This window comes from Periophthalmus magnuspinnatus, chromosome 2, assembly GCF_009829125.3.
Source record: "Periophthalmus magnuspinnatus isolate fPerMag1 chromosome 2, fPerMag1.2.pri, whole genome shotgun sequence".
Taxonomy (NCBI): domain Eukaryota; kingdom Metazoa; phylum Chordata; class Actinopteri; order Gobiiformes; family Gobiidae; genus Periophthalmus; species Periophthalmus magnuspinnatus.
In genome coordinates this window covers 18,885,337-19,029,515 of record NC_047127.1, presented here as the reverse complement: position 1 = coordinate 19,029,515, position 144,179 = coordinate 18,885,337, and the positions used below count along the sequence as shown (strand labels likewise).

At 42.3% G+C, this 144,179-nt stretch overlaps 4 protein-coding genes across 5 annotated transcripts; 2 read left to right on the top strand and 2 right to left on the bottom strand.

Annotated features, from left to right (window-relative positions):
• The first annotated feature begins 13,532 nt into the window (after positions 1-13,532).
• Positions 13,533-41,979, top strand: prkx (protein kinase X-linked). The gene is made up of 8 exons (XM_033978551.2): positions 13,533-14,202; positions 23,675-23,843; positions 25,610-25,873; positions 31,691-31,810; positions 35,359-35,454; positions 38,306-38,363; positions 40,409-40,486; positions 40,814-41,979. Exons 1-8 carry the CDS (start codon positions 14,061-14,063, stop codon positions 40,937-40,939), a joined length of 1,053 nt encoding a protein of 350 aa, XP_033834442.1. The 5' UTR covers positions 13,533-14,060; the 3' UTR covers positions 40,940-41,979.
• Positions 41,980-64,178: 22,199 nt separating this feature from the next.
• Positions 64,179-85,137, top strand: mxra5a (matrix-remodelling associated 5a). The gene is made up of 8 exons (XM_055226829.1): positions 64,179-64,309; positions 65,697-65,912; positions 66,446-66,575; positions 66,886-67,276; positions 68,447-72,673; positions 74,113-75,028; positions 80,630-80,938; positions 82,612-85,137. The coding sequence occupies exons 2-8, from the start codon at positions 65,722-65,724 to the stop codon at positions 84,194-84,196; spliced, it is 7,749 nt and encodes a 2,582-aa protein (XP_055082804.1). The 5' UTR covers positions 64,179-64,309; positions 65,697-65,721; the 3' UTR covers positions 84,197-85,137.
• A 7,727-nt stretch (positions 85,138-92,864) lies between these two features.
• gyg2 (glycogenin 2) lies at positions 92,865-105,277 on the bottom strand. Its single transcript, XM_055226900.1, has 9 exons — positions 105,210-105,277; positions 104,446-104,584; positions 103,886-104,060; positions 99,788-99,950; positions 99,558-99,684; positions 98,849-99,113; positions 97,342-97,419; positions 93,998-94,201; positions 92,865-93,672 (listed from the first exon to the last, which is right to left on the bottom strand). Exons 1-9 carry the CDS (start codon positions 105,214-105,216, stop codon positions 93,550-93,552), a joined length of 1,281 nt encoding a protein of 426 aa, XP_055082875.1. The 5' UTR covers positions 105,217-105,277; the 3' UTR covers positions 92,865-93,549.
• A 2,265-nt stretch (positions 105,278-107,542) lies between these two features.
• Positions 107,543-133,744, bottom strand: cd99 (CD99 molecule). Of its 2 annotated transcripts, XM_033978575.2 has the most exons (11): positions 133,550-133,744; positions 127,619-127,648; positions 127,063-127,098; positions 126,947-126,982; positions 125,833-125,889; positions 125,187-125,273; positions 122,109-122,141; positions 120,153-120,176; positions 110,135-110,251; positions 110,004-110,054; positions 107,543-109,076 (listed from the first exon to the last, which is right to left on the bottom strand). In XM_033978575.2, exons 1-11 carry the CDS (start codon positions 133,614-133,616, stop codon positions 109,048-109,050), a joined length of 567 nt encoding a protein of 188 aa, XP_033834466.1. In that variant the 5' UTR covers positions 133,617-133,744; the 3' UTR covers positions 107,543-109,047. The 2 variants fall into 2 exon arrangements, with proteins under 2 accessions (XP_033834466.1, XP_055082899.1); XM_055226924.1 differs by lacking the exons at positions 107,543-109,076; positions 110,004-110,054; positions 110,135-110,251 and adding an exon at positions 114,465-116,474.
• Between the last annotated feature and the right edge of the window lie 10,435 nt (positions 133,745-144,179).

Below are 144,179 nucleotides of genomic sequence, written 5' to 3'. Positions count from 1 at the left end.
AGGGAGAAGCTCTCCCGGAGGTGGGAGTTGAAGACCCCCCTGACAGAGGGCTCCGCCAGACGTTCCCAGCAGACCCTCACAATACGCTTGGGCCTGCCAGGTCTGTCCGGCTTCCTCCTCCGCCAGCGGATCCAACTCACCACCAGGTGGTGATCAGTTGACAGCTCAGCCCCTCTCTTCACCCGAGTGTCCAAGACACGCGGTCGGAGGTCAGATGACACGACAACAAAGTCGATCATCGACCTCCGACCTAGAGTGTCCTGGTGCCACGTGCACCGATGGACACCCTTGTGCTCGAACATGGTGTTTGTTATGGACAAGCTGTGGCTAGCACAGAAGTCCAATAACAAAACACCGCTCGGGTTCAGATCGGGGAGGCCGTTCCTCCCAATCACGCCCCTCCAAGTGTCACTGTCGTTACCCACATGGGCGTTGAAGTCCCCCAGGAGAACAACGGAGTCCCCGGTTGGTGCACTGTCTAGTACCCCTCCCAGGGACTCCAAGAAGGCCGGGTACTCTGCACTGCTGTTTGGCCCGTAGGCCGACACAACAGTGAGAGACCTGTCCCCGACCCGAAGGCGCAGGGACGCGACCCTCTCGTTCACCGGAGTGAACCCCAACACGCAGCGGCTGAGCTGTGGGGCAATGAGCAAGCCCACACCAGCTCGCCGCCGCTCCCCGCGGGCAACGCCAGAGAAATGGAGAGTCCAACCCCTCTCAAGAAGTTGGGTTCCAGAGCCCAAGCTGTGCGTGGAGGTGAGGCCGACTATATCTAGCCGGTAACGCTCAACCTCCCGCACAAGCTCAGGCTCCTTCCCCCCCAGCGAGGTGACATTCCATGTCCCCAGAGCTAGTCTCCATGTCCGGAGATCCGGTCGTCGAGGTCCCCGCCTTCGACTGCTACCCGAATCTCTCCGCACCCGCCCCTCATGGCTCCTCCCGCAGGTGGTGGGTCCACGGGAGGACGGCCCCACGTCGTTTCTTCGGGCTGGGCCCGACCGGGCCCCGTGGGGAAAGGCCCGGCCACCAGGCGCTCGCTGCCGAGCACCCACCCCAGGCCTGGCTCCAGGGTGGGGCCCCGGTAACGCCAGTCCGGGCGACGTAACTGGCCTTGATCTTTTACTTTCCATGATGGGCTTCTGAACCGCTCTTAGTCAGACCCGTCTCCCAGGACCTGTTTGCCATGGGTGACCCTACCAGGGGCATGAAGCCCCCGACAACATAGCTCCCAGGATCATTCGGGTGCTCAAACCCCTCCACCACGTTAAGGTGGCGGTTCGGGGAGGGGCCTGTTATTGTTATTTTTACTTGGGTGGAGATAAAATAATGCTAATAAAAATAAAAGTAGAAAAAAAAAAAAGTTGTAATTTTTACTTTTATTTTTATTAGTATTATTTTATCTCCACCCACACACACACTCACACACATATTTACAAAGAAAACCAAGATAGAATAATGCAGGTACTGAACTGTATCACACTCCTCAGCCTTCCCGGTAAGGTCTATTCCAGGGTACTGGAGAGGAGAATCCGACCGATAGTCAAACCTCAGATTCAGGAGGAGCAGTGTGGTTTTCGTCCTGGTCGTGGAACACTGGACCAGCTCTATACTCTCCATCGGGTCCTCGAGGGTTCATGGGAGTATGCCCAACCAGTCCACATGTGTTTTGTGGATCTGGAGAAGGCATTCGACCATGTCCCTCGTGGTGTCCTTTGGGGGGTGCTCTGGGAGTATGGGGTCCGGGGTCCTTTGCTAAGGGCTGTCCGGTCCCTGTATGACCGGAGCAGGAGCCGTGTTCATTGCCGGCAGTAAGTCAGACCTGTTCCTGGTGCATGTTGCACTCCGCCAGGGCTGCCCTTTGTCACCGGTTCTGTTCATTATATTTATGGACAGAATTTCTAGGCACAGCCAGGGGCCGGAGGGGGCCTGGTTTGGGAACCACAGGATTTCATCTCTGCTGTTTGCAGATGATGTTGTCCTGATGCTTCATCGAGCCAGGACCTTCAGCAGGCACTGGGGCAGTTTGCAGCCAAGTGTGAAGCGGCTGGGATGAGAATCAGCTCCTCCAAATCCGAGGCCATGGTTCTCGACCGGAAAAAGGTGGTTTGCTCTCTCCGGGTGGGTGGAGAGTCTATGCCTCAAGTGAAGGAGTTCAAGTATCTCGGGGTCTTGTTCACGAGTGAGGGAAGGATGGAGCGTGAGATTGACAGGCGGATCGATGCAGCATCTGCAGTGATGCGGTCGCTGTATTGGTCCGTTGTGGTGAAGAAGGAGCTGAGCCCAAAGGCAAAGCTCTCGATTTACAGGTCAATCTACATTCCTACCCTCACCTATGGTCATGAGCTCTGGGTAATGACCGAAAGGACAAGATCACGGATACAAGCGGCTGAAATGGGTTTCCTCCGCAGAGTGGCTGGGCACACCCTTAGGGATAGGGTGAAGAGCTCGGAGTAGAGCCGCTGCTCCTACACGTTGAGAGGAGCCAGTTGAGGTGGCTCAGGCATCTGCTCAGGATGCCTCCTGGACGCCTCCCCAGGGAGGTGTTCTGGGCATGTCCCACCGGGAGGAGGCCCCGGGGAAGACCCAGGACACGCTGAAGGGACTATGTCTCTCTGGCCTGGGAACGCCTTGGGATCCCACCGCAGGAGCTGGAGGACGTGTCTGGGGTGAGGGAAGTTTGGGAGTCCCTGCTTAGACTGCTGCCCCTACGACCCGGCCCCAGATAAGTGGAAGAAAATGGATGGATGGATGGATGGATGTATTAAGTACACAATGACAGTACACAATGGAGTGATTGCGACCTTAGAGCTGCTCACACAGTACATGTACACGTACATGTGTGCTTGTGTCCTTGTGTGCTTGTGTGCTCATGTACTCACGTACTTGTCTACTTCTGTGCTTGTGTGCTTGTGTACTTGTGCACTTGTGTTCACAAGTACACAAGTGTACATCTGTGCTTGTGTGCTCGTGTATATGTGTACTTGTGTACTTGTCTACATCACACAGTACATGTGTACTCCGGACACTTTAATTCTGTTTAAATGTGGCTGCAGTCAGACTGAAACTTGACATTTTACCCACAATTCTTTGTTCCTCGCCAATTTAAACACAATTTATACAATGTTTTCTGTAGAGACTAAAAACAATACAGCAGAGACAGGGAGAGAGGGAAAGGAGGAGAGGAGGAGAGGAGGAGTAGCAGAGAGGGAGACACTAAAAACAATACAGCAGAGAGAGGGAGAGGGGGAGAGAGTGAGAGGGAGGGATGGATTACTACTACTACTGCTAGGCAAGGCAAACTTATTTGTATATTGTATGTTCAAAGTGCTTTACAGAATAAGAAAGACATTAAAATCACAATACAACAAATCAAAGCATAAATAATCACAAATGATCATCATAAAATGAACATTAAAAGAGGAGAGGCAGAATAAAACCCGTTCAGTCATATGCAGCTAAACAGAACTGTTTTAAGTCTGGATTTAAACATTTTCAAAGTAGAGGCCTGTCTCACATCTTCAGGAAGACTGTTCCAGGTTTTAACTGCATAAAACTGAAACGCTGATTCCCCATGTTTAGTTTTGGTTTCATCCTGGTTTAATCCTCAGAGTGTGAGATGGTTCATGTGGCTCTAACATGTGGGGGATGTTCTTTGGTGTTGGTCCATGGAGAGACTTGTTCACAAGCAGAGCTGCTTTAAAGTTTATTCTCTGACCTACAGGAGCCAGAGACCTGAGCACAGGACTTATGTGCTCGTACTTTCTGGTTCTAGTCAGGACCCGAGCAGCAGCGTTCTGGATCTACTGCAGTGTCTTAAGGCTCGTTTGGAGAGGCCAGTGAGCAGGACATTACAGTAGACTAACCTACTGGAGACAAATGCATGGATAAGTCTCTCTAAGTCTGGTTTTGACAGTAAACCTTTGATTTTTGACAAGTTTTTTAGATGGTAAAAAGCTGCAGATGTTATTGATTCAATGTGGCTGTTAAAGTTCAAGTCTGAGTCCATTATTACCTTTAGATTTCTAGCCTGATTTGAAGGTTTTAGAGAGAGAAACTGGAGGTGATTGTTGGACCAAAGTCTATGACTTGAGTCTTGTCTGAGTTTAGCTGCAGAAAGTTGTTTTTCCTCCACACACTGATCTGTTGGATGCAGTGAATCCACTGGTCCATATTCACCTGCTGCAGTGAGACATAGATCTGAGTGTCATCTGCAGTAGGACACATTATTGCTGTGTATTAACTGGACAAATGGCAGCATGTAGAGATTGAACAGCAGGGGTCCTTGGATTGGCCCTGTCCTGTGGGGCACCCAACGGGTCACAGACATTTTATCTGAGACACATTTTCCAATTTCAACAAAGTACTCCCTGTTTTCTAGATAGGACTTTAACCAGTTTAATGCAGTACCAGAGATGCCCACCCAGTCCTCTAATCTCTGTAAGAGGATCCCATGATCCACAGTGTCAAAGGCAGAACTCAGATCTAACAGGATCAAGACTGGCAAATGAAGCAGGGAACACACAGACTAAACAGGGAGGTAATGACAAACAGGTACAGCACATTAGGGCAGGGCCAAAATCAAAGGCGGGAGCACAAGAGGAGAGGGAATAAATCTGCAACAGAAACAAGGTAACTGAAGACCAAAGAGCTTTCCTTGACTGGCTTCAATCAACTGACATGAATAGTAGGATGGACATGCACAGAACTTGGAAGTCGTAACCTCACAGCTACAGGATTTATTACCTTAGATACCAGGAATGGGCCAACAAAGCATGGGGCCAACTTGCAAGACACTGTCCTCTGTGGTGACAGCCAAATCTTGTGGCCAACCAGGGAGGTGGGAGCGGCCCTTCTCTTCTGATCCGCAGCCCTTTTATAAACGTTCAAACTTTGAAGCAGGGTGTGACGAGCCCTTAACCAAGTACAACAGCAGTGGTGAATAAGAGCTTGGGCAGAGGGCACATCAACTTCTCACTCCAGTGCTGGAAACAGAGGCAACTGATAGCCAACAACACACTTGAAGGGGGACAACCCCGTGACACGTTAGGCAAAGTGTTGTGAGTATATTCGTGCCATATTAACATCTTACTCTACAAGGAGGGATTCTGAGAGGTAAGACAGCGCAGTCCAATCTAGAGAACCTGATTGACTCGTTCAGTCTGTCTATAGGTTTGGGAATGGTGACAAGAAAACTGGGAACTGGGAAACAAACTGAGAACCCCGGTCGGACAGCATGTTCCTGGGAAAACCAAACACTCAGCAGATGTGGATTAGGAGTGCCTCAGCTGTCTCCTTGGCAGTGAGCAGTTTGGGCAATGGTATAAATCTGACTATTTTAGAAAATCTCTCAACAACTGTAAGTATGGTGGTATTAGCATCGGACCTGGGCAATCCAGTGAGGAAATCAAAAGATGTCTGGCCAAGGACAATGAGGCACAGGAAGAGGGTGCAGGAGTCCAGAGGCAGGGGAAGTAGATGACTTTTTGCGGCAACACACATCACAGGCTGCAACAAACTCTGATATATGCTTTTTCATTTAAGGCCACCAAAACCTCTTTCTGGTCCTAAACAGAGTTCTTTGCACACCAGGATGGTAAGAAACAATAGAGGAATGGGCCCATAAAATTACCTCTCTACCTCTACAAACAGATGATTAGGTGGCACATTCAGAGGCAATGTCAATATGTCGCAAGGCTTCTCTGACTCTGCGCTCAATGTTCCAGGAGATTGCCCAGATAAAACTGAAACTTGTTATGCAACAATACATTTAAATCATGAAAAGTGCCCACCTGGTCTGTCCAAACAAGGAACGATTGTTCAGTGCCCTCTAGTAGATGTCTCCACTTCAGAGCCGCCTTTATAGCCATCATAGTTGCATTCTGAAAGAAAGTTTCTTTGACAATATGTTGCATCCCTGTGTATTTCTGTCATTTACTGACCTCTGTGACAGGACTGCTTCAACACTCACATCTGACACATCAACATTGACGACAAACTGACGTGAGGGATCTGGAAGAGTCAATACTGGAGGCAATGTGAACAAAGTTTTCATCTTTTGCAAGGCTTCTTCTGCTTGAGTGGACCAGGAGAACTGAAACTTAGGAGAGGTAAGGACATGTAAAGGTCTGAAGTTCCTGAAGTAGAACTGACGTTCCTTATGACCTTGCCATAAAACATTAGCAAAGCCCAAGATGAACATTTTTCCAGCAGGAGGGTGTGAGTCAGTCCTTGACTGCTTGGACCTCTAGACTGGTGCATTAGGCAGGCCAAAGACATCACCAAATATTCATAATGGCCACTAGATGGGTGAATAATTCTAGTCTTGAGAGCAGAGGATATAGCTTGAGTAGAGTGTGAGCAGAGGCGCCCCTAGGGAGGTTCCTTAGCCTTGTTGAAGACCTCTAAATTCAAGGTATCAATCCAGAACTGACAGCAAATCTGGGAATTGTGGATCCTCTGAAGGAGGGAAAACACTGAAACTTGAAGTTAGGACCCTAAGAAACAATATTTCCAGTAGACCAGTTTATGTGGGAGGCTGTGCTGTATAAGTCAGGGTAGCCAATGATTAGTGAGTGGTGAGCAGACTCAAAAATGTGAAACTGTATCTGCTCGGAGTGAGAGTCAGGAAACTGGAGAGAGATTGGGCTGGTGTAATATAATACTGTACACAGAAGTCTAGAGCTGTGGCAGTCATGAGCTGAGGAAGACATAGCATGGAGAGGCCCAGTTTCTTAACTAGTGACAAGGGTCCATGAAATTGGCATCAGTTCCAGAATCAACTAGAGCTGAGAGGCTGCATGAACAAGTGGAAGTAGTTAGCTGAACCTTACTGAGCTGGCAATTAGAAGCAATCTTTACAGCAGCAGGACAGAAGATTTAGTAAGTCCAACATCCTTTTTCACATGGCAAGGAAATGGCCTAACTGGCCACAATAAATGCAGTGTTCCTCATCCATGTAACACTGACGTTCGGCCAGAGACAGCTTAGTGCGACCAATCTGCATAGGCTCCTCAGTCTGGATAGTAGGCACAGCAGGCATGGACGAGAAGGGAGAACGGGAGATGGGAGAAATCCTTTCTTTGAAGTTCATTGTTCTGGACAGAGAGGAGAACTGACGGGGTTTCTCCCTTTCGGCCAGCCATTTATCAATCTTTGAGGCCAGAGCAATCAAAGCCTTCAGTTCAGAGGGTAAATCAAGGGGAGTCAGATGGTCTTTAATAGTCTCAGAAAGTCCACTAAAGAAAGTATCCACTAGAGCCAACTGATTCCACCCACTGTCAGCTGAAAGGATGCAGAACTCCAGGGCATAATCCAGAACACTACGTCGCCCTTGGTGTAGTGTGATCAAAGCCTTAGCAGCCTCACGACCAGAGGAAACTGAAAAAGCTGGTTGAAAGTGCCGATCCTACTCTGCCGTCAGGCTCTAGCACGACTAGTCAAACAGGAGATTATACAAGCTACTTTAGCACAATCAGAAGAAAATGAAGTAGGCTGGAATTCAAAATGTAACTCACACTAAGATAGAAATGACCAGCTGGCTCAACAGAAAATCTCTCAGGGATGAACAAATGAATCTGAGTAGGTCCAGGAGGGGAAATGGCAGGAACAGCTTCTGAAGCTGGAGTTGGAATAACTCCCACTCCCTGTGGAACAGATGTAGTTTCCATTTCCTTGAGCCATTCAACGATGAAGTTCATTTAAGAAGAAAAAGTCTCCTGATGGCTCTTGTTGACAGATCTTATCTCCTCTTTTAGGCTACACACTTGCTCCTCTTGCTGATGAATTCTTTGTCCTTGGGCCTGGAGTGCTGCTCGGACTGGCTCTGGGGAGTCCATGTCATGGCCAGACTGTACTGTCAGGTATGTACAATAAATGGCTCAAAACAGACTCAGGGGCAGGAGAAGTTTGACGAAGATTTAATGAAGCCAAGGCACGAAACACAAAAATACAGGACATTCCCATAACGTGATAATTTGGCAAATGAAGCAGGGAACACACAGACTAGAAAGGGAGCTAATGACAAACAGGTACAGCACATTAGGGCAGGGTTAAAATCAAAGGTGCACAAAGAAGTAAATCTGCAACAGAAACAAGGTAAGTGATGTCAAAATAAAACAGCAAAATCACAGGGAGCAAAGATGAGACATGACAGCTGTTAGTAAAGAACTTTTATTGAGGATTTTGCCAAAAAAAATGCAGATTTGAGATTGGTCCGTAATTGTTCAATATTGTGGCATCGAGACTTTTCTTGAGGAAAGGCTTGATAACTGCAATTTTCAAAGCTGGGAATGTTCCTGATTAAAGTGGCATGTTAATTATTCAAACGAGTGGGGACAGCAAACTGTTGAGCACAGATTTTAGAAATTTAGTGGGTAACACATGGAGGCAGCATGTAGATGAACTCAGACTGGTGACCATCTCTGGAACAGTTTTGTCAGTTACAGATGAAAAGTGAGTAGCTCTAAGTGTCTAGGTGGCTGCTGAGGTGTTATTTGTGTTGTGGAACTGACGGTATTTTCAATGCTCTGAACCTTGTCATTACAGAATACTGCAAACTCATTGCACTTAGATGTGTAGATTAGTTCTAACAGTAGCAGAGCTGGAGGGTTTGTTTATCTGTTTATCTTTGTTTACTCTTAAGAGATTCTCTGTTGGACCAGATAATCTCACTCGACAATGTGAGTATAGCTTCTAGCCCTACTGTAAAAAATCTTGGAGTCCTATTTGATCAAAATCTGTCATTCACAGCCCATATAAGCCTAGCTTGTAAAACCGCATACTTTCACCTGCGAAATATAACTAAAATTAGAAATATTTTACCTAAAAACGATGCTGAAAAACTCATCCATGCATTTGTTACTTCCAGACTTGATTACTGTAATTCTCTGCTTGCCGCCTGCCCCAAAAGTACTATAAGGAGCCTCCAGTTGGTCCAAAATGCAGCGGCCAGAGTCCTAACAGGAACTAAAAGAAGAGACCACATCAGTTCTGTACTAAAATATCTGCACTGGCTTCCTGTTGAGCTTGGAATCAAATTCAAAGTCCTCCTCCTGACATACAAAGCCCTAAACGGTACGGCCCCATCCTATCTGCAAGATGCTATTGTCCCGTACCAGCCAAACAGAGCACTCCGCTCTCAGAATGCAGGACTATTAGTGGTTCCTAGAGTGTCCAAAAGTACAGTGGGAGGGAGAGCATTCAGTTACCAAGCTCCTGTGCTATGGAATCAACTCCCTGCTGATGTTAAACAGGCCCCCACAGTCTCTGTATTTAAGACCAGGCTTAAAACCTTCCTCTTCGGTATAGACCAGGTTACATAGTGAGGGAGTTAGGGACATTAAAACCCGGGATAAGATAGACTGCAGTAGGAGATAACTAGCTGGGGGAAGTATGGCAACCTGAGCACTATCCTCTACTTTGTCCTATTTTCTCATCAGCAATGCTATTCACATGTTGTCCCCTGTCCCACTCCCCCTGTGGAGTGTATCTCTTTCAGATGCCCCGATGACAGCTGGACCCTCTCCTCCTCCTCGCCTGGCCCTCCTCCTCCTCGCCTGGCCGGTTTTTCTTGTTTTGTCTGATTTTTCCTGTTGTTTTGTTTTTGTGTGTATATCTCGGTGGCTGAGTGGCTCATGTCTCACAGCAGAAGGTTTGGTTGGATCCCCGGGTCGCCCAGGCCTTTCTGTGTGGAGTTTTTCATGTTTCTCCTCGTGTCTGGATGGGTTTCCTCCGGGTACTTCAGTTTTCCCCATCAACCAAAACAAGAACGCCCTTCGAGACAACTGTTGTTGTGATTTTGGGCATTAAAAAATAAAATGAATTGAATTGTTGCAAACAGGACATGAGAGTTGTTACTACGACTTCCAATAATGTCAGAAAAATCCCTCTCCCTTGTTCTACATAAACTGTGGTTGTACATGTGCATCTTTTCTCTGTAAATCTCATAATGAACCTGGAGCTTTGACTTGCTCCATTCCCGCTCGGCCCTCCGGCACTCTCTTTTCTGTGCCTTGACCGAGTCATCATTCCTCCATGGCGCTTTCTGCTTATCTTTAACCATTTTAACCTTCATTGGGGCAATGGTGTCCAGAACATTCAAAACACTCAAAGTCACAGAGTTCAACAAATCATCAACATTAGAATCCCAATTCAGTCCTGGTTCAGACCTGGTTTAGTTCTGGTTGAGTCTTGGTTTAGACTTGGCTTAGTCCTGGTTTAGTCCTGTTTTAGTCCTGTTTTAGTCCTGGTTTAGTCCTGGTTTAGTTTTGTTTTATATTAGGCAGAAGTTCATCTTAATGACAATGATAATTAAAATGTTCAGCTTTATATCTCTTTTCCAGTGTTAAAATCATCTTATTTGGATAATATATCATTATTATTTATGAAAATCCTCACCTCTGCTGCTCTGACCCTATCTTCCTCTCCTCTGACCCTCTCCTCTCTTAATCTGACCATCTCCTCTGACCCTCTCCTCTTCTGACCCTCTCCTCCTCTGACCCTCTGCTCCTCTGACCCTCTCCTCTGCTCCTCTGACCCTCTCCTCTGCTCCTCTGACCCTCTCCTCCTCTGACCATCCTCCTCTGGCCCTCTCCTCTCCTCCTCTGACCCTCTCCTCCTCTGACCCTCTCCTCCTCTGACCCTCTCCTCCTCTGACCCTCTCCTCCTCTGACCCTCTCCTCTGCTCCTCTGGCCCTCTTCTCTGCTCCTCTGACCCTCTCCTCTGCTTCTCTGACCCTCTCCTCTGCTCCTCTGACCCTCTCCTCTGCTCCTCTGACCCTCTCCTCCTCTGACCCTCTCCTCTGCTCCTCTGACCCTCTCCTCTCCTCCTCTGACCCTCTTCTCTGCTCCTCTGACCCTCTCCTCCTCTGACCCTCTCCTCCGCTCCATGTTCAGAAAGAGGAAGACTGATCTTCTGCATATTATTTCACCCAAACATTTCCAACTTCCTTTATTTTTCTACTTCTAATGGCTTGTTGATTGTGTCAGATGCCCTCCCGTCCTCCTATATGGCTCCATTTTAATACAATCTCCAGTTTAATTATTGAAAAGTGTCTAAACCGGCAGCAGAAGTGCACTTCCTGACCCCACTCCCTCTCATGGAAATGCCCTTTTACTATCTGTTCCATCCTGGTCTCTGATTGGTTGAGGCATCGGCACAGCTGAGTCCTGATTGGCTGTTGACTGTCAACACAGCAGCTCTGTTTCTGTGGCACATCAAGAAAAACTCCGCACACATGACAGGAAGTGGAGAGGACGCTTTACAAAGTAAGAGCATTTCCATCAGACTACAAGATCCATTCTCCCGCTGTGTTTATTCAACCACACCATCTGGGAGGGCATCTGACACACCACAACATCTGGGAGGGCATCTGACACACCACACCATCTGGGAGGGCATCTGACACACCACAACATCTGGGAGGGCATCTGACACACCACACCATCAGAAGATTATTTGACATTTGACCTCCCTCCATCTCAGTCTAACATTACAGGGCTATAGGAGGATGTGAGGGCATCTGACCCAGAAACAAAACTAGTATTGTAAGTATAAAAGTTTAATTGGAAATATAGGCTTAGTTTTTCAGTCAGATGCCCTTCCTGGTCCTAAAGGGAATCATTATATGGATATTTGGAATTTCCCCACTGTGGGACTAACAAAGGCACATCTTATCTTATCTTATATCCCCAACTTTCAGTTTTATTTCGGGCATTTCTTTAGTCTGACTTGTTTCAATATGTATGCATATGTATAGAATATGTTTTACCAGCTAAACAAGACAACAAAAAATGAAAACATATGAACCTGCTTCTGTCCAATTTTTGACCTCTCAAATATTAAATTATTTCTTATTTCTTGATGAAAACAATGACTCTTTTTACCTTAATATATGAAAAGTCTCTAAGCACAAATATTCACATTACTTTAATAGAATAGGTCATTGTACTTTTTTAAGTAGATGTTTAAAACTGTACTTGTACTTGAGTATATTTCTATCTTGTAATTAAAATGAGTTACATTTTAAATCATGAGAATAGCATACCCCTCCGAGAACCTCCACCTTAAGGTGGTGGAGGAGCTGGAGCACCCAAATGATCCTGGGAGTTATGTTGTCGGGGACTTTGTGTCCCTGGTAGAGCAAACAGGTCCTGGGGGATGGGACAGACCAAGAGCGGTTCAGAAGCCTTTCATGATGAGCATAACAACAGGGCCAGCTATGTCGCCTGGACTGGCATTACTGGGGCCCTACTCTGGAGCCAGGCCAGGGGTCTCTGCCTCAAGTGGAGGAGTTCAAGTATCTCTTGTTAACAAGTGAGGGAAGGATGGAGCGTGAGATTGACAAGCGGATCGGTGCAGCGCATGCAGTGATGCGGTCGTTGTATCAGACTATTGTGGTAAAGAAGGAGCTGAGTCGAAAGGCAAAGCTCTCGATTTTCTGGTCAATCTACGTTCCTACCCTCACCTATGGTCATGAGCTCTGGGTAAAGACTGAAAGGACAAGAGTACGGATAAAAGTGGCCAAATTGGGCTTCCTCTGCAGTTTGGCTGAGATAGGGTGAGGAGCTCGGTCACACGGGAGGAGCTCGGACTAGAGCCCCTGCTCCTCCACGTTGAGAGGAGCCAGCTGAGGTGGCTCGGGCATCTGCTTAGGATGCCTCCTGGACGCCTCCCTAGGGAGGTGTTCTGGGCATGTCCCACCGGGAGGAGGCCACGAGGAAGACCCAGGATACGATGGAGGGACTATGTCTCTCAGCTGGCCTGGGAACGCCTTGGGGTCCCACCGGAGGAGCTGGAGGACGTGTCTGGGGTGAGGGAAGTCTGGGAGTCCCTGCTTAGACTGATGCCCCCGCGACCCGGCCCCGGATAAGCGGAAGAAAATGGATGGATGGAGAATAGCACAAATCGTGCTTGTCCTGATCCATAAATGTCTCAGTTCTGTGTCTGCTCCTTCAAACTCACAAACTCCCACAATGCTGCTCTCATGTGATGCTGGATAAACTGTACATACAATTTTATGAGTGAAAGTTGGGAAAATAAGAAATGGGAATTCTGGAAGCAGCAGGATCGGCCTGAGTTGTGACATTAAGAGCAGAGACTGAAGTCAAGTTTTTTAACACATAAAACAGACTGTCTGACATTTAGTACCAACTGAACATTCAGCTCCAGATGATCCGACCAACAGCACATGAATGCACACAGGTCAAAGGTCACACAGAGTGAAGGAGCACTGAAAGCGGCACAAGAGCATCTCCTGCTCTGATTGGACAGAGCTCAGAGAAAACCTCGTCTTCGTTTGAAGACCCAGGATGCTCCTAAAAATCTGTTACTAGTATTTTTCATGTGTATAATTTTGGTATTACTTGTAAACCTACTTGTATCTGAATACATTTTAAGCCATGTAACTGTACTTTTATTTGAGTCCAAAGTTGCAGTGTGAGGGAAAGAAGAGCATGACACATGACACATGGCTCTACATTTGGTCCAACCTGATCCAAATATTCCTCCCACACTTTTATTGTGAAAATCCTGAGACACGGGGCCGCTTCCTGTCTGTGAGTGTTGATGTGTCCCGTTGGGTGAGGCTTGTGTCTGCTCTGCTTTTCTCTTTTACGCATGAACTAAAACACTCCAAACTTTCGCTATTCTCTTACTGCACAGTCCTCCACCTTACCTTTAGTTTTCCGCTGCGAAACGTTCATTTATTTTACACGTTTTTGCTAAATGACTCCACGTTTGTGCCTTTGACTCGCTAGCTTCAAAGCTACGGAGCGAGACGAGCCGCTGCACCTGCTGCTATTTTTACATTTTCCCCAACGCCGAGTCATTTTTAAGGATTACGAAAAGATAAATACATTTTTAAAGAGGAAACCTAACTACTTTAGCTGTTTTCATCATTTTTGAAAGCGTGTATTTTATAGAATAAGTCGTAAAAATAGACAAAGCCCCATGGAGTAAGCCGTGCGCTTTTGGAGAAGGTGGAGATGCGTAAAAGTGACCGATGTTGCCGTGCTTTGGGATATTTTTAAGCGGAAAAAACTGCTGATTGCGGACTTTGGACATGGCGTCTCCTAAAGCGAAGAGTGTCCTCCAGAATGAGGCCGGGAAAGAGTGTAAAGTGAGTCCCGGGAAAGGAGAGGGAGAGGCGGCGCAGCCCAACCGGATGTACAGCCTGGACGCGCTGGAGCCCGTGGCCACTGTGGGTGAGTGACAGGAAAAAACTAATCCTCATTTAATCCAGAAAATACGGGTTAAAAGTGTCGCTGAAAATGGAAAAATGTAAACAGATTTTGCGTATTTTAATCACAGTGTCCTAGTACTAAAGTTAAGCAGTAGTAGTAGTAGTAGTTCTAATATTTGGAAAAGTGGCATAAAACGTCTGGGTTAAATTTTTAATTATTTCTTAAACCGATAAAGAAATGGGACGAATACATTTTTCATATTTTGTTAATTTATAAAATATACAATAAATGTTTTATAAAGGTCACGTTAAACAGAGCAGGGGGAGTTCAAAGGTCATGACTGTATCATGGGGAACATCAAATCACAATGAGCTCAAATATTTTTAGATTTTTTTTTTTTTTTTTTTCAAGTTATTGTTAGATTTTCCTGTTATTTTCACTACTGTACTGTATTTTACTTAACTACATCCGTTACTACTTCTGTTACTACTACTACTACTACTAATTTGTCCACCCCTACTACTTTTACTACTACTACTACTACTACTACTACTACTACTACTACTACTATCCCTGCTACTACTTAGCCTACTTTAATTACTACAACTATTGTAAATGTCACTTTTACTTTTATTCTTACCAATACTGTACTAAATCCAGTAATATTGCTACTACTGCTACTGCTGCTGCTACTACTACTACTACTTTTCCACTACTGCTGCTTCTTCTGGTACTACCTTTGCTATATCACTTTACTACAGCCTGTTAATACTCTCACTCCTGTTACTATTACTACAATTGTACTGCTACGACTACTACTAGTACATACGTTTGACTAAACATTTACTTTTACTTCAATAATAATACTACAGATTGTCCAGTATTGCTGTATTGTTAGTTTATTAGTTCTGTGACTTGTGCAGCCAGAAGCACAGGCTGTGACAAACTGTACAAAGACAAGTGGATCTGGAGCCGTGTCCTGTGCCGATCAGAAGCCGTGTCCTGTGCGGATCTGGAGCCGTGTCCTGTGCCGATCAGAAGCCGTGTCCTGTGCGGATCTGGAGCCGTGTCCTGTGCGGATCTGGAGCCGTGTCCTGTGTGGATCTAGAGCCGTGTCCTGTGCCGATCAGAAGCCGTGTCCTGTGCGGATCTAGAGCCGTGTCCTGTGCCGATCAGAAGCCGTGTCCTGTGCGGATCTGGAGCCGTGTCCTGTGCGGATCTGGAGCCGTGTCCTGTGCGGATCTGGAGCCGTGTCCTGTGTGGATCTGGAGCCGTGTCCTGTGCCGATCAGAAGCCGTGTCCTGTGCGGATCTGGAGCCGTGTCCTGTGCGGATCTGGAGCCGTGTCCTGCGCGGGTCTGGAGCCGTGTCCTGCGCGGGTCTGGAGCCGTGTCCTGCGCGGGTCTGGAGCCGTGTCCTGCGCGGGTCTGGAGCCGTGTCCTGCGCGGATCTGGAGCCGTGTCCTGCGCGGATCTAGAGCCGTCTCCTGTGCCGATCAGAAGCCGTGTCCTGCGCGGATCTGGAGCCGTGTCCTGGTCCTGCGCGGATCTGGAGCCGTGTCCTGCGCGGATCTGGAGCCGTGTCCTGCGCGGATCTGGAGCCGTGTCCTGCGCGGATCTGGAGCCGTGTCCTGCGCGGATCTGGAGCCGTGTCCTGCGCGGATCTGGAGCCGTGTCCTGCGCGGATCTGGAGCCGTGTCCTGCGCGGATCTGGAGCCGTGTCCTGCGCGGATCTAGAGCCTTGTCCTGCGCGGATCTGGAGCCTTGTCCTGCGCGGATCTGGAGCCTTGTCCTGTCTCCGGGACTTCAGAAGGATGATTGACAGGCAAATGAACCAATCAGAGACACACAGGGTCTGTTCATATAAAAAACAAACATGGCTGCTTAAATTAATTCCTAAAAGGAATAAAACCAGATAAATAACTGAGAAACGGCCAATTTTTACAGGATCAACGTGGAAGTACCTCACTTTAATGTATCTCAGCTAAAAGAAGTTCTGTTTTGTTCTTGATGTTCTCCATGGTTTTGGAGAGGAGACGTCTTCTGTATTTGAGACATATGTCATACAAATGAGCCACTGTGGTTCGTCTCAGGTTCAGAAGGAGGATTTTCAGTCTCTCTGGACAAGCGCCTTTGGTCTCAGGAGCCCGTCCCTTCTACATTCTGACCCAGTCTCCCTGTAGAGTCCTACTCCTTTACAAAACATGAAACATAAAGAAAGAGTTAACCTGTGTCTCTGAAACACAGCTCATATGTCACTCAAACTGAAGCTGAGATGATCCACACTCACTGTAGTCCAGTGGTTCTCAAATAGTGGGGCCCCCCTGGGGGGGCGCGGTGAGATGCCGTGGGGGGCGCGTATGACTCCGCGTATGACACTGTAGTACTGTACGTGCTGTACACGGCGCGTACGCAGCAAAGAGCAGGAGAGAGTGAACAGATCGTGGCACAGGGCAGTGAACAAGAAACACTTTTGCTAAAGAGACACTATGGAAAACATTTTAACAGGGATGAAAAGAAAGGCAGAGACAGACGGAGGTAAAGTCACATGAAAAATAAGGCGAGGAAGTCTGATGAAGAGTATGGAGCACTGGGCTTCACCGTGACTCCGGTGGGACACGAGGACAGACCGGTGTCTGCATTGGACAGTATGAAGCCAAATAAGTTAAGACCCCACCTCATTACACCTCAGTCACGCTGATAAGACGCTCGAGTTTTTTCAGCGTGAACGTGTCAAATATTAACAACAATCATCCGCTTTGTAAATGTCACTTAAAGCAGCAGCACTGAGCATCATGTAAGGTGTCGTACCAAATTGCTAAATTACTTTTAATTTGATATTTATTTAATTTTAATGTATTATTTTGATATTTATTTAATTTTAATTTATTCATTTGATGTTTATTAAAAAAAAAATATTTGATATTTAATTAAATTTCATTATATCATTTCATTTATTTTATTTTTTCAGGGGGGGTGCGAAATTTTTTCTTCTTTATAGGGGGGCATGATAGAAAATAATTGAGAAGCACTGATGTAGTCAAACTGAAGCTGAGATGATCCACACTCACTGTAGTCAAACTGAAGCTGAGGTGATCTAGGTAACTCAGGCTGGACTGTGGGATAGTCCTGGTTCAGTCCTGGTTTGGATCTGGTTTAGTCCCGGGGGTTAGTTCTAGTCCTAGTTTAATGCTGGTTTAATCTTGGTTTAGATCTGTTTCAGTTCGTGTTTGGACCTTTTTCTGTCAGAATCTTGGTTTAGTCCTGGTTAAAACATTAGTTAATCCTGGTTTAGACCAAATTTTGTCCTAGTACTCTTTAATCGTAGTTTAGTCCTGTTTTAGCCCTTTTTCATACCTGATTTAGATCTGGTTTAAACTTGGTTCAGACCTGGGTTAGACCTGGGTTAGACCTGGGTTAGACCTGGGTTAGACCTGGGTTAGACCTGGGTTAGACCTGGGTTAGACCTGGTTTAGACCTGGTTTAGACCTGGTTTAGACCTGGTTTAGACCTGGTTTAGACCTGGGTTAGACCTGGATTAAGCCTGGTTCAGACCTGGGTTAGACCTGGTTTAGACTTGGTTTAGACCTGGGTTAGACCTGGGTTAGACCTGGGTTAGACCTGGGTTAGACCTGGGTTAGACCTGGGTTAGACCTGGTTTAGACCTGGGTTAGACCTGGGTTAGACCTGGGTTAGACCTGGTTTAGACCTGGTTTAGACCTGGGTTAGACCTGGGTTAGACCTGGATTAAGCCTGGTTCAGACCTGGGTTAGACCTGGTTTAGACTTGGTTTAGACCTGGGTTAGACCTGGGTTAGACCTGGGTTAGACCTGGTTTAGACCTGGTTTAGACCTGGTTCAGACCTGGTTTAGACCTGGTTCAGACCTGGTTCAGACCTGGTTTAGACCTGGGTTACACCTGGGTTACACCTGGTTTAGACCTGGTTTAGACCTGGGTTACACTTGGTTTAGACCTGGTTTAGACCTGGTTCAGACCTGGTTCAGACCTGTTTCAGACCTGGGTTAGACCTGGTTTAGACCTGGTTTAGACCTGGTTTAGACCTGGTTTAGACCTGGTTTAGACCTGGATTAGACCTGGTTTAGACCTGGATTAGACCTGGGTTAGACCTGGTTTAGACCTGGATTAGACCTGGGTTAGACGTGGGTTAGACCTGGGTTAGACCTGGGTTAGACCTGGGTTAGACCTGGGTTAGACCTGGTTTATAGTTTGTAGTTCCAGTACTCTACTCTACAGGAAGTGACTTCGTGCCAACTTCATGTCAACAACATTAACTGGTGTGAAGTGTTGTATTTAACACTGTGGTACATGAATTTATGACAAGACCAAACAGGAAAGCACATACTGATACTTCTACTACAAGTACATTCAGTAATGTGTACTACTGTCATCAGTACAAAGTAAACAGCCTCATCACAATGACTCACTGTAGTTTCTGTATCTAGAGACAACGGCATTACTCAACTTTAACCAACTGACCCAGATAAATGTGGAAATATCTGAATGACTGACACGCACGCACACACATACACATACACATATATATATACATACAAATATACATATACATATACATATACGCGGACATTAATGTGGAAATATTTGAATGACTGACGCACACACACACACACCCCCCCCCACACACACACACACACACACACACACACGTACACAGACATTAATGTGGAAATATCTGAATGACTGACACACACGCACGCACACACACACACATACACATATACACGGACATTAATGTGGAAATATCTGAATGACTGACGCACACACACACACACCCACACTCACACACACACACACACACACACACGTACACGGACATTAATGTGGAAATATCTGAATGACTGTACAGGCTTCATTTTTGGACAGTAGTAGTTAGGATACATGTATAATGAGTCATAGAAGTACGTTATTCAGTCCTGTTCACATGTGACTGTAGTACAGAACGATCCTCAAAGTACAAAGACAAAGTACCACCATAAATATTGAGTCTTCCATCTATGAGCGATAAGTGGACATGGTTCTGATCATGACGGGCCTAATGGTCTTCCACACGCTGGGCACATTTTTACACAGCGCTTTTGCTCCTTCAAAGCTCAACGTGTATGCAGACACCAGGGGCGAGATGGGCCAAGTGTCTTGCCCAAGGACACAACATCAGCATTTTTGTGTTGAAGTCAAAGCGGTGAGAGGTTCAGAGCAGGTCTAGCGCACATGTCCTGTCCTGAGACCTGTTGGTTCACATGTGCAGCATTACTCACCCTGTGTGTCACTCAGAACAAAAGACGCAACACAAACAGGTTTAAACCCCTCACTGTACTATGTCCTAATCCATACTAGAACTGGAATTGAACCACATCCTCATCGTTCACAGGTATCGATACTAAAAAAGTGGTTTAGATCTGTTTCAGTTCTTGTTTAGACCTTGTTTTGTCAGAATCTTGGTCTAATCCTGCTTAAAACATTAGTTAATCCTGGTTTAGACCAAATTTTGTCCTAATACTGTTTAATCGTAGTTTGGTCCTGTTTTAGCCCTTTTTCAAGCCTGATTTAGTCCTGGCTCAGACCTGTTTTAGTTCTTAAGAGTATGGTTTTAAAATGCTGTCTCTTCTCCTTTTTCAGGCTGCAGTGGAGCGCTCATGTTTTTATCCTGAAAATAGCCTCACCATAAAAAAACGACAATTTGTCTGAAGTGGAAGAACGAGAGAGTGCATCTATAAATACTCTCTGTGTGCTCTGTCTGCAAGTCCTGCAGCTGTGTCTGCAAATGCATCTGCAATGCATGCGACTGCACCGCCCATGGATCAGGCTTAGAACTGTCTTAAACCTGTCTTAGACCTGTCTTAGACCTGTCTTAGACCTGGCTTAGACCTGTCTTAGACCTGTCTTAGACCTGTCTTAGACCTGTCTTAGACCTGTCTTAGACCTGTCTTAGACCTGTCTTAGACCTGTCTTAGACCTGGTTTAGACCTGTCTTAGACCTGTCTTAGACCTGTCTTAGACCTGTCTTAGACCTGTCTTAGACCTGGTTTAGACCTGTCTTAGACCTGTCTTAGACCTGTCTTAGACCTGTCTTAGACCTGGTTTAGACCTGGCTTAGACCTGTCTTAGACCTGTCTTAGACCTGTCTTAGACCTGTCTTAGACCTGTCTTAGACCTGTCTTAGACCTGGCTTAGACCTGGCTTAGACCTGTCTTAGACCTGGCTTAGACCTGGCTTAGACCTGTCTTAGACCTGTCTTAGACCTGTCTTAGACCTGTCTTAGACCTGGCTTAGACCTGGCTTAGACCTGTCTTAGACCTGTCTTAGACCTGTCTTAGACCTGTGTTAGACCTGGCTTAGACCTGGCTTAGACCTGTCTTAGACCTGTCTTAGACCTGTCTTAGACCTGTCTTAGACCTGTCTTAGACCTGTCTTAGACCTGTCTTAGACCTGGTTTAGACCTGTCTTAGACCTGTCTTAGACCTGGCTTAGACCTGGCTTAGACCTGGCTTAGACCTGGCTTAGACCTGGCTTAGACCTGGCTTAGACCTGGCTTAGACCTGGCTTAGACCTGGCTTAGACCTGGCTTAGACCTGGCTTAGACCTGGCTTAGTCCATTGCTCTGATGTAACTCCAGACTGTAGTGTAACCACAGGCGGCTCCTTTTCAGCTTTTACCCACGATGCACCTCTTTGTCTTCTCATACCATCACCGTGGCAACAAAAATAACAACAATAACAACAGTGGTAACATTAGCTTTAGCGACGTTTAGCTTGAGGCACAGATCACAGGAGTAGATCTGCTCTCTCCCTCTCTCCTTCCTCCTGTCAGTCTTATCTGATTCTGAGTTCTTCTCCTCTCTCTTTCCACCCTTTCTCTCTCTCTCTCTCTTCATTTCTCTCCCTCCCTCTCCTTTCCTCCCTCCTTTCTCCCTCTCTCCTTTCTCTCTCCTCTGTCTCTCCCCTCTCTCCTCCCTCATCTCCCTCTCTCCTTCTTCTCCCCTCTCACCTCCCTCTCTCCTCTCTCTTCTCTGTCCTCTCTCCTCCCTCTCTCTTCTCTCCTCCCTCTCTCCTCTCTGTTTCAGTCTTGTTTTCTTGTTGACATTAGCAGCACGTTTAAACCTTTCTTTATCTCTTAAATGAATCCGTCTTAGTCTCAAACTAGAAGCTCTGTACATTTTACTTTCTTCTGTAGTTTTTAGACAAATGTTTTTCTTTTTTTCCCCCGATGACACAGAGAGACATCAGATTCCATTCTCACTGAGTAACAGATTATGCAACGGCAAAACAGGATCACCGCAAAAACCACACGCCCGTTTCAGAGCGGCCATTTTACACCAGATTATTGAGGTTATCACAGTATCAGTACTATCAGAGCAAGACTATACTCACGGACCACACTGAGCACTGTCTCTCCTTTCTCTTTGCTCTCTTCCCCTCCTCTCTGTCTTTTCTCTCTCCCTACATTCCTTTACCATCTTCCTTTCCTCTCCCTTGCCTATTCTTCCCTCTATTCTTCCTCTTTCCTCTCCTCTTCCTCCCTCTTTCTCCCCATTCTTTTACCTCCTTCCTCTCCCACTAATCAACCCCTTTCTCTCTCTTCTCCCTCCCTCTCTCTCTCTCTCCTCCTTCTGTCTCTCTCCCTCTCCTCCTCTCTCTTCTCTCTCTCCTCCTCCCTCCCTCGCTCTCTTCCTACTCTTTCTCTCCTCTCGCCTCCTCTTACTCTACCTCTAATTCTTCTCTTTCCCTCTCTCACTTTCATCCTTCTCTCTCTCCCTCTCCTTCTCTTTCCTCATTCTCTCCCTCTCCTCCTTATCTCTCTCTCTCCCTCTCTTTCTCCTTCCCCCTTACCATCTCTCCCTCTTACCTCTCCCCCACTAATCCTCCCCTTTTTTTCTCTCCTCCTCGCTCCCTCTGTCTCTCTCATCTCCTCTTTCCCCTTCAAAGCCCCAAAATAAACAAAATTAAAACACAAAAAGTACAAAAGCTGTTTTTATTTTCACTCACGCAGCTTTACTGGGAGTTGGTTTGTCTCTCCACAGACCAAATCTGTAATGTGCTTTGCCTGAAATATTCCACAGTATGACATTAAACTGTTCTGTCTCCATGGAGCTTTGCAGGTGGCCTGTTTATAGACTGTATAATATAATAGAACCATACTTTGGAACAGTCTCCATGGAGATTAAGCAGGGTCGCCTCACCATAGATCTGAACTGTAACTGATCTGGTGGGTTTACCTGCTTGTCTCCATGGAGATGCATAGGTGTAAAGCCATACTGTGGAATATTACAAAGGCAAAGCAGGTGTTGAATCCTCAACCAGGAAAGTTACATAGTGAACTTTTAATTGGCAGTCTAGTGGAACGATTTCATTTGTTGTCTATATGGTTTAGTCCTGGTTTAGTCCTGGTTTGGTTTGGTCCCTGCTTGGTCCCTGCTTGGTCCCAGTTTGGTCCCTGTTTGGTCCCTGCTTGGTCCCTGTTTGGTCCCTGCTTGGTCCCTGTTGGTCCCTGCTTGGTCCCTGTTGGTCCCTGCTTGGTCCCTGCTTGGTTCCGATTTGGTCCCTGTTTGGTCCCTGCTTGGTCCCTGTTTGGTCCCTGCTTGGTCCCTGCTTGGTTCCGATTTGGTCCCTGCTTGGTCCCTGCTTGGTCCCTGCTTGGTTCCGATTTGGTCCCTGCTTGGTCCCTGCTTGGTCCCTGCTTTGGTGCTGGTTCTGTCCAAACCTAACCCTTTGCTCTTTTACTGCCGTCTTGTGGCTGTTGTAGGTAGTGGTTTGATTGAGTTTGTTCTGGTCACCCTCTAATCAAGCCCCGGGTCTAAACATGGCCACTGAAGTCAATGGGCCGAACTCAATGGTGCATGTCGCTAATTTAGCCTTTAGCAGCTAGGTGCATCCAGTCCTGCCCATGGACTATGCAGGCTGAGCTACCCCCCACGAGACTTTATGTGACGAGAGTGAGTGGAGTGGCCACGAAGGAGACAAGGGAATAATAAATACATCATAAATTACAAATGCTAATGTTTATGCTTCCAGGAGCTTCTGAACCATGTTCTAAACCTATGGCTCGTTCATGACAGTTGGGCTCATTCACGTCGCTCACATGCTCGTTCATGTCATACCATGTGACCTCTCTAACCAATCAGTGCTTCAGCTTAGCTAGAGCAGACATAGAGTGTAGCCGAAGCTAACGATTAAAAAGAGTTTTTTTAAGACAACAGACGGATTTTGAGCTGAGAAAAAGTTTATGATCTGAAAATAGGTAAAAATCGCCACAGAATTCAGTATTTGTGAAAGCTGTAGGTACAAAGTGATTACATTATTCTGTGTGAGAAAAATCTTTTCTGGGCAGGAGGGATTTTTTCGTTGTCGTGCCAATGAGTGGCCACTAGTTCAACTCGAGACGCTCTAAGCAGGACTCTATCGAGTAATTTTTCTAGATCCATGCCTTTAATACCCCCTCTGTCTGTCCTCTGTGCTGCAGGCACGGGAACATTCGGGCGTGTCTTTCTGGTCAGACACAAACACAGTCGACAATTCTTCGCTCTCAAACAGATGAAGATCTCAGACGTGATCCGACTGAAGCAGGAAACTCACGTCCACAACGAGAAGGAGGTGCTGTCTGAGGTCACACACCCCTTCCTCATCTCCCTGTGAGTATATGTCCTACCCCCTCATCTCCCTGTGAGTATATGTCCTACCCCCTCCTCTCCCTGTGAGTATATGTCCTACCCCCTCATCTCCCTCTGAGTATATGTCCTACCCCCTCATCTCCCTCTGAGTATATGTCCTACCCCCTCATCTCCCTGTGAGTATATGTCCTACCCCCTCATCTCCCTGTGAGTATATGTCCTACCCCCTCATCTCCCTGTGAGTATATGTCCTACCCCCTCATCTCCCTGTGAGTATATGTCCTACCCCCTCATCTCCCTGTGAGTATATGTCCTACCCCCTCATCTCCCTGTGAGTATATGTCCTACCCCCTCATCTCCCTGTGAGTATATGTCCTACCCCCTCATCTCCCTCTGAGTATATGTCCTACCCCCTCATCTCCCTCTGAGTATATGTCCTACCCCCTCATCTCCCTGTGAGTATGTGTCCTACCCCCTCATCTCCCTCTGAGTATGTGTTCTACCCCCTCATCTCCCTGTGAGTATATGTCCTACCCCCTCATCTACCTGTGAGTATATGTCCTACCCCCTCCTCTACCTGTGAGTATATGTCCTACCCCCTCCTCTACCTGTGAGTATATGTCCTACCCCCTCATCTCCCTGTGAGTATATGTCCTACCCCCTCATCTCCCTGTGAGTATATGTCCTACCCCCTCATCTCCCTGTGAGTATATGTCCTACCCCCTCATCTCCCTGTGAGTATATATCCTACCCCCTCATCTCCCTGTGAGTATATGTCCTACCCCCTCATCTCCCTGTGAGTATATGTCCTACCCCCTCATCTCCCTGTGAGTATATGTCCTACCCCCTCATCTCCCTGTGAGTATATGTCCTACCCCCTCCTCTACCTGTGAGTATATGTCCTACCCCCTCATCTCCCTGTGAGTATATGTCCTACCCCCTCCTCTACCTGTGAGTATATGTCCTACCCCCTCATCTCCCTGTGAGTATATGTCCTACCCCCTCATCTCCCTGTGAGTATATGTGCTACCCCCTCATCTCCCTGTGAGTATATGTCCTACCCCCTCATCTCCCTGTGAGTATATGTCCTACCCCCTCATCTCCCTGTGAGTATATGTCCTACCCCCTCATCTCCCTGTGAGTATATGTCCTACCCCCTCATCTCCCTGTGAGTATATGTCCTACCCCCTCCTCTCCCTGTGAGTACATGTACTAGCCCGTCTCTGTCTGAGTACTGCTTGTATGTCTATGGGTATGATGTACTTGTTACTATGGTAATGCACCGATGGTGCAGATTAGGAGTCTCTCTTTTGTCAGTCTGCCCCACAGCAGCTGTTGCTACAGTAGCACCTTACGCCACCGAGTGTGAAGTGAATGAAGAATGCACAGAATCATTTGCATAAGTGCTGTATAAGACTAATGCACAAATATGTCACTGCTTTAGCTGGAAATGTTCCACAGTGTGGTATTAAACGTTTTTCAATCACAAGTGTTCTATTGAAATAGAAGAAAAATACTATCACGGAGTTGTGCACATTATTAGTCTGGGACGACTCCGCCCACACCACTATGCTGCTCTCTGATTGGTCTGAACCACAGGCCGGTCAGGGTGGATGCTTGAGTTTGTCAGGTTTAGGTGTCACATGTGTGTCTCCATGGAGACTCTGAGAAATGTAGTTCAATGCCATACTGTGGAACATTCCAGACAAAACGATAACATCTCCAAGGAGTCGAGCAGGTAGCATACCCGCATACAGAAAAGTGATCTCAGAGTGTGTTCTCCTTAGGTTTTGGACTCACCATGACGAGCGCTTCCTGTACATGCTGTTGGACTATGTTCCTGGGGGAGAGCTGTTCAGCTATCTGCGCAGTAGGGGGCGCTTCAGTAACTCGGCGGGTCTGTTCTACACGTCTGAGATCGTGTGTGCGATCGAGTATCTCCACGCCAAAGACATCGTGTACCGTGACCTCAAACCTGAAAACATCCTGCTGGACGCACAAGGACACATCCGACTCACCGACTTTGGATTCGCCAAGAAGCTGTCGGACAGGTGAGGGGTCACAGTGTGTACGACAGGGTTTCAGGTCTAATCTTCACCTGGTTTGTCACACAGGTGAGGGGTCACAGTGTGTACGACAGGGTTTCTGGTCTAATCCTCACCTGGTTTGTCACACAGGTGAGGGGTCACAGTGTGTACGACAGGGTTTCAGGTCTAATCTTCACCTGGTTTGTCACACAGGTGTTCAGTGAAGTGTTAGTTTGGGGAAAAAAGTACAAAAATGCTGGAAGTAGCGCTAAGTTGTAAAACATAATTCCTCTGCCTATGTCATCACTTAGAACTATTGTGTAACTTGGAGATGTTTTGGATGTTGTTTACATTATGGTTGCTAGGTAACAGTTCTGGAATTACCTCTACCTTTGTCGCATCTACTGCTGTGTCCAACCAGGAAGGTCCAACCAGATTATAAACTGCACCTAAAAAGTGGTTTAGACTTGGTTTAATTAAGCTCTGCATTACACCTGGTTTAGTCCTGGTTTAGTCCTGGTTTAGTCCCTGGTTTAGTCCTGGTTTAGTCCCTGGTTTAGTCCTGGTTTAGTCCCTGGTTTAGTCCCTGGTTTTGTCCTGGTTTAGTCCCTGGTTTAGTCCTGGTTTAGTCCCTGGTTTAGTCCCTGGTTTAGTCCCTGGTTTTGTCCTGGTTTAGTCCCTGGTTTAGTCCTGGTTTAGTCCCTGGTTTTGTCCTGGTTTAGTCCCTGGTTTAGTCCCTGGTTTAGTCCCTGGTTTAGTCCCTGGTTTAGTCCTGGTTTAGTCCCTGGTTTAGTCCTGGTTTAGTCCCTGGTTTAGTCCCTGGTTTTGTCCTGGTTTAGTCCCTGGTTTAGTCCTGGTTTAGTCCTGGTTTAGTCCTGGTTTAGTCCCTGGTTTTGTCCTGGTTTAGTCCCTGGTTTAGTCCCTGGTTTAGTCCTGGTTTTGTCCTGGTTTAGTCCCTGGTTTAGTCCTGGTTTAGTCCCTGGTTTAGTCCCTGGTTTAGTCCTGGTTTAGTCCCTGGTTTAGTCCTGGTTTAGTCCCTGGTTTAGTCCCTGGTTTTGTCCTGGTTTAGTCCCTGGTTTAGTCCTGGTTTAGTCCTGGTTTAGTCCTGGTTTAGTCCCTGGTTTAGTCCCTGGTTTTGTCCTGGTTTAGTCCCTGGTTTAGTCCCTGGTTTAGTCCCTGGTTTAGTCCTGGTTTAGTCCCTGGTTTAGTCCTGGTTTAGTCCCTGGTTTAGTCCCTGGTTTTGTCCTGGTTTAGTCCCTGGTTTAGTCCTGGTTTAGTCCTGGTTTAGTCCTGGTTTAGTCCCTGGTTTTGTCCTGGTTTAGTCCCTGGTTTAGTCCCTGGTTTAGTCCTGGTTTTGTCCTGGTTTAGTCCCTGGTTTAGTCCTGGTTTAGTCCCTGGTTTAGTCCCTGGTTTAGTCCTGGTTTAGTCCCTGGTTTAGTCCTGGTTTAGTCCCTGGTTTAGTCCCTGGTTTTGTCCTGGTTTAGTCCCTGGTTTAGTCCTGGTTTAGTCCTGGTTTAGTCCTGGTTTAGTCCCTGGTTTTGTCCTGGTTTAGTCCCTGGTTTAGTCCCTGGTTTTGTCCTGGTTTTGTCCTGGTTTTGTCCTGGTTTAGTCCCTGGTTTAGTCCTGGTTTAGTCCTGGTTTAGTCCCTGGTTTTGTCCTGGTTTAGTCCCTGGTTTAGTCCTGGTTTAGTCCCTGGTTTTGTCCTGGTTTTGTCCTGGTTTTGTCCTGGTTTAGTCCCTGGTTTAGTCCTGGTTTAGTCCTGGTTTAGTCCTGGTTTAGTCCTGGTTTAGTCCTGGTTTTGTCCTGGTTTTGTCCTGTTTTTGTCCTGGTTTAGACCCTGGTTTAGTCCCTGGTTTAGTCCCTGGTTTAGTCCTGGTTTAGTCCTGGTTTAGTCCTGGTTTAGTCCCTGGTTTAGTCCCTGGTTTAGTCCTGGTTTAGTCCTGGTTTAGTCCTGGTTTAGTCCCTGGTTTAGTCCCTGGTTTAGTCCTGGTTTAGTCCTGGTTTAGTCCTGGTTTAGTCCCTGGTTTAGTCCTGGTTTAGTCCCTGGTTTAGTCCTGGTTTAGTTCTGGTTTAGTCCTGGTTTAGTCCTGGTTTAGTCCCTGGTTTAGTCCTGGTTTAGTCCCTGGTTTAGTCCTGGTTTAGTTCTGGTTTAGTCCTGGTTTAGTCCCTGGTTTAGTCCTGGTTTAGTCCTGGTTTAGTCCTGGTTTTGTCCTGGTTTAGTCCTGGTTTAGTCCTGGTTTAGTCCCTGGTTTAGTCCCTGGTTTAGTCCCTGGTTTAGTCCTGGTTTAGTCCTGGTTTAGTCCTGGTTTAGTTCTGGTTTAGTCCTGGTTTTGTCCTGGTTTTGTCCTGGTTTAGTCCTGGTTTAGTCCTGGTTTAGTCCCTGGTTTTGTCCTGGTTTAGTCCTGGTTTAGTCCTGGTTTAGTCCCTGGTTTAGTCCCTGGTTTAGTCCTGGTTTAGTCCTGGTTTAGTCCTGGTTTAGTCCCTGGTTTAGTCCCTGGTTTAGTCCTGGTTTAGTTCTGGTTTAGTCCCTGGTTTAGTCCTGGTTTAGTCCTGGTTTAGTCCTGGTTTTGTCCTGGTTTAGTCCTGGTTTAGTCCTGGTTTAGTCCCTGGTTTAGTCCCTGGTTTAGTCCTGGTTTAGTCCTGGTTTAGTTCTGGTTTAGTCCTGGTTTTGTCCTGGTTTTGTCCTGGTTTAGTCCTGGTTTAGTCCTGGTTTAGTCCCTGGTTTAGTCCCTGGTTTTGTCCTGGTTTAGTCCTGGTTTAGTCCCTGGTTTAGTCCCTGGTTTAGTCCCTGGTTTAGTCCTGGTTTAGTCCTGGTTTAGTCCCTGGTTTAGTCCCTGGTTTAGTCCTGGTTTAGTCCCTGGTTTAGTCCTGGTTTAGTCCTGGTTTTGTCCTGGTTTAGTCCTGGTTTAGTCCTGGTTTAGTCCCTGGTTTAGTCCCTGGTTTAGTCCTGGTTTAGTCCTGGTTTAGTCCTGGTTTAGTTCTGGTTTAGTCCTGGTTTTGTCCTGGTTTTGTCCTGGTTTAGTCCTGGTTTAGTCCTGGTTTAGTCCCTGGTTTAGTCCCTGGTTTAGTCCTGGTTTAGTCCTGGTTTAGTCCTGGTTTAGTCCCTGGTTTAGTTCTGGTTTAGTCCCTGGTTTAGTCCTGGTTTAGTCCCTGGTTTAGTCCCTGGTTTAGTCCTGGTTTAGTCCTGGTTTAGTCCTGGTTTAGTCCTGGTTTAGTTCTGGTTTAGTCCCTGGTTTAGTCCTTGTTTAGTCCCTGGTTTAGTCCCTGGTTTAGTCCTGGTTTAGTCCTGGTTTAGTCCTGGTTTAGTCCTGGTTTTGTCCTGGTTTAGTCCTGGTTTAGTCCTGGTTTAGTCCCTGGTTTAGTCCCTGGTTTAGTCCCTGGTTTAGTCCTGGTTTAGTCCTGGTTTTGTCCTGGTTTAGTCCCTGGTTTAGTCCTGGTTTAGTCCTGGTTTAGTCCTGGTTTAGTCCTGGTTTTGTCCTGGTTTAGTCCTGGTTTAGTCCCTGGTTTAGTCCCTGGTTTAGTCCCTGGTTTAGTCCCTGGTTTAGTCCTGGTTTAGTCCTGGTTTTGTCCTGGTTTAGTCCCTGGTTTAGCCCTGGATTAGTCCTGCTTTAGTCCTGCTTTAGTCCTGGATTAGTCCTGGTTTAGACCTGTTTTAGTACTGGTTTGGACCTGGTTTGGACCTGGTTTGGACCTGGTTTAGACCTGGTTTAGACCTGGTTTAGCCCTGGATTAGTCCTGCTTTAGTCCTGCTTTAGTCCTGGATTAGTCCTGGAGTAGTCCTGATTTAGACCTGTTTTAGTCCTGGTTTGGACCTGGTTTGGACCTGGTTTGGACCTGGTTTAGACCTGGTTTAGACCTGGTTTAGTCCTGTTTTAGTCCTGCCTTTGTCCTGCTTTAGTCCTGCTTTAGTCCTGCTTTAGTCCTGCTTTAGTCCTGCTTTAGTCCTGCTTTAGTCCTGCTTTAGTCCCCTGTATTTCCTCTGACCCATTTAAACAAACCTGCGGAGTGTGAGTGCTGCCACAGTGCCCTCTACAGGCAGACAGAGGCAGGAACATGCAGCCCTGTGGAACATATTATACCCCCCTCGCTCTTTACTTTTCTCCTTTGTCCTCTCTCTCTCCCCGTCCCACCCCCTCTCCTGCTCTCACCTCTCCCTCTCTCCTTTCTTCTCCCCCCTCTCTCCTCCTCCTCCTCCTCCCTCTCTTCCTCTCATTGCTTCTCCCTACTCTTCCTCCTCTTTCTTCCTCCTCTTTCTCCTCCTCTGGTTTAGTTTAAATGTTACTTAAAATTACTTGTTTTAGTCTTTGACTGTGACTCAAAATTGTTGAGCCAAAACTTTACTCATTATGTAAACTTAAAAATAATTTAGGTAGAAATTTTATTGAGATAAAATTATTAGGTAGTATTAGTAGTAGTAGTAGCTCTGCATTTGACCCATCTTTCAGACCAGTTTGTCTCAGTAGTACGCGCGGGTGGTTAGTGTTGGCTAACGGTACATGTGGATGGTTAGTGTTGGCTAACGGTACATGTGGATGGTTAGCGTTGGCTAACAGTACACGCGGGTGGTTAGCGTCAGCTAACGGTACATGTGGATGGTTAGCGTTGGCTAACGGTACATGTGGATGGTTAGCGTTGGCTAACAGTACACGCGGGTGGTTAGCGTTGGCTAACAGTACACGCGGGTGGTTAGCGTCGGCTAACGGTACATGTGGATGGTTAGCGTTGGCTAACGGTACATGTGGATGGTTAGCGTTGGCTAACAGTACACGCGGGTGGTTAGCGTTGGCTAACAGTACACGCGGGTGGTTAGCGTCGGCTAACGGTACATGTGGATGGTTAGCGTTGGCTAACAGTACACGCGGGTGGTTAGCGTCGGCTAACGGTACATGTGGATGGTTAGCGTTGGCTAACAGTACACGCGGGTGGTTAGCGTATGCTAGCTTCATGCATTAGTGATGTGTAGAAACCAGAGACACAGTAAACAAAGTGTAGTCTGAGAAACATGATATCCCACAATGCATCCCTCCGTATGCTCATGTAAACAATAAGGATACAGTGACTTGGGGCAGAGGTGCATTATGGGTAAAATGAGACCCCAGTGAAACAGGATCGGGTGTAGCTCTATGAGAAGAGGCCAAAGAACAATACGGCGTCAGAATGGATCGCTGAATATGCTAGAAGTGACGTTTAAAACTGGGGCTAAAACCAGGACTAGTTCCCACGTCTGACCCACGCCTGACCCACGCCTGACCCACGCCTGACCCACGCCTGAACTGAGACTAAGCCGGGACTAGCACAGCAGGTTAAGTCGTCCATCTAAGGTAGCCCTGGCCAAGACTAGCTGAAGATCTGAAGATGGGTCCCACTGCTCCTGACAGGTTTAACTCAGAGATACTGAAAGACAGGTCAAATGCAGGTTTAACTCAGACAGACTGAAGGATGGGTCAAATGCACAGGACACATTTCCCTATGGGAATAATAAAGTGTACCTGTGGCTGATGGGTGACAGACCTGTATTTTTCCAGTTTTTCTGTGTCTGTGCACCTGCCACTTCACTCTGATGAAATCTCCTCCAGCATTACATCACCTCCCTCTGAGCGATGATGACCTCGTTTACTGTTTCCACGGCAACGCTCCACGTGTCAGATGCCCTCCCAGATGTTGTGGTGTGTCAGATGCCCTCCCAGATGTTGTGGTGTGTCAGATGCCCTCCCAGATGTTGTGGTGTGTCAGATGCCCTCCCAGATGTTGTGGTGTGTCAGATGCCCTCCCAGATGTGGTAGTTGGATAAATACAGCAAGAGAATGGAGATTTGTTGACGTGTTTGTGGTCTCTCCTCAGGACGTGGACTCTTTGTGGGACTCCGGAGTACTTGGCTCCAGAGGTGATCCAGAGCAAAGGCCACGGCAGAGCAGTCGACTGGTGGGCCCTGGGTATACTGGTGTTTGAGATGTTAGCGGGGTAAGTGGACTGAACCCTGGACTGAACCCGAGACCGAACCGAGGACTTAAACACGGACTTAAACAAGGGACTAATCAAGGGGCTAAACCAGCTCTTAAACTGGACTTGAACTGGACTGAACCAGGCCGGAACCACACTCTATTCTGACAGTGTGAGTGCATTGCCCACCCACCAGGGGGCGACACTCTCTTATGCAACTTGAGATCTTTACAGACCTTCAGTGAGGTTATGATCTATCCAGTACCAAGAAAAAAACAAGCAGGTGATGGACAGTCCACCAGAAAAGTTACACATTGTACCTTTAAAATCTATATGTTAAAATGAATCCAAAATATTGAAAATGTTCATTATAACAGGACAGTTTAACATATTTTGAAATTTTATACCAAATTGTTACTTAAAAATCAAACTTGTTTTGAAATACTACATGAATAACTTTGCCCTCAGTCTAGATGAAAAAAGTGGCTGTTTCCCTCTGTTATAACCTGTCCAACCCACATCGCCTCTGCTGCGGTCGCATTTCAAACTGAGCAGGTGAAGTCTCTCTGGACTCACTGACTGGAATCAAACCTGACGATAATTTGACCAAACAATCGTCTGCCATTTTGTTTCTCTCTCCTGCTTCTCTGATGCAACAGAGAAAAGAGACGAGGCAAGAGCCGGAGGAGAGAAGAGGATCCATCAACAAAAGAGACACTCAAATCAGAGGGCTAAACCGGGGCTAAACCGGGGCTAAACCGGGGCTAAACCGGGGCTAAACCGGGGCTAAACCGGGGCTAAACCGGGGCTAAACCGGGGCTAAACCGGGGCTAAACCGGGGCTAAACCGGGGCTAAACCGGGGATATAAATTAATTGCACTACAACACTGGATAATTCAAAATGTTCAACTCTAACAGAACGTTTACTGATAACAGTTCTAATGCTAATTTAATGACAAAAACACTGGACACGAAGGGCAAGTTTATGTTATAATTTTGTGTTTTGGTTACCCAATCAGAAAGCAGAATGAGCCTCATATGACTCTCTCATTTGGGTTGCCAGATTCAATGTTAAAATCCAGTTGGTTTAAAGCTAAAATGCCTCTCTATGATCTGATTGGTCACTAGCTAAACCCCAGCACCTGCAGCCATCAGGACTCCGCGCTAGTGCAGCCTGTGCAGCTCAGTGAGTGAATTTGGAGGTTCTTTCACATGAGGTCTGTTCACACACTGACAATGAGACACATGTATTGTATGTGTCCCTGCAGGTTGAGACACAGGACACAGGTGGGACTGCACGTTTTAAAAAGTATAAGGGGCAGAATGCAGCTCATTTACACAAATCTGATCTCATTTGCAGTGTTTGTCAGAAAAATTGCAATAGGATGTTTCTCCCAAATCGTGCAGCCCCACTAACCACACTGACTCTAATTTTAGCAGCTAACTGCTGCATGTTTCAGTCCACAGTGAGTCTGGATGAGAAGAGGCGCTCCTTTGTTTTCTGTACAGTTATAAATTAGCTTAGCACGTCAACCGCCCACAGAGGTGCATGCTGGGTAAGGGTCAGGCGTAGACAGGGGCAGGAGAAGTGGATAAATGTGACAGAAGAGACCTTTAAATGAATGGATGGGTTCATTACATCGTGCTGACAGAAAGAGGCTCAGGTTAAACACGGAGATAATTCAAAGGGACAAGGAAACATTTGTTAAAGTGAGATTCTTTAGGACAGAAATGTCAAAGTAGCAGACAGAAGCTGACAACAGCTAGCATGCTAACCACACACTTCCTGATTCTCTGACAGTAAAAGTCTTTATAATTTGTTGCAGACAGCACACAGTGGCCTCATTCTGACCCGGGGTGAGGGCCTTGACTGGACTCTCTGTATTTGTGGAACATCTCGTAAAATTTGAGACAATTGAGACCATGAAAATTCCCCTGATTAGTGTTTTTCTGTCAGGATTAACTGGAATGACCTTTTGTGTGCAGGTTTCAGAGCACACTTTCCATTTTGCTCTCCATGATTGACTCCTTTATTTGCTGTTCCACTGCCCTGTTTCACTTGATGATGTCACTCTGCCCTGTTTCACTTCATGATGTCACTGTGGCCTGACTGTCGTTTAAACACAAGTCAAAATCAGACCTGAAAGAACCAGCTCCAAACAAGGCATCCATTATTCTCCTTATATTATGATTATTCCACCACCTCCTCCCCCTCCTTCCACCTCCTCTCCCTTCTTCCTCCCCCTCCCCTTCCCTTTCCTCCTCCTCCTTCCTCCCCTTTCCCTTCCTCCTCCCCCTCCCCTTCCCCTTCCTTCCTCACCCCCCCTTTCTCCTCACCCTCCTGCTCCTCTATCGTCTGATGGCTTTAGCAGCTCCAATCTGGACAAGTCGTTTTGTCCAAATGCCATAATGAGACGTGAGGTCAGAGGACGCGGAGAGGAGGCCGAGACGGTTACGTTTGTGTGAGGAATCTGCATGAGAGGTTTAGTATAAAACGCTGATGTCATGATGGAGGAATGTCGAAGTAGCAGACAGAAGCCGACAGAGCAGCATTAGTCAAATGAGGACAAGGATTTAGGGACCAATCTGATCCAGTGTGTTTTTAGGATCAGTTTACATTACGTCTAAAGTCCTATGTCACACAAACTGACTCTGTGAGCTTTAATCCATCTTCTAATGCTGTTCCGTCCTCAAAAACACACCTGGAGGTGTGTTTTGTTTCATTCACGCATGTTTGAGTAACACTTTATTATTAGTCTGTTTACATCGCTAAAGCTCAAAATGCTCTGCTCCACCTTGTGATGTCATGAAGTGGTAGTTTTCAAGTTAACAGTTCCATTTACCTTTAGTTCAGTAGTAGATTGATCAATTCCAGGACTGAAATGATCCAAATGGTTCTAGTGAAGGCGGAGTTTAAAAACACAGTGGAGCACTTCCTGTATTACCACATGACATCACAAAGTGGAACCCCATGATGTGTTTGTGTGTTAAACATGTATGAATGAAACAAGTACGTTTGTGATGAGGAAACATTAGAACAGATCAGAGAATAGTGTCAGATGAGACATTTAAAATACTAAACCAACTGGATTTCGGCATTGAACCTGGCAACCCAAACAAGAGAGTCATGTGAAGCCTCACATGCACAATGCATTCTGCTTTCTGATTGGATAAACGTCTTGAACCAAAACACCAAATTATAACATTAACGACTTGTACATCATGTCCAGTGCTTTTGTGATTAAGAATAAATCAGCGTAACAATAGTTCTCAGTAAAAGTTGTGTTAGATATGAACACACAAAGAGGTTAATTTTGTGGATTTTAAAATCAAATTATTCTCTTAAACCTGTACTTAGTTGTAAAAGTTGTGCAAAAGTAGAAAAAGTTTGAAATGTCAGAAATAAATGTGTTTTTTTGATTGAACTCAGCAGGAGCCGTTTCCCTCTCTTCCTGAAGCTTGCGTCATGTTTCAAACCCAAAATACATTCGTGTGACATTATGGACGAGAGTTTGACAGCACATAGACTTTTCCTGTTTATTTTTATTTCATGGTTTTGTTTGTCCCAGGTATCCGCCCTTCTTTGATGACAACCCATTTGGGATTTACCAGAAGATCCTGGCTGGAAAACTGGAATTTCCAAGACATCTGGATTTTTACGTCAAGTAAGAGATTCAAATATACTCAGCATAGTACTGCTACTGCTATAACTGTTACTACTGCTACTTCTCCTGCTACTGCTACTGCAATTGCTACTACTGCTGCTGCTGCTACTAATCCTACTAATAGTACTAATACTGCTACTACTACTACCCATAAATGACCATATAATTTAGTTTTTACTCTGAACAAAAGTTTACCACAAGAGACTTAACTGCCTAAACTGTTCTGCTCTGACCTTTGCACCCTGACCCCTGTAAAGAGCAGCTGAAGCCCTCACTGTACAAAGCTTAAAGAGCGTGCGTGCTAAAGTTGTGAAGCTAGCTGTTTGCTTAAGTTGTTTGGGCTTGGGTCATTTGGATGTTTTACACATGTAGACTTTAAACTTTGACCCCTGAGTGACCCCTGTAAATCTTTTGAATGATGGACTTTAGATAGATAGATAGATTCCACCTCCATCGACTTACTTTCTATATAAAAACGGTGTCAGACTTGTCATTTTGGTCTTAAATGTTCGTATTAACCAGCTCCATATGATCCTGGGGTTTTAATTTCACTATAGTTAACAGTAAAATCAGGCACCTTCTTTCCCCAAGGTCACCCCGCTAGCATTAGCAACAGGTTTGATTGACTGTGGCCGCTGCCTGCTAAACTCCCGGGAAGGGGCGTTACCTTCAGCGGGCTTGCTCCAGATTGGCTCTTTGGTTGCTAGGATACTTGCAGTCAGAATTCCAAGTATAGTTTGTAGTAAACAGGACTGTGGGTAAGTTTGTAATAAATTTAAATTACATAATTTGGCAAAAAATTATAAATCTGTCCCACATACAATATATATATATATATATATATATATATATATATATATATATATATATATATATATATATATATATATATATATATATATATATATATATATATATATATATTAAAAGTAGGTACTTTTATATATATATAAAAGTACCTACTTTTGATACTCGCTTCAGTAGGCATTATTGATCAGTTTCAGTATCAGTTTTTTACAACCTCAGTAAAGAAAATTGCTACTATCAAGTTAAAATGTGATCTTTTTCCAGTAATGTAGAATGGGCTTTTTAAAACAAGACTCTTTTGTTGTTACAGGCTCACTGTATGATCATGTTTCTTTTGTATGATCATGTTTCTCTTGTATGATCGCGTTTCTCTCATATGATTGTGTTTCTCTCATATGATTGTGTTTCTCTTGTATGATTGTGTTTCTCTCATATGATTGTGTTTCTCTCATATGATTGTGTTTCTCTTGTATGATTGTGTTTCTCTCATATGATTGTGTTTCTCTCATATGATTGTGTTTCTCTCGTATGATTGTGTTTCTCTCGTATGATCGTGTTTCTCTTGTTTCTCTCGTATGATTGCATTTCTATTTTTCTTGTATGATCGTGTTTCTTGTTTCTCTCATATGATTGTGTTTCTCTCATATGATCGTGTTTCTCTCATATGATTGTGTTTCTCTCATATGATTGTGTTTCTCTTGTATGATCGTGTTTCTCTTGTTTCTCTCATATGATTGTGTTTCTCTTGTATGATCGTGTTTCTCTTGTTTCTCTCATATGATTGTGTTTCTCTTGTATGATCGTGTTTCTCTTGTTTCTCTCATATGATTGTGTTTCTCTCATATGATCGTGTTTCTCTCATTTTCCGTTGACTTATCTTCAGTTATGAGCCCTCTTAACCCCTCGGCATCCATCCACGCCCCTGCAGTCTGTAATAGGGCCATTTTTACCCACAATTCTTTGCTCTAATGGCCTAAAGCGCTCCAGTCGGGGGTCCCAAATGGAGCTGGGGGTATCATTAGTCAGAACAGTTCAAACTAGAGGCCAGTTTAACCACGGGGAGCAGCGATTTCAGGCTTAAATGAATGTAAAGTGTCTGGGGTAAGGAGGACACAGGGCAGGGCGGGGCTGACGATTACCATGGAAACTATAATTAAAGCTCTTTGTTTTGGTCGACACACTTAAATAATTAGACTTGACTAATGGCACTGACGCAGGGAGAATTAAAGAGGTCCTACTTGGTGATTTAAGGTTTTTAAAGTTCACAAAAGCAGCAGCAGTGTGGACTGTACTAAAGGCACACTGTGTAACTTTGTCTCCTTGGAGATGTTATTTCTTTTGGCTGGAATGTTCCGCAGTATGACGTCAAACATGTGCAGCTATCACCTATTTAATTCAACGTGTGCCTTTGTTGATGTCATTATGTCATAAAATTGATCCATCTCCATATAGAATGTTCCCAAGTTTGGCTTTAACTTTCTATTTTGATGGAATCATGAAAGTTACATATGATACCTGCATTTTCACTGTGAGCCGCATCGCCTCTCCACAGGTCTGACCTGTAACTTGTCCTGGCGGTGTTACCGGCTTGTCTAACTAGAAAGTAATAAAATCTCCATGGAGACATGCAGGTTACAGACCCTCCCTCTGGAAAGGTTACATAGTGTGCCTTTACACCCAGGTCCATATTTGTTTTTGGACTTTACCGTGTTTTCTCATCAAAAACATATCTTGAGTTGTGATTGTTACTTTTACTACTACTACTACTACTACTACTACTACTACTACTACTACTACTACTACTACTACTTCTACGACTTCTACTAGTACTGCTACTGTTGCTACTGTTACTATCATTACTACTGTTAATACTACTACTCCCACTCCTCCTCCCTCATCCCTCTCTCTGTGGCTCCCACTCCTCCTCCCTCATCCCTTTCTCTGTGGCTCCCACTCCTCCTCCCTCATCCCTCTCTCTGCTGTATAGTTTCTTCTCATCTTTGTCTCAAGTTTCATTGTTGAGTTTGTTTGTTTTTTTCCTCAGAGATTTAATTAAGAAGTTTCTGGTGATCGACAGAGCCAGACGTTTGGGCAACATGAAGGTACGGCTACTTCCTGTTTCCTGTTTCCAAAATGTCTCCCCCCTCCTCCTCCTCTCTCTGTCTCTCTCTTCTTCCTCCTCCCTCTCTACCTTCTCTTCAGTGTACAGTGATTGTGCGATTAAAGGGGACATTGTTTGACTTTTATGAGCTTCAGTCTTGTTACTGTGGTGTTGTTCATGGTTCTTACAGTTGTGTTTTGACTGCTGTTTATTTGATCGTGTATTGTGGTGTTTGTCATTCTTACTCACAGCTGTGTTCTGATTCCTGATCCTGTGTTGTCCTCCGTTTGAGTCTTTTCACACTCAACAAAAACTTTCAACAAGGTTTTCTCTTAATGTGGGTGTTACCAGCTGACACCCTCTGGTTTATTCATAATTGACTATGTTTTTCTGTGGTTAATGCTAACGGCTATAGGAGGAAATACAGGCTCCGGTGTTCCAAATCGGACTAGCTGAGTGCTAAGTGAATGATAGCATTAGCATCGATCACGATGTCTAATAATATGTTTTTGGGTTATAACCAGTGGCCATCTTTTTCCACACTCTGGTCCTCTGATGTCTGACGTTTTACCTGGGATCTCCCACCTGGGATCTAGCTCTTCTTTGAGCCCCTGGTATTTCTGTAGTTTCTTACGTGTATGTATATGTGTGTATATATATATATATATATAGATATATAGATATAGATATATATATATATATATAGATATAGATATAGATATAGATATAGATATAGATATAGATATAGATATATAGATATATAGATATATATATATAGATATATGTATGTATGTGTATATATATATATCAGTTCTCCCACCTGAAAAGATGACATAGGCCTGTAATTTTCATCATAGTTTCACTTCAACTATGAAAGACAGAATGGGGGGAAATAATCCAGGAAATCACATTGTAGGATTTTTAATACATTAATTGGTTATTTCCTTGGTAAAATAAATATTTGCTCATCTACAAACAAGAAAGATTTCTGGCTCTCAAGTTGTTATCAGTCATAACAGATCATAAAATCATAAAAGACACCTGTCCACAACCTCAAACAGTCAGACTCCAAACTCCACTATGGCTAAGACCAAAGAGCTGTCAAAGGAACCACAAACAAAACTGTAGACCTGCACCAGGCTGGAAAGACTGAATCTGCAATAGGTGCAGCTTGGTGTGAAGAAATCAACTGTGGGAGCAATTATTAGAAAATGGAAGACAAGACCACTGATAATTTCTCTTGATCTGGGACTCCGCGCAAGATCTCACCTCGTGGGGTCAAAATGATCTCAAAAGGCCACCATCAGTAACACCCTACGCCGCCAGGGACTCAAATCCTGCAGTGCCAGACGTGTCCTCCTGCTTAAGTCAGGACATGTCCAGGTCCGTTTGAAGTTTGCTAGAAAGCATTTGGATGATCCAGAGGATTGGAAGAATGTCAAATGGTCAGATAAAACCAAAATAGAACTTTTTTTCTAAAAACTCAACTTGTCGTATTTGGAGGAGAAAGAATACTGATTTGCATCCGAAGAACACCAGACCTACTGTGAAGCATGGGGGTGGAAACATCATACTTTGGGGCTGTGTTTCTACAAATTGACCAGGACGACTGATCCGTGTAAAGGAAAAAATAAATGGGGCCATGTATCAATACTGAAACAAGACACTACTAGAGGGTACAAGAAGAACATCATAGACTGCTTACAGAAGCTGGAGAAGGAGAAAGTCATTGATGGACAAGAAAGCGTATTGTCAATCCAGAGGGTCATCTGACTCCAGGTTAACAGAAAGGAAATAAATAATGAAACTAAACTTTGTCTTGCGCTGAAATAATGGTTTCTTTTTGTTTGAATCGTGCAGGGGTCAAAGTGTCATCATGATTTCTGTTTGTTTGAATCACAGTCTTAAGTTTGAGTGCCTCCCCAGAAACTTAACTATCCCTCTCTGACCCCTGTAAATAAACATTTGGCTCCGCCCTTGGTTATAACACTAGATGTGTCAGAACAGAAGAAAAATTCCACAGTAATGTGTATTTTTCCTCTTCAGAACGGAGCAGACGACGTGAAGAGGCATCGCTGGTTTAAGACGGTCGACTGGGACGCAGTTCCTCTGAGGAAACTCAAGGTGTTTGTGCTGCACATTTACATTTTCACTAAAACATAGTTTTAGTTAGTTTTTTTTTCACTTGACTGAAAAAAAAACAATCACAGGACCAATCACCATCAAAGCAAGTCAGGTTTTCATGTTTTTTTAATTCCGTCTACTCTCTCCTCCCCCTCTCCTCTCGCTCTTGGGTCTCTTCTCTCTCCTCACTCTGTCTCTCTCGCTCTCTCTCTCTCCTCCCTCTCTTGATCTCTCTGTCCTCTCTCTCTCTCTCCCCTGTCTGTCCGTCTGTCTCTCCTCTGTCTCTCCTTGGTCTCTGTCTCTCCGTCTCTTTCTCTGTGTCCTCAGCCTCCCATCGTTCCCAAAGTGTCTCACGACGGCGACACTTCAAACTTTGACGTTTATCCTGAAGATGAGTGGAAAAAGGAGCCTCCTGTGGCGCACAAAGACCTGGACCTGTTTAAGAGCTTCTAACTTAATCGTTTTCATCTCCAAACACATCACCCTCCTGCTCCACCCTCCTGCTCCACCCTCCACCTTACAGCCTCCACCTTCCTGCTCCATCCTACTGCTCCACCCTCACTCTAAAAGTATCGCTCTACGGACTCTTTCAACACCAAATATACAAATGTGTTTTTATACCTTTATTTATAAAAGAGGACATTTGCTGTGTTTATGTTGTTGGTGATATGCAAATGAGCACATGACTGTTATGGAAACGGTTATGAAACAATCAGGTTTTTTTTAATGTTTTCTATGGTTTAACTTGGACTGTTTGAAAAAACTCGATGTCAGTCAATGTACAAGCTTGAATTTGTACGAAAAAATCCTCGTAGCACTTGTTTACAGTGCCTTAAAATGCTAACACCGCTAATGGGAGCTAATGCTACATGCTAAAGTTGATAGCATCCGTCAGTTAGCTGCAGAGGTGGGTAGAGTAGCCAAAAATTGTAATCAAGTAATAGTTCTGCTACTTCAAAATGGTATTATTTAGAAATGACTTAAGTAAAAGTATTTGGGGAAACTGCTGCTCAAGTAACGTCTGTTCATCACACCAGATTTATGATTTAAAACATGAACTAAATCACAAAATGTGGTTTTCAAACAGACACAGAAATGAGCCAAACTAAATCATATCTGAAGGAGTTACACTGTACTATATATTACTCGAGGAAGAGTACTGTTACACTGTACTGTATATTACTCGAGTAAGAGTACTGTTATACTGTACTGTATATTACTCGAGTAAGAGTACTGTTATACTGTACTGTATATTACTCGAGTAAGAGTGTACTATATATTGTAGTCGTAGGAGTAAAAATCTGGGGTCTGAATACTACTGAGATGTGTAATAGTTTTTAAAAGTCAGTAGTTCTACCCACCTCATGTGTTGGACGCTAATATCTTGTCTGTTCCTTGGTACATCTGTGTCCATGTTCATGATCACGTTTCTGTCGCCTTTAGCATCTCATACTTGTGCGTTTCATTAAAATATTGTGCTTAAAGATGCTTGTAATGAATCGTTCTTTTCTAATCTTATTTCTCTTTGACCTGTCTGTGTGATCTGTCGTCCAGGTTTGAGACATGGAAAAATTCAATTCTGTAACTGGACAAAAGTACACTGGCCATTAGCATACTGGCCATTAGCATACTGGCCATTAGCATACTGGCTTTCACTACTGTTTTCCTTCAGACTCGGGAATATGTCTCACAAATAGGAAAAAATCCAACTGCAGTTATTATTATCTATAGCGTTCCCCCTTTAGGCAGATATAAGGCAGTGTCCAGCAGTAATCTGACCAGAACTGAAGAAGCCGCTTGGATGAACAGCCAAGTCTTCAATCCTACAACTTTTTGTCCAATGACAGAATTTAATTTTTCTTTTGCTCTTTAACCTGGTTTAGTCCTGGTTTATACCTGGTTTAGATCCAGTTAGGTCCTGGTTTTACACTTCCATCCTCATCCTCCCCTCAGTCCTGTTCTAGTCCAGGTCTTAAAGTGGATTTGCTGTGGTCTTTCATTTCCGTGGTGATAAAAGGAGCTCTTGTTTTTATTCAAACATGTTAAATTATAGGTGTTTGGTTTGATTGGGCAAACAGCATGACGGCCACCTTTAAGGGCCTATATTCCACACAGGCAAATGGGTGACGGCCGCCTTTAAGGGCCTATATTCCACACAGGCAAACAGCCTGACGGCCACCTTTAAGGGCCGATATTCCACAACAGCAAATGGGTGATGGCCGCCTTTAAGGGCCGATATTACAGACAGGCAAACATATTAATAATAATAATAATCGCTCCACTTTCTGAAGAGATAGTTTAAATAACTAAAGTCAAATAATTTTTCCACAGTAAAGACACTGAACTTCGTGTCAGATTTTGTCCCATGTGGATAGACCCAGTGATCTCAGAGGTATGAACCATAAACCAGGTCCACACATGTGGACAGAAACTCAAATTTCAAAACATCCAAACTGGGTTTAAAGAGCTCATGTTCAGGAGCCTGTGATCAGTCCGAGCGTTCATGTTCCTGCTTAGGAGTTTGATTTTACACAAAAAGGTGAGAGTGACTCACTGAAAAGCTAACGCTAATGCTAGCTAGTTTGTAACTATGATGTTATTTGAGAGGGACTTATTTAACAGCACAAATCACCTGTTGTACTTCAGACAAGTCGCTTCTTTATTATTTATTGTGTTAAAACAGCTCAGATTAAAGTCTAATTTGTGTAACAGGGCTTGAGACAGAGAACTGCTTCCAGTTAGCATCACACCACCACTGAATGTTGACGACATCAGCTGAAGTATCTATTGAACATATCCTCACTATAGTAGCTTTTGAATTTTGAATCCAAACTGATCTCTAAACGACACGTGAAAAGCTCAGACTATTGATCTGGAGCCTGTTAAGCCCCACCCGTCCAAACCACAGGGTGCATTTGTTTTGCGCTCCTCTGATGTGGCCTAATGACAAGGACGGTTGGATGGGTGGGATTCCTCTGATCAGAGACGCACCTGAACGCACCACACCCAAACTGGACCCTATGACAGTCAAACATATAACTTTACCTTGTTATTCACTCATCTAAAGGGCCACCGTGTAACTTTTCTGGTTGCCATGGAAATGTTATCTTTGTCTGACATGTTCCAGTGTTTATAATGTTTATAATATTCAATAGCAATATCTTGAAAAACATGCATTCTATTCAGTCCCAGTTCACTTCTGGTTTAATGCTAATTTAATTCTCCCTCGGTCCTGCTTCGTTCCTGGTTCACTCCCGGTTTAGTCCTGGTTTAGTCCTGGTTTTAGCCCAGTAATTTCCTTGTCCTTTGGCCCTGTTTTTTTTTTTTTTTTTTTGCTTTACTATATTGCGTTTAAACAATTGTGATAAATTTTGCAAGCAGATCTGTGCCATGTGTCATGATTTGGTCTCATCTGTGACTCAAACGTTTTAGATCAGAGCCAGATGTTTAGACTGATACAAATGTGCTGACACAAGAGCTCTGGGAAACAACACGCCTGATACTCAAAGTCTAAGTCCGGGTTTAGCACTGGTTTACATCTGGATTAGACCTGGTTTAGATCTGGTTTAGACCTAGTTTAGTCCTGGTTTTGTCCTGGTTTAGACCTGGTTTAGTCTGGAGCTGGAGTGAGTCTCCAGATGTGCTTGTCATGACTCTGCTAGTAAATATTTCTGTGTCTGTGATGGGGATTTGACTCACAGTGTGATTAAGTGTCTGAGGTCTGAGGCAGGTCTAAACAAATCCTTTCCAGATCTAAACCAGGTCTAAACCAGGTTTAAACAAGATCTTCTCCAGGTCTAAACCAGGTCTAAACCAGATCCTCTCCAGGTCTAAACCAGGTCTAAACCAGGTTTAAACCAGATCTTCTCCAGGTCTAAACCAGGTCTAAACCAGATCCTCTCCAGGTCTAAACCAGATCCTCTCCAGGTCTAAACCAGGTCTAAACCAGGTTTAAACCAGATCTTCTCCAGGTCTAAACCAGGTCTAAACCAGATCCTCTCCAGGTCTAAACCAGATCCTCTCCAGGTCTAAACCAGGTCTAAACCAGGTTTAAACCAGATCTTCTCCAGGTCTAAACCAGGTCTAAACCAGATCCTCTCCAGGTCTAAACCAGATCCTCTCCAGGTCTAAACCAGGTCTAAACCAGGTCTAAACCAGGTCTAAACCAGGTCTAAACCAGGTCTAAACCAGGTCTAAACCAGGTCTTCTTCAGGTCTAAACCAGGTGTAATTCAGGTCTAAACCATTTCCATTTTTTAGTGCTGGGATCTCAGACTTAAGGCAGGGGCCACAAACTCACGGCCTCTGGGCCGAAATTGGCCTGCGGGCCGTGCCTTAATATGAAGGTTTAATGTTAGTGCGGCCCGTTTGATATGTGGCACTTTACAGTGTTGTGTGTGGAGCTGAAAAAAACCTACCAATCATGGTGAAGTATGTGGCTCTGGGGACAGGAAATCAGCCAGGCTTTATGCAGAGAAACATTTCTCAGTGAGTGAAAGTTACAGCAGCGTTGTCATGTAGTGTAGCCATGGAGTGTTTTTTTTCCGTACCTGGCTGGCTGCCTTGTTTCTATTGGGCATAAGCACACAGTCGTCCCAGCGCTCTGCGTTCACAACACAACAATATTATTATTATTATTATTAGGCCTGAGCCTGGGACAACGTCCCGGCGAGGGACTCATTAAAACCGCGTCCGGAGCGTGGAAAATGGCAAAAATCAAGTAGTAAACACGCCCCGACATGGCAGGGAGTGGTATCAAAAATTAGAACTTGACAAGCTCTAATTCTCACAAAAGACCACGAGAAAAAATAACGAAAGACGACTCGGTAGCGCCACCTCAAACTTTGATTTTCATGGGGCCAATGTTCCCTCTAATTTTTCACGAGTCTGAGCAAATACACAAACTCCCTGAGCGTCCCATGGACCAGAGCGACATCAGACGTGCGCGCTGTGGTCATCAGACGTGCGCGCTGTGGTCATCAGACGTGCGCGCTGTGGTCATCAGACGTGCGCGCTGTGGTCATCAGACGTGCGCACTGTGGTCATCAGACGTGCGCACTGTGGTCATCAGACGTGCGCGCTGTGGTCATCAGACCTGTGCACTGTGGTCATGCTGCATCACATCCAAGTTAAATGTTTTATTAAAAGAATCAAATTACCACATTCACATTTGTGTTATAAGACTTTTAATTAAGTGCTTTAGCCACTTATACAATGAAAATGACAAAAATCTTGCTCATGACCTGTGTAGTGTGTTAATGCTATTGGAAGTATAAATATTTAATTTTAACTATGGCAAAACATGAGCTTTCAACCAAACCAAGACAACTGTAAACTCCAATGTTGCAAACACACTTAACATTTTTATGATAAAGCTCTGACTTGTATTATGAGTATAAGTCGTTGTGTGAAGCTTTTGCTGTGACTGAGTGAGATTGTCCTACTGTGTCTGGGAGACAGTCCGGTAACTCTTTTTCAGTTTATGACACGATCATTTGATTTTTACAACTCATAAATCTGTATCTGCACACCCAGCTGCTCTATTACGGTACATTTACATATCATATCAAAACAATAACTGGACTGGAGCAGAAATGTGGACGCTGTCTACAAGAAGGGTCAGAGCCGCCTCTATTTCCTGAGGAGGCTGAGGTCCTTTGACATCTGCAGGACGATGCTCAGGATGTTCTATGAGTCTATGGTGGCCAGTGCCATCATGTACGCTGTGGTCTGCTGGGGCAGCAGTCTGCGCGTGAGGGACACTAATAGACTCAATAAGATCATCAGGAAGGCTGGTCATGTTGTGGGGGAGGAGCTGGACTCTCTGACTGTTGTGTCGGACAGGAGGATGTTGGCCAAGATCAGGACTATTCTGGACTCTCCCTTCCACCCCCTCCACAAGGTGCTGGCCAATCAGAAGAGCTCGTTCAGCCACAGACTGTTACTGCCACGCTGCTCCACTGAGAGACAGGAAATCTGTCCTGCCTGTCGCCATCAAACTGTTCAACTGATCACATACAAGTACTGCAATATCCCATCTACTGTCTGTACATTGATGCAAATATGTTGTTGTAAATATTTATAGACTCTATTTTAATTATTTATTGACTCTATTTCATTCTTATTGTTTTTAACACTGTGAACTACTATGACGCTACTTATTTTAAATTTTTCTATTTTGGGTCGGTGGCATCTGTAACGAAGAGAATTTCCACTCGGGGATCAATAAAAGTGATTCTGATTCTGATATATAATGTGTATTTGTATATAAAATATATTCAAAATGAGTGGTATGGGTCAAAATAAATATATATTTACAAACCACACACTGCAAACAGTGAACAAACACACACTGGAAACTAAGAACACACTGGACATGATTGTACAGTGAGACAGTCATTCTGCTTCAGTGGCTCAGTGGTTAGAGGTTGGAGGATCGAGTCCCGCTCAGACCAACTTCTGTCATTGTGTCCTCAGGCAAGACACTTCGCCCAAGTGGTGTGTGATGATTGGTGGTGGCCGGGGGGCGCAGATTGGCATTAGCTAATGCTCGGATCGTTAAGGGGTTAAACACTTAGAATCATTAGCGAGTCTTCACTCCACATCGGCCACATCGGCTAAAACACTGATAGCGGCGCATGAGGACACCTGTCAATGACGTTGATAAGATGTGCAGATACATATGTGAATCACAAAAGTGGCTGGAGCAGCTCGTCCCCGGTCACACTCACTGACTCACACTGAAAAATAGCGCAGGCCGTGTCTCAAGTCGCCAAAATGGCCTTAGAATCACCATTGGACGTGTGCGTCGAAGGGCAGTTACATCATTTCCGGCGTGACAAGGGCTGTCCCATTTCAACGCACTGACTGAATGCGTCCGACAAACCTGCCCTTTGCTTTCCACCGTTTCCATGGAGATCGGACGTAACTGAACCGTGCATCCGTGCACACTTCAGGCACTTCTATATCCCATCATGCACCGCGGCTGTGCAAGAAACAGAAGAAAATGGAGTCTGCTGCACAATACACGTTCAAATGTTGTACTGGTTTACCTCATCTACAACAGAGCGACATGAAACTGTTAAATCTGAATAAAGATCTGTACAGTGTGTTTGATTAAAAAGGAGGGGAGTTACATGGAATAAAGGAATGTGCAGTTATTGCTAGACAATAAGAGACATTATTATCATGAGAAATTATTACTGCAATAAGAATAATGTAAGAATGTTTGTTTCTATGGTAAGAGTCAAAGACCACGAGAAACATAAAGTCAGAAGAGTTTAATGATCCACACAGGTAATGAACAATGAAGCAACAGACTCTCAGGAAAGGATAGAAGAGAGTCCTGAGATGTGCACAAAATCTTTTTTAAGTTACGGGCCATTTAAAACTTCAAAAAAATGTCTTTTTTCTTTGCAGGCTGGCCACACCCACATTTTATAACTTAAAAAAATTCAGGAGAGTAGCCTATAATCCCACATGGGACTAGTTCATTTTGACCAATTTGCAAGTTTCTTGAATGAAAATCCGAGGCACAAAAAATTCAAATGTGAGAGGTAAAAAGGTTAGGAGTACAAGCCTGTACAAGGCTCCGCCCACAAGCCTACATCAGTTATTAGTGGCATGGACCTTGATTTTGAAAGACATGCTGTGTTTTTGTCTGCTACTTTTAAACTGGGGCACCCATGAATCATTTTAAATTTCAATGTTTATCTAAAGAAGTTAATAAAAGAAACAAATAAGGTACAAAGCAGTGGGCGTGTATGGGGGGTGGGGGAAAACTGGATTTTTAAAAGTAGTGGCATCTTGAAAATAAGTGGTTAAAGATTATATGAATCATTCCAAATACAACTTCAGAGGCTCACCAAAAACAAACCACTAGAACGTGGTTCAAAGCTCTGAAAAGTCCAGTTTACAGAGTAAAAATACTATGTGTACTTTGTATACTCAGTGGGCTTTGTATACTGTGTGTGTGTGCTTCATATACTGTGTGTGCTTTATATACTCTGTGTGTGTTTTATATACTCTGTGTGTGTTTTATATACTCTATGTGTGTTTTATATACTGTGTGTGTTTTATATACTGTGTGTGCTTCATATACTCTGTGTGTGCTTTATATACTATGTGTGTGCTTTATATACTATGTGTGTGCTTTATATACTCTATGTGTGTTTTATATACTGTGTGTGTGCTTCATATACTGTGTGTGTGCTTTATATATTCTATGTGTGTTTTATATACTGCGTGTGCTTCATATGCTATGTGTGTGCTTTATATACTGTGTGTGCTTTATATACTGTGTGTGCTTTATATACTGTGTGTGCTTTATATACTGTGTGTGTGCTTTATGTACTGTGTGTGCTTTATATACTATGCGTGTGCTTTATATACTATGTGTGCTTTATATACTGTGTGTGCTTCATATGCTATGTGTGTGCTTTATATACTATGTGTGTGTTTTATATACTCTGTGTGTGCTTTATATACTATGTGTGTGCTTTATGTACTGTGTGTGCTTTATATACTGTGTGTGCTTTATATACTATGTGTGTGCTTTATATACTCTGTGTGTGCTTTATATACTCTATGTGTGTGCTTTATGTACTGTGTGTGCTTTATATACTGTGTGTGCTTTATATACTATGTGTGTGCTTTATATACTCTGTGTGTGCTTTATATACTATGTGTGCTTTATATACTGTGTGTGCTTCATATGCTATGTGTGTGCTTTATATACTCTATGTGTGTTTTATATAATCTGTGTACTTTATATACTTTATGTTTTCCCTGATCATTTCTATCGGTGACAGGCTCCAGTCTCTCGCTGTATTTAACCAACCACACAACATCTGGAAGGGCATCTGACACAGAAGGACACAGGAGGACGGGATACCTTTTACTTCTGGTCCTAATTTGGTCCTGGTTTAGTCCTGGTTTAGACCTGGTTTACACCTGGTTTAGACCTGGTTTAGTCCTGGTTTAGACCGGGTCTAAACCAGGACTAAACCAGGACTAAACCAGGTCTAAACTGGGTCTAAACGGGGTCTAAACCAGGACTAAACCAGGTCTAAACCAGGTCTAAACCAGGTCTAAACTGGGTCTAGACCCGGTTTAGACCGGGTCTAGACCCAGTTTAGTCCTGGTTTAGACCCGGTTTAGTCCTTTTAGAGGTCTTTTTGGCTGGTCTTCAGCTTGACCCATTTTCACAGCTGTTTTTCATTTCTTCCATGTGAACTGTCGCCTCGTTCTGAAACAGACCTGACACAGACTCATTTTATTTATTTCCAAAGTCAACTCACTCTGTCAACACATCAATCACAATTAGTCCAGTTAGCTTAGTGTTTAGTACTAGCATAGCATGTCATTAGCTTCGGGTTCATTAGAATGGCATGTCTGTAGCCGCTAACCCGCTAACCTCCGGATTCCATTCTCCAGTGTGTTTGTAAAGGCACATTCTGACACCTGCTCCAGATGTTTCCTCTCCACGTGGACTCCACACTTGTTAAATGGCCGTGTTGACGCCTGGTTCGCTCCGTCACGCTTCCATATTTATGAATGAGTCCATTGTTGTCAAGTTACCGTGGCTGTTTTGAGAATAGTAGTTGAACTGTTTGAATAAATCGTCCAGGCGTAAAGGGCCTGTATTCTCACCATTTTCAACTATCAAAAACACGAGGAGGTGTGCTTTTGTTTCATTCACATGCTCGAGTAATCCTGTATAGGCTTGTTCCACCTTGTGACATCATCAAGTGGTTTTCTAGAAGTGCTCCAGGGTTTTTAAAGTTCATTCATGATTTGACATGTTCTATACAGTATTTATGATACTTTGTTACAGTTAGTTAGTTAGTAGTGGAAGGCATTTATTGCAGGGGTATGTTCTAAAAATAACCCAGAATACCCCTCACCACACACTTTATACACTTTTCTCAGGCAGGCATTAATATTTTCTCACATTTCTCTCTTGTTTAATTCATTAATAGTGACTCTCGTGTATTTCACAGTTCCTCTGACAGTTCCTCGGATACATAAAAGCTGAGACCACCGTCAACACTTCCATTGGTAAAAACATGAACAGAATCGTGGTCAGTATCGATCGAACATTTATGTAAATTTGTGTGAACACATTCTGTGCAGGTTGAGGCCTGGTTTTGTGTCCGTTGATGTTACTCGTGTATTTTTATTGAAGAGAAAAAAATTTCCCCTGGACTCCAACGTAAAAAGAGAGTTACAAAATTTGTATTCACAAATTTGCAAAATCCTTTTTTACAAAAGTAATCAAACCAAGTCATTCTCAAAATCCAACAATACTATGGTAAGAAAACCATTTGGGTCCGTCTTTATTTCCTAAGCATGTGCTCTTTTCCTCGTGCTCTGAAAGTGACAGTAACATATTTACATAAAACTTACAAAATAACAGTTCTAAGATATTTTAACATCAACATTGATGCAATAAAATAAATGTAGCTTATGTAAATAAATCAAATATTAAATCTTTCAAGATGAAATTATTCATGTAAACATAAAACAGCATTTATAACAAAACATCAACACTGTAAATTTACAGCATAATTATATATGAATTAAACTTGACTCCCACACATTCTGTGCTGTGTGGGAGACGTGGTGGAGGAGAGCGACTGACGGTGGTCAGTGCCTTGGCCGGTCGGGACGCACAACATAATGCACGTTCATAAAAAAGTATGAAGAATTACACTGGAAAAATCCACAAAACAGTGAGACCACGAAGGGTGAACCACGATATAACGAGGGACCACTGTATAGAACATATTCATATTTCTAGTCATAGTTGTTGTCACAGGCTGTTTATATAAATAGTTATAGCTAACCTGCTAGCCGCCTCATTCCAAACAGGAAGTGATCATGGGTGCTCTACTGGCTCTGTTGACTCTGGCTCCAATTCACTTTCTGTGTAAAAACCATGTCCTCTCTCTGTCTCTGCTGCTTCAGACTCATTCTGGTCTTAAATGTTCGTATTAACCCTCTACATGATCCTGGGGTTTTTATTTCACTATTGTGTCTGTAAATCAAGATATGAACATTAATAACAGACAAATCAGGCGAGTTCTTTCCCAGAGGTCACTCCCACTAGCGTTTGCAGCAGGTTTGATTGATGCCGTTGCTAAGTGCTCGTTCCCTGCTAATCCAGTGATGCGGGCGGGAAGGGAAGGGGCATTCTATTCAACAGCCTTGCTCCTGATTGGCTCTTTGGTTGCTATGATTCTCACAGTGGGAATTCCAAACGTGTGCACCAGATTAGCCGCTATAACTGCTAGCCTTGTTCGTTTGGAGCTCAGTCTGTGGTCCTTGTATTAGCTCTAACTCACTCTTTAAGTTTCTAGAATTGTCTTTTAATACAAAGCCACGAGTACGACTAAGAACTACTATGACTGCTGCTATGACTGCTACTATGACTGCTGCTATGACTGCTACTATGACTGCTACTATGACTGCTACTATGACTGCTGCTATGACTGCTACTATGACTGCTACTATGACTGCTACTACTGCTGCTACTATGACTGCTACTATGACTGCTACTACTGCTGCTACTATGACTGCTACTATGACTGCTACTATGACTGCTACTACTGCTGCTACTATGACTGCTACTATGACTGCTACTACTGCTGCTACTATGACTGCTACTACTGCTGCTACTATGACTGCTACTATGACTGCTACTACTGCTGCTACTATGACTGCTACTATGACTGCTACTATGACTGCTACTACTGCTGCTACTATGACTGCTACTATGACTGCTACTACTGCTGCTACTATGACTGCTACTATGACTGCTACTACTGCTGCTACTATGACTGCTACTATGACTGCTACTACTGCTGCTACTATGACTGCTACTACTGCTGCTACTATGACTGCTACTATGACTGCTACTACTGCTGCTACTATGACTGCTACTATGACTGCTACTATGACTGCTACTACTGCTGCTACTATGACTGCTACTATGACTGCTACTATGACTGCTACTATGACTGCTACTATGACTGCTACTATGACTGCTACTACTGCTGCTACTATGACTGCTACTATGACTGCTACTACTGCTGCTACTATGACTGCTACTATGACTGCTACTATGACTGCTACTATGACTGCTACTACTGACTGCTACTATGACTGCTACTATGACTGCTACTATGACTGCTACTACTGCTGCTACTATGACTGCTACTATGACTGCTACTATGACTGCTACTATGACTGCTACTATGACTGCTACTATGACTGCTACTATGACTGCTACTATGACTGCTACTATGACTGCTACTATGACTGCTGCTATGACTGCTACTATGACTGCTACTATGACTGCTACTACTGCTGCTACTATGACTGCTACTATGACTGCTACTATGACTGCTACTATGACTGCTACTATGACTGCTGCTATGACTGCTGCTATGACTGCTACTATGACTGCTACTATGACTGCTACTATGACTGCTACTATGACTGCTGCTATGACTGCTACTATGACTGCTACTATGACTGCTACTATGACTGCTACTATGACTGCTACTATGACTGCTGCTATGACTGCTGCTATGACTGCTACTATGACTGCTACTATTGCTACTATGACTGCTACTATGACTGCTACTACTGCTGCTACTATGACTGCTGCTATGACTGCTACTATGACTGCTACTATGACTGCTACTACTGCTGCTACTATGACTGCTACTATGACTGCTACTACTGCTGCTACTATGACTGCTACTATGACTGCTACTATGACTGCTACTATGACTGCTACTATGACTGCTACTATGACTGCTACTACTGCTGCTACTATGACTGCTACTATGACTGCTACTACTGCTGCTACTATGACTGCTACTATGACTGCTACTACTGCTGCTACTATGACTGCTACTATGACTGCTACTATGACTGCTACTATGACTGCTGCTACTATGACTGCTACTATGACTGCTACTATGACTGCTACTACTGCTGCTACTATGACTGCTACTATGACTGCTACTACTGCTGCTACTATGACTGCTACTATGACTGCTACTACTGCTGCTACTATGACTGCTACTATGACTGCTACTACTGCTGCTACTATGACTGCTACTATGACTGCTACTATGACTGCTACTATGACTGCTACTACTGCTGCTACTATGACTGCTACTATGACTGCTACTACTGCTGCTACTATGACTGCTACTATGACTGCTACTATGACTGCTACTATGACTGCTACTACTGCTGCTACTATGACTGCTACTATGACTGCTACTACTGCTGCTACTATGACTGCTACTACTGCTGCTACTATGACTGCTACTATGACTGCTACTATGACTGCTGCTACTATGACTGCTACTATGACTGCTACTATGACTGCTACTACTGCTGCTACTATGACTGCTACTATGACTGCTACTACTGCTGCTACTATGACTGCTACTATGACTGCTACTACTGCTGCTACTATGACTGCTACTATGACTGCTACTACTGCTGCTACTATGACTGCTACTATGACTGCTACTATGACTGCTACTACTGCTGCTACTATGACTGCTACTATGACTGCTACTACTGCTGCTACTATGACTGCTACTATGACTGCTACTACTGCTGCTACTATGACTGCTACTATGACTGCTACTATGACTGCTACTATGACTGCTACTACTGCTGCTACTATGACTGCTACTATGACTGCTACTATGACTGCTACTATGGCTGCTACTATGACTGCTACTATGACTGCTACTATGACTGCTACTATGACTGCTACTATGACTGCTACTATGACTGCTACTATGACTGCTACTACTGCTGCTACTATGACTGCTACTATGACTGCTACTATGACTGCTACAACTGCTGCTAAGTGTGTAGAAAAATGTTTTTAAAAGAATCCATTATGCACAATATAAAACAATGGTATTGCTTTGCCAGAAATGTTCCATAGGTTGGCATTAAATATCTATGTAACATTTATTCAAATGCAGGTGGTTTTATTATTAAAAAAAGACCTTGAAAAAACATGCTTGAGCGGACTCGCCTCTCCACAGGTATGACCTGTAACTTGGCCTGGTGATGTTACTAGTTTGTCTCCATACAGATATAAAAGTTTAAAGCATACTATGGAATACTTCAGGTAATGCAATAAAATGTCCATGGAGACCTTCACCAGAAAAGTTACATATTGGACCTTTAAATGATGTCAAATGGTGAAAAGTATGTGTTTAAAAACCTGGTGTCCTAACAACCACCTCCAAAGTACACTACTACAACGACCTGTCCTAAGTACACGCACTACTACAACCACCTCCAAAGTACACTACTACAACGACCTGTCCTAAGTACACGCACTACTACAACCACCTCCAAAGTACACTACTACAACGACCTGTCCTAAGTACACGCACTACTACAACCACCTCCAAAGTACACTATTACAACAACCTGTCCTAAGTACACGCACTACTACAACCACCTCCAAAGTACACTATTACAACAACCTGTCCTAAGTACACGCACTACTACAACCACCTCCAAAGTACACTACTACAACGACCTGTCCTAAGTACATGCACTACTACAACGACCTGTCCTAAGTACATGCACTACTACAACAACCTCCAAAGTACGTGCACTACTACAACAACCTCCAAAGTACACTACTACAACGACCTGTCCTAAGTACACGCACTACTACAACCACCTCCAAAGTACACTACTACAACGACCTGTCCTAAGTACACGCACTACTACAACCACCTCCAAAGTACACTACTACAACGACCTGTCCTAAGTACACGCACTACTACAACCACCTCCAAAGTACACTATTACAACAACCTGTCCTAAGTACACGCACTACTACAACCACCTCCAAAGTACACTATTACAACAACCTGTCCTAAGTACACGCACTACTACAACCACCTCCAAAGTACACTACTACAACGACCTGTCCTAAGTACATGCACTACTACAACGACCTGTCCTAAGTACATGCACTACTACAACAACCTCCAAAGTACGTGCACTACTACAACAACCTCCAAAGTACGTGCACTACTACAACAACCTCCAAAGTACGTGCACTACTACAACAACCTCCAAAGTACGTGCACTACTGCAACCACCTCCAAAGTATGTGCACTACTACAACAACCTCCAAAGTACGTGCACTACTACAACAACCTCCAAAGTACGTGCACTACTACAACAACCTCCAAAGTACGTGCACTACTACAACAACCTCCAAAGTACGTGCACTACTGCAACCACCTCCAAAGTATGTGCACTACAACAACAACCTCCAAAGTACGTGCACTACTACAACAACCTCCAAAGTACGTGCACTACTGCAACCACCTCCAAAGTACGTGCACTCCTAAAACAACCTCCAAAGTACGTGCACTACTATAACAACCTCCAAAGTACATGCACTACTACAACCACCTGCAAAGTACATGCACTACTACGGCGACCTCCAAAGTACAGGCACTACTGCAACCACCTCCAAAGTACATGCACTACTACAACAACCTCCAAAGTACATGCTCTACTACAACAACCTCCAAAGTACGTGCACTACTGCAACCACCTCCAAAGTACGTGCACTACTAAAACAACCTCCAAAGTACGTGCACTACTATAGCAACCTCCAAAGTACGTGCACTACTACAACAACCTCCAAAGTATGTGCACTACTACAACAACCTCCAAAGTACGTGCACTACTGCAACCACCTCCAAAGTACATGCACTACTACAACAACCTCCAAAGTACATGCACTACTACAACAACCTCCAAAGTACGTGCACTACTACAACAACCTCCAAAGTATGTGCACTACTGCAACCACCTCCAAAGTATGTGCACTACTGCAACAACCTCCAAAGTACATGCACTACTACAACAACCTCCAAAGTACGTGCACTACTGCAACCACCTCCAAAGTACATGCACTACTACAACAACCTCCAAAGTACATGCACTACTACAACAACCTCCAAAGTACGTGCACTACTACAACAACCTCCAAAGTATGTGCACTACTGCAACCACCTCCAAAGTATGTGCACTACTGCAACAACCTCCAAAGTACATGCACTACTACAACCACCTGCAAAGTACATGCACTACTACGGCGACCTCCAAAGTACACGCACTACTGCAACCACCTCCAAAGTACATGCACTACTACAACAACCTCCAAAGTACATGCACTACTACAACAACCTCCAAAGTACGCGCATTACTGCAACCACCTCCAAAGTACATGCACTACTACAACCACCTGCAAAGTACATGCACTACTACGGCGACCTCCAAAGTACACGCACTACTACAACCACCTCCAAAGTACATGCACTACTACAACAACCTCCAAAGTACGTGCACTACTGCAACCACCTCCAAAGTATGTGCACTACTACAACCACCTCCAAAGTACGTGCACTACTAAAACAACCTCCAAAGTACGTGCACTACTACAACAACCTCCAAAGTACGTGCACTACTACAACAACCTCCAAAGTACATGCACTACTACAACCACCTGCAAAGTACATGCACTACTACGGTGACCTCCAAAGTACACACACTACTACAACCACCTCCAAAGTACATGCACTACTACGGCGACCTCCAAAGTACATGCACTACTACAACCTTCTCCAAAGTACATGCACTACTACAACCTTCTCCAAAGTACATGCACTACTACAACCTTCTCCAAAGTACATGCACTACTACATGCAGAACTCATATGCAAAATAATCCTGTAATACCCTCCGTCAAACTGTAGTAGTGGCAGCAGTAGTGGCAGTAATTGTCACAGAAGTAGTTGTGGCAGTAGTAGTCATAGTAGTAGTCATAGTAGTAGTCACAGTAGTAGTCGCAGTAGTAGTCACAGTAGTAGTCGCAGTAGTAGTCACAGTAGTAGTCGCAGTAGTAGTCGCAGTAGTAGTCACAGTAGTAGTCGCAGTAGTAGTACAGTAGTAGTAGTTTGGTACAGAGTTGGAGCGCTACACGAGGGTTGAGTCTAGCAGATGAGACTCTACGGCTCAGCTCATCAGGACCACTCACATTTGTCTGGCTTTTTATCAAGTACACGCAGTATTAGTACAAATAGTAGTAGTAGTTATAATGCCTAGCTCTACCTTTATTACTACAACTGCTATCCTAGAAGAAGTAGTAGTTGCTGCTGTATTAGTAGTAATAGTAGTAGTAGTTATAATGCCTAGATCAATAGTACTACTACTACCACCACTACTACTACTTCTAACTACTACCAAAACTACTGAGAAAAATAATCAAACTAAAACTACTTTGAATACTACGGTGACAATTACTTCTAATACTATAACTACTACTCACAGTACTACATGTAATGTTACAGCTGCTATCCTGAAGTAGTAGTAGTAGCTACTGTATTAGGAGTACTACTACTACTACTACTACTACTACTACTACTACTACTACTACTACTACTATTACTACCACTATTATTACCGGTGTTGGGCATCTTACTTAAAAAATGTAATTAGTTATAGTTACAAGTTACTTCTCCCAAAAAGTAACTGAGTTAGTAACTCAGTTACTTTTTGGGAGAAGTAACTAGTTACTAGGCAAAGTAAGTACTCCGCGTTACTTTACTCCGCGTTACTTATTATGTTAAAACAATAAAAACACAACAGATGTGAACCTTTAACATTTATTTCACTTTAACAGATTGCAATTATATTGCATTTGTTTAAAGTAAATAATAGAATCTATCAAAAATAAAAACTATATATATATATATATATATATATATATATATATATATATATATATATATATATATATATATATAAAATATTTCATTTGCAAATAAATCAAGTGCAAATAAATCAACATGTCACACAATTTCAGACAATTGAACTTCAAGTATTTTTATCTTCATTAAAATAAACAATAACAATAAAGATTCATTACCATGTTTTGCAAAATTAAGACATTCAAATGTAAACCATGTAAAATAAGACAAAACCTTTAACCTTCTCTGGCCACACACTGTAATTCTCTGTCCAGTATTCAAATATAATCACTCTTATTTCAACATAAACTGAACTTTATCCAACTCTTGTACATTCATTAAAAGATTCACACAATCCCAATCTATTCCTTTATTTATCTATCTATCCATCCTCGCGATTGGACCAGTGGTTGTATCTTAGAAGCAGAATCAAACCTCTGATCTGAGCCTGTTCCTCTTTGGAGAGAACACAGTCACGTTTCTGATCAAAACACAACTCGGACCCAATCCGCTGTGAATGTGTGGACAGGACATCATTTCCCATCATGCATTAAGCGTTTGTAGTCCATGCAGGCGGCCGCAGTCAGTGGAGAGCTGCTGCGCTCGTCTTGCTCAAAAACCTCCCGTTACCGGCGCACAGATTACGTCAGAGCAAGTCGGTGGCATCTTGGACACAAAACTAACCGGCATGCACCGCGCACCGATCGACCCTAACCCTAACCCTCCTCTTTCACCACAGAAACACAACAGCAGCTCCTCGGCTGAGAGACTCTGATGAAGAGCAGAGTGAACTCAATTAAAAGTAACGTGCCACATTTTATTGTCAGTAAGGGTAACGGCGTTGGGACGCTGGGAAAAGTAATTAGTTAGATTACTCCGTTACTGAAAAAGTAACGCAATTAGTAACGCCGTTATACAGTAGTTTAACTCCGTTATTCCCAACACTGATTATTATTACTACTACTACTACTAGTAGTACCACTATTATTAACTATTATGGCATACTTTACCTATTAATACTAATATTACTTCAACTCTTTCTGCTTTTACATCTATTATTATAACTGCTGGCCCACTACTACTACTACTACTACTTGTATTACTAGCCTACAGCTACTCCTCCAACTAACCAAACTACAGAAATGCAGCAATAATTTAATCTAAAGTGACATCCGCCTGACACTGATGCAAAGTCTCAGTCTTGATCCTGTTAGATCTGAGTTCTGCCTTTGACACTGTGGATCATGAGATCCTCTTACAGAGACTAGAGGACTGGGAGGGCATCTTTGGTACTACATTAAACTGGTTCAAATAATATCTAGAAAACAGGGAGTATTTTGTTGAAATTGGAAAATGTATATCAGATAAAATGTCCCTGACCTGTGGGGTGCCCCAGGGATCAAACCTGGGACACATGTTGTTCATGCTGCTGTTAGTCCAGTTAATACACAACAATAATGTGTCACACACAACTCTGCAGACGAGTCAGATCTATGTCTCACTGCAGCAGGTGAATATGGACCAGTGGATTCACTGCATCAACAGATCAGTGTGTGGAGGAAAAACAACTTTCTCCAGCTGAACTCGGACAAGACTCAAGTCATAGTCTTTGGCCACAGAAACATAGAGAAAGTGTCAGCAGTCACCTCCAGTCTCTCTCTCTAAAACCTTCAAATCAGGCTAGAAATCTAGGGGTAATAATGGACTCAGACTTGAACTTTAACAGCCACATCAAATCAATAACATCTGCAGCTTTTTACCACCTAAAAAACATGTCAAAAATCTAAGTTATACAGTCAAAACCAGACTTAGAGAGACTTATTCTGCATTTGTCTCCAGTAGGTTAGAAACGAGCCTTAACACAGCTGCACAGCTCTGGCTCCTGTGGCTCAGAGAATAAACTTTAAAGCAGCTCTGCTTGTGAACAAGTCTCTCCATGGACCAGCACCAAAGAACATCTCCCACATGTTAGAGCCACATGAACCATCTCACACACTGAGGACTTCAGGGACAGGCCTCCTGCTGGTGCCCAGAGTCAGGACTAAAGGTGGGGAGTCAGTATTTTAGTTTTATGCAGCTAAAACCTGGAACATTCTTCCTGAAGATGTGAGACTGTCGTAACGCTCGGCAGAGGTAGGACCAAGAGGGCAAGACTCGGGTGAAGATGAACAGTGTTTATTTACAATGTGTGAATTTAAGTTCAAACACAGAAATAGATCCGGCGGGGACCAGGGCCCAGAGTACAGGGCAGGATCCAGGAACGGAGCGGGCGGTGCAGCGGAGCCTACGACGCGGGCAGGAGCAGGGTCGGAGGCGGGGAAGTGGAGCGGGTCCAAAAGACAGAGGCGGAGAGAGCGGTGCGTGGTAGTTGATGAAGCGGATGTTACCGGCAGGGTGGAGCTGGAACAACGGCGAGAGAGCAGAGCTGGTCCGGGAGGCGGGAGCAGGATCATAAAGGTACGAGGACGATCTGGCCCCAAGTGTCTGGTCCTAGACAGTCCTGGGAGCAGGGGGAAGACAAACAGACGATCTAGCCCCGAATGTCTTGAGCTGGTCCATCTTATACCCAGCAGCAGGTGGAGGTAATTGCGCTGATGGGCTGCAGGTGCACACGGGAGGAGCCAGGGGCTCCGCCCAGCTCCAGGCTCACACAGGTGGGGGAGAGGAAAGCACACAGGGAGACAACACAGATAATGTGTGCATCATGACAGAGACAGGCCTCTATTTTGACTATGTTTAAATCCAGGCTCAAACTGTTCTGTTTAGCTGTGCAGACGACTGAAAGGATTTTGCTGGTACATCTGATATATAACTATCACTACTACTGCTGCTACTACTGCTATTACTACTGCTACTACTACTGCATTGTGCATGTGTTGAATAAGTATGTCTGCGTGCTCTGAGCTCAGTGTTTCCGTAGTAACTCTCAGACTGAGTGTGTTTGTGTGTGTGACAGGTCTAAGTCTGAGTGGATTAATCTGGGCTTTAGATGAATCCTGACTTTAAAATGATTGACAGGAGGCTGCTCTGAAGTCGAGCTCATTAAATCAATCCCAGATTAAACCACACGGAGCAGCGCCGAGCAAAAACTCTAACACCAAATCTGTATAAATGAATGTTACACCCAGAACATTATGACCACTACTGCACTGCACAACTCATTATACTACTACTACTACTACTACTTTTACTATTTGATACTACTACAATCACTACTACTACTACTACTTTTACTATTCAGCTACTAGTACTACTATAATCACTACTACTACTACTACTACTTTTACTACTACTACAACTACTAATACTACTAATACTACTGCTATTGCAACTATAGTGCTACTGCTAAAACTACTACTACTACCACCACTCCTACTCCTCTACTGCTACTAGTACTAATTTAGTACTAATTTTACTACCAATCTACCAGGTTACTACTACTACTATTGGTACTACTACTACTACTACTACTACTACTACTACTATTGCTACTACTACTACTACTACTACTACTACTACTATTGCTACTACTACTACTACTACTATTACTACTAGTACTGCTACTACTACTACTACTACTACTACTACTATTGCTACTACTACTACTACTACTATTACTACTAGTACTGCTACTACTACTACTACTACTACTACTATTGCTACTACTACTACTACTACTATTACTACTAGTACTGCTACTACTACTACTACTACTACTACTACTATTGCTACTACTACTACTACTACTATTACTACTAGTACTGCTACTACTACTACTACTACTACTGCTGCTGCATCTATTACTATTATTACTTCTAGTCCACTACTTTAACTATTATTACTATTACAATTTTACTACTAGTCTAACAAGCAATTACTAATTACTACTATTGTAATACTATTGATACTTTGCAGTGACATCACACTGAGGGTGTTCTACATGTATGTCTATGGTGGAATATTCAGCAGTCACAATGACATGTGCAGACATCAGCAAACGGAGACAAAGAAGATCCAAAAAATCCAAACTGGATTTAAAGATAAGAAACTGTTGGCTAATGCTAATGCTAGCTAGCTTGTGACTGTGATGTTATTTGAGAGGGACGTGTTTAACAGCACAAATCTGCTCACCTGTTGTACTTCAGATAAGTCACTTCTTTATGGTCAGATTGTGTTAAAACAAAGCTCAGATTAAAGTCTAACTTGAATAACAGAGCTTCAGACAGAGCAGAGCCTCCAGTTAGCATCACACTCCCAGAGAATGTTGTACATATATATCTCGTCCTTCTGCACAGACACAGTTGAATGTAACTGTACAATGTAAATGAACAGAACAGAGTCTAGTCTCATTTTTCCATTGGCCACATGTTCCAGACGTTTACTCATCTCTCTGTCCTCCCCCTCTTCTCCTTCTTTTCTTGCTCTCCTCTTTCTCTTTCTCTCCCCTTCTCTCTATCTCTCTCCCTCTTGCTCTCTCTGTCTCCCCTCTCTCCTTTTTTCTCTCTCCTCTGTCCATCTTTCTCCGTCTCTCTCTGCTTCTCTCTCTTGCTCTCACTGTCTCCTTCTCTCTCCCTTTCTCTCTCTCTGTCTCTCTCTCCTCTCTCCGTCCTTGTCTCCTTCTCTGTCCCCTTCTCTATTTCTCCTCTCTCCCTTTCTCTCCTTCTCTCTCTCCTTCTCTCTCTTTCTCTCTCTTTCTCTCTCTCTCTTGCTCTCTCTGTCTCCCCTCTCTCCTCTCTTCTCTCTTCTCTCTCTCCTTCTCTTTTTCTTTGTTCGCACTCGTCCGTCTGATGGAAAGTGGTGACTCAGACTCCTCACGTGAGTTGTTGCAGTTTCCCCTTTATGTGATCTTAAATATGCATTCTTAGTGTGAGCAGGCTCGCCTCTCCACAGATCTGACCTGAAACTTGGCCTGGTGCTTGTCTCCATGGAGATACATAAGTTTAATATACTGTGGAACATTTCAGAGTCACATTGTCCGTTTCAGCTGATAAAAATGTCTTCTTATCAAAATGTCTCTGTCTGAGGTCAAATTCTCTAAATCCTCCCCGTCTCCACCCCATGGAAACAAGAGAGTTAAAACCGTACTGCGGAACATTCTTCATAGAGATAGATACGTCACATTGTGGAAGATTATAGTCAACATGGAAACAAGCAGGAGAGTCAGGTATGTGGAGATGCAAGCCTGCTTACAGTAAGAACACATGTTTTCACTGCACTAAACAGTTTTGGGGTTTTTTTTGCTAAAAAGTTACACACTGTGGCTTTAAACCTCCATATGTTAATTCAATGTTTTCTGTTTGATTTGATTCAGTCTGAAATCCATATAAAATACGACAGTCACATGAGAACTACTTTAGAAAAACTGCTGTCTTAATGAGCTTTCATGCCCCAATTGTACAGTCCAAAACTTAGCAGCTGATTTCATCTGCATTCTCTGGGGGTGTGATGCTAACTGGAGGCACAGCTCTGTCTGGGGTTTTGTTGACTTTAATCTGAGCTTTGTTTTAACACAGACAATAAAGAAGTGACTTATCTGAAGTACAACAGGTGAGCTGATGGTGAGCTGATGTCTCCTTAAATACAGTTTGGATTTTTTTTTTAAGAGTTTTCAGTTTTTGGATCTTAAACACCTTGACGGTGTTTCTGTTGTGTGCAGGGTCATGTGTCTCCATGGTAACTGCTGAACATTCCTTCCTTGTGAGGAATACTCTCTAGGTTTACAGTGTAGGAAAGTTCCCAAGTGCAGCTTTAGTTGTGCTGACTCGTGCCCTGGCTGTAGCCCCTCCCCCTCTGCTCCCTCTCCGCTCTCAGTCCTGTTTCAGTCCTGTTTCAGTCCTGTTTCAGTCCTGCTTCTGTCCTCGCACAGACCAGACCTGATCCTGGACAAGTCTCACTTTGGGATCAGTTTTTCCGACTTCTCCTGGGCTCAAAGTTTGGCGCTGGTTTGAAATGGAATATAAGGAGTTTGTGGCAGACGCATGCTGATACTCTGAGGTAATCACAACTGTTATTACACAAGTACTGAGTCAGTGAGAGGTACTCAGTGAGGGGGTACTCCTGAGTGAGTGAGGGGGTACTCAGTGAGGGGGTACTCCTGAGTGAGTGAGGGGGTACTCGGGAGGCCGTTATTTTAAATAAACTAAACATACTTTGGAAAAGTAAATTAATGGTGGGGAATGTAGTTAATTATGAAGTCTGGTGAATGATGTGTTCAAGTGTGAGCCTGATACAATAAGCATCAGCTTAAACTCCATTCAATCTTCTGCATGTTTCCATGGAAACACACCACATCTGGAAAGTTACATATTGCAACTTTAATAGTGATACATTTGCAAAGGGGTCATTTTGTAGTTTTTACTGTGGTCAAGGAAAATCTACATAAAAATGTCTAAATTAGGTTTAGTCCTGGTTCAGTCCTGGTTTAATCCTGGTTTAGTCCTGGTTTAGTCCTGGTTTAGTCCTGGTTTAGTCCTGGTTTAGTCCTGGTTTAGTCCTGGTTCAGTCCTGGTTTAGTCCTGGTTCAGTCCTGGTTTAATCCTGGTTTAGTCCTGGTTTAGTCCTGGTTTAGTCCTGGTTCAGTCCTGGTTCAGTCCTGGTTTAGTCCTGGTTTAGTCCTGGTTCAGTCCTGGTTTAGTCCTGGTTTAGTCCTGGTTCAGTCCTGGTTTAGTCCTGGTTTAGTCCTGGTTTAGTCCTGGTTTAGTCCTGGTTTAGTCCTGGTTCAGTCCTGGTTTAGTCCTGGTTTAGTCCTGGTTTAGTCCTGGTTTAGTCCTGGTTCAGTCCTGGTTTAGTCCTGGTTTAGTCCTGGTTCAGTCCTGGTTTAGTCCTGGTTTAGTCCTGGTTTAGTCCTGGTTTAGTCCTGGTTCAGTCCTGGTTTAGTCCTGGTTTAGTCCTGGTTTAGTCCAGTCTTGGATTAGTTCTGTTTTAGGCCTGTTTTAATCCTACTACCTCAATATTTCTGACTTTGTAATAAATAGTTAAAACAAAGTGTAAATTAAATAATATTGTAAAAAGTATTAATAATTCAAAATGTAAAAATGTATTACTGACACCAAATAGACAGATAGCCGAGTTACAGGTCAGCTCTACGGGGAGGCGAGCCCACTTATAGTAAGAATGTTTTTCAATGCATTTTTGAGCAATAAAAACACTCTTAATGAAATTAATGCAAGATAAGTTTTATTCGATATTGCGGAACATTCTAAGCATTTTAAGTAGTAGCATCTCCCTGGAGACAAGAAGGTAGGCGGGCTCAAGCAGAAAAGTTAAACCCAAACTAGTAAAACTAGTATCAAAACTCGATACTATAAACAGAACATGTACACACTGACAGCACAAATACATATTCATTACTGACATATTTTTCTCTTTTGTCATAATGCAGCAGTATTAAGCCCCGCCCTCTCATCATGGCTGGTCCAATCACACGTCGACTCTTTCTTCCTCTCCTCCTCCTGAGTGTGGTGTCCCTGTGCCTCTCTGCTGCCCCCTGTCCACGCTCCTGTGCATGTCCTCAGCCCACTGAACTCCACTGCACCTTCAGATCTCTGCTGGCTGTGCCCAACAACATCCACCGCAGCGTCGAGCGGATTAACCTCGGGTAAAGGATTTATGTAGCGGTGGTGGTGGTGTCGATGGTGATGGCGCAGTACTAGTAATATTAGTAGCAGTAGTAACTTTAGTTTTACTGTAATAGTTGTAGTTTAGATTGCACAATTCTAAACTAGGTTCAATCTGTGACTAAACCAGCACTAAACATGATGGGAACCAGGACCTCACTAGAGCTAAACCAGGACTAACCCAGATCTAAACCAGAATTAAACTAGGCCCAAACCAGGACTAAATCAGGACTGAACCAGGCCAAACCAGTCCTAAACCAGATCTAACCCAGATCTAAACTGGCACTAAATCAGAAATAAACCAGACATAAACAAGCGCTAAACTAAGACCAGGCTCAAATTAGATCCAAACCAGAACTTAACCAGATGTAAATGAAGACTAAACAAGGCCCAAACCTGGTATAGTTCAGGTCTTAACCAGGACTAATCTAGATCTAAACCAGGACTATCTCAGGACTAAACCAGGTCTAACCCAGATCTAAATCTGGTCTAAGCCCGGTCTCTCATGTCGCAGGTTTAACAGCATCAGTAGTCTCTCAGAGAAGTCTCTCTCAGGCCTGACCCGACTGGAGTTACTACTGGTCCATGGGAATGACCTGCACTCACTTCCTGATGGAGTGTTCAAGGACCTCTCAGCTCTGCAGGTAAAAACTTTACAAGTTAAAACAGTACATTCATCTCAGCAAAATCAAATATTTTCTGACAAAGAAAGGGTGGTTACTTTGAGGATTTTAATAGCAAATATAAAACAAATATTTAGTAGTTATTTAACTTTTTTTTCTTTGTTACATAATTCTATGTATTTTGCTTCATATATTTGATGTCTTCTGTGTGTTTATAAAATGTAGGAAGTAAAAATAAAGAAAAAAACAGAGAAAGAGAGGATGTGTCCAAACGTTTGATTGGTCGTGTGTTTCAGACCACTCACTGACTCACCCTCCTTTTTTTCTGCAGATGCTAAAGCTAAGCTACAACAAACTGCGCGAGGTAAACCGTCACACGTTCCTGGGTCTCTGGTCTTTGGCGAGGCTTCATCTGGACCACAACAGTCTGGAGTCCTTAGACCCGGACACATTTCATGGACTCACAAATTTGAAACTTTTACAACTGGAAGGAAACCGAATCAAACAACTCCACCCGGCCACCTTCACCACGTTTACGATACTGGAACGATTTCACCTGTCGACGTTAAAGCACTTGTACCTGTCCAACAACAGCCTGAGCACGATCCCAGAGGAGCTGCTGGAGACTATGCCACAGTTGGAAAACCTGTTTTTACATGCGAACCCCTGGATCTGTGACTGCAGCGTCAAGTGGATCCACAAATGGCTCCAAACGGCTCCAGGTGAGAATTTCAAAAGTTCACTTGAAAATAATGATGTGCCATAATGATGTTCATTCATATTTATTCATTAAGTTCACAGCAAAGTAATCTCCATGGAGACAAGCAGGTAGCGGACCCTACACTAAGAAAGATCATAGTGCACCTACAAAAAGTCACCACTAAGCAAAGAGGTACAAGTCTATAGGTACGAGTCAGGTCTAGGTTCAGCAACAGCCTGTGTTCAAAGGATGACCCCTGAACATACTGAATGACCAGGTTATTCCCTCAGTGGATTTTTTCTTCCCTGATGACACGGGCATATTCCCAGATGACAATGGCAGGATTCATGGGGCTCAAATAGTGACAGAGTGGTTCAGGAGCAGGAGACATCATTTTCACACATGGATTGTCCACCACAGAGTCCAGACCTTCACCCCAGTGAGAATCTTTGGGATGTGCTGGAGAAGAGTTTGTGCAGCGTCAGACTCGACCATCATCAAAAAAAAATAACATCATTGGTTGAGTGGTCAGATCCACTGATCCGTAGGTTGGCGGTGTGATTCTAGCTCACAGAGATGAATGCTGTCATTGTGTCCTTGAGCAAGACACTTAACCCACCTCGCCCTCAGTGTCTGCGTACACTGTTGTATGAATGTGTGTATGAATGGGTGAGTGGTTCCTTGTTGTAAAGAGCTTTGAGTGCCTTGAAGGTGGAAAAGCGCTATAGAAAAATGTGACCATTTACCATCAATGCAACATCTTGGTGAAAAATTAATGTAACCCTGGATGGAAATAAATCCTGTAACACTGCAGAAGTGAAATCGAAACAATGCCACAGTGAATGCATGCAAAATATTAGAATGTGTGACCTTTTTTCTAGTGGTCACCTTTTTTTTTGGGCCAGGCAGTGTATAACCTTTAAAACATATGGAGTGTTTTGAAGAATAAAATAACAATTTTGCCCACTATTTCCATTTCCCAAAAACAAAATATAAAAGTATCATTCAACTATAAAAATAAATATGTAACTTGATTTTACCATCCTACAGACTTGAGTCAGGCTAATCCTCTCTAATCCCTTACCTTAAAATGAAAAATGTTGATATTTTAAGAGAAAAAACATGAGTAGACTCGACTCACCCTTGGTAATATTATGTTTGTCTGTTGAATTTATTATTTTTTTTCTTGTAGGTGTGCTGAAGTGTAAAAAGGATCGAGCTCTACCTGGCGGTCAGCTGTGTCCAATCTGTTCTTCTCCAAAGAATCTCCACCAACAACCTCTTGAAGCTCAGGACAGTCTGGTTTGCACGAGTCCTGTCCTCAGCTCCAAACACTCGTCACAGTCTACACCTGAGCAATCCCACCACCAGCTCACACTTTTACAACATTTTAAACAACCTTTCGGAAATATTTCACTTGGATTATCGGACGAACATGGCAATGACGTGGAGCTTGAATGCAGCATCGACGAACCAAAAGATACTAACAAAATTAGCTTTGAGCAAATCGACGATGCTAAAATGGTTAGCAACATTACGCTTTCACTTGATTTGGATTGTGGTGTTGACAGAGAAAGATACGAACGTCTATGGAGATTGATTGCGTATTACACTAGCGTACCAGCGCATTTGAAAAGAGGAATTATGCTAACAAAAGATCCTTATCCTACCTATGTTTACAAGCAGGATTCGGATAAGGATGCGTTGTATTACACGGGAGTGAAAGCTAACATTATGGCGCTACCGTCTTGGTTAATGCAATCATATACAGATTTACAGCTAAACAGGCAAGGTTCCTCCGGAAAGAGAGTTAAGCTAAGTTTAACAACGCAAATATCGCAAAATTTGGAAACAGAAATGATTCAAAGACAAGTTAGAACATGGGTTATAATTGAAGAAGCAAATCTGAATTTTAAAACGGCAATATTAAGCAAAGATTTTGACTTGCAATGTAGCGTGCAAAGTTCTGGTGAACCTGTTATAACATGGATACTGCCAGATGGGACTAAAATAGTGGCTCCAAGTGACAATTCTGATGAAAGATTGTCTATTTCTGCAGATGGTAAGCTTCAAATCAAAATGGCCGAACATAAAGATGCTGGGAATTACTACTGTGTTGCTAAAGCTGACGAAGATGTTGCGATTTCACCGTTTTATGTTAGCATACAAGATTCATCCAACCCGCAACCAGGAGAGGACCAAACTACTACACCTGTTGAGTTAGTGGCTGGGAATTCACTAAACCTAGATTGCAATGGTTTTGGTTCACCTGATCCCGAAGTGAATTGGATTATCCCAAATGGAAATATTGTAAGTTTTAAGTCCAATACATCAAGAGTTTCTGTTTATTCAAATGGAACGCTACATATATCGCAAAGTGTGCCTCCTGATAGTGGATTTTACAAATGTGTAGTTTTGAATCAATATGGTGCAGCTACAAAAACAGCTAAAGTTACTGTGAATAAACGTCCTGGATTGGTTAGGCCTTTAAGAAGATTTCCGTTAAGGCCACAATCTGCTTCTGGGGTAAATACAAAAATTAAAGTTCCGATTCCAGACTTAGAAGGAGGATCGGGCGATACTGATGAAGTTATCAATTCAAAACCAATACGCAAAATAGTTCCAGGTCGAAATGGCATGAATCCTTCAAGAACTCCATGGCGTAGACCTCAGATTATGTTACGAAAGCCAACTTTGCAAAACCCACAAAATGGGAGGAATATTTTAGATAGTCGTAGAAGAATGAACATGTCAAAAACAAAGATAAATCCAGAAAGATGGGCGGACATTTTGGCAAAGATTCGCATCAAGAATGGGCAATTTATGACTACTGCGTCTCCTATAATGGGAACAACACCGAAAATGACAACGCAAGTTCGAGAGTCAACCACTTGGGGGCAAAAAGAGACAACATTTCAACAGTATACAACTCAATATTTGACAACATTAGCAAATGAAGCTTTTGAAGGATCATCAGATGGAGTGACTTTGCATGAGAAAGCTAGCCATGAATTAACCACAGCACCTATTTTTGAACAGGAAAGTGCAGACAGCTTGCAAGCAACAACCCTAAAGCCCATGACATCACCAAATCTCCCCAATTTGCAATTGACTACTTCGAGCAATGTGTTTTTCCTCCCGCAAACCACTTCTGCACCATTGCAAGTTGTCAGTTTTTGGCAGGAAAATCTAAACACTCCAAGCATGAGCGTAACTTATTCCCACCATGAGGACGGTGAAGTGAAAGGAAGCAGTGCAGCTGATCCCAAACCACCTAAAGCTAAGGGAAATCGCAGAAATAAAAGTAAAAATTCCAAATTACATAAAAAGGTTAAAATGGGACAAGTACTTCCAACTGTTGACCCAGATACATCAAATAGGGAGGATGAAATAATACCACAAAAGCCAAACGATGTAGGACTGTTACCAATTGAAGCTATTATTGATTTGGTTTCCCCGACAACTGCTCAAATATGGCACAAGCTAGCTAGTAGTACACGTCAACCAAATTCAAAAAGACGAAATGGAAATCGTAAGAAAAAAACAAATAGGCGTAAAAACAAGCTAAACAAACATATTCAAAATAGTGCTGTAATTGATGAAACGTTTAACCTGGTGAGTGCTGGGCCTACAGAGCTACAAAGAGATGTTTCAGCAAGTCTGGAGCCAATTGTTCCACTAGAAAACGATTCTACGGTAAGCAGCATGAGCCCCGAAGCTAGAACAGAAAGTAATACAAAAACAAAGATACTTGATAATAATCTAGTACAAGGTTTTATTCCAACTGCTTTTCCAGAGACGAGACTGGACACGAGCCCATCGAAATCTATGCAAACTTTTACAAGCCACCCATTGCCACCTGTTAAACCTGTATCCCAGACGCCAGTGGAAAATGCTATAGCACAAAGTTCCTCCGAGAAGCTAAGACACGCAAAGAGGAAGTTAATTCAATCGCGCCAAAGATATACGGCCCTCAAAGGACAGAAACATCTTGTGAATGGGACCAGGGAGCAGTTAGCAACGCGTTCTTCCTCACTAGCGTCCTTAACGGAGCATAAAATGGAGGAGATGCACCATTTTCAAGATACAAGTGGTTTACTGGCCACAACAGGTATTGATTTTGAAGTACAAGCCGTTACAAAAAGGCCAGAAGACTCCTCGAAGGCTTTCATTCAAGATAATAGACGAGATAATGTTGACAGTACAAGTATAATGGCGTCTACAACTGCTTTACCAACGACTACTTTAAATTATGCCCTTACCAAAATGGCCGCCACTGAACCAAAGCTCGAACAAAGTACCATACAAGCTATTAGCATCAGCAATAGCACAAATAAGCCACAACGACAAAATGAATCAGTCATTCATTTTAATATAGCCCCACCGAAAACAACTTTAACAACCCATTTATTGACATATACTACAAAACACACTCCGGGCATTAGTCAAAGCCAGGAAGATTTCAATGAAGATCAACAAATACAAGATGAACGGGTAATTTTATCCCAAAATGCTAGCAATCAAGCAACCAGCATTCCTGTTATTGTAAATGGCAATCAAATCCAACCCAGTCCAACTAATTCTATATCTTTGCAAACTGTTAATGCTAAAACTACAGTAGCACCATCTACTCCTACTAGCATCAGCATTAACCCTACAAATGCTAAAACAACAATCCCATCTTCATTTTTGAATGTAACAACAAAACAACATCCAGCTATTAAGATTAACCCAAAAGTTAGCGATAACGACCTAGAAAATGAAAGTACTTTGCTAATTTCTTCCACAAATTCTATTCTAAAATCAACCATAATGCCGCCTATGCTAAATTACGCCACACATAAAGTTCCTAGCATCACAACTAATATGAATATTGCAAAAGAAGATCAAAATTTTGAAGCTAAACCAATGAATTATTCACATTTTGCTGTACAAAATTCAACTTTGTCTCCACATCTAGCAAGAAATACCACCCAACAAGCTAACAGCATTAGCATTAGCCTTAAACTAGACCAAGGTAATCAAGCTAAATTGCTAAAAACATCTGTCACACCTAAAATGCATGCCACCCAGCGACCAACTCAAGCTACATCAGCACTTTCAGATCTTGTAACCCAGGCATCTAACCACAGAATGAACCAATTTATTAGCTCAAATCCTAGCATACCAACAATCAACTTGAAGACCACCCCTGCCCCAACTTTTACCCCATTTTTGGCTAAATTGTGGACAGAAGAAACGCCGCAAGCTAGCACGACGTCAAAGCTACCCGCCTTAGCCACTTATCCAAGGGGGAAGCCAAGGATAACCAAGAGTAATTTCCAAATTATGAGCGTAAAAGCTGAAACAGATGCCATACTTCCCTGCGCAGCCAATGGAGAACCCAAGCCTTTCCTGTCATGGACTAAAGTTTCAACCGGTAGGTATGAGTCACCATGTAGCTAGCTCGTAATTAGCATTTAACAACCAACATTTTCAGTTTAGCCTTGGCGAATTGAGGCAGACTGAAGACATTTTTGTAATAGATTAAAAGTGATGGCATTGAACAAATGGAATGAGAGAAATGAGAGAATTCTTTGTGTGATAATTCAAATATTTTATTTTCATGGAAGGTTTTATGAGAGGCACTATTTATTTTACTTTTTAGGTGTTTTTTAGCCAAGAAAATGGTGCTCAACAATCACGGCCCACCCCCTACTTCCGGACGAATGTCCCATTCATTTTTACCAGACTTTCCGAATAAAGATAATATTTTAAAAATTTAGAAATCTCAAGGCTAATCATCTCTGTAACTAATGAGCACCAGACCTATGATTTTATTTCAAATCTGTTTATGAAACTTTTTAAACATTTAAGAGTCTTGTGTTTGAAATGTGCTTTATGGACTTAAAACAACTGTGTTATGGATAACACGTAGGTGGTTAAACTGCGTGATGAACTCTTAATATTAACATTTTTTGAAAAGTCTATGGGAAAAATGAATAGAAAATGTCACTGTTGAGCTCTATACGCTGAAGAATATGAAATTTTACAGAAAGCATGGTCACCTCTCCACAGACCTGACTTGTAGCTTGGCTTGGTGGACCTGCCTGCTTGTCGCCATGGAGATGAAGTTTAATGCCATGGCACTTAACATGCAAAATTAGAAACTTACAGAGAAAAGTAATGGACCCTTCACCAGTAAAGTTCACTAGAACATATACTTAAAGGGTGGTAAAAGATGGAATATATCACAATTTACCAATTTATTCTGAATGTTTGCCCCACTCAAATAGTAAGGAACCTTCCAGTAACTCAGTTCAACAACCCTGCTGAATGTGCCCATGTCACACGATTGTCTGATCTCTGTTCTAATGTTGTTTCCTCAATACAAATAGACCTGGAGTTGTGTTTTGTTTGTTTGTAACACACAAACCCTGCATATTTAGGAGAGTTCTTCTCTCATCATGTGGTAATACAGGAAGTACTTCGCTTCAATTCCATACACCTTCAGTAGAATCATTTGGATCATTTCAGCCCTAGACCTGCAAATCTCTACTGTATTAAAGGTAAAAGAAGCTGTTAACTTGAAAACTACCACTTCATGACATCACAAGGTGGAACAGAGCATTTTGAGCTTTGGAGATGTTGCAGACTAATAAAGTGTTACTCAAACAAGTGTGAATGAAACAAAACACAACTCCAGGTCTGTTTTTGAGGAGGTAACAACATTATAGCCTGGATTAAAGCTACAAGAGTCCATTTTGTGTAATATAGGAGCTCTAAGCTAACAGTATAAACAGTCTTTTTTCTCTGGATTGGTTAAAAGTATTGATATATAATATCAAAGATGTAATATATTTTTCCTCCTTTTTTCAGGTACCAGTATCCCCCAAAACACCAGACTGCAGCGTTATGAAGTACATAAAAATGGGTCGCTCATCATCCGAAACATTCAACCAGTAGACGGCGGAGAATATCTTTGCAGTGTTCAAAACCAATATGGCTCTGACGAGATGCTAACCAACCTCGTGGTGCTCTCTCAACACCCCAAAATCCTGCAGTCTCGGCATCGTGATGTTTCTGTAAATTTGGGGTCCAGTATTGATTTAGAGTGCCAAGTTGAGGGCCACCCAAAACCTAAAGTAATGTGGGTGCTACCAAATCACGCTCAAATGGCTGTCACGCCTTTCGGGTCAGCTTCAAATCGGGTTAACATTTTACAAAACGGTACTTTACGAATTGTCCAAGCTGGTTTTTCAGATCGAGGGATTTACAAATGTGTTGGGAGCAGTGTTTCAGGAGCAGACACAGTTTCTGTAAGGTTATATGTTTCATCGCTGCCTCCAGTTTTTCAACAAATGCCAATTGAAAACATCACGGCTACCGAAAATGGCATTGTCTACTTGGATTGTACTGCTAATGGTTCACCTCAACCTACGATACGATGGACTACACCACAGAACATCAAGCTAACATCGTCACAATACTTAAACGGGCATAATTTGATGGTTTTTCCAAATGGCACACTTATCATCCAACGATTAACCCAAGGAAATGCCGGAAAGTATGAATGTTTGGCTAGCAACATGATGGGGACTAGCAAAAGGACAGTTAACTTGTTTGTGAAGAGTAAGATGCAAACAGCTAAAGCTAGCATCAGAATGGCATCGCCAAAGTTGACAGAAGTGGTTTACGGAGGGAGGCTAAAACTGGACTGTGTGGCTAAAGGAGACCCAGAACCAAGAGTGATCTGGAGAATGCCGTCCAAGAAACTAGTGGACGCACAATACAGGTAGGACAATAATAGGAACGGATCACTACAGCTCAGGAACACAAATAAATCACACACACCAGACTGAGATCACTCTGTGTCACACACACACCAGACTGAGATCACTCTGTATCACACACATACACCAGGCTGAGATCACTCTTTCACACACACACACACACACACCCCCACACACACACACACACACACACACACCCACATACACCAGACCGAGATCACTCTGTGTCACACACACACCAGACTGAGATCACTCTGTGTCACACACACACCAGACTGAGATCACTCTGTATCACACACATACACCAGGCTGAGATCACTCTTTCACACACACACACACACACCCCCCACACACACACACACACACACACACACACCCACATACACCAGACCGAGATCACTCTGTGTCACACACACACCAGACTGAGATCACTCTGTGTCACACACACACCAGACTGAGATCACTCTGTATCGCACACATACACCAGACTGAGATCACTCTGTATCACACACATACACCAGGCTGAGATCACTCTTTCACACACACACACACACCCCCCCCCCCCACACACACACACACACACACACACACCCACATACACCAGACCGAGATCACTCTGTGTCACACACACACCAGACTGAGATCACTCTGTGTCACACACACACCAGACTGAGATCACTCTGTATCGCACACATACACCAGGCTGAGATCACTCTGTGTCACACACATACACCAGGCTGAGATCACTCGTTCACACACACACACACACACCCCTACACCGGACCGAGATCACTCTTTCACACACACACACACACACACACCAGACTAAGATCACTCTTTGTCACACATACACCAGACCGAGATCACTCTGTGTCACACATACACCAGACCGAGATCACTCTGTGTCACACATACACCAGACCGAGATCACTCTGTGTCACACACATACACCAGACCGAGATCACTCTGTGTCACACACACACACACACCAGACTGAGATCACTCTGTGTCACACATACACCAGACCGAGATCACTCTGTGTCACACACATACACCAGACCGAGATCACTCTGTGTCACACACATACACCAGACTGAGATCACTCTGTGTCACACACACATACACCAGACTGAGATCACTCTGTGTCACACATACACACACCAGACTGAGATCACTCTGTGTCACACACATACACCAGACCGAGGTCACTCTGTGTCACACATACACACACACCAGACCGAGATCACTCTGTGTCACACATACACCAGACCGAGATCACTCTGTGTCACACATACACCAGACTGAGATCACTCTGTGTCACACACATACACCAGACCGAGATCACTCTGTGTCACACACACACACACACCAGACTGAGATCACTCTGTGTCACACATACACCAGACCGAGATCACTCTGTGTCACACATACACCAGACCGAGATCACTCTGTGTCACACACATACACCAGACCGAGATCACTCTGTGTCACACACATACACCAGACTGAGATCACTCTGTGTCGCACACACATACACCAGACTGAGATAACTCTGTGTCACACACATACACCAGACTGAGATCACTCTGTGTCACACATACACACACACCAGACTGAGATCACTCTGTGTCACACATACACACACACCAGACTGAGATCACTCTGTCACACATACACCAGACTGAGATCACTCTGTGTCACACATACACACACACCAGACTGAGATCACTCTGTGTCACACATACACCAGACCGAGATCACTCTGTGTCACACATACACCAGACCGAGATCACTCTGTGTCACACATACACCAGACCGAGATCACTCTGTGTCACACATACACCAGACCGAGATCACTCTGTGTCACACATACACCAGACCGAGATCACTCTGTGTCACACATACACCAGACCGAGATCACTCTGTGTCACACATACACACACACACCAGACTGAGATCACTCTGTGTCACACATACACCAGACTGAGATCACTCTGTGTCACACATACACCAGACTGAGATCACTCTGTGTCACACATACACCAGACTGAGATCACTCTGTGTCACACACACATACACCAGACTGAGATCACTCTGTGTCACACATACACACACACCAGACTGAGATCACTCTGTGTCACACATACACCAGACTGAGATCACTCTGTGTCACACATACACCAGACTGAGATCACTCTGTGTCACACATACACACACACCAGACTGAGATCACTCTGTGTCACACATACACCAGACCGAGATCACTCTGTGTCACACATACACACACACACCAGACTGAGATCACTCTGTGTCACACACATACACCAGACTGAGATCACTCTGTGTCACACACACACACACCAGACTGAGATCACTCTGTGTCACACACATACACCAGACCGAGATCACTCTGTGTCACACATACACACACACCAGACCGAGATCACTCTGTGTCACACATACACACCAGACTGAGATCACTCTGTGTCACACATACACCAGACCGAGATCACTCTGTGTCACACATACACCAGACCGAGATCACTCTGTGTCACACATACACCAGACTGAGATCACTCTGTGTCACACACACACACACACACACACACACACCAGACCGAGATCACTCTGTGTCACACACACACACACACACACCAGACTGAGATCACTCTGTGTCACACATACACACACACCAGACCGAGATCACTCTGTGTCACACATACACACCAGACTGAGATCACTCTGTGTCACACATACACCAGACCGAGATCACTCTGTGTCACACATACACCAGACCGAGATCACTCTGTGTCACACATACACCAGACTGAGATCACTCTGTGTCACACACACACACACACACACACACCAGACCGAGATCACTCTGTGTCACACACACACACACACCAGACTGAGATCACTCTGTGTCACACATACACACCAGACTGAGATCACTCTGTGTCACACATACACCAGACCGAGATCACTCTGTGTCATACATACACCAGACCGAGATCACTCTGTGTCACACATACACCAGACTGAGATCACTCTGTGTCACACATACACCAGACTGAGATCACTCTGTGTCACACATACACACACACCAGACTGAGATCACTCTGTGTCACACATACACCAGACCGAGATCACTCTGTGTCACACATACACACACACCAGACTGAGATCACTCTGTGTCACACATACACACCAGACTGAGATCACTCTGTGTCACACATACACCAGACCGAGATCACTCTGTGTCACACATACACCAGACCGAGATCACTCTGTGTCACACATACACCAGACTGAGATCACTCTGTGTCACACATACACCAGACTGAGATCACTCTGTGTCACACATACACACACACCAGACTGAGATCACTCTGTGTCACACATACACCAGACCGAGATCACTCTGTGTCACACATACACACACACCAGACTGAGATCACTCTGTGTCACACACATACACCAGACTGAGATCACTCTGTGTCACACACACATACACCAGACTGAGATCACTCTGTGTCACACATACACACACACCAGACTGAGATCACTCTGTGTCACACACATACACCAGACCGAGATCACTCTGTGTCACACATACACACACACCAGACCGAGATCACTCTGTGTCACACATACACACCAGACTGAGATCGATCTGTGTCACACATACACCAGACTGAGATCACTCTGTGTCACACATACACCAGACCGAGATCACTCTGTGTCACACATACACCAGACCGAGATCACTCTGTGTCACACATACACACACACCAGACTGAGATCACTCTGTGTCACACATACACACCAGACTGAGATCACTCTGTGTCACACATACACCAGACCGAGATCACTCTGTGTCACACATACACCAGACCGAGATCACTCTGTGTCACACACATACACCAGACCGAGATCACTCTGTGTCACACACACACACCAGACCGAGATCACTCTGTGTCACACACACACACACACCAGACTGAGATCACTCTGTGTCACACATACACACACACCAGACCGAGATCACTCTGTGTCACACATACACACCAGACTGAGATCACTCTGTGTCACACATACACCAGACCGAGATCACTCTGTGTCACACATACACCAGACTGAGATCACTCTGTGTCACACACACATACACCAGACTGAGATCACTCTGTGTCACACATACACCAGACCGAGATCACTCTGTGTCACACATACACCAGACTGAGATCACTCTGTGTCACACACACACACACCAGACTGAGATCACTCTGTGTCACACACATACACCAGACCGAGATCACTCTGTGTCACACATACACACACACCAGACTGAGATCACTCTGTGTCACACATACACCAGACTGAGATCACTCTGTGTCACACATACACCAGACCGAGATCACTCTGTGTCACACATACACCAGACCGAGATCACTCTGTGTCACACATACACACACACCAGACTGAGATCACTCTGTGTCACACATACACACCAGACTGAGATCACTCTGTGTCACACATACACCAGACCGAGATCACTCTGTGTCACACATACACCAGACCGAGATCACTCTGTGTCACACATACACCAGACTGAGATCACTCTGTGTCACACACACATACACCAGACTGAGATCACTCTGTGTCACACATACACACACACCAGACTGAGATCACTCTGTGTCACACACATACACCAGACCGAGATCACTCTGTGTCACACATACACACACACCAGACTGAGATCACTCTGTGTCACACATACACCAGACTGAGATCACTCTGTGTCACACATACACCAGACCGAGATCACTCTGTGTCACACATACACCAGACCGAGATCACTCTGTGTCACACATACACACACACCAGACTGAGATCACTCTGTGTCACACATACACACCAGACTGAGATCACTCTGTGTCACACATACACCAGACCGAGATCACTCTGTGTCACACATACACCAGACCGAGATCACTCTGTGTCACACACATACACCAGACCGAGATCACTCTGTGTCACACACACACACCAGACCGAGATCACTCTGTGTCACACACACACACACACCAGACTGAGATCACTCTGTGTCACACATACACACACACCAGACCGAGATCACTCTGTGTCACACATACACACCAGACTGAGATCACTCTGTGTCACACATACACCAGACCGAGATCACTCTGTGTCACACATACACCAGACCGAGATCACTCTGTGTCACACATACACCAGACCGAGATCACTCTGTGTCACACACATACACCAGACCGAGATCACTCTGTGTCACACACACACACACACCAGACCGAGATCACTCTGTGTCACACACACACACACCAGACTGAGATCACTCTGTGTCACACACATACATCAGACCAAAGTTTGTGCAGCCTTGTTCTAGTTGTACCTAGAACAAGATGAACAAATAAATACATTTGTGGTTATAATTATAAGTTTCCCTCCGGGTCTGTCCTCACAAGAAAGTTCAAACTCAATCCACATTTCCCAGATAGTATCATTTAATTTTTTTTTTTTATTTCATCATTGACATATACAATGTCTTCTATTTTCAGTTTTGACCCAAGAATCCAGGTGCATCCTAATGGCTCTTTAACGGTACATTCTGTCACGGACAAAGATGGCGGCGAGTATCTGTGCGTGGCACGAAACAAGATGGGAGATGATTATGTTGCTCTTGCAGTGGAGATTTTGACGAAGCCGGCTCAAATCGAACAGAAAAGGTTACTCTCCAGTCAGGAAGTGATCTACGGAGGGGACCTGAAGGTGGACTGCATCGCATCTGGACTCCCAAACCCACAGATCAGCTGGGCCTTACCCGACGGGACCAGGGTCAACCACGAGAAGCAGAGACGAGGGCGAAGGTACCACATGTATTTATTTACTTTCACTCTACTGTTATTGCTTTACCTGTTATGTTCCACATTATGACATTAAACATATCATGCACTTTTGTTTTTTGTTTCAATTAGAGGTATTCATAGCTAAAAAAAAAACAAACATGCATTCTTACTGTGAGCAGGGTCACCTCCCCAGAGAGCTGACCCTCTGCTCTCCAGGGAGAGTTAAAGAGATAAATGCCTTACAGTGGAATGTTCTAAGTAAAGCAATAACATCTCCATAGAGACCAGGAATTGATGGACCCTCAGAAAAGTTACATAGTGCACCCTTAACTGATTTTGCGTGATATATTTATGAACTGTCTGTATTATTTGAGTTGAAAGCTTATCTGGAGTTGGTTGTGACATTTCCAGGTCCTTATGCTCCCTCATTGTACCTCATCATTACTTTACAGTGTAATGCATGACCCTTTACACAAAACTTTCATTTATTACATACTCATTATATCGACGCTCTATAATCCTGTAGAAAATGCACAGCAAGGCCACTGTCTTTCAAAACGAGCTCGAAACTCACATTTATTTCTGAAGGTTTTTTTTTTTTTTTTTTTTTTATCGCTAAGAAGAAATCCAAGTTATGTAAGGCTGTGTTAGATAAATGGAGCAAAGTGTCTCTTGAAATTCTTGAGGCAATGAAGTCCATACATCACAGACACAAGAGCAGCCTTGAAGTAGCACATGTATAAAGTACACTAACAGAGATCTACCACTTTGCCCTATTGCAGGAGTTTTGGTATTAGATGAACAGATAAACAAATAATGGAGTTATATATTTTAGTGGTACTATGGCCCTGTCCTCACATGAACCCTCTGCCTGATTTCACCCCCTGTATTTGAGCAAAATTTGTCTGTCCCAGTACATGTATATTATATAAGCAGCTCTGGAGGTCAAAATAAGTCCACTGTGTGCTTTCTGCATCTAATTATAAAGAGTCTGAGAATCAGGAAGTGAGCAGTTAGCATGGTAGTTGTTGACCTGTAGACCATTGTCCATCAGTCTCCTCCGTGCCGTGTGTCCTGTACAGTGCACAATGTGTTCAGACAGTATTTTTAATGCAGTACCAAGCCCATTGAATGCCAGGAAGGGCTGGTTTGGCAAATTTTAGAAACACTTTGGACTTAAGTATTTCTCTGCACGGAGAGACACCTCTGCAGATACCGCTGAAGCAGAGGCACGTCAACAACACATTCAAAGTGATTATCGAGGAAGGGGGATATAATATACAAAGGTTTAAACTTTAAGAGTGTTTAAACAAGAGAGAAATGTGAGAAAATGTTATTGCCTCTATATACTATATGTATTGCGGGGTATTTTTGAACGTAACCCCTGCAATAAACGAGCACCGTATTGTCATTTCCGTTGTAGTCCACTACTGGGAGTAGTAGCGAAGCACCACAAATCACACAAGTGTGATTTCTATTATTTCATACACTCTTTTTTGCGCAAGTTTTATTTATGTTCTTTAATTTGAGCACAATTTAAAGAAATCTTAAAGTACTTACTCTTGTACCCCATAATTACCCATTAACTCATCAATATTTATTTAATCTAAAACTTCAGCTAAATTATAAGCTTCTCCTGTAAAAATATGACTTAGTATAACCGCAATGATTCAAAACCTTTTGTCTTTTTTTAGATATGTGGTGTTTGACAATGGGACCCTGTTCTTCAACGACGTGGGCATGCGAGAGGAGGGCGACTACACCTGCTATGCCGACAACCAGATCGGGAGGGACGAAATGAAAATCTATGTTAAGGTCAAATCTGCCTTGTCTCCGCCACAAATCCAAAACAGAACAGTAACTTCACTTGTTCAAGTCCTTTACGGTGAAAATGTAACCTTACATTGCCATGCTAAAGGTGAACCAACTCCTACGTATACCTGGATATCACCAATGAACCGGATTATCGATTCAAATAAGGAAAAATATCAAGTTTTTAACAACGGAACATTAATTGTGCGAAGAGTTCAACGTTTTGACGCTGGGGATTACACTTGCATGGCTCGGAACAGCTTTGGACAAGACAACAAAATCCTCAAAGTTGATGTTTTGGTTGCACCGCCTGTTATTAGCAACAACAGAAATAATTTTAAAGTTTCTACATTTCAAAATGCTATGATTTTACTGGATTGTGTTGCTAAGGGAACGCCGAATCCAAGAATTATGTGGGTGCTACCTGGTAATGTGATCCTACCCGCTCCTTACTCCGGCAGTCGGATGACTGTTTTTCAAAATGGCACTTTGGAAATCCGATCAGCTAAAACAAGCGATTCAGGACAGCTAGCTTGTATAGCAAGAAATGAAGGAGGAGAGGTCAGATTAGGAGTTAACCTTGAGGTTAAAGAAGCTAATGCTAGAATGCAAGTTCCTGAAACCCAATTGGACGATGTATCATTGACTGCTGGCAATGCTATGACTCTGAATTGCTCATTTGAAGGTCATAATATCAAACTGATTACATGGGTGCTTCCGAATGGGACTCCTTTGCTTAGTGGTGCACGTATTACCAAATTCTTCCACCGTCAAGATGGCTCCTTAGTAATTAGCAACCCTACTTTAGCTGAAGCAGGTACGTACCGATGTTTGGGGCGTAGCAACTCTGGTCAGGTTGAGCAATTTGTGCAGCTGACGCTCAGGAGAACACCTGAAATCGCTAATAGATATAATTCACCAGTTAACGTTTTGAATGGGGATAGGCTAATGCTACATTGTGTTACAAATGAGGAACCGCTACAGCTAACGTGGACGCTACCAAGTGGAGTTGTTTTGAATCGTCCACAAAAAGCTGGGAGGTATTCAGTCTTGCAAAATGGTACGCTAGCGATTCAACAAGTTAGTGTTTACGATAGAGGTTTGTACGTTTGCAGAGCGGCTAACGAATATGGTAGCTCGGCTATATCTGTCTCTGTTATCGTAATAGCCTACCCTCCTCGTATCACGAATGGACCAAATTCAGTGACGTATGCGAAACGTGGGGTAGCAATACAACTGAACTGCGCAGCCACTGGTATTCCCAATGTGGAATTAGCCTGGGAAACGCCAGACAAATCTAGGCTAGTCGTTAGCACACAACCGCGACTTTTTGGGAATAAATACCTTCACCCGCAAGGTTCGCTAGTCATCCAAAACCCGACACCAAAAGATGCCGGAGTTTACAAATGTACAGCCCGAAACGCGATCGGAATGGATTCAAAAACAACATATTTAAATGTTTACTAAGAAGAACAAGTCACTGTAACTGCCCAAGAAACTGCCAATGCAAAGTAACTTACCCAAACTACTACTGTTACGGGACCAAAATAAAACACTCACAGTGTGCCAAAAGACTCTCAAACCAAATGGACTTAAAGAACTAAGAGCCTATTGGGAAGTGTTCACGTGGAAATGAGTGAACATGTGGAACAAACGATATTGAACAAGTTAAAAACAAGCCCTAAACGATTTGACTGTGTCAGACTCTCAGCTGAAAAACATTGTTCCAAATCGTTAGAATCTTTAAAAGGCAACAACAAATATAAGAACGAGCCAAGTAGAAAAAGACATGCCATTTTAAGCTGATTTTTGTGCTGGTCCAAACAAAACCATATCCAAGTAAATTCATCAAATTCAACACTGAAGCTTGAAGAATATTTCATGTATTTTTTAAATCACACCCAATGGCCAGTTTTATTCAAGTGTTACTGAACAACTCATTCAAATGTTCTCACTGTATACACCAGGCATGGCCAAACTGTGGCCCGGGGGCCAAATGCGGCCCACAGACCAATTTTTCTTGGCCCTCAAGCTTCAAGGTGAATTGGCCCATATTACTTTAAACAGTACTTTTACTGTACATTTCTGAAAATCTACATTAACAAGTCCATATCAAATATATAATGTGTCGTATTGTGGATGTGAGCATGAATAAAGGTCTAGTGGTTCAGTCTAACAGATTTGAAGTATTCATTGTATTGGTGACCAGTCTATGGCCCTCAATCCCCTTGGCCTTTAGCTTTGTCAGTGCTTTTATGTGTGGCCCTTAATGAGAAAAGTTTGGACACCCCTGGTATACACACATGAATTAAAGGTAGACTGTGTAACTTTTGTGCTGAGTGGGTTTCCACAGAGATGTTATCCCCTCTTCTGGAATATTCCACAGTGGTGGTTGTTGGTTGGTTGACCAAAGAAGCTGATCATTTCATTAAAGCCACAGTATGTAACATTTTAGCCAAAAAACAGACTAAAATTAAAGCATGTTTTTTTCAGTTTGGTTGTGTTTATTGCACTGGACCAGCGTCCTTTTGGTGAGTGAGCTTGCATCTCCACAAACCTGACTCTTATTTGGCCTGTAGGAGGGAAATGCTGTTCCTTCCCACAGTATGCAGAGGTGGAATGTAACAAAGTAAGACTATGAAAGTACTTTACTTAAGTACATTTTACTTGAGTATATTGGAGAGCAGTATCTGTACTTTCTACTCCACTACATTTTTGAACTGGACTGAAAAGTAAAAGTATTTTTATTGTTTGAGCCCTGCTGAAAAGGCTGAGGGTTTATTTTTAACACGTTCAGAATTTGAACAAAACAAAAAATATACAAATAAAAACAGTCAATAAAAACTATCAGTTCTTTTGTTTTCTACAGTTGTTTCTGTTGAAGAAAATTCAGCTGAAATATTTATCAAAATGATTTTGTTAGATCTCAAACTCTGCTTGAAATACTTTTACTTTTTACTCTTTTTAAACTGGTATTTTAATACTTTTACTAGAGTAGATTTTTTCATGCAATACTTTTACTTGAGTATTTTTTTGCTCCACTATCTGTACTTAAACTACCGATCTCCATGGAGAATGTTTCGAAGTATAGCTTTATCCTTCTATTTCCATGGAATCATGCAGGTGATGTGCCACCTGCAAAAAGTTACACACTGTAGCTTTAACAGACAGTAGTGTTCATGTTTGGTGTGTAGTTGTGTGTACTAGTGTGTACTTGTGTGTGGTTGTGTGTACTTGTGTGTGGTTGTGTGTAGTTGTGTGTGGTTGTGTGTACTTGTGTGTGGTTGTGTGTACTTGTGTGTGGGTGTGTGTACTTGTGTGTACTTGTGTGTGGTTGTGTGTACTTGTGTGTGGTTGTGTGTACTTGTGTGTGGTTGTGTGTGGTTGTGTGTACTTGTGTGTGGTTGTGTGTACTTGTGTGTGTTGTGTGTACTTGTGTGTGGTTGTGTGTACTTGTGTGTGGTGGGGTGCACTTGTGTGTGGTTGTGTGTACTTGTGTGTGTACTTGTGTGTACTTGTGTGTGGTTGTGTGTACTTGTGTGTACTTGTGTGTGGTTGTGTGTACTTGTGTGTGGTTGTGTGTACTTGTGTGTACTTGTGTGTGGTTGTGTGTACTTGTGTGTGGTTGTGTGTGTTGTGTGTACTTGTGTGTGGTTGTGTGTACTTGTGTGTGGTGGGGTGCACTTGTGTGTGGTTGTGTGTACTTGTGTGTACTTGTGTGTGTACTTGTGTGTGGTTGTGTGTACTTGTGTGTACTTGTGTGTGTACTTGTGTGTACTTGTGTGTACTTGTGTTGTGGCAGCAGTGAGCCGCTCCATCAGGAAACATTGTATAAATTAATATGTGCTGCCAGACTTATGGTCATTCATGTGGTCATTCATGTGGTCATTCTTATGGTCATTCATGTGGTCATTCTTATGGTCATTCATGTGGTCATTCTTATGGTCATTCATGTGGTCATTCATGTGGTCATTCTTATGGTCATTCATGTGCTCATTCATGTGCTCATTCTTATGGTCATTCATGTGGTCATTCATGTGGTCATTCTTATGGTCATTCATGTGCTCATTCATGTGCTCATTCTTATGGTCATTCATGTGGTCATTCTTATGGTCATTCATGTGGTCATTCATGTGGTCATTCTTATGGTCATTCATGTGGTCATTCATGTGCTCATTCTTATGGTCATTCATGTGGTCATTCCTGTGTGTCACATGTGCTGATCTATGAACTTCTATAGGTAATTTATTTGTCAACAAACGTGCATTCACATCTGCAAATATGAATAAAACGTCTGAATGTTTTAATCCAGTGTTCGACACAAACGTCTGAATGTTTTAATCTCAGTGTTCGACACAAACGTCTGAATGTTTTAATCTCAGTGTTCGACACAAACGTCTGAATGTTTTAATCCAGTGTTCGACACAAACGTCTGAATGTTTTAATCCAGTGTTCGACACAAACGTCTGAATGTTTTAATCTCAGTGTTCGACACAAACGTCTGAATGTTTTAATCCAGTGTTCGACACAAACGTCTGAATGTTTTAATCCAGTGTTCGACACAAACGTCTGAATGTTTTAATCCAGTGTTCGACACAAACGTCTGAATGTTTTAATCCAGTGTTCGACACAAACGTCTGAATGTTTTAATCTCAGTGTTCGACACAAACGTCTGAATGTTTTAATCTCAGTGTTCGACACAAACGTCTGAATGTTTTAATCTCAGTGTTCGACACAAACGTCTGAATGTTTTAATCTCAGTGTTCGACACAAACGTCTGAATGTTTTAATCCAGTGTTCGACACAAACGTCTGAATGTTTTAATCCAGTGTTCGACACAAACGTCTGAATGTTTTAATCTCAGTGTTCGACACAAACGTCTGAATGTTTTAATCCAGTGTTCGACACAAACGTCTGAATGTTTTAATCTCAGTGTTCGACACAAACGTCTGAATGTTTTAATCCGGTGTTCGACACAAACGTCTGAATGTTTTAATCCAGTGTTCGACACAAACGTCTGAATGTTTTAATCTCAGTGTTCGACACAAACGTCTGAATGTTTTAATCTCAGTGTTCGACACAAACGTCTGAATGTTTTAATCTCAGTGTTCGACACAAACGTCTGAATGTTTTAATCCAGTGTTCGACACAAACGTCTGAATGTTTTAATCTCAGTGTTCGACACAAACGTCTGAATGTTTTAATCCAGTGTTCGACACAAACGTCTGAATGTTTTAATCCAGTGTTCGACACAAACGTCTGAATGTTTTAATCTCAGTGTTCGACACAAACGTCTGAATGTTTTAATCCAGTGTTCGACACAAACGTCTGAATGTTTTAATCTCAGTGTTCGACACAAACGTCTGAATGTTTTAATCCAGTGTTCGACACAAACGTCTGAATGTTTTAATCCAGTGTTCGACACAAACGTCTGAATGTTTTAATCCAGTGTTCGACACAAACGTCTGAATGTTTTAATCTCAGTGTTCGACACAAACGTCTGAATGTTTTAATCCAGTGTTCGACACAAACGTCTGAATGTTTTAATCTCAGTGTTCGACACAAACGTCTGAATGTTTTAATCCAGTGTTCGACACAAACGTCTGAATGTTTTAATCCAGTGTTCGACACAAACGTCTGAATGTTTTAATCTCAGTGTTCGACACAAACGTCTGAATGTTTTAATCCAGTGTTCGACACAAACGTCTGAATGTTTTAATCCAGTGTTCGACATAAAGTTCTTGCAAAGTCATGACAAAAAGTGCAGAATTGATGACTGGAGCTGTGACATCTATAGGTGAGAAATGTTTTGCAAATTGAGCTTCTGGGGCAGGACTGAAGCACGATGGACTTTTAATGCAATTAGTGGGTTTTAGGAGATGGAGATTTTATGCCGCACATAGGAATGAGGTCACACTTTGGCTATTTATTCACATAGAAATAGATGCAGATACAATAGGCTGCGTTCACACACAATTTGATGTCATAATCTCAGATGTGCAGGGGTCTGTATATCTCTATATAACTACATATAACTCTATATGACTCTATATCACTTTGTATGATTCTATGTAGCTCTATATAACTATATAACTCTTTATAACTATGTAATTCTATATCTCTGTGTATATATATATATGACCCTGTGTAATTCTACAAATATTGAACCTTCTCATTATTAGTTTAGGATTGGCTACACAAAATTGTCATATTAATCTTATGGCTTAAAGTGCAGGTCTAAACCAGGTCTAAACCAGGTCTAAACCAGGTCTAAACCAGGTTTAAACCAGGTCTAAACCAGGTCTAAACCAGGTCTAAACCAGGTCTAAAGCAGGTCTAAACCAGGTCTAAACCAAGTCACACATCTGTAATCTTAGTGCATCATTTTGAATGCAAACTAACCTAAGATTTTGTTTCCTGATGTTTGACTTTGTAATTTTCTTATTTCCAGAAACAGTTCTACTGTAACTTGTGAGGTTGAGTGAGGAAATTAGGTCACGGCTTTTGGCTAACATTTATAAACATGTGTTAGCAGCTGCGGAGGAAATCCCCATTGGATATGCACATGCTCAGTGTCTGTCATTAGGGCGGTTAAAGATGAGCTCCACATACAGCTGACCACATTAAAGTTACATTATTGGGCTGAGAGACAAACAGTTTGAGCCAAAACCACAACAAACCAAGGTTTTATTTCCCAGGAACTGATCTGAGCCAGCGCTGAGGTCAGCCTGGTTCAACAGCACTGACCGGCTGCATCCACACTCAACGCTGCAGGAGGAAGGTCAAACCAATACTCCAACGTGATTGGTCAAAGCGTCACAACAGAGACAAACTGATAAAAGTTTTTTAAATCCAGTTGAGACAAAAGCACAGACATCTTTCCTCCACAAAAGCACAAGCTCTGCTTCCCTCCATTTCACAAACTCAACACTGTTTATGATGAACACACCCACATCAAGCCGCCATGTTTGTTTTGGTTCATTTGGGACGTTCACCTTTGGCTTCGCCCCAAACAACAATGCTGTTCTGTGATTGGTCCATTCTCCAGTTGGGCTGACAATTTATTTTTGACAGCGCGGCCAGGGAAGCGTGGCCTCTGATTGGCTGCGTTGTTCCTGCCTTGCTGTAGGGCCCTGTCAGGTCGGGGTTAGGCTCTGGCTGGAAATGGTTAAGGTCAAAGAAAAGGATTGGGCCAAGCAAAGACATTATAAGTCACAAGCAACCAATCAGAGAGTGTGCTTCCCTGTATGTTGCTGATGCTGCTGATGCTGCTGATGATGCTCATACTGCTGATGATGCTGCTCATGCTGCTCGAGGAGCCGGTCCATATCCAGCAGGAGCCGGGCCAGATGGATTCCTGTGAATTTGTGAAGTCACAAATTTCCTGAGAATTTGTATTGTTGCTCAAGTTTAACTGGAAATGACACCTATGTTGTGCTGAATGTGTGTGTATAAATGGAGGGTGCTGTTTGTGTAGCTCAAATGTCATGGGAAAGCTTCTGGACAGTGTTTTTTACATGTTGAGTGCACCCGTCCTCTTCTCTGAGCACTACAGCGACAAAGCAGCACGCTTTAGGATATTTGCATGTACTCACTTTGAGTCGTCTTTGAAACAGGCACAAACACAACCTGGATCTGTTTAAGGCATCAGGTCTAATCAGAGTTTACCCTTCAACATGTGACCTCAAAAACACTTTCCACTGGAGCTGCTCAGAAGACGAGATGTGTGTCTGATCAAACATGCAAATAGAAGAACAGCAAGATACTATTAGTCAAGGAGAAGTAAAAGTACTCTAAACTATCATATTGTGACTACTACTACTGTTTCTACTACTACTACTACTACTACTACTACTACTACTACTACTACTACTACTACTACTACTACTACTACTTACTGCTACTTTTAATCTAATCTCGTTGAATATGTAGTTTGGAATCAATGTCAATCATCTGCAGTGTTCTTCATCACTTTGACTGTGTAACATTCTGGTTTCATGTGTGTAGTGTTGTGTTGTCTCTTCATCACTTTGACTGTGTAACATTCTGGTTTCATGTGTGTAGTGTTGTGTTGTCTCTTCATCACTTTGTGTAACATTCTGGTTTCATGTGTGTAGTGTTGTGTTGTCTCTTCATCACTTTGACTGTGTAACATTCTGGTTTCATGTGTGTAGTGTTGTGTTGTCTCTTCATCACTTTGTGTAACATTCTGGTTTCATGTGTGTAGTGTTGTGTTGTCTCTTCATCACTTTGTGTAACATTCTGGTTTCATGTGTGTAGTGTTGTGTTGTCTCTTCATCACTTTGTGTAACATTCTGGTTTCATGTGTGTAGTGTTGTGTTGTCTCTTCATCACTTTGTGTAACATTCTGGTTTCATGTGTGTAGTGTTGTGTTGTCTCTTCATCACTTTGTGTAACATTCTGGTTTCATGTGTGTAGTGTTGTGTTGTCTCTTCATCACTTTGACTGTGTTACATTGTCAGTGTTAATGCTCTGCTCCATCTGCTCTCACTGATAAAGACACTGCTGTGGTTTTTCATTGAAAATAAACAAAATAGAATCAATAATGCAAATGATGCACATTTGACCCCAGGCTGAGTGTAGCTGACGTTTAGTTCAGCCGATAAGAAATGTACAAGTTCAAAAAGTTTGAGAGAAAATGTGACTTTTTAAAGCCAATGTCAGGTTATGCTGTTTAGCTTTAAATGTCACACATTAAACTGTTCTGTGTGATAATAATTGTTGATTTTATATATATATGATTTTTATGTATTTATATATATATATATATGTGTGTGTGTCTGTGTGTGTGTGTGAGAGTGTGTGTGGGGGTGTGTCTGTGCGCGTGTCAGTATGTGTATGTGCGCGTGTCAGTGTGTGTGTGAGTGTGTCTGTGTGTGTGTATGTGTGTCTTTGCGCATGTCAGTGTGTGTGTGTGCGCGTGTCAGTGTGTGGGGGTGTGTGTGTGTGGGGGTGTGTGTGTGTGGGTGTGTGTGTGTGTGTGTGTCTGTTTGTGTGTGGTAAAAATGTTCTATAGTCCCACCTGTGTGTCCAGAGTGTTCACCTGCAGAGACACATGTGTGTCTCACAGTTCACTCACTGAGCTGCAGAGGCTGCACTAGCACAGAGTCATGATGAGCTTCAGGTGCCGGGGTTGGGGTAGTGACCAATCAGATCAGAGAGAGACATTTTAGGTTTAAACCAACTGGATTTAAACATTGAACCAAATGTCCAGTGTTTTTATAATGAATAGATGAGCGTTACATGTGTTATCAGTGAAAGTGATATGTTTGAACATGTTTAACTCATACACAGAAACAGTCAGGTCGTGCTTATGGAATATAAAGTCCTTTAAATAAATATACACCTTCGTCTCTGTGTGGATTCTATGGATTCATTTGGAGGTTGAACTGTGTGGGAGGTTTTTAATCATGTTCTAGAAAAGAAAATAATTATATTTATTTATTTTTCTCTATTCATCAATCCAAGGTCATTTCTGATTCTAAACTTCCTCTGATGCTGGTACTCGAAAACCTCAAGTGCTTAAGTGCTCCTCATTCACCCAAGTGCGACAGTGCAACACTGACCCCTGATGGACAAAACCGGTAACATGGTAACATGGTAACATTATATATATATATTTTTTTTTTCTTGCTGAAGCTGTCAATTACAGCAAAGTTTAACAAATTTTGCTTGATTTAATTTGAACCATGTATGAAATGGAATTAATTTTCATTTGTTGATTGAAAGCCTATGTTTTATAAATGTGTTTTTACCAGTTTTAGTACAGAAGCAATATTAATACAATTTGGAATTTGATGAAGGTGAAATGTTTTTTGTTCTATATCGTTTTAACATTAGCAGTGAGCTCAGAACCACTGAAGCAGTTCACCAGTCACAATCATGTGTTCACACCAGACTGTATAAAGAACAACACTAAAATGTGATTATTATGTGATTTTTGGACCTTTGCGATGACATAAATGACATGTAAACTCCAACATGTAACATCAGAATCAGAGAGACCAAGATCAGAAACAAATGTTTACATTACAATTAAATAACCGTATAACTTTCGTTGACAATAAACTAAAATGTAGACCAAAACCCAGAAACCAAGTACAAGATTCAATTTGGAATGACATTTTAATGATTTTAAGCATCACCAAACGTGAGCTAAATGTGAACCATAAGAAATCATATTTTAAAGCTGCACTCTGTAACATTTCTAGTGGAGCAACAGACATTTTGGGGCCCGGAGTATTACACTTATCTAACTTACATTTATTTGACTACAGGTGTTTTAATTGCTCAAAATTAGGTGAAAAACATGCATTCTTACTGTGAGTGGGTTCGCCTCTCCACAGATCTGGCCTGTAAGCTGCTTGTCTCCACAGAGCTGCATAAGTCTAAACATGTTTACCTGATGTAGCTCAGCAGATTGAGTCTGTACAGACATATCGTAGAAGCAGCTCTGGACGTCAGAATAACACACAGTTTTATTGTCAGAGAATCAGGAAGTGCTCTGTTAGCATGATAATTGTTATTGTGACAGCAAAACTCCACTTTGGTCTCTGAGAGTTGTGAAAAGCGCTTAGAAGCTCATCATGGTGAATCATTAGGATGCTCATAATGCATAACTTGAAAACTTGAAGTGCTGTTTTTTACATTTTTAAGACATGAAAAATACAGGCACAGCAATAACATCTCCATGGAGACCAGCAGGTGACAGACCCTCCAACAGAAACGTTCCGAAGTGGAGCATTAAAACAAACGTGCTACTTTATCAAACTTCCTAAACTGTTGCTGTAGACACAGGTTCAGCCCAGGAAGCGATCAAGCATCTTTTGGATGTGCTCGAACGCATCCCGACCCAAATAATCGGCCTGTCCAATCTCCCACTGTCTGCGGTGCTCCTCCTCGTCCTCCGAGTTAGCAGCGCTCTGAGGGGGACAAAGAGTGAGTCAGATGCTCTCCCAGACTCCTCCTATATCCCTGTGTGCCAGATGCCCTCCCATCCTCCTATATTCCTATAGTGTTGGGAGAGATGAGGCCTTGAGTGAATGTTGTGGTGTGTCAGATGCCCTTCCAGATGTTGTGTGGTTGGATAAATAGAGGGAGCTTGTCACTGATAGAAATGATCAGAGAAAAAAAACATTTGGATTTGACATTTAGAGATTCTTATCCAGTGTTCTGTCTCATTCTTTGGTATTTTTAGCAGAGCAGTAATTCAGCACAAATGTGTATAAAAAAGTGTTTGTTTCTTACAGGGTGGGTGCCGTCCTCTTCTCCATCGCTGCTCGTGCCCATCTCTGCCTCCTCCTCTTCATCCAAAATGGCCGTCTCTTGTTCCTCTATCAGATTGGCGTCGGCTTCTTCTTCCTCCTCAAATACTTCCCGCTTTTCTTCTTCTCCCAGCTCAGAATCCAGCTTCTTCTCCTTCTCTGCAGGTAAGACTTCAGCCTGTGGTGTCTACAGTCAGAGATTAGATTTGAAATTTGAAGTTTAAAACCCACATTCAGTTCACAGTTCACATTTTAAACCCAGCTTAGAGCATTAATGTTTGAGACAAACTATAATCTAAACTGCTAAACTCCTGTATTTCCCCAAGTATAAGTCGCACCAGCCAAAACATGCATAATAATGAAAAAAAAAAACAACATCCAGCTGTCCCTCGCTATATCTCGGTCCACCTTTTGCGGTCTCTTTTTTTTTGTGCAATTCTGCTTTAACAGTACATGAACGTGCATTGTGTTCTGCGTCCTGATTGGCTGAAGGATGTGCCGTGTCTCCTGTACAGTACAGAATGTGTTCAGACAAATTTACATAAAAGTTGAATCGCAGTGTGACTCTGAAGTGCTGTATGTTTGCAACTTTTCTCCACGGCAAAACCCACAATGTCAACAAAACATTCTGCACAGACAAAGGCGCCTACGCCCGCCCCCAAAAGGCCGAGGAAGATGCTAATCATCTCAGAAAAAGTGTGACTTCTGGGCACGCTGAGGGAAGGTGGGAGTTACGCAGCTGTAGGGGGCGCCATTACGGAATAAATGAATCTTTGGTTTGTCACATAAAGAAGGAGGAAAATAACATAAGGACGACAGCAGCAATAAGTTTTAACAAGGAGCAAAAAGGGTTGTAACTGCAGCAAGATCATCGTGCGGATGGAGTCTACTTTAGCTTTGTGGATCAATGACTGCAGAAAAAAGAACATTACAAGACACGACAGCGGAGCGACGCCAGGACGAAGAGGCGCGGTCAGAGGAACTGTGAAATACACCTGAGTCACTATTAATCAATTCTTATGTGTCCAACCTCATAGGTTGATCATTAAAATTAAATTTGTTACAGTATTTCTAAAAGCTGTCATTTTTATTTACAGTACAGTATAGTATTTGGTTTTGTTCTAAAATACTGGGCTTATTTTTTTTAAATCCACGAAGGTTTGAACTTTGAGAGTGTTTAAACAAGAGAGAAATGTGAGAAAACGTTAATGCCCGTGTGAAAAATATGCATAAAGTGTGTGGTGAGGGGTTTTACAGCTGCAAAACATATAGAATAATTGTAAAAAAGTAAAGCTGATGACTTCATAGATTTCCCCTATTGCAAGTTATTTTTGGAACGTAACCCCCGCGATAAATGAGGGACCACTGTATTTCACATATAAGTCACATCTGAGTCACACCCCCGGTCAAACTATGGAAAAAAAGTGCGATTTATAGTCCAGAAAATATGATAGTCCAAGAATCGCATACATTTCAGAACATGACTGTAGACGTTTAAACTACAGGGTTAGCACAGATTACTTTAATGCCATAGTGTGTAACATTCCTGGCAAAGCTACAACATCTCCATGGAGACAAGCAGGTGGCAGACTCTCCAACAGAAAAGTTACATAGTGCATCTTTAATCTAGCTTTGAGCTGTTTAAGCCTTGTCACAGCTCAAGTCCTCATTTTGCATTTCGTTCTTGGCGTCGTTTAAACACCGCTCTGCACGATGTCATCTCCATTGTCAGCGGCCGTGTCCCATTAGAACAGCACGGCTCCTCTGTTGTCCCGTCACGTCCTTTCAGTCCAATACAAAACCAAATGATCCTCGGCTTTAGATATGCTCTTTGTCTGCCTCCAGTTCTCTCACAATGCAGCACCCAAATTAATTAACAAATGACCCGGATAAGAGTGGCATAATTCTACAGCAGCCTCTCAGCTCTGAACACTCCAATCAGCCGCCCTCTCCACATCACTTACAATCACAAAATGGAGCTCATTATTTAGCCTGTAATTAAGCTAATTGATGGACTGGTTGCATGACTTGGAATGAAACACAGTCTTGAAGATTTGAAAAAGGGACGACGTTGGTGTGAGTGGATGTTATTAGAAATGACTTAGCTACTCTAACCCTGTAGTTTAGACCCCTACCAACATGTTCTGAAATGCCCCTGTATGTTACATGCCCTCCCTGTGTGTGTCAGATGCCCTCCCTGTGCATCCATGGGGTTTTATTCCGTGTAAAAACTGTTAACCCTGTACTTTAGACCTATGCAAACATCTGCTCAAATACATGGGATTCTTTGATTCTTCGTTCAGATTTGAGTCTTCTCTCAAATGCTTTCGATATTAATTTCCCGACAGATTTTAATAATTGCAATTTAAAGGTACAGTATATAACTTTAACCAAATAGTCCAATGTCTACCTCTGAAGTGTTGTGACCACAAACCACATTCTTTTACTGACAGGATTGTAAACCTCTCATTAAAAACACCCAAACTGATCACTCACCATTCTCACTGAGTCTCTTCTTTGAACTGAATTTTCAGTTAAATCAGTCATACTGTGCTTGTGTCTCTACAGTTCTCATCTCTGATCCTGTGGATCATTATGTTTAATGGGAGCTGACGTCACTGTAAACGTCATCACAGCAAAGCTTTCAGCGCCCCCTATGGATAGCTGCACATCACACTAGAGCAGCCCTTTTTTTTTACATCTAAGTCAAAATGACGATGTGACGCTGCCAAATCCTGCGAGTAAGAGAATAAAACTGAAGGCGTGTATATCACACTGTGTGTATGTCGCAGTGGGCGTGTCACAATGGGTGCACACATTACAGTGGGTGTGTCACAGTGGGCGTGTCACAGTGGGCGTGTCACAGTGGGCGTGTCACAGTGGGCGTGTCACAGTGGGCGTGTCACAGTGGGTGTGTCGCAGTGGGTATGTACGTCACAGTGGGCGTGTACGTCACAGTGGGCGTGTCACAGTGGGCGTGTCACAGTGGGCGTGCCACAGTGGGCGTGTCACAGTGGGCGTGTCGCAGTGGGTATGTACGTCACAGTGGGCGTGTCACAGTGGGCGTGCCACAGTGGGCGTGCCACAGTGGGCGTGTCACAGTGGGCGTGTACCGTGGAAGTTAAAGATCAGCAAAATGGAATCTTGAAAATAGTCGATTAAAGATTACTCAAACATGAATCACTCCAAATCCAACTTCAGAGGGTCAATAAAAAGAAATGACTAGAACATGGATAAAAACTTGAACAGAACAGTTTGAAGAATATTTCTGATCTGATTTCAGATGAATAAATAACAGATTTTAATCTAAACTCTTTTGCTTGTTACCATTAAAATTTGTGGCTGCAGTGAGGTTTCTTGGTCCTGCTTTTCTCTGATGGTCGTTGGAGCTTCTTTCACCTGAATCTAAAGAAATAATCAAACATCACACTTCAAGCAGCATATTTAACTTTTATTCAATCTTTTTTATCCTGTGAAGTTTGGGATCTCTTTCATTTGGTCTAGTTCTGATTTTCAAATGATTTAGTTTTGGTTTAGCTCTGGCTGAGCCCTGTCGTGATTGTCATGTTTGTCATGTTATGTTTGTCGAGTTGGTCGTGTTTGTCATGTTATGTTTGTCATGTTTGTCATGTCATGTTTGTCATGTTATGTTTGTCGAGTTTGTCATGTTATGTTTGTCACGTTTGTCATGTCATGTTTGTCATGTTATGTTTGTCGAGTTTGTCATGTTATGTTTGTCACGTTTGTCATGTCATGTTTGTCATGTTATGTTTGTCACGTTTGTCATGTCATGTTTGTCATGTTATGTTTGTCATGTTTGTCATGTTATGTTTGTCACGTTTGTCATGTCATGTTTGTCATGTTATGTTTGTCATGTTTGTCATGTCATGTTTGTCATGTTATGTTTGTCACGTTTGTCATGTTATGTTTGTCATGTTTGTCATGTTATGTTTGTCACGTTTGTCATGTCATGTTTGTCATGTTATGTTTGTCATGTTTGTCATGTCATGTTTGTCATGTTATGTTTGTCGAGTTTGTCGTGTTTGTCATGTTATGTTTGTCGAGTTTGACGTGTTTGTCATGTTATGTTTGTCATGTTTGTCATGTTATGTTTGTCACGTTTGTCATGTCATGTTTGTCATGTTATGTTTGTCATGTTTGTCATGTCATGTTTGTCATGTTATGTTTGTCGAGTTTGTCGTGTTTGTCATGTTATGTTTGTCGATTTTGTCGTGTTTGTCGTGTTATGTTTGTCGAGTTTGACGTGTTTGTCATGTTATGTTTGTCGAGTTTGTCGTGTTTGTCATGTTATGTTTGTCGAGTTTGTCGTGTTTGTCATGTTATGTTTGTCGAGTTTGTAATGTTTGTCGTGTTTGTCATGTTATGTTTGTCGAGTTTGTCATGTTTGTCATGTTACGTTTGTCGAGTTTCTCATGTTTGTTGTGTTTGTAATGTTTGTTGACTTTGTTGTGTTTGTTATGTTTGTTATCTTTGTCGTGTCTGTTATGTTTGTTGTCTTTGTCGTGTTTGTTGTGTTTGTTATGTTTGTGTTTATGTTTGTTGTCTTTATCATGTTTGTGTTATATTTGTCACCTTTTTGTGTTTGTTATGTTTGTTGTCTTTGTCGTGTTTGTCGTGTTTGTTGTGTTTGTTATGTTTGCTGTCTTTGTCGTGTTCGTTATGTTTGCTTTTTTTGTGTTTGTTATGTTTGTTGTGTTTGTTGTCTTTGTCGTGTTTGGTCCATATTTAAATGAAAAGTATTAAAACACTAATAGTATTCAAATACTCGTAGATTGTTTTAAGTCATAATCCTAAACGGTGCTTTCTTTCTGACCTGTTTGACGGGCTTCTCCTGTTTGGTCTTTTTTGCAGTTTTCTTGGTGTAAGACACAAAGGGGATGTCGTGTTTCTCGTGTGCAGACGAGGAGGGTGCAGAGGATGAAGAGGATGCAGAGGATGCAGAGGAGGTGGTGTGACTGTGGTACTCTGTCCACCACATGTCCACGTATCGTCCCATAGTCTGAGAGCTGGAGTCTGCACTGCTGTTCCATGGTTTAGTGGAGCCCAAAAAGTGAACGATTTTAGCTTTGTGGCCGAATCTGCACCAAAACAACAAGAGGAGAGTCGGCTAATGTTTAGTCCTGCTTCAGTCCTGCTTTGGCTTCAGAGCAGGACTAAAACAGGACTGTGAAGCTTCTTTCTGATTGGATAATCGTCGAAAGCCTGTCCATTCTAAGGATAAATCATCATTACAATAGTTGTCAGTAAAAGTTCCATTAGATTTGAACATGTTTCTGTTGTATCTGGGACACAGAGTTCAGGTTTATGGAGTTTAAAGTCTCTGTCGCACATACAGCTCCTTTTAAGTAGCAGTTTCTTTTATACATTTTATTTTTGGACCTTCTTATTGTACCTGTTGTAAACATTGAGAGCCTTGTCTCCACTGAAATGTGCAGTAATTCTGGACCACTGCCCATATATTCTTACCCAAATATTAGTTTTTGACTTTGACTGTATTTAATGAGTAAATATTTGGTCTTAACTGTTTGAACGCTGGGAGGTAGCTGTAGACCGTGCTCGCGCTCAAGTTGTACACAAACGGAAGATGTTTAGACAAATCTTCGACCGCCCAAGAACTGAAAAATGAATTCAACAAACCCTGGTCCCCTCCTAGAATAGAATCAAAACAGAATAAAAATATACATTACATTAAATATATGGGAGGGCATCTGACTCAGGGATATATAAAAGGATGGAAGGGCATGTGGCGCACCGTCGAAGCTGCCGTGCTGGTTAGCATGCTGCACTAGCTGGGCGTGGGTGTGGAGGGAGGGTCTGAACACAAACACCCCAGAGTTAAAGCAGTCAGGCCAGCCGGGGTCAGGGGCCGCCGAGAACTCCTCACGCTCAAACAGGGCGTCCACGTTACTCAGCACCTGACAGAGGGCAAAGGTCAGAGGGCAGAGATTAGAGGGCACCATATTTTGATACGGTTTATCTTTATAACACTGTCCAAACAACATTTCACAATGCATCAGGAATAAAATGACCTAAAGGACAGACATAACACATAACTCATCTTTTTACTGTCGTTTTGAATGCTTCTAATTATAGACAGTATACAAACTTTCAATATTATAGTTTTGCATATCTCCAAAACAACAGCTATGACATAATCCAAACACTGCTGTGGCCTGTAGTTTGTGTTTGTCAGTGTCCATGTCCCACACCGTGTGGACACAACCACTGACTCTTAGTTTACTTCACGCCAGTCCCATACTGGTTTTGGATATCTGCTCTGATCCTGAGAAATCATCTACACTGATGTAATGAAACTATTTCCTGGTCGTATTTGGCCCAAAACGTCTCAAATTGAACATTTATTTACACAAAACTGGTCATTACTTGAGAGAGAAATAACAGCTGCATAACACATTTGGATCAGTTTTATCAGGTTTTATTTTAAATAGAAAAGAAAAGAAATACCACGGCACCAGGACACCCTAGGTCAGAGGTCAATGATGGACTTTGTTGTTGTGTCATCTGACCTCCGGCTGTGTATTTTGGACACTCAGATGAAGAGAGGGGCAGAGCTGTCAACCGATCACCACCTGGTCATGAGTTGGATCTGCTGGCGGAGGAGGAAGCCAGTCAGACCTGGCAGCCCCCGGTGTACTGTAAGGGTCTGCTGGGAACGTCTGCCAGAGCCCTTTGTCAGTGGGGTCGTTACCTTGCACCTCCGGGAGATCTTGTCCTATCTTGTCTGCCTCTATTGTTGATGCAGCTGCCTCTAGTTATGGTCATCAGGTATTCGGTGCTTGGCGGCAACAACCGAACCCGGTGGTGGACACCGGAAGTAAGGGATGCTGTGAGGCTGAAGAAGGAGTCCTATCGAGCCTTGTTGGCTTGTGGGACTCCTGAGGCAGCTGATGAGTACCAGCGGGCCAAGTGTGCCGCGGCTTGTGCAGTCGCAGAGGCAAAAGCCCGGGGCTGGGAAGAGTTCAGGGAGGCCATGGAGGAGGACTATTAGACGGCCTCAAAGAAATTCTGGTAAACCATCCGCCGCCTCAGGAGGGGGAAGCAGTGCTTCACCAACACTGTTTACAGTGCGGGTGGAGAGCTGCTGACCTCGACTGGGGATGTTGTCGGACGGTGGAAGGAATACTTTGAGAATCTCCTCAAAACCACCACCCCGTCTTCTGAGGAGAAAGCAGAGACTGGGGATCTGATGGTGGAGTCATCCATCACCCTTGGTGAAGTCACTGAGGTGGTTGGTAAGGCTCCAGGGGTGGACGAGATCCGTCCCGAGTACCTTAAGTCTCTGGATGTTGTGGGTCTTGGCTGACACGTCAGACCGGGGTGGTGGTCCCTCTGTATAAAAGAAGGGGGACCGGAGGGTGTGTTCCAGTTACAGGGGAATCACACTCCTCAGCCTTCCTGGTAAGGTCTAGTCCAGGGACTGGAGAGGAGAATCAAACTGATATTGAAACCTCAGATTCAGGAGGACCAGTGCGATTTTTGTCCCAGTCGTGGAACTCTGGACCATCTCTACAGTCTCCATTGGGTCCTTGAGGGTTCATGGAAGTTTGCCCAACCAGTCCACATGTGTTTTGTGGATCTGGAGAAGGTATTCGCCCATGTCCCTCATGGATGCTCTAGGAGTATGGGGTCCGGGATTCTTTGCTAAGGGCTGTCCAGTCCCTGTATGACCGGAGCAGGAGCTGTGTTCGCATTGCCGGCAGTAAGTCAGACCTGTTCCCACTGCATGTTGGACTTCTCCAGGGCTACCCTTTTGTCACTGGTTCTGTTTATTTTATTTATGGATCTATGCACAGCCGGGGGCCAGACGGGCTCCGGCTCAGGGGCTGGAGGGGGTCCAGTTCGGGAACCACAGGATCTCATCATCCTCATCATCTCTGCACCCAGAGAGGTGGGTGGTGAGTCCTTGCCTCAAGTAGAGGAGTTTAAGCATCTCGGGGTCTTGTTCACGAGTGAAGGAAGGATGGAGCGTGAGATTGACAGTTGGTGCAGCATCTGCAGTGATGTGGTCACTGTTGTGATAAAGTAGGAGCTGAGTCGAAAGACAAAGCTCTTGATTTACAGGTCAATCTATATTCCTACCCTCACCTATGGTTGTGAGCTTTGGGTAATGACCAAAAGGAAAAGATTGTGGATACACAAACTCCGCCGGGTAGCTGGGCACTCCCTTAGAGATAGGGTGAGGAGCTCGGAGTAGAGCCCCTGCTCCTCCACATTTGTTCAGGATGCCTCCTGGATGTATTACTGGGGAGGTGTTCCCAGGGAGGAGGCCTTGGGGAAGACCCAGGACACGCTGGAGGGACTATGTCTCTCGGCTGTCCTGGGAATGCCATGGGGTTCCACTGGAGGAGCTGGAGGATGTGTCTGGGGTTAAGGAACTCTGGAGTCTGAAAGTCCCTGCTCAGACTGCTGCCCCCGCGACCCAGCCCCGGATAAGAAGAAGAAAATGGCTGGATGCAAATAAATGCTGTTTTGAGTCTCTGCACTTGTATCAGTTGATATCAGATATCTGCAGATACATAAAACTGCAGTATTATATCAGAACTAAAAAAGCTGGATAAATGTATCCTCAGTTACCATGGTGATAATCTCTCTATCTTTATTCAAACCTCATTGGTCTTTACGTGTTTTCTGCCAGAGCATGGCCCCATATCGCCCCTGTGTCTCCTGTAGACTTCAGACTTTGAACATTATATTTAAACATGATATTTACCCAAACCAAACATGTATGTGTGTGTGTCCATGTCAACATACAGCAGCAAGTGTGTGTGTACGCGTGTGTGTCCATGTGAATGTAAAGGAGCAGGTGTGTGTGTGCAGCTCAAAGTGCTTGTTCTGTCCTTATTTGTCTGGAACATCACTTCAGACGAGACAAAATCAAGTCCCCATGTTTATTTTTCATAGATCAGAAAGTTAAATAAATGTGCATTTGACCCATCCTTTAGTGTTCCTGGGTGAAACCCGGGCCTGGATCGTGCTCAGCAGATGTGTGTATATTAGTATAAAATATGGCTTTTGTGTGTGTTTAAGTGTTTAAGTGTTTGTATTGATTGATCACTATTAGCATTTGTTCACTTTTTGGGTAGTGTTTTGAACTAGTCCTGGTTCGGTCCTGGTTTGGACCCAATTCTGTCCTGATTTTGTTCTGCTTTTGTCCTTGTTTAATCCTTGCCCAGTCCTGGTTCAGTCCTGGTTCAGTCCTGATTCAGTCCTGGTTTAGTCCTGGTTTAGTCCTGGTTTAGTCCTGGTTTAATCCTGGTTCAGTCCTGGTTTAGTCCTGGTTAGTCCTGGTTTAGTCCTGTTTCGGTCCTGGTTCAGTTCTGGTTTTGTCCTAGTTTAGTCCTCTTTTTGTCATTGTTTAGTCCTGGTTTAGTCCTGGTTCGGCTCTGGTTTGGTCTTGATTCAGTCCTGGTTTAGTCCTGGTTTAGACCTGGTTCAGTCCTGGTTTAGTCCTGGTTAGTTCTGGTTTAGTCCTGCTTCGGTCCTGGTTCAGTCCTGGTTCAGTCCTGGTTTAGTCCTGGTTTAGTCCTGGTTAGTCCTGGTTTAGTCCTGCTTCGGTCCTGGTTCAGTTCTGGTTTTGTCCTAGTTTAGTCCTCTTTTTGTCGTTGTTTAGTCCTGGTTTAGTCCTGGTTTAGTCCTGGTTCAGTCTTAGTGCCGTTTTGATTATGGTCTTCTCTCAAATATGAATGCTTATGGATAATTACTTGTTCATGTCTCATATATTTCTTGTAGTACTCGCTGTACTCGTTCTTGTTGTACTTGTTGTACTTGCTGCGCTCATTGTACTCCTTGTAGTCACTTTACTTGTACTTGTTGTACTTGTTGTACTCACCAGAGTGTCTGCGTCCAAAAACACACATTTACTGTAGTGCACCAGGGTCCAGCAGTGTATCTTTGTGAAGGTGACTCCGAGGTCAGGACGTCCGAGCAGAGACAGACGAAGGAAGTCCTCACTGTCCAGAAGGTCGACGACGATGACCTCATCAAACACCTCAGATAACACGGCTCTGGAGAAACAAGCAGGGCCACATTTTCATACAGCGCTTTTACACTTTCAAGGCACTAAAGCACTTTACATCATCACACATTCATACAGCAGTGTATGCAGAAACACAGCGTGACGTGGGTTAAGTGTCTTGCCCAAGGACACAACAACAGTATTCTGTGGGAGCTAGAATCACACCGCCAACCTGTGGGTCAGGGGACCTTAGCGTGCTGCCAACTGAAAAAAACAAAACAAAAAGGCTATCTTTATGTATTTGTAGGTTGTCCTCGGGTTCAGGTAACTTAAATTCATCCCCAATATTTTATTTTTAAGATTGCACAAAATCAAATTTGATCTTTATTAATAAAAAGAAAAACCTGATTTTTATCAGATTAGCATTAATTTACCTGGAGGTGTTGGAAACGTTGGGCGTTACCATGACAACGATGCTGCGAGTCGTGCCGTGCCTCCGTAAACTCTTGGCCACCACCACAGCTCCTTTACTGTAGGAGTCTGTGGTCGCCAGGGTAACGAAGGCCTCTCGAGCTGATGAGAAAACACAACAATTACAGTTGCAGTACTAGATTATTTTATTCAAAACTGTGGACTTGAACCATTAAATGTCTGGTTACAGGGCAACCGCTGTACCACCAGAACCACTGACTGTGACCATTTTCTTATTTAACTCTTTTATGGTGTAGGGTCTGAAACCTTCTGAAACCTTCTGAAACCTTCTGAAACCTTCTGAAACCTTCTGGTCTCCATTACAGAGGTGGCTTTGGTGGTGGAGGGTCTGAAACATTTTGGAACCTTCTGAAACCCTCTGGTCTCCATTAGAGAGGCGACTTTTGCCTGGAATGTTCCACAGTGTTTGGTATAAAACTCACATCTTCACTGAGACAAAAACCCATTTAAATGAAACATGTCAGATAAGTTTAACCTTGTGATACTAGGACAGTGTAATACTGTGGAACATCTCCAGGAGACAAGCAGGTAATGAACACTTCATCAGAAAAGTTCCACAGTACACCTTTAAATGCTGCTGTTACCAGTCTGCCTTTAAATGTTGGCCATTTTGTTCAAAAAACACAAAATGAAAGTTTAGAAAAGTAAATGTTTTTGTGGATCTATATTAAACCCTGCTTCACCTAAAGAGTGTGGTCAAACTTACCGAGCATACTGGTCTCCTCTGAAAGAACAGACACAAACTGTCACACGGCACCATATTTAAAGCACGGAGGGTCGAAAAGAGGGAGGGACAGAGGGAGGGATGGAGGGAAAGGTACAGGGGGGACAGAGAGAGAGGAAAGAAAAGAGTAAAACTACACTATATGTTTAAAAAAAGAGAGAGGGGGAAGAGAGAAGGAGGGGGGATTGACAGAGGATCAAAAAAGTAAAACTACACAGTATTTAAACCAGGAAGAAGGGAGAGAGAGGGAGGAGTTGGAGAGAGACAGAGAGAGGGAGGAAAGAGAGCGAGAGTGAGGGGGTGATTAGGTGAGTTTGAGAGAGAGAGAAAAAGTGAGAAGGTGAAGGGAAGAGGAAGAGGAGAGGGGAGTCTGAGAGAGGGAGGGATAAAATAGAGATAATGGTGGATAGTTAAAAGAGGGACAGCCAGACAGAGAAAGAGATGAAAGGAGGGAGGGAAAGGAGAGAGAGAGGGAGTGATGAAAATGGAGACAAGAGTGGACAAGGGTCATTCAACCAAAGAGCAAAGCCAACATTTCACAATATCAACAAACCAAGTGAGCAACAAACCGAGCAGTCAGGGATCAACCCTGTCCTACGACGTCACTCTGATGTCACACTCAGCACTTCACTGTGTGACTTTAGAAAATTCAGAAATTCTGCTCTTGGCTCTATTGATCTAAACTCAAACTAATTAATTAAAATATAAAATGACATTCTATATTTTGTCCTGTGTCTGTCTCTTTCAAAATTAAAAGTTCATTGTTATTGGTCTAACAAATCATCATCTTTAATACGCCACCAGATGGCGCCAATACGCTCCTAAAACACACCAGAAGTTTACATACGCTACATAAATATATATATATATATATATATATATATATATATATATATATATATATATATATATATATATATATATATATATATATATATATATATGGGCCATATGTATATACATGTGGCCCTTGACAGGGTAAACTAAAAGGTATGATGGTCTTAAAATGTAATTTTATCAGGACATAAGCAGTTACACAGCCACATTTTATACATCTAGGCTAATGCAAATGAAATATTTGTAACTTGAACAAGTAATAGATATAGAAACAGTTAATTAACAAGTAAAAAAAAGTAGTTAGATTTGTTACATCCGGCCCTTTGAAGGCAGCTATTTTGCTAATGTGGCCCCCGGTGAAAATATGTTTGACACCCCTGTTCTAGGGTGTATCTCTCGTTTGTTCCATCCAGCCACTTGGACTAAACAGGTATGACTGTTTGATGGTATAAATACACTGTATGTGTGTTTATTTGTATAAATACACTGTATATATGTTCTTTTGTATATAAATACACTGTATATATGTTCTTTTGTATATAAATACACTGTGCATATGTTCTTTTGTATATAAATACACTGTATATATGTTCTTTTGTATATAAATACACTATATATACGTTCTTTTGTATATAAATACACTGTATATACGTTCTTTTGTATATAAATACACTGTATATTCATTCTTTTGTATATAAATACACTGTATATATGTTCTTTTGTATATAAATACACTGTATATACGTTCTTTTTTATATAAATACACTGTATATACGTTCTTTTGTATATAAATACACTGTATATTCATTCTTTTGTATATAAATACACTGTATATATGTTCTTTTGTATATAAATACACTGTATATACGTTCTTTTTTATATAAATACACTGTATATATGTTCTTTTGTATATAAATACACTGTATATACGTTCTTTTTTATATAAATACACTGTATATATGTTCTTTTGTATATAAATACACTGTATATACGTTCTTTTGTATATAAATACACTGTATATATGTTCTTTTGTCATTGTGTCAGGGAGAGCTGCTGTGACGATTTTTCACAGTTGATTCAATAAATGAGACTCTTTGATTCAAGACGTCTCTGTTGATTTTTTATTTATAAGATTTTTTCTATATAAATTCCCCAAAAGTACTCAAGTAAAAAATATACTCATGTACTATCACTCTGTCAACAGTGCTTGTACCTGTAATTAAGTAAAAGTATACATGGACATTTGTGCTAAAAGCACTAGTTACTTGCAGCACAATTAGTTTATTTGTTTTTCTTGACTTATCAAAACATGTAAAATGAAGTAAGTTGTTTGGTCAAGTACAATTACCCCAAAATGTGGTGAGTTTAAGCTACCCGAGCGTTTACATAAGGATCATGATAATACTGATCATACTGATCATAATGATCATACTGCAGGTGTTGTCTTCAAAGTAGTAAATGAACACAGTAAAACTGTTCAGACACAAATCACAGACAGCACCACTTTATTAAAATACACTGAATCCACTCAAAGTTAAAACATTCATGAATTATCACAGGTAACAGTTAAACTTCAAAATAAAACATAAAGCAGAAGACAGGATGTACACAAGACCTATTTACAATTGTCCTTTCAAAACAAAAGTTCCTAATAATGATGACTGAAGAGTGATAGAAACAAAAGGCCAAAAGAAAGACTCACTGGGTTTATAGTACATTTATCATGCTTTCAAAATAAAATCCTACACTGTCTATAGTGACAAGAAATTATATAATCAAATGTATTATGGCCCTACAAAATAAAACTTGTAAAAATGCTGAAAGTACTTGAATGGATTTCTCCCCCCAAAAAAAAAAAAAAACTATTGCAAAAATGTATTCCAATTGTCCTTTCAAAATAAAGCCTGTATTGTTTAAGATGCTAAAGTACTGAAAAAGTGACTATGGACTATTACAATATAAAACTGAGCTCCAAAAATTACAGTGCCATTGGATTTCTAGTACATTTATCCAAATTGCCATTTCAAAATAAAAGCTTGTGTTCTAGTTGCTATAGTGTCTGACAATAATGAAGCAAAATATGACTCTACAAAATGAAATTGAGCTAAGCAAGATGAAACAAAGATGTTGTCATTGGATTTTTAGTAAAAACATATTACAAATATTTATCACAGATGTCCTTTCAAAATAAAAGCCCACATTGTTTAAGTTGCTATGCTTAGTGAAAATAATAGTAAAATGAAATCTGTTATGGGCCACGAAATAACATTGAGATGCAAAAACACTATTGCCATTGGATTTTTAGTACATTTATTCCAATCATCCTTTCAAAATAAAAGCCTGTATTGTGACTGCAAATAATGATTTAAGAATTGCATTATGAAACACAAAATAAAACTGAGCTGCAAAAACACTGGGAACTAAAGTAACAAATGTAACTGTATTTTTGTAATTAAAACCGTTTACAAATGATTATGTTTCTGTTCAGTGACAGTTTGTTTAAGGCCAGGTAATTTTAACACTTTTCAAAATAAAAGCAGTACATTTTATTTTGAATCCAACTTCATAACATGAGTTTGACAAAGTGAAAACACGTGTGTGTTTCTAAGTGTGGACATAGTGATGGCTTCTTCAAAAGTATTTTATTTTTGTAAATATAATATCCATTTGTAGTGACATTTAAAATCCTCTTTTTGTCAGGCACTTGTGGTAAAGTCACAAATACAAATTCCTCAATTTAAGGAGCTAAAATATCAAACACAACCACCGTAAAACACCGAAAAAGCACTGGGTTAATCCTTCCGTCAGTTTTTAGGCTAAAAGCCTGAAAAACATCCAAAAATGTAAAAAATGTGTTATTATTAGACAGCCAAAGCACAAAGTTCAACATTTGAATTGACAAAAATGACTACACCAAAAAAACAAATGATTTCAAATGAAATGAGACATTTCCTGTGCGTTTGTGGTCGTCTGGGCCTCGAGTTTAGGACGACTGGAGGAGGGTGCTCATCACTGAAAAACACAAAAAACATTTGAAACTAAAATCCACAATATCTGCAAAGGTAAATGTGCAGCATTTTCACTCAAACTCCATCAGGGCTGTTCTGTCAGTGTCGCTGATGTCACACCTCACACAATTTTAAGCTAAAGGAGATTTTAAGATGCTAAATATTCAACTTGGCGTCAATTCAAACCTGCTGTGACTTTGTTTACTGTTGACATTGTTTTTGTGAACGTGTTCACGTTGGCGTTCTGTCCCGTGCTCTGTGTGATACTCTGTATAAGACTTATATTATACTAAAAGAGACTGAAAATCAAAATAACTTTGTGATCCAATAGAAGTTACACATATTTTTGTCTAAATCAGTGGAGCTTAAAACTGTTTTCCTCACACACATTAAAGCACCAAACGATAACACGTTAGCGGGCTGAAACGTGCTAGTAGGCAGAGGGCTAAATATACTGATTGTTTATCACATAAAAGTTGTGTCTGAAAAGTGATATTGTGTAAAGTGATGAAGTGATATTGTGTAAAACGATCTCTGATACCAGTGTTTGTGCCTCTAATCCAGGGGTGTCAAACTCATTTTGGTCTGGGGGCCACATACGACTTAATTTGATCTCAAGGGGGCCGGACCTATGAGCGGTGCAGCAGCGATGCAGCAGAGCAGTGCGGCTAAGCATTGCGCATGCGTTGCGTCAAGAAGAAATTCTCATTTTTATTATGGTTATTAAATGATATATTTATCTACATTTTTTATGAGCCTTAAAAATTACGATTTATTAAAAACAATTAGCAAAAAAAATGTCAGTTTTTGCTGAGTGTATTTTTATTACAAATCAGCTGAGGGCCGGATCAAGTCTGTAGGCGGGCTGGATCCGGCCCCTGGGCCGCATGATTGACACCCCTGTTCTAATCAATCAGTTTGAATGTTTGACCTTGAGGTTCAGATTGAGTCATGTGCCGGTTTCCGCTCTCTGGGTCTTGTCCTGTAACGACACATTTAATGAATACAGTATAAAAGTATAATAACATAAAGTACTCACGACCCCGGCTGTGTACTACTCACCTCCCTGTACTTTAAAGCACAGTTTCTTCTTCTGATAGGCAAAGTAACTGGACGCAGCTCCGACCAGAGCCACTCCGATGGCGCTCACAATCCCAGCGATTGGACCCGAGCCCGCCTCTGTCAGAAGAGTAACAATACAATACAATATAGCACAACACAACACAACACAATACAATACAATATAACACAACACAATACAATACAATACAATATAATAGACTTTTTAAAATATAAAGCAATACTGACAAAAACAAATGCGTAATTTTTTACATGATGTTTTACTGCTAGAGATAGTACTACTACTACTACTATTATTACTGCTACTACTACTACTACTACTGCTACTACTACTACTACTGCTATTACTGCTCCTACTGGTGCTGCTGCTGCTGCTGTTAAACTGACCCTTGCAGCCCATGCATGTCACAAGTTCGTGGAGGTCTAAACTCCAGGTACAATAACATTCTAAACATTCAGAGCTGTTGATTTGCTGGTGACAGATTTTTTTATGCTATAACCACATTTGACCACTAGATGGCGCCCTGCACATGCACATCCTCCATTCATTTTACATGGGAAACAGAGTCAAATCACTTTATAGAAGTCCACAAACCAGATTTTAAAGTATGTTTAATGTACACAAACTGCGCCCACATGTCTTAAACCAGTGACACAGTACTGTCTAAACTATCTGTAAAAGTACAATATAAGCATTCGAATTGCCATGCCCAGTTTTCAAACTGGGTGTGGTTCTCAGTATGGTAGTACTTGATATGTAATACTTTGACGAGGATAAACCGCTATGAGTCATCTTAAAGGGGCGGTAAGCCAAAACAGGGCGTAGAAATTTCAAAATAAAACAAAGTTAAAGTGACAGTAGTTTATTGTTTGGCTCGTTCTGTTGGATGCTGAGTAAATGCTGGTTTGATAAGAGAAAAAAGTTTACAGAGGCGAGTAGCAGCGATGCTATAATGACAAGTAATATGTTATTACTGAAATGTTTGTGGTCCAAGGCAAACTACTACTTATACTACTACTGCTACAACTAGCACAAATACTACTACTGCCACAACCACACAAATACTACTACAGCATCAAAAACTCCTACTGCCACAACTACTTCAACTATTTCAGTACTACTGAAATGTGAACTAAAATAACCCAAGAATCCCATGCATTTCAGAAAATATTTGAAGTGGTGTAAACTACTGCCTGAACTACTACTACTATTTCTGCTATTATGAGTCCTGGTTTAGTTCTAGTTTAGACCTGGTTGAGTCCTTGTTTAGTCCTAGTTTAGACCTGGTTGAGTCTTTATTTAGTCCTGGTTTAGACCTGGTTAAGTTCTAGTTTAGTCCCAGTTTCGACCTGGTGCAGTGGTAGTAGTAATAGCAGTAATAAACAGTGACTACAGTGACTAGTTGCCATCAGCTGGTACACATTATGTTCCCAGTTCTCCAATCAGCTGATTTAAACCACATCTATCATTTTGAGACAACAAAGTTCTTTTTCTGCTCAAAAACCACAAACGTTTGAGCTACGGTGACTCCAGCTCAGACTATGTGAAGAATGTGTGAGCTCGAGCTTAAGCAGGCGTGTCCAGGCGCAAAAAACAAGCGCTCCCACCACTTTCAAAGTCAGTGTCTGTACCGGTTATTAATTCACAAAAATGTACTTGTACTTTCATTCACACATGTTTGAGTAACACTTTATTATTAGTCTGTCTACATCTCCAAAGCTCAAAATGCTCTTTTCCACCTTGTGATGTCATGAAGTGATAGTTTTCAAGTTAACAGCTATGTTTAGCCTCAACTGAACTGCTATACTCGACAATACACTACAATGACCTTAAGTTAATGTTTTAGTTTTACCTTTTGTTCAGTCTACAATATCATATCAATATCATCCTAATGATCTCACACTCTGAGGACTTCAGGGACAGGCCTCCTGCTGGTGCCAGAGTCAGGACTAAACATGAGGAATCAGCGTTTCAGTTTTGTGCAGTTAAACCTGTAACATTCTTTCTGAAGATGTGAGACAGGCCTCTACTTTGACAATGTTTAAATCCAGGCTCAAAACAGTTCTGTTTAGCTGCATACGACTGAAAGGTTTTTATTCTGCAATTTTCTACTTTAATGTTAATTTTATGGTTATTATTTGTGATTATTTATGTTTTGATTTGTTGTATTGTAATTTTAATGTCTTTCTTATTCTATAAAGCACTTTTGAATTACCTTTTGTATGAATTGTGCTGTACAAATAAACTTGCCTTTCCTTTAAACAAGAAATGCCAAAACATACAGAGCAAATGGTCCAGTCACACCCACAATGTCACTAAAATGTTAGTAAAATGTTGTAATGGCCATTGGTGGTTTTCAGACTCTAGAACATGATGATGTCAGACTCCCAGATGGGGCCAGATACAGATTTCCCTGTTGATTACATCATATTTACATAGAAAATATCAGAATAAGAGTGAACTGCATCATTTATACACTGCCTGGCCCCCTGGATTTAACTAAGCAAATAGGTTGGTTGGGGTTGTTGCAGTTGGTCCGGTCTAGGTTCAGCAGAATGAGGTCAGCTGACACCTGAATATACTGAATGACCAGGTTATTCCCTCAGTGGATTTTTTCTTCCCTGATGACACGGGCAGATTCCCAGATGACAATGCCAGGATTCATCAGGGCTCATCATTTTCACACATGGATTGTCCACCACAGAGTCCAGACCTTCACCCCAGTGAGAATCTTTGGGATGTGCTGGAGAAGAGTTTGTGCAGCATCAGACTCGACCATCATTAATGCAACATCTTGGAGAAAATTAATGCAGCACTGGATGGAAATATATCATGTGACATTGCACAAGCTTATCAAAACAACGCCAAATATTAGAGTGTGTGACTTTTTTTTTTTTTTTTGGCCAGGCAGTATATTAGTGACTAGACCCAAGAAATAAACAATCTTATTTTTTCACGTGGCAGTTGGAGCTTGTCTATATTTTATGAACAAACAGCCGATATTTAAACAATACACATTCATTCATAAAAAAACAGCTGAAACCTGAAAGTTGGAGATGAAATAGTGACTGCAAAATGCAATCATCTTGGAGGACAAAAGCAGCTTGGCCAGTGTTTTTAAAGGGTTTATAGTTTTTATAATCTCCATATCGTGGTTGTTTTCCAAAAAGCAATTTTAAACACAATATTCTGTGAAATGTTTTATTAACTCTGTGGTTTAAAGTTTCATAAACAAATCTGAAATAAAATTAAATCCTCAAGCGGCATCAAACAACCCTCATAAGCCGCGCTTCGCACTCAGCGGACCCGGCACTCCCTAATGTGCTGCTGGTCTCAGTTTTAATGTGGCTTTGGGCTGTACTTGTCACTAAGACCTTGAAAGTGGTGATGCACTAAAATGCAATAATATGGGTTTTTGAGGCATCGCTATGGCAACACCATGAAAAATACATAGTTGGCCTCCCAGACTTTTTTGACAGGGACGACCTGAAGAGTCACTGTGCCAAATTTGACATTCTTCAATGAAATCAATAATACGTTCTAAGACTTGTAGAAATGTCCGAATATTTGTACATTAGAATAACATGGGCTCTTTAGCGCATCGCCATGGCAACCCAGTGAAAGATGTGACTTGGGTCCGATTGGCTTTTTTGATCGGGATGACATGAAGAGTCATTGTGCCAAATTTCATATTGTTCCTATGTCGATGTTGTTGCTGAAGTTGCATGCAAAGCCCATGCACTCATCGTTGCATAAGCAATAGACCCTGCGCCCTGTAGGGGCTCGGGCCTAATGATAGGTCTGCTGCTCATTAGTTGCAGAGATGATTAGCCCTGAGATTTCAAACTTTTAATAAAAAAAATGAGTGGGGCAGTGATGTCCAGCAGCGGGGTGGGCGCTCACTAGGCCTATCATGATAATTACCATGGACTTCTTGTTCAGTATATCTCGTTTATGAAAGCTCGGACAATATATTTTGGGGCACAGCATTTATAGTGGGTATGATTTCTTAACAATATTGAGGACGGGACTTTTTTTTGACATAACATGAAACAATTAGAGCTGCAGAGGCTTGAAAGAGTAACTTTTTTGGCTAAGTATTTCTCTGTAGTGACATATGGACCTTCTAAATGTGTTTTGGTGACAGACCGAGCGGTCACTGTTGAACTCAAACTGAACAAGGGGCGGGGCAAACAGCATTTAATGCCAAACTGAATGAGGGGCGGGGCAAACAAAAACATGCAGCTAATATTCATAATAATTGTCCCTTTCTTTATTAAATCCACACAACAAAGTTATTTCCATTTCCTATTTTTCTTCCACCACAATAAAAGTAACACAAATTCACCTTTGTAAACTATAGTCCATAAAACCAGTGTAACAGGGGTCAAAGGTCAAAGGTCAGAGGGAGAGGCACATTTTGTTGTTCAGATGTAAACTTTAACAGCTACTAAAGAAGCGCTCCAGTGGTCAGGCAGTACTTTCATGTTAGTAACTTTAAACATGTATAAACATATACGCACTCTGTGTTCATTAAACATGTATAAACATATATGTACTGTGCTTGTGTGTTCTTTAAATATGTATACAAATATACACACTGTGTTTGTGTGTTCTTTATACGTTGCTTCAATTTAAATAAAATAGCCCTAAATATTTACTATTTGAAATCCTGATACATTTTAAACATACAGCTTTATACAGCACACTGGAGAACAGAGCTGCAACAACCAACCAAAAATAATCTTAACAGTCTTTAGGTCCAAGTGGTCTGGATTATACAGTGTTATACAGTAATAGTGCTTTTTTATAACAAACTGTCCATATGTTCTGTTGCCATCACCAAATTTCCACCTTTATTTGATTAAAATTGTGTTTCAAATTCTCAAAGTACAATAGAAATAATTGTTTGACTGGTCGACTGCTAAAAACTGTTAGCTGCAGCGCTACTGGAGGCTAAAGCTGAGTGGTAGGGTTATCACTTTATACTTAGAGGTGCACTATGTAACTTTTCAGGCAGAAGACTTTCTGTCCTGTTTTGGACCTGGTTTAGTCAGATTTTTTATCTTGTTTAGGCCTGGTCTAATTTCAATGGACTCATCTCTTTCCTTACCTAGCGCTCATGTGGACCACCTGTAGACCTCATGTAGACCTGGTTGAGTCCTGGTTTAATCTGGATTCAGCCCTGGTGCAGTATGTTTGTTTATTCTTCTCATGAGAATTACAGAGAAGTAAATGTGTCAGTATTAAGAGCATTGTGCTTGTTTCTTGTCTACCCAAAATAAAATGTACCGTAAATTTCGGACCATAAGCCGCTACTTTTTTCCCACACTTTGAACCCTGTGGCTTATACAACAGTGTGAATAATTTATGGATTTTTACTGGCTAACGGCCACCAGGGGGCACTCTCTTGCAGTAAACATAAAAGTGAGACAGACAGAAAGATTATGCGCTGAAGAATACACAAGGTTTGATTTTGGACTGTCAATTTGCGCATCATGCACACACTCTCCTCATGGAAAACACACAAAGAAGTTTTATTTTCTAAACATGCAGGTATGTTCATCTCATGTTACGTGTTGGTGCACCTCGTGTTGGTGCTGTACTGCTGATTTTCAGGCACAGTTTAAAACTTAAAACTCAAAAAGACCTTCTGTGTACCGTCTTTCTGTGTAAATATCTCATTTTACAACATGAAAACCTGCGGCTTATATTCAAGTGTAGTTTATATATGTACAAAATTGATTTTCTTTTCAAATGTAGTTAGTGCGGCTTATATTCAGGTGCGCTCTGTAGTCTGAAATTTACAGTACTTTTTTTATGTTTATAGTTTATGGAAAGTACATGTTTACATGGTGACCTTAACACTTAAACATCAGTAACTTAACAATAAATAAAAAGAATATTGCCCCCAAATGCAACAAAATATCTTAAAGTACCGTTAAACGTACACTTAAACAAGATACACCAAAATACCCTAATTTACCCTGTGAAAACCTCATACCAGAACTACAACATCTGGAAGGTCTTAAGGACTTAAATCCAAAATGCAAAATCCATGTCAAACTTCTAATTAAACCATACATGAAATTCAAAATATAACTCCAGCATCCGAGAGGGCATCTGACTTAAATTTGATGTCCAATCCATGTTCTATTTATAGTTCCTGCTTGTCCTCCCCGGGCAGAGAGTATAGGAGGTCCAGAACGCGCTCTAAAACTGGTGCAAGCTTGTGTCTAAAGTTGGACATCCAAATAAAGAAGTCCTCTGGGACGTTAGCATAGAGCATCTTCAGGAGCGGGGCCCATTCGAGCTCTGCACCTGCAACGACAACCGGACCAGGTTTAAACTATACACCACTATACACTATACAGATCAGCCAGAACATTACGACCACTCTGCTTTAGGCCTGTTTTAGACTAGGTTTAAACTGTACACGACATCTCAGCCAGAACATTACGACCACTCTGCTTTAGGCCTGTTTTAGACTAGGTTTAAACTGTACACGACATATCAGCCAGAACATTATGACCACTCTGCTTTAGGCCTGTTTTAGACTAGGTTTAAACTGTACACGACATATCAGCCAGAACATTATGACCACTCTGCTTTAGGCCTGTTTTAGACTGGGTTTAAACTATACGCAACATATCAGCCAGAACATTATGACCACTCTGCTTTAGGCCTGTTTTAGACTGGGTTTAAACTATACGCAACATATCAGCCAGAACATTACGACCACTCTGCTTTAGGCCTGTTTTAGACTGGGTTTAAACTATACGCAACATATCAGCCAGAACATTATGACCACTCTGCTTTAGGCCTGTTTTAGACTGGGTTTAAACTATACGCAACATATCAGCCAGAACATTACGACCACTCTGCTTTAGGCCTGTTTTAGACTGGGTTTAAACTATACGCAACATATCAGCCAGAACATTATGACCACTCTGCTTTAGTCCGGATTTAAGCTATACACTACTGTACAGATCAGCCAGAACATTATGACCACTCTGCTTTAGGCCTGCTTTAGACCCACTTTAGACCCACTTTAGACCCACTTTTGGTTTGTTTCAGACTCTTTTACAGACCTGCTTTTTATATATGGTGTAGTTCTTGTTTAGTCCTTATTTAGTTTTAGTTAAGACCTCGCTGAGTTCTAATTTACTCCTAGGGACTATAAAAATAAACTACTCATCTATGCTGGTTAGGCCTGGTTTAGTCCTTGTTAAAATTTTGTTTAGTCCTAGTTTAGACCAGGTTTAGTTCTAGTTTACTTCTGGGACTATACAGGGACTATACAGGTAAATTACACCCATTCCAGCTCATCTGTGCTGGTCTGGACACCTTTGAGGTACTTTAGACCTGGTTTAGTCTTGGTTGAGTTCTGGTTTGGTCGTGGTCAGGGATCCAGTTTTTCAGTCCTGTTGCTGATTTCAATACTACAGCTTTAACTTTCTGCAGATAATCTGCATCGACCAATACCAGAGCTGAAAACAGCATTTTCTTTGTTTTCACAGCAAAGTCTGTTCCTTTTCTTCATTTTTATGTCATTTTATGTATTTATGCCGTTCGAACAGCTCATTTAAGTCGGGTGGGTACTTCGATAGACACATTAAAGGTGCATTTGTCGAATGAGGACACGGCCAGTGTCTGGAGACGCTCACAGTCCGTGAATCATGTGAGTCGGGTGCATGTCTTGTCCTCCGCCGAACCCCTGAGACTGACTCACCGAACTCCTAGGGTTCGATCAAACCCAGGTTAAGAACCACTGGTCTAAGGTTAAGCTCCACTTTGTCCCATCTTTAGATCTTGAGCGACTATGTCTAGTCCATGTCTAGTCCTACTTTAGTCCATCTGGATTTAAAGGTCCTATATTATGCAAAACTGACTGTTCTGAGCTTTAAGCCATGTTATTATGTCATAGGCTCCTCAAAAACAGACCTGGAGTTGTGTTTTGTTTCATTCACATGTTTGAGTAACACTTTATTATTAGTCTGTTACATCTCTACAGCTCCAAATGCTCTGTTCCACCTTGTGATGTCATGAAGTGGTAGTTTTCAAGTGAACAGCTCCTTTTACCTTTAGTTCAGTATAAATTGGCAATTCCACGTCTGAAATGATCCAAATGATTCTAGTGAAAGTGTGGAGTTTAAAAACACAGTGGAGCACTTCCTGTATCACCACATAATGACATCACAGATGTGGAACAGAGTGTTTTCAGTTTGAGAGAAGAACTCAGCCTAAATCTGCAGAGTTTGTGTGTTAAACATGTGAGAATGAAACAAAACACAACTCCAGGTCTGTTTGTGATGGGGAAACATTAAAACAGAGATTAAAAAATTGTCTAATATGAGCCCTTTAATAATTTAGCCCATCTTTTGTCATAGTTTAGTACTGATTTAGTTTTCTTCTCGACTCGGTTTAGTCCTGGTTTAATCCTGATTTAATATTTTTTGTTGTACAATGTTCCCTCGTTTATTGCGGGGGTTACATTCTTAAAAATAACCCGCAACAGGTGAAATCTGCAAAGTAGTCAGCTTTATTTTTTACATTATTCTCTCTGTTTTTGTCTGTAAAACCCCTCACCACACACTTTATACACTTTTCTCACATGGGCATTAACATTTTCTCACATTTCTCTCGTTTAAACTCTCTCAAAGTTCAAACCTTCGTAGGCGTCTTTGTCGGTGCAGAACGTTTCATCGACATTGTGGGTTTTGTCGGGGAGAAAACAAATTGCAAACGTACAGCACTTCAGAGTCACACTGAGATCCAACGTTTATGTAAATTTGTCTGAACACATTCTGTACTGGACAGGAGACACGGCACGGAGGAGACTGATGGACAATGGTCTACAGTCCAACAGCCAATCAGGACACAGAACACAATGGTCTACAGTCCAACAGCCAATCAGGACGCACAACACAATGGTCTACAGTCCAACAGCCAATCAGGACGCACGACACAATGGTCTACAGTCACGTTCATATTGTAAAAAGGCAAGTAAAATTGCACTAAAAAAATCTGCGAAACAGTGAGACCGCGACAGGTGAACAGTGATATGACGAGAGACAACTGTATTTTAGTACTCATTTAGTCCTCATCTAGATCTAAAATTTCCATGTTTCAGCTTCTGATGTACCACAACAGGACAAGGCTGACTTTTGGCCTTCACAAACAAATGTAATCTGTGTTATTCTGATGTATCTGTGGTTACAATGTTATGGCTGAAATCTTTAAGAATGAAAATGCCCAAAACAAGTTAGTCACTCCAACTGTGACAAACAGCCAACATTTATACTTCCACCAACACCAACAAACAAAAGACTCTTCTCAATCCACGCCTGAGTGATTCAACCACATCTCAAATCTTAACCCACAGTCATGTCAAAGTCACGTGTTCTGTCACATGTGTGTGTGCTTGTATGTTAGGACTGCAAAAGTATCATCATTTGAATGGCTGTGTCTGCATGGGCTCTTATTCTGTGTAAAAGCTGCTAACTCTGCAGTTTAGACCTCTACAAACATCCTAAAATGTCTCTGTGTGTCAGACGCCTTCCCCGTGTGTAGGGAGGAGCTAACTACACTGAAACTGAGCACCAATTGTTTACAGTAGGTGTACAGTAGTGTGTTTCTTGTGCTTCAGATAGATATAAGGCAGTGTCAACCAGCAATCTGACCAGAAATGAATAAGTGGCTTGGACGTCCTGAACATCCTTTGACGTCCTACATCGCTTTGTCCAGTTGACAGATTTAATTTTTTTTCACTATAATAACTTCAATTCTTAGTCACTGGGGATATTAAACATACATAATAGTGTGATAACTCCAAACAAACAAACAAAATGGCTTCCAAACCACAACAATGAACCAGAAACAACATCATGACTTGTTCATAGTTGAAACAAAAACCTCATAAAACCAGAGTGGAGAGAACAGACACAAAGACAGGATGTGCTCCCATGACACAAGAAGTGGAATAAAGAGGTGCTTTACCTTGAGCCTGGTCTCCTCCTCCGCCTGAAACACACAAAACACAAGGGTCAATAAAAGATGGACAAAAATCTGCAGAAAAATGACTCCCTCAATCAAACTACAGTGGTCCCTCGCTATATATCACAGTTCACCCTTCGCAGTCTCACTGTTTCGCGGATTTTTCCAGTGCAATTCCACAGGCTTTTTAAAGTATGAATGTGCATTGTGTTCTGCGTCCCGACTGGCCAAGGGATGGCAGACCACCATCAATCAATCTCCTCTGTGCGTGTCTCCTATACAGTACAGAATGTGTTTAGCCAAATTTGTATAAATGTTTGATTGACTCGACAGCGAAGCCTTCTCCAGCACATCCCAAATGTGTGAAAATTGATTGATTGAATTGATGAATTTATATTTACATACAGTTTATTCCACATGTCATTTTTACATAACTTTTTATTACAAATACATTTTTATCACTTGTTTTTAAATTTTAAAATGGGCCCGCTAACCCCCAATCGCCCTCATTAAGACTGGTGAAGTGTCTTGCCCAAGGACACAATAACATTGGCAGTCAAAGCTAATGGAGCTCAACAGTGAGCGCCCCCCCCCCCGGCAATTAATGCCCAGTTCATTTTTCCCATAGACTTTGATATTGAAAATGATATTAAAAGTTAGAAATCTCAGGACTAATCATCTCTGTAACTAATGAACAGCAGACCTATCGTTTCAAATCTGTTTATAAAACTTTAAACCACCGCGTTAATAAAACATTTCACACAATCTTGTGTTTGAAATGTGCTTTTTAGAAATGCTGGTTCGCACATAGCTGGTTAGCATGTAGTTGGTTAGCACGTAGCTGCTTAGCATGTAGCTGGTTCGCACGTAGCCGGTTAGCACTTAGCTGGTTAGCACGTAGCCGGTTCGCACGTAGCTGGTTAGCATGTAGCCGGTTCGCGCGTAGCTGGTTAGCATGTAGCTGGTTAGCATGTAGCCGGTTAGCACGTAGCTGGTTAGCATGTAGCTGGTTCGCACGTAGCTGGTTCGCACGTAGCCGGTTAGCACGTAGCTGGTTAGCATGTAGTTGGTTAGCACGTAGCTGGTTAGCATGTAGCTGGTTTGCACGTAGCTGGTTAGCATGTAGCTGGTTCGCGCGTAGCCGGGTCGCACGTAGCTGGTTAGCATGTAGCCGGTTCACGCGTAGCTGGTTAGCATGTAGCCGGTTCGCGCGTAGCTGGTTAGCATGCAGCCGGATTGCGCGTAGCTGGTTAGCATGTAGCCGGTTCGCGCGTAGCTGGTTAGCATGTAGCCGGTTCGCGCGTAGCTGGTTAGCATGTAGCCGGTTCGCGCGTAGCTGGTTAGCATGTAGCCGGTTAGCACGTAGCTGGTTAGCATGTAGGCGGTTAGCACGTAGCTGGTTAGCATGTAGTTGGTTAGCACGTAGCTGGTTAGCATGTAGCTGGTTCGCACATAGCTGGTTAGCAAGTAGCCGGTTCGCACGTAGCTGTTAGCATTTAGCCGGTTCGCACGTAGCTGTTAGCATGTAGCCGGTTCGCACGTAGCTGGTTAGCACATAGCTGCTTAGCACGTAGCTGGTTAGCACGTGGCTGGTTAGCACGTAGTTGCTTAGCACGTAGCTGGTTAGCACGTGGCTGGTTAGCACGTAGCTGCTTAGCACGTAGCTGCTTAGCACGTAGCTGCTTAGCACGTGGCTGGTTAGCACGTAGCTGCTTAGCACGTAGCTGCTTAGCACGTAGCTGCTTAGCACGTAGCTGCTTAGCACGTAGCTGGTTAGCCTCTGTGCCTTTGAACTCTTAATATTGAATTTTTCCAAAATTCTATGGGAAAAATGACTAAAGTTTTCTTCTGGAACCAGCATGGATTAGGAAGTGGACTGTGGAGCTCCACTGGTGAACAATTATTTAGATACAAGTTATTTTATACAATTCTACACAATATATAATAAAAAAGTCTTACTGTTGGGATTGTATTCAGGATCCATGCCTCGACCTGTGATTGTGAAAAACACAAAACATTCAAGTGAACAAGTGAAAGTGAACTCATGAGGCCCCTACAGCACAGTCTGCCTTCTATCGACAGGACTATCGTCACGACCTGTTTAGATCTCGTTTAGTCTTAGGTTAGACCTGGTTTAGTCCATGTTTAGACCTGCTCTAGTCTATGTGTAGACCTGGTTTAGTCCATGTTTAGACCTGGTTTAGTCCATGTTTAGACCTGCTCTAGTCTATGTGTAGACCTGGTTTAGTCCATGTTTAGACCTGGTTTAGTCCATGTTTAGACCTGGTTTAGTCCATGTTTAGACCTGGTTTAGTCCATGTTTAGACCTGCTTTAGTCCATGTTTAGACCTGCTTTAGTCCATGTTTAGACCTGGTTTAGTCCATGTTTAGACCTGGTTTAGTCCATGATTAGACCTGCTCTAGTCTATGTGTAGACCTGGTTTAGTCCATGTTTAGACCTGGTTTAGTCCATGTTTAGACCTGGTTTAGTCCATGTTTAGACCTGCTTTAGTCCATGTTTAGACCTGCTTTAGTCCATGTTTAGACCTGGTTTAGTCCATGTTTAGACCTGCTTTAGTCCATGTTTAGACCTGGTTTAGTCCATGTTTAGACCTGGTTTAGTCCATGTTTAGACCTGGTTTAGTCCATGATTAGACCTGCTCTAGTCTATGTGTAGACCTGGTTTAGTCCATGTTTAGACCTGGTTTAGTCCATGTTTAGACCTGCTTTAGTCCATGATTAGACCTGGTTTGGTCCATGTTTAGACCTGGTTTAGTCCATGTTTAGACCTGGTTAAGTCCATGTTTAGACCTGGTTAAGTCCATGTTTAGACCTGGTTTAGTCCATGTTTAGACCTGGTTAAGTCCATGTTTAGACCTGGTTTAGTCCATGTTTAGACCTGGTTTAGTCCATGATTAGACCTGCTCTAGTCTATGTGTAGACCTGGTTTAGTCCATGTTTAGACCTGGTTTAGTCCATGTTTAGACCTGGTTTAGTCCATGTTTAGACCTGGTTCAGTCTTTGTTTAAATTATGTTAGTCCTTGCTTAGACCTGGTTTAGTTCTAGTTTGGATAGATATATTTAATGCCATACTGTGGCACATTCTGGACAAACCAATAATATCACCATGGAGACAAACAGGTTGCAGAACTTCCAGAAAAGTTTCATAATGCACCTTTGAGGCTTCATAAAAATACAAATAAAATAATATATAGTGAATTTGTGGCACATTTTATTTTTTGTCCATTTAGTTTTTGCTGCAGCTGACACAATACACGAGTGGTATGTGGAGCTGTGAAGTGCTCCACTGTGTTTTTAAACTCCACACACCTTCACTAGAATCACTGGAATCATTTTGAAGATTTCAACCTTGGAAGTGCCCATCTTTACAGAAGTAAAGGTAAAAGGAGCTGTTCACTTGAAAACTACCACTTAGACTTATTAGTGGCAAACGGCTCCAACTCAAAACTTGATGAGTCAGTGTTTAAGATTTAAGGAGCTGCTATAAGTGTGAATGAATCATCTATGTGACTTAAGCTGCACATCAAGGAGCTGTGTCAGATGCCCTCCCATCCTCCTATATCCCTGTCATGTTAGACTAAGATGGAAGCAGGTTGAATGTCTCAAGTGAATCTGCAGATGTTGTGGTGTGTCAGATGCCCTTCCAGATGTTGTGTGGTTGGATGGAGCTTGTCACTGATAGAAATGATCAGGGGAAAACATTTGTGGATTTGACATTTGGAGATTGTTGAAACAGAACACTGACTCGGCTCACTGTTCTGTCTGTCAGACTAATGCACCGTCCATATATTGTAAATTTGCAGTTAGAAATGTGATCTGGCAGGTTTAGTTTCATTCAGTGTTTTTATGTGAGACACCAAAACCTTGAGTCAGCAGTCACTACGGCAACAAGACTATTCAAACATTTAGACTGCAGGATTTGAGTGATTTGGCCTACTTAACCTGTTGTAACTAAATGAAAATAAATCTTTATGAATAAACTAACAACGAACCCAGGGAAGTGGGGGGGTGCAGGGTCCACCACATGCTCGTCTCTACAGCGATGATCATCCCAGAATGTTCCACAGTGTGGCAATTATTGATAGAATTGTACTTTCAAAAGAAATCTCCAAAAGATAAATTCACAAATGCTGAACCTGATCATTTCCATTAGTGACTAGAGCCAAGAACTCACTGTTACTGCACACACACACACCCCCACACACATAACTCACTGTGTTAACACACACACACAGACATACACATAACTCACTGTGTTAACACACACACACACACACACACACACACACACACACACAGACACACACCTAACTCACTGTGTTAACACACACACACAGACACACACCTAACTCACTGTGTTAACACACACACACAGACACACACATAACTCATTGTGTTGACACACACGTCTGTGTTACCACACATCTATGTCTCAACAAGATCCATTTCATCGGCCCCGTCTCTATTAAATATGATTGGTCTATAGAATGTGGTGATGTCACCACATGGACCAGTTGATTCACTCACTGCATCCAACACTTTTCCAACTTTCTCCAGCTAAACTCAGATAAGACTCAAGTCATAGTCTTTGGCCACAGAAACATAGAGAAAAGTGTCAGCATCACCTCCAGTCTCTCTCTCTAAAACCTTCAAATCAGGCTAGAAATCTAAAGGTAATAATGGACTCAGACTTGAACTTTAACAGCCACATCAAATCAATAACATCTGCAGCATTTACCACCTAAAAAACATGTCAAAAATCATCCAGACTTGTAGAGACTTGTTCATGCATTTGTCTTCAGTAGGTTAGACTATTGTAACGGCCTGTTCACTGATCTCTCCAAACAAGTGTTAAGACAAAGCAAGATCCCTCAAAAAGGGGTAAATCATCAACATTACTCAAACATGAATCACTCCAAATATAACGTCAAAGGCTCAATGAGAAGAAACGACTAGAACATGGATAAAGATGTGAAAAGTCCAGTTTAAAGAACAGCTCTGATTGAAGTCCTTACCTCCAGACCTGCCACCGTCTGGCTCATAGCCTCCTCCTCCTCCACCCACGTCAAACAAGTCAGTGTCCTTCAGAGTCCCTCCTCCACCTTCCAACACAAAAATGACACATTTAAACACATTTACTCCTCTACATGTGAAGGGTCATATATGTACAGCCTGTGACGTCATATTCAGTTACCCAAGATTATGCAAACATGAACATCTACTCGAAAATCAAATGAAATGTGTGTGCATGTGTGTGTTCATGTGCGCGTGTTCATGCGCAATTGTTTGTGTATGTGTGTGCACGTATGTTTGTGTGTGTATGTTGGGGTGTGTGTGTGTGTGTGTGAGTGCACAGGGGTGTGTGTGTGTAAGTGCACATAAATGTGTGTGTGAGTACATTGTGTTTGTGTTAAATCTCCTGAACACTCGTGTTGATCAAAGGCTCCTAAACTTGTGCTCTTTAAATACAGTTTCATTTGTTTCTTGTATTTTTTCTTGGGACTTAAGAAATTCTTAAAACTTTTGTGTCAGTGTTTGCTAATGCATGCATTATGTCACCATGGCAACTGCTAAACATTTCTCCATACACAAACATGTAGAACACCCCCAGCGTGATGTCACTGCAAAGTATCAAAAATAGTTCAAAATTGTTGAAATTACCTCCTCCACCACTAGGCGGGGCAACAACAGGTGGTTTAGTTGGGACAGGATCATCATCTGTAAAATACAACATTAGACAAACATATTTAGAACAGAACATGTGTTCACCTCATCACAACAGAGACAGGGCCGCACCTGTCACACCTGGAGTTTAACCTGAGACAGGGCTGCACCTGTCACACCTGGAGTTTAACCTGAGACAGGGCTGCACCTGTCACACCTGGAGTTTAACCTGAGACAGGGCTGCACCTGTCACACCTGGAGTTCAACCTGAGACAGGGCTGCACCTGTCACACCTGGAGTTTAACCTGAGACAGGGCTGCACCTGTCACACCTGGAGTTCAACCTGAGACAGGGCTGCACCTGTCACACCTGGAGTTTAACCTGAGACAGGGCTGCACCTGTCACACCTGGAGTTTAACCTGAGACAGGGCCGCACCTGTCACACAGGGCTCTCAGGTGCACTTCTCTGTGTGGACCTGGTTTATGGTTACTCTCTGTGATCACTGGGCCTTTCCACATGGAACAAAAAACTGACATAAAGTTCAATGTCTTCTCTGACAAAATTCAAATGATCTTTTCCACTGTCTCTTCTTAAAGTATATAGAGTTCTATAGATATGTGTAAACCCTCAGTCATCCATGTCTTTTGTTAGAGTTATATAGATGTATATAGAGGTATATAATTCAATTCAATTCATTTATTTTTGTAACGCCCAAAATCACAACAACAGTTATCTCGAGGGGCGTTCATGTTTTGGTTGATGGGGGAAACCGGAGTACCTGGAGGAAACCCATCCAGACACGAGGAGAAACATGAAAAACTCCACACAGAAAGGCCTGGTGACCCGGGGATCGAACCAAACCTTCTGCTGTGAGACATGAGCCACTCAGCCACCGTGCTGCCTATATATATAGAGGTATATAGATGTATATAGATGTACATAGATGTATATAGACATATATAGATGTATATAGATGTACATAGATGTATATAGACGTATATAGACATATATAGATGTATATAGATGCAAATAGACGTATATAGGCCCTGCCCTACACCTGAAATGATGACATCAAATTCTAGAATTTCTCCTGTAATCCAACAGCTTTACCTCCAAATGCATCAGACAGGTCAAAGGTCATATCCTCTAAAAGAGACAAGAAGAATTTATTAACATGGAATTTTCATGAATTTTAACAGAATATTTCACAATTCAAAATGACTCACTGTCTTTTTTGGGCGGTGCTGCTGTTACTTTGGGTCCTGAAAAGACAAAAACATGTTAACTTTTATATAATGGCAAAAGAGGACTAAACCAGGACTAGAACAGGACTAAACCAGGACTAGAACAGGACTAAACCAGGACTAAACCAGGACTAGAACAGGACTAGTACAGGACTAGTACAGGACCAAACCAGGACTAGAACTGGACTAAACCAGGACTGAACCAGGACTAAACCAGGACTAGAACAGGACTAAACTAGGACTAAGCCAGGAGTAGAGCAGGACTAAACCAGGACCAAAACAGGACTAGAACAGGACTAAACCAGGACTAGAACAGGACAGGGACATTTCAGAGTTAATAGAGGTCTAAACTGCAGGGTTAGCAGCTTCTACACACAATAATAGCAAATTGCTGAATCAAATTGCAGTATGTAATGATTGTTGAGGCTTGACCGTATGAAACAAGAGTGAAGTGTGAAGGGCACTGCATCACCCATGTGAAGAATCTCACTCATTTTAATGTCATTTTATCATTGTTCTAGCACACACGATTGCTTACCATCATCCAACGCATCTGCGAGGTCAAAATCTGTCAACAAATAAGAAAAGACAGCTTCAAAATATAACTCTCATTTTGAAATAACAAACTAAAGGTCCTGTACCCCATTTTTCAAAATATTTGAGCAAAATGTGCCTTGCTCAAGAACAGTTGTATAAACAGCTCATGAGGTCAAAATAAAGTCTTTTATTGTCCGAGAAACAGGAAGTGCGCTGTTAGCATGCTAGTTGCTGTTAGCTTTTACCATCACGACAAAAATCCACTCTGGTCTCTGAGAAAAAAAAAACACTTCTAAACTCATTGTGGTGATTTAAAATGTCTGTTTTTCACATTTTTAAAACCATAAAAATCTGGTAAAGAGACTTTAATAATGAAAAGTGAGTATTTGTTGAGTTTCTATGGCAACAAAACAACAGGAAGTGAAACATGAGTCATTTCCTTCTTTGTGTGCATGGGCCTGTTTAGTGCTGCTGTGCTACAAACATAACATATACCCTACAAGATAACAGCAAAATAATATATATATATTTTTTTTCTTTTTTTTTTTTCTTTTGTAAATCAAAATACCAATTATTTTTATTTATTTACTGAAATAAAAATTTTATTTGTAGTGTAAAGTGATCAGTGACCAGTCACAGGTTTGGACACTCCCTCTCATTCAATGTGTTTTCTCTTTATTTTTATTACGTTCCACATTTTATAAATATAAACAAAGACATCAAATATATGAAGTAAGATGTGTAGAATTATGTAATAAAGGAAAAAACTGAAATAACTCAAAATATAAAAGTATGTGTTTTATATTTGATGTTCAAATCCTCACAGCTTTTTGCTTTGTCACATTATATTTCGGAGTTATTTCACTTACTTCTTCCTTTAATACATAATTCCAAACATCAAGCTTCATATATTTGATGTCTTCTGTATAAAATTTAGTTACAGTGGTCCCTCATTTATCGCGGGGGTTATGTTCTAAAAATAACCCGCAATAGGCGAAATCTGTGAAGTATCAGCTTTATTTTTTATTTTTATTTTTCTCACATTTGTCTCTTGTTTAAACACTCGTACCAGAGTGTTCTTGTAGTATTTCTGTACTCACTGTACCAGTGTGTTCCTGTAGTATCCCTGTACTCGCTGTACCAGTGTGTTCCTGTAGTATCCCTGTACTCGCTGTACCAGTGTGTTCCTGTAGTATCCCTGTACTCGTACCAGTGTGTTCCTGTAGTATCCCTGTACTCGCTGTACCAGTGTGTTCCTGAAGTATCCCTGTACTCGTACCAGTGTGTTCCTGTAGTATCCCTGTACTCGCTGTACCAGTGTGTTCCTGTAGTATCCCTGTACTCGCTGTACCAGTGTGTTCCTGAAGTATCCCTGTACTCATTGTCAGAAGAACTGGATTTTCCACTTTTTCGCTCAGATTTGACTCTTGTATAACATTGTACATATATATAAGTCTATGTGTCTTATACTTGTGAAAGACACAGTTCAACATCATTATAAACATATTCAGGAAAGATTCATTTCTGTCAAGGGGACTTTTTTTTTTGTATCGATACCTGTGAACGATGTGCATCTAGTTTCGATACTAGTATTGATTCATTTCTGTTTTTTGATATACTTGTATAAATATGACCTGATCTGCTAATGACTTGTGTGACTTCCATGTGAGCTCTGATCCAGTTGAATCAGTTGAGGATGTTGTTCTGAGGATTACACACATGGATGTTAGCTTGTGTTACTTTTTATGTTGGCTGCAGTCTAACAGGAAAGGATCATGGGTAATGTGGTTCCCTGATGTTTATTCCCTAGTGTAGTCGTTGGTTTAGTGGTTTAGTCCTGGTTTACTCTCACTCTGCTCTCTATTCCTCAGTAGTATTTTCCATAGAATGTTGTGGTGTAGTCACATGGTTCAGTCTTGTTTAGTCCTGGTTCAGTCCTGGTTCAGTCCTGGTTTAGTCCTGGTTTAGTCCTGTCTCTGCTCTCTGTTCCTCAGTAGTATATAAGTATTTTCCATAGTCTGTCGTGTCATCACATGGTTTGAATCTGTGACTCAGGCTTGAGTCTTGTGCCTTTGCAGATTGTGTGGTTTTATTATTTAAACCAAACCGCGTGTGTGCAGGAAGCTCTTTGTAACATGACCTAAAAATGCATAAGTACAATACTATAGCTCAGGGGGAAACAGCCTAAATGTGCGAGGAAGACAGTGATACTCTGCAATCACGCTGAGGGGTTCTACATGTATGTGTATGGCCGAATGTTCAGCAGTTACCATGGTGACACAGTGCACACATTAACAAACACTACCAAAAAGCCAAAATAAGTCAAGACAGTCTAAAAACTCTGTATAAAAAGTGCATTTAAAGAGCACATGTTCAGGAGCCTGTGATCAGTCTGAGTGTTCATGGTCCTGTTTGAGTTTGATTTTACACAAAAAGGTGAGAGTGACTCACTGAAAAACTGTTGGCTAATGCTACTGTTAATGCTAATGCTAGCTAGCTTGTGACTGTGATGTTATTTGAGAGGGACTTGTTTAACAGCACAAATCAGATCACTTGTTGTTGTTCAGATAAATCAGCTCTCTGACTTGAGTAATAAAGCTTCAGACAGAGCAGTGCCTCCAGTGAGCTTCACACCTCCAGAGAATGTGGATGACAGCAGCTGTGAAGTATCTACAGTTGTCTTTCACTATTACGTGGCTCCCCCTTTACGGTCTTGCTGTTTTGTGTATTTTTCCAGTGCCATTCTAGACGCTTTTTTACAGTGTATGAACGTACAATTGACCTCCGCATCTCTTGCACAGCACAGAATGCATTCAGGCCGCCAAATTTACATAAATGTTTGATCAACACTACAGTGGAGCGGCGCCAGGACAAAGAGGACGGTCAAAGGAACTGTGAAATACACGAGTCACTATTAATCAATCAAACAAGAAAGAAATGTGAGAAAATGTTAATGCCTGTCTGAGAAAAGTGTATAAATTGTGTGGTGAGGGGTTTTACAGCCTTAAAACATATATAATAATTGTAAAAAAAAAATAAAGCTGACTACTTTGCGGATTTCTCCTATTGTGGGTTATTTTTGGAACGTAACCCCCGGGATAAACCAGGGACCACTGTATTGGCAGTTTCTACTTTTGAATGAAGATTTGTCCAGCAGCAGAGTCACTTTTGATGGGTCGTCTAATATAAACAGGCTTTATTATACTTTGCAATCCAGATTTGATGTTTTTTCATGATGCTTGCAGAGATGTCAATAACTCCACAGACACTAAACCAAAAGTGCTTTTCTATGAGTCAAAGTCACTGTTTCTTACAGTGAAGCAGCTCAGGCATGTCTGGTTTTGAGTGAACATTTGTAAAGTATCTTTAATGAATGGGTGTGGACTGTAACCTTTGTAACGTTTGTGAATGTGAATGACTTTAAAGGGGCACTGTGTAACCTTTCTGGAGGCTCCTTCTTCTTTTAGTCCTGGTTTAGTCTTGTTTTAGGCCCTGGTTTAGTGCTGGTTTGATCCTTATTTAGTCCTGATTTAATCTTAGTCTTGGTTTAGTCCAGGTTTAATCCTCGTTTGTGAATGTGAATGACTTTAAAGGGGCACTGTGTAACTTTTCTGGAGTGTCCACCTTCTTGTCTCTATGGAGATTCTGTTGCCTGAAATGTTCCACAGTACATCACTTAAGCTACATCTACATGGAGACAAGCAGGTTACTTATTTGAATAAATGCCAGATGGATAGACAGGTTTAATGCCATACAGTGGTACATTTCAGGCAAAGCAACATCTATGAATGCATCACAAATACTAAAAATGCAGACTTATTTAAGAGAGAATACATCTGAATGGATGTTCAAATCACATGACGACAGCACAGAGGTGTTTAAAGTTAAGTTCAGACATCAGTGCAGTCTGATCTCACAGTGATCAGTTTAGTGCAGAGGTGCCCAAACTTTTTTATTGACCGCCACATCTCAAAAAATATTCAAAGCGGAGGGCCACAGACCAGTGCTTTATACACAGCTTTGACAGAGACGCCGTGTATTAATAAGGCTTCAAACATATTCATTTTAGGTCTGTATCACAATGAAATGTGATGTTATAGTGGCAGAAATAGTTTAATTTGCTGTTTAAAGTACTGCTTATGATCAATTGGGCCAGTTCAGCAGGAGGCATGAGGGCCAAAAAAAAACTGGTCTGAGGGCTGCATTTGGCCCCCGGGCCATTGTTTGGACACCCCTGGTTTAGTGAGTCTGTTTAGCCTCTAACTGACATACTACAGAGTTTTATGCCCAGTATATAACCTTATTTCACCTTATTTACATTATTATATGAACAATTTATGTCGATATATTTACAAGACACATTCTCCATTGTAATTACAGTCATTTAGTCAGGCCTGGACAGCAGGTGTTTGAATGACACAGGGACACGCCTCACTGGGCATCAGCTACACTTACTTTTCTATTCAGTGAAGAAGAAAATGTATTTAGTAACAGAATACTCTCATACATGGGCCAATCAGAGTACTGTGTTGTGAATACACTGATACATGGGCCAATCAGAGTACTGTGTTTTTTATTGCGGGGGTTATGTTCTAAAAATAACCCATAATAGGCAAAATCCGTGAAGTAGTCAGCTTTATTTTTTACAATTATTATATATATTTTAAGGCTGTCAAACCCCTCACCACACACTTTATACACTTTTCTCACACAGGCATTAACATTTTCTCACATTTCTCTCGTTTAAACTCTCTCAAAGTTCAAACCTTCGTAGGCGTCTTTGTCGGTGCAGAACGTTTCATCGACATTGTGGGTTTTGTCGGGGAGAAAACAAATTGCAAACATACAGCACTTCAGAGTCACACTGAGATCTAACATTTATGTAAATTTGTCTGAACACATTCTGTACTGTACAGGAGACACGGCACGGAGGAGACTGATGGACAATGGTCTAAAGTCCAACAGCCAATCAGGACACAGAACACAATGGTCTACAGTCCAACAGCCAATCAGGACGCACGACACAATGGTCTACAGTCCAACAGTTAATCAGGACGCAGAACACAATGCAGTTACACTTCATACACTGTAAAAAATCATGCAAAATTGCACAGAAAAAATCCATGAAACAGCGAGACCGCGAAAGGTCAACCATGATAGTGAGGGACAGCTTTTTAACCTGATACATTCTGATACAGAGGACTGCATTCTGAATACTCTGAATACTTTTAAAGTTGAATTATATTATAGTATAAAAACATGACATATAATTACAAAAAGCTTTATTTTTCCTGCACTGTTTATTCTTCATTTATTTATATCTAATTAGAGAGACATACTGCACGCATGCGCACTGCAGGAGCTGTGTTTTATCTAATACTGTGCAGTTAAAGACTAAAGGACAAAGAAAGTTCTGTCGCGTATTCATTGGATTTTAGTAAAGTAACTGTATTCTGAAAACTAACTGAAAGTTAGAGTAACTGTAGCACAATACAGGTTCTCACAAAGAGGTACTCACAATTAGGTACTCACAATGAGTATTCAGAATATCTCAGTATATGTATTCAGTTTTGTTTTTGTTTTTTGTTTTTATTGTTTTTTTGCAATAATTCAAATCTAAATGCCTGTGACAGTTTAATTCAGTTTAATTTAACAGTAGGGTTTAAAAATAGTCCAGGCTGTGACATGATTCACGAAGCCTGAAAAAAAACCACCCAGAGCTCAGCAAATGGAACAATCTGACTCAAAGTTACGTAAAGACTTTGGAATAGTTTATAACTGCATGTATACGCTTTATAGCACGTTTTAAAACAACAAAACGACGTCAGACTGGACAAAAGCCTGACATTGTGGGCTCGTTTTGCACGGTCAGACAGTAAACACAACTTTGTCCATGTTAGTCGATACTTAGTCGTTATTAGTCGTTACTCACTCATGTCCTGCGCCAGGGTCCCGCTCAGGAGCAAAAACAACCCCGCTATCCTAAAAAACAGCTTCATGTTGCTTTTTCTAAGTTTTTAAGCGTGGATCAAAGTTAAATCCGTGAATAAAGTGCAGATTTGCCCGTGTGTCCGTGTGCTGTGCGTCAGACCAACGCCAGGCTCGTATTACAGAACAGCGCGACTGGGCCGCGCCCTCCCCGTGGAAACAGCACGGAGCAGGCGCGGACTGACACTTTCAAACTCAAAATTATAAAGATTATGTACTTAAATAGTCGATAATTACCAAGCCGAATTAAATATGACACTTTAATAGTAGCTACTGTCTAATGACAGTCTTGGATTGAGCTTCCATTTTTCCGAAATTGTAAAAATATGTTAAATGTTGATCATTAGTGAATAGGGTCTGTTTTTTGAATGTACCTGCGCGAAGACGAGTGAAGCAGTTTAAAAATAATAGTATGACGCCATCTTGTGTCTAAAACATGTAAACTGCACTGAATAGTCCAGGTGTGGTGTGTTTATTTAAGTCACATGTGTGGTGTTGACAGATTTCATGAAATGTCCAACGATGAACAAAGTAGATGAGACAGAACAGGCCTGGACTTCACTTATAACTCAATGACAAATGTTTGAGACAAATGTTTAAGCGTCAAGACGTTTGGCTGTTCATCCTGTTGTGGTCACATTACTGCTGGACACTGCCTTATATCTGTCTGAAGGAGAAGCTAAGTCCACTGAAGCTAACACACCTGTTTCTGTTTGTTACCTCGGTCTAATGAGCTACACTAAGAGTCCAGCTAATAAACCTGACATTCAAACCTGTTTTATTGCTCATATGTGTTCCATTACCCCATCCCCAGTCCATAGAATATGTCGGTTTCTGTTCTGTTGTAGAAGAACAGGCACAGAGGCTTGGGAATCGTTCTGTAGATTTTTATTTTACAGTCGGGTTAAAGGCAGTGTACAGCAAAATTCAAAGCAGAATCAAATGCAGAGTCCAACAATTTTAGATTCCACCAGTGTTTTAACTGTTACGCACTCTGTATCAAAGAAGCTATTGTGAAGAAGTGCGAAATGTGACCTTGGCCAAAATGTAACGTTATGTCTGAGTTTTCTGTGATGACAAAAAATGACACTGTTTTGTGGGAAACAGAATTTTTTGTAAGCACAGTAATATATTTGTATATTGTTCACAATTCCCCCTTTTGATCACATACACATGTGATCATTAACAGAAAGCCGCCAGCCGCTACCTTTCAACAAAAACAAAATAAACCACCCAGAAAATCATAAGTCTTAGCTAAAACATAAAGATATATTAAAAAAAAATAAAAATTATCAATATCAAGTGGATAATTTCATAAAATGTTAGCAAAGCTTCAAATCATAAAATATTGTATAAAATATGTGACACTCAGATTAATAAAATGTGTATGACACTTGGACAGCATGGATGAAACAAAGAGCAGCTACTGAAGGAAACACCAAGAATATAATTAGATTTAAACTGAGTTTCAAAGTCAGAGTTATCTGGTGAATCATTGGTCAATAGGGGTTCAGAGGCAGACAAATGCAAAAGCTGAGTGTGTGGTTGTTGTTTAGCTATAGCAGTAGTGATAAGATGTTCAATAAGATTACGAAGGCAAGGGACAACACAACATCCAATTATAATAAGTACTGCAATGATGATCATGATAGTAGTGAAAACAGAGACAATGGTTCCTGTCCAGGGACCAAAAATTCTGTAGAACCAGGCTGACCAAGAATTGTTGGGGATCCCTGGATTTTCAGATAATTCACACGCTAATGATTTGAGTTTAAGCAGGGCTTTTGTGACACTTCCATCTGGGGCAGTGTTATTGGGAATGTAAGTGCAACAAACATAGAGCATACACCACCTTCTTTGGCTAATAACATATCTAAAGCGATATGGTTCTGCCAGGCCATCGGAGATGTGGGACCCAGTTGTTCAGTTATTCCTTCTAGAGCTTCAACAGTGAAGTGCAAAAATCTTTGTTGATTGTAATATAAGTAATTTATCCAGGCTACATTTTTATTAGATGTGACCCATGAAAACAAAATAGAGGCTAAACCTGCCAAAACCTCATCCTGGGCTTTATATTCATCTGGGACACAACAGGGTGTGTTTACAGCATGAAGATAGATGTCTTTATTAAATGAGCCCAAGGGTTTGTCTTTGGAAAGGAATAACAGATCTTTTCTGGATTTGGTGTAGTTTAATAGCATACGGATTATCAGGTAGTTTAAAGTCGTCAATAGTGGGAAATGCGTCAGCAGGTATAAGAGTAAAAGGGATAATAAGCATTACCAGGGTGCATTGTCCAGTTCAGGTCTTGGGTAGCATAGCATGTAAGTGTAGGTCTGCACAGAGTCACCAAATATCTGCTCTTGCCAGGGAATGATAGAATAAGTCCGCATAAGGTTCAGACATTAATGTTCTGTTACAATGCAAGTCAGTAAAGTCTCCAAATTGTTTGTCAGGGTTTGTATGTGTCCTGCTCGCAAAACAGGTGTATTTTCTGTCTCCAACAGCCCAATTGAATGGCACATCTTTAGAAGTGACAACTGGAAATACTTTGTCTAAATGATAACAGTTATCAGTGCTATCAAAAGTTTTGTGTGTAAACAATTTGAGCATACATATCATGTCTGTATCATTGTTATAAGGGGCAGGTGCAGTAGTCAATTGTGGCCTAGCCGAGGCGCATGCAAAGCAATTCTCGTTAGTCATAGTTTTAGTAGTATATTGAACCCATTTTAACCATAAATTTGCTCCAATTTCTGCACCTGTCTCTAGAAAGATTACTTGGGACATAGATAGTTCTTCAAAATACTTAACAATGCTGGCGTTTCGTAATGGTGGGCGTGGATGTACATATAATGAAAACGTTGTAAGTTCTCCCACTGACTTAAGTAGGCATAGGATAAATGTACTATTATCAGATGGAGCAGGTGATTTCAGTGTTAAAATGACTGCATTACAGTGTGGATATGGCTTGGGGCTTTTTATTATAGCGAGACGTTTAGGTAAAGGAGGATTTTGTGGAAAGTGTGGCTTGTATTTATGGGTCCAGTCAGTAGTTGAGGCAATTGTAATCAAATATCCAGGTTTCATGTCTGATACAATAGAGATTTTTCTATTTGAGAGTTCACAAGGGTCAGTCGTCCAGGTCCGAAAGTTACATATGTCAAATTGTGCTGTACAGTCCTGTCCTTCTAAACAATTAATAGTGATTTTTTTTCCTGTAGATTTTAAACCTGTTTCTCTTGGTGCCCTTTTCTGTGCTCTCCATTTCATACCTGTATTGTTGCGATCCTCTCCAGCCGGAGGGTGCATGTCACTTGTTATATTTGTGGCGTTTGTGGTTGATCTTGTTGGCTGTCCGAGGTCCTCTTTCATCTCACTATTGTGTAGATACCACCAAGCTAAAACAAGAAAAGTAGAAATGATTAAGAAAAAAAAAGAAGTTCAGGTAAGGTACATGGAAAATGAGGGCATGGTCTATACTCCCCCTTTTTCTCTCTCTTCTTCCTCCCCCGGAGCCCCGGGGTAGGGTGTGCCTGGTCCCTCCCCATCTGGTTCTGGAGCTGCTGTGTTGATGTCAGCGCAAACCTCGGCAAGGGTACGTTGAGTGGGGTCCACTGGACACTTGATGCAATGTGATAGATGGTACCAGAACTTAGAATCGCCGTGCTGGACCTGCACAGATCTCCCGGTTGATTGAGTGATTTTGTAGGGTCCAGTTTGGTAGGGTTGAGTCCAGTTATTGCATTTGTGTACTTTAATGTAGACCCAGGAACCAGGGGCCAGGTCATTGTCAGCGTCTGGAGTCATTTGAACAGTGTGAGTCCTTTCTCTACATTTGTGCATTTCAGAGACTATTTTCTGCAGCATTTGGACATAGTCATGATGTTGTTTGTCCCAGTCAAGGAAAGGAGAATCCTCATTGAAAGGTCCAGTTGGTTTGTTCATTTCTCATCCAGTCAAAAGCATGTGAGGTGTAAAACATGTGGTTCTGTTTACACTGTTCCTGATGTCCATCAAGACAACAGGAAGAGCTGTGACCCAATCTATTTTGCAAGTTTGCCAAAAATAGTAGCATTCATACGTTCAACTTGACCCTGGCTTGAAGGATGGTAGATACAACCAAAATGCTGAGAAATGGTTAAGGCCTTTAATGAGTCGCGGACTACCTTAGCTGTAAAATGAGTTCCATTATCTGACCTGATCTGATAAGGGACACCAAATCTAGGGATTACCTCCTGCACTGAATGTTTAACAACTTCTTTAGCTGACTCTGTTTTGCACGGAAATGCTTCTACCCATTTAGTGTACTCGCACACAATCACTAAAAGATAACGAAAACCGCAATTGCGCATGTCAGGGCCCATATCTGTAAAATCCACCACAATCTTCTCAAAAGGTTTATTTGGAAGTGTAAAACTGCCAGGTGGAGGTTTACAGGTCTTCTTGGGGTTCATAATTTGGCAGGTGTGACAAGTGGCAATCCAATATCGCAAAAGCGATTTTATGTGTGGGTGCCACCAAAGGTCAATGTGTTTCAGGAGTGCTTCATAGCTTCTGTGTGTTGGTCCATGATATTCATCAAATAGTATCTGTAAGAGTGGTATTGGTGCAACAACATTTCCTTCATGGTTTCTCCATAGCCCATCTTCATCTTTTTTAGCTCCTCTCTGTGTCCAGACAGAATGTTCATATGCTCCAGCTGCTTGTTGGATTTCTCTTACATATGTTTTTTCGATGATTCTTTGTGGTGTCGTCGCTGGTGCTGTGTCAGGCATTTCTGGTATTTTGTCTTGTGTTTCTGTGTTAGTTTCTCCATTTGTAGTTGAGGATCTTCGGGCAGCCATTGCTCTCCCATTGTAGTTGGCAGCCTGTTTTGCGGCTGTGTCTGCTGCATGATTTCCTTGAGAAATTAAGTCATTTCCTTTAGTGTGAGCTTTGCATTTCATTATGGCCACTCTTCTTGGTAGTTGTACTGCCTTAATGATTTGTTTTATCAGAGTCTCATGTTTGATTGGAGTTCCATGGACCAATTTGAAACCATTTCTAATCCAGCCAGAAATCGAAATGGTTACCGTTTTAAATGCATAGGCCGAATCTGTGTAGATGTTAACTGAGCGATTTTCAGATAGTTATAGGGCTCTCAGCATAGCTGTCAATTCAGCTACTTGAGCAGATCCATGTGGAATTTGTTGTGCCTCCTTGTGTCTCCTGCTGTATCACAACATATGATGAAATGGTGGAACCACCTGTGGCTCTGTGTGAGCATCCATCACAAAAACGTGTAAGTTCGGCTTCAGGTAGAGATGTAGTTTGTAGGTCTGCTCACACATACATTTCAGTCTTCACCTTCTCCTCACATACATGTGGTGTTCCTTCTGTGTCCATATTTAAGGCCATGTTGATGTTTCCTCCTTCATAGGTTATGTGTGACTGTTTCAGTGTCTGAGCAATGCTGTTAGTTCTTTGAGCTGTGGTTATGAACAATCTTGAGTTCAAATAAGCCAGAATTCCATGGTTTGTGTGAACCACTAGAGGGTGATTCTGCACATTGTGAGCTGTCTTGTCAATAGTTTTAGTCAGGGTCGCCAAATATCTTGCACATCCAGGTTGAGCTTGATCATGGCTATCTAATTTGCACGAGTAATGTTTCAAAACTCTTCTCTCTCCCGATCATTTCTGGTATGGCACAGACTGTACAAAGGCTTGTTTTTCAACAACATCCAGGTGGAATGGAATAGTACAATCTGGTGCACATAGAGCACATGCAGAGCAAATGGCTTGTTTTGTCTTTGTGAATGCTTCTTCAGCTTCTGTGTTCCATTCCAGTTCTGCTGTTGGAGTCCCAAAAAAACTGAGCATCTGTCGAACTGTAGTTGGTTTTGGTGTTGTCAGGATTGCATCTTTATTGCTGTCTGTCACTCCTTGGGCTCCATTTGATATTTTTCATCCCAGGAAGTGAACTGTTCTTCTTGGCACTTGAACCTTTTGCCGCTTTACCTTGTATCATTTGGTGGACAGATGAGTCAGGAGCTTGACAGTGGCTTGTAGCACATCTTGAGATGTTGGACCAGCCACATACTGGATTAGAGTGTATTTTGAGTTCAGAGTGAGATCGGTCAAGTCTTTTCTCAAGAAATGATTGAAAGTGTCCATCCTTGTGGCATACGAGCATAGGTCTACTGTTTCCCATTGAAGGTAAATGCAAAGTATTTTTGTGATTCTGGACCAATGTTCATGGTGAAAAAGGCATTTGCCAGATCTATAACTGTATAGAACTGATGTTGAGGCGACAGATTGTTGAGAGCAATGTATGGATCTGGGACGGGGTGTGATTCTCCTGCTGTGACTTCATTTATGGGTCTGAAATCTTGCACCATGCGCCAATTCACAAGGTCAGATTTCTTCACGGGGAACAGTGGCATTCAGAGTGTGTTTCATGAATTACTCCAGCCATCAGGAGTCCATCAATTGTCTCTTGAATGCTTGCCATTTGTTCTAATTTCAGTGGATACTGAGGGCGGTTAATAGGACGGTCTGTAGTTAACTCAACACGAACCACGTGTTTAGTCTGCCCTACGTCATTTGGGTGTGTCATCCAGATGTGATTTGGAACTGGATTTAAATATTTTTCTGAGTCAGGGTGATTTTCATGAGTTGATTTGATTTCATGACTTGTTTGCTTGGATGTTCTTGTTATGTCTCCCATGTCTTGAGGTAGAATGATTTTGAAAATGTGGTTGTTATAAAAGATCTCCGGTTGCACTGTTGGTTCATAGTGTAACTTGGCTGCCAGTTTTGTCATTGGTCCCAGTTTTTTCTGGGTGTGATTCTTTGAGATTGCCAGGGACACATGTGGAGCACTTTCTTCATCCTCTCTGTAGTAGGGCTTCAGTTCTACAGGCAGAGTGACAGCCAGGGCCATTCCTTGTGGTCCTAGGTACAGACATGGATATGTTATGTGGAATGTTTGTCCATTGACTCTATCCCAGTCTTCATCATATGTGTCATCTTCCAGATCAGTGTAATACATCGTTGCATGCAGTGGGTCGTGCGGCTCTCTCAAAGGGTAGATTGATTTTGCCCATGTCTTGTATGTTTGCCATAGATGGGAGGCTGCATTTCCTGCCTCTGGATCTGGACTGTGGTTGGTGCTTTCAAATCTTCTATCACATCAGGGGACAAGTATAAAATCTTGGTGTGGTTCTTTGGTTCCAGGCTTCTTATCAATGCAATAGTCTTTGACTTTGTGAGTAGTTTGTGTCTTTCTAGACAGAAAACTAGAGACAATGAGAGTTTGCACATAAAATCTCTTCCGCAGAGTGAGATTTCACATTCTGGTAGGTAAAGAAATTCATGTTCAGTAGTTAAATCCTCCATGCTTACTGTCAATGGTTCAGTGAAATGTTTTGTTTCTGGTTTTCCTAAACAGCCGGAAATGGACATAGTCTTTGTAGTCAGTGAAAATGGGTGTCTTATGCAGGAAACTGTGGCTCCTGAGTCCACTAAAAAAACCTTCTGTCCATTTATCATCAAGACCACCACTGGTTCGCTTCTCCATGGTTTCAGCGACTGGCGTTGGTATGGCTGTAGGCCCCTTCAGTTGTCATATTCATCAAAACAGCCGTGGTCATCAGGATATTGAGCGTAGTTGTCACGGCGAAGTGGCATCATTCTTGGGGCTTGGGGTAGTCCATATTGTCCTGGACTTTGTTGTGTCACTATGGTTGGAGCTGGTTGTATTTGTGGTTGGACCTGCTGCATCAGCAGCTGAGCATTTTGCATGAAATTTTGATTGTACCCCTGTTGTGGCGGCACCTGATTGTATCCATGTTGTGGCTGAATTTGTTGTTGCCTTAGTGGGCAGTCTCTTGACCAATGTCCAATTCCACCACATGCATAACATTGATTGGGTTGCATATTCATGTTTCTCCCTCTTCCTCTTCCTATTCCTCCTCGTCCACTCCTTCCTCGTCCTCTTCCTTGTCCTCCTCTTCCTCCAGGAGCCGTGTAGATTATAACTCCTGGGTTCATTTGGGCTGGAGCAGGAGCTGGTGGTTGTTGGTGTACTGCTGGTTGTTGGATAGATGGAGCTTGTTGTTGTTGCATGACCATATTGATTGCAGCAGCAAGTTGATTGGTTGTGGCAGTTTCTTGGACTGTCAGTACCTTTGTAGTTTTCTTCTTGTTTTCTTTCTCTTTGACTTCTTCCTGGAGTTTTTTTAGTTGTAATTTTAGTCATTAGCCATTTCCATATTTAGTTTCTGCTCTTCATTTTCACTTTTAGACTGGAGCCATTTAGAGACAAAGTGGCTGCATTGCATGTCAAATTCTTCTTCTGGCTTAGAGTGGAGGCCCACTACTTCACTCAAGCGTTCTTGAACTGGTTTTGATAATCCTCTGACCAGAGCTGAGAAAAACATCACTGTGGATCCAGTTCCTGTCTGCAGGGGTTCTCCTGTTGTGTCATAGAATAGTGCCTTGGCTCTTTGTTTGTATGTGTGGTAATCTTCACCGCTCTTCATCTGCAGGGACAGCAGTCCATCATGGAGCATAGTTGGGAAGCGTTTTTTCAGTTCTTCTGACAGGTGAAGCTTGAATGTGACCAGGCCTGTGTTACTTTGAATTGGTGCATGAAGCTTTTGTTGTATTGCTCCACGTATGTTTTCTGCAGTTGTCTCATCAGTGGCTCTCACCAAGGCGGCTTGTATGTCTCCCCAGCAGAGGGTTTCTCCTGCTGTGTACTTAAGCCGAGCACGGAGCCAGGCCAGTCCACTCTGGGTGATGTGTGGGAGGCTCATCATCAAGGAGTTAAAATCTTAAAGTTGAAATGGTTGGTACAGTGGGGTATGTCTGGGCAGTACTCTCAGTGGTGCAATGTGGGCTTTTCCTGGTGTTTCTCCTGGGCCCTAATCAAGCAAATCAGTTGGTGGCTCTTGTCATTTTCCATGGAGGGGCATCATAGATCTATTTATGACTGTGTCTTGTGCACTCTCAATGTCCACTCTGGCGGTGAACGAGCCCGTGATTGGCTGTGGTTCTTCTGGTTTAACGTCTGATGGTGACAATGTTGATGGTGTAGCTCTTTGTTCCAGGACATGTAGCATGCTTTTATCAAGTGGCTTCAGTATTATTTTGGCTGTTTTCTTAGGTTCATCTGGGTCAGTGGAGCTGCCAGAGTCACTTGTTCTGTCACTGGTTTTTCTTGAGATTTCCTTTGGCGCATAGTGTCTGGTCAGGTCAGTCAGTTTTTGTGTTGTTGGTGCTGGTGGGGGTTGGACGTGCTTGTGGAGCCATCAACCAATTCATTTCATTTATTTTGTAACGCCCAAAATCACAACAACAGTTGTCTCGAAGGGCGTTCATGTTTTGGTTGATGGGGGAAACCGGAGTACCCGGAGGAAACCCATCCAGACACGGGGAGAAACATGAAAAACTCCACACAGAAAGGCCTGGTGACCCGGGGATCGAACCAACCTTCTTGCTGTGAGACATGAGTGATGGCACTCAGTCACCGTGCCGCCAAGACACAAAAAACAAAACAACAGGAAGAATCAGACACAACAAGAAAAATCAGACACAACAGGAAAAATCAGACACAACAGGAAAAATCAGACACAACAGGAAAAATCAGACAACATAAGAAATCGGCCAGGCAACCAATCAGTTTGCAGTCGAGGTATGTCTGGGTGGGATTCTAGCTTAGACTCAGCTCCCAAGTGGCTTTTTGTGCGCTCCCTGTGACAAATGCCATCGTCAAATGAATTTCTATGAGGTCTCATAGAATTTCTTTTGTCACGTTGCCTTGCATCTTCCTTTTCCTCCCCTTCATCAGCACTTTCCAAATTTTGGGTCCAGCTGGTGCTGCTTCTGGTGTTGTAGGAATGACTTTTCTGCCCATTGCCATTGTTTCTTATGCACCTCTTAAGTACGGGGTAAATACTAGTACTGGTAGTTTTTTTTGTTTCAGCTTCTCTTTTGGCAGGTATTTTCTCGAATGCCGCCACTTTTCCTGCCTTTTGTTTGGGTTTTGAGACCAGTATATAGGCCAGTGTTTGTTCATGCTTCTGGATTTGGAATTGCTTTGCCCATTTTTCAATTTTTTGTGCAGTCTATAGTTTGTCTTGGTGTTGTTTAACCCTTAAAAGCCCACACCATTAAATCATTGATAGAAAATTCTAATTCTTTGAAATTGGAGCCTTTATTGGTCCCTCTGAACAAACAAATAAAAAAAAAATCTGATATAATTTTCCAAATATGAGTTTCAATTTGTATCATATTTGATATATCAGGTCACAATGCTCAAAGATTTGTTCTTTCCTGAACAAACAAAAATGTGATAAAACACAAACAAGTTCAACAAATTTGTAATTCCAAACATAAAAAGTTCTGCGATAATCTAGCAGAAATCAGAAATCCACCAATGGAACTGGCTGGGTGGAAATATGGAGAGCATAACATTTGAGTTATTTTTACTCATTTTGTGGTTCACAACCTTTTTATTTTGCATTGTGGTAGGTTTGAAAACAGTTTCTGTCCTTGTTCAGGCAAAGATGCACTCTGCATTTCTGACA

What these genes read in the sequence shown, in the direction of transcription:
- prkx (XM_033978551.2), top strand. Translation starts at nt 14,061, where the DNA reads ATGGCGTCTCCTAAAGCGAAGAGTGTCCTCCAGAATGAGGCCGGGAAA. An exon ending in GTGTTTGAGATGTTAGCGGG is followed by an intron (nt 31,811 to 35,358) that starts GTAAGTGGACTG and finishes TGTTTGTCCCAG; the next exon opens with GTATCCGCCCTTCTTTGATG. An exon ending in TTCCTCTGAGGAAACTCAAG is followed by an intron (nt 40,487 to 40,813) that starts GTGTTTGTGCTG and finishes CTGTGTCCTCAG; the next exon opens with CCTCCCATCGTTCCCAAAGT.
- cd99 (XM_033978575.2), bottom strand. Translation starts at nt 133,616, where the DNA reads ATGAAGCTGTTTTTTAGGATAGCGGGGTTGTTTTTGCTCCTGAGCGGG. An exon ending in AGGAGGAGACCAGGCTCAAG is followed by an intron (nt 110,252 to 120,152) that starts GTAAAGCACCTC and finishes CTCTTCTGACAG; the next exon opens with AGGCGGGCTCGGGTCCAATC. An exon ending in GACTCAATCTGAACCTCAAG is followed by an intron (nt 109,077 to 110,003) that starts GTCAAACATTCA and finishes TGTGTTTTTCAG; the next exon opens with TGATGAGCACCCTCCTCCAG.
- mxra5a (XM_055226829.1), top strand. Translation starts at nt 65,722, where the DNA reads ATGGCTGGTCCAATCACACGTCGACTCTTTCTTCCTCTCCTCCTCCTG. An exon ending in ATGGCTCCAAACGGCTCCAG is followed by an intron (nt 67,277 to 68,446) that starts GTGAGAATTTCA and finishes TTTTTCTTGTAG; the next exon opens with GTGTGCTGAAGTGTAAAAAG. An exon ending in AAGCAGAGACGAGGGCGAAG is followed by an intron (nt 80,939 to 82,611) that starts GTACCACATGTA and finishes GTCTTTTTTTAG; the next exon opens with ATATGTGGTGTTTGACAATG.
- gyg2 (XM_055226900.1), bottom strand. An exon ending in AACGTTTCCAACACCTCCAG is followed by an intron (nt 104,061 to 104,445) that starts GTAAATTAATGC and finishes TTGTTTCTCCAG; the next exon opens with AGCCGTGTTATCTGAGGTGT. An exon ending in TTTTGGACGCAGACACTCTG is followed by an intron (nt 99,951 to 103,885) that starts GTGAGTACAACA and finishes GCCCTCTGTCAG; the next exon opens with GTGCTGAGTAACGTGGACGC.